General features: G+C 44.0%; 1 protein-coding gene and 1 pseudogene across 9 annotated transcripts; both read right to left on the minus strand.

Moving 5' to 3' along the window:
* Positions 1 to 3,773: 3,773 nt before the first annotated feature.
* On the minus strand, positions 3,774 to 75,828 carry ELOVL5 (ELOVL fatty acid elongase 5). Of its 9 annotated transcripts, none has more exons than XM_053913975.2 (8): positions 75,514 to 75,828; positions 32,934 to 32,999; positions 29,552 to 29,739; positions 11,961 to 12,038; positions 10,962 to 11,133; positions 9,164 to 9,288; positions 6,898 to 7,032; positions 3,774 to 5,600 (listed from the first exon to the last, which is right to left on the minus strand). In XM_053913975.2, the coding sequence occupies exons 2-8, from the start codon at positions 32,989 to 32,991 to the stop codon at positions 5,460 to 5,462; spliced, it is 897 nt and encodes a 298-aa protein (XP_053769950.1). In that variant the 5' UTR covers positions 32,992 to 32,999; positions 75,514 to 75,828; the 3' UTR covers positions 3,774 to 5,459. The 9 variants fall into 9 exon arrangements, with proteins under 9 accessions (XP_053769950.1, XP_053769952.1, XP_045049147.2 ...); XM_053913977.1 differs by lacking the exon at positions 75,514 to 75,828 and adding an exon at positions 75,023 to 75,041; XM_045193212.2 differs by lacking the exon at positions 75,514 to 75,828 and adding an exon at positions 74,832 to 74,850.
* A 49,909-nt stretch (positions 75,829 to 125,737) lies between these two features.
* On the minus strand, positions 125,738 to 126,145 carry LOC112302394 (dynein light chain roadblock-type 1 pseudogene; annotated as a pseudogene).
* Positions 126,146 to 144,179: the final 18,034 nt, after the last annotated feature.

Here is a 144,179-nt window from a genome sequence, read left to right on the forward strand (position 1 = left end):
AGTTATTGGTGAAAATGAAAACTGTAGCTTTTATTTTACAGAGAAAACTAAATGGACTTTTTGGCCAATCCAATAGCAAGCCTTTATTCTCACAAGTATGTTATGTCGCCTCCAAACACACACAGCCCCTTCAAGCAAAGGGGCGTTGCCTGTGCCCTGAGACACACACCCTACCTACCACACCCAGTTCTAAAATAAGGGTGGAGCTTTGGGTCTACTTGGGGCCATAACAATGTCCCCCTTCTGGTGCCCTTTTAAGTAAGGCACTGTGTTCTTAAGATTTGGATTCCTACTGTTCCCTTAATGTGCCTTTTGGCCTTGGTCTTCAAATACACTTTACCCAGTACTCCTAGAGCAGAGGGCCAGAGCTCTATGTGAATGGGACAGTGAGCAGGCAGGCAGGCAGGTCAACCCCTGGTCACGTGGCTTTCTGAAGGGCTGACAAGCTTAGTATTTCATGAAAGTATAGGAAGGGTGAGGGAGTGGGAAAACTGGTGTTGACGCTTTGTTTCACACAGGTACCCGTCTGAGTGGGAATACTGTCAACGGGAAGGTATACACTTTGTCTTGAAAAGTGCCGGCTTCATTAAAACACTGTCAAATTCATCAGTCAAAGGAAACCCACACCTATGCCCATTATTTGAACAAAGAATACCAGCAGTACTATGTGTTGATATAATCACCGCTGAATTTGTTGTTATAAACCAACAAGGAATCCCACCCATGGCACGTTCCTTCATGTGTTGTGTTCCGAGCTTTCAGACTTCGGACGCCATGTCTGGTCAGGAGGGGTTTACAGCAGGGCTGAGGCCCCCGTTGAATATGAAAATCTGACAGATGGTCCCGTCGACCTAGAACTAACACATGAGTCCCGAGTCCAAGCACAGTCGCCTCCCTGCCCCTCCTTAGCAGGAGGGCATCTGGGCAGGAGGCGTAGCTAAGGACCAGTCTGGAAGGCATAATGACTACTTCCTCTGGGAACTCCGGGCGACATTCTATTACTTCCTCAGAGAACACCCAAATCCACCCTCTTCCCCTTTACCTGTTATTTTGAAAATAAGCAGTTTGCCCTGCATTCAATAGTTCAGTGACATGTGCTGTCTCACTGGCTCAGTCTTCAACTCATTTACTCACGCCTCCTTCTGTGCCTGAAGTGATCTCTCTCGGGCTACCTTTGGTCCCCAGCTGCTGAAACCCAGACTGGCTTTGAAGGCTCAGAGGAAGGCGACTCCTTCAAAGACTTCTGGATCACCTTGCTAGAAGAGGTCTCTCTCCTGGACTCAGCTGGTTTATATCAATTGCACGGTGGCTTGCCACAAAGCATCCAGTGCTGAAGTCGCCTGTGTGTATGTTTGATCGCAGTCTAGCTAAGGCTCCTATGGGGACTGAAGTCGTTTCTTACAGATCCCCGTTTGCTCGATACACCTGGCTCTGTCCTCTCCACCAAGCACTATCCTAGTGAAGCAGGCAACATTCTTCCCAGGTCTGGTCAGCTCACGAACATAAATGGGCATCAGGGGGCAGTAGGCAGTGTTCAGGGGAGTCTGGATGTCCTGCCACTACTACATCATCAGTTCCCGGGCCCCACTCTGCTTGTTCCTACAACTTCCAGCCTGGAGCCTAGGATGCGTTCCATGACCCTGGACCACAAGCCGGGTGCGGATATCCTACACAAACTATGGTAAAAACTAGCCCAGACACTTTCTCCCTCTGGGTTTGTGCCATAACTAGATTGGAAAAGAGAGAACATGAAGTTCCTAAAAATGTCAAGGATGACAAAAGCGTGTACTAAATCTATGTCTGGAATGAGAATGAGGCTGGTGGTGCAATGGCATGAGAGCAGACGGCAAACAAAGGCAAACACCACCTTCTCCATTGGGGACAGTATTCTCCAAATTAAGAGTGAAGAGAAAAAGCGGGTTCGTATTTGAAGTCTCAGACCCATGAGGGGTAGGGAACATCTGCTTACAATGAGTTCAGATGAAATACACTCAGGCACTCAAACGACCTGTGGGTGTGACCGCTGCACTGAGGTTGGAACCCGAGAAATAATGACCCACTGAAGACCAGAGACTGAAGGCACAGCCCTGTTTCCCAAAGGGGAAATAAAGTGGAATGTAGAAGCTCCAGAAGGTGAGGTTAATGTGAAACTCTGGCCAAATCTGGAGTATAGACGGTGCACCATTTTGACTCCTAACAACTGCTGGTTTCTTTTCAACTCCTGATTCAACAAAGAAAGTGTCATACCCAACTAACTTCCTTCCCTTTCTGATAGGATTACTAGAGCAACCAGCCAATGAAATGACAGCGAAACAAACGTTGTAGATGGTTTAGAGGTGAACTGAGCGGAACGTGATCTTGAAGGTAACAGCTACCACTTCAATGGTTAGCTCTGTGCTAGACTCGGTTCAAGGGCTTTTTGTATCTGTTATCTACTTAATACCCCTAACAACCCCATAATGTAGGTCCTAACAGTATTCTCGAGGTCATCCAGGTAGGATTCCTGCCAGGCAATGTGGTTCCAAATCCTGTCTTTCCCGTGAATGCCAAGACTGATAAAGAGGGGAAACGGGAATACCCCTTCTATGTGGGTGAGCGGACTTGCCTTCTCAGTTCCACTCAGTCCCGGGAGAGGGAATTGTGGACACACATCTCGCCTCGCTTTGCCCTCTCACCCGCTCACTTCTCTGGGGGCAGGAGGGCAGTGTCGGACTGCCAAGACTGGGAGATGCCACCGAGCATGCTTTCTCGGCACAGTCAGGTCACCAGGGCGGAATTTGACATTACAAGGGGAGCTTGTAGTGTAAGTGGGTAAATCCCAGGGCTGACATTCACCACATCTGAGTCACCAGTTCATCACCAGACCAGCATCAGAACAGAGGCAGGCCATAAACCATTGATGTGGCTAGTAGCAGCCCTGGTGAGCTTATGTAATTAGGGTTACTGGCCTGGGTAGGGAGCCCTATTGTGATCTTGGCTCCACCCATCTCCTCAGTGAGAGACGGGCTATTTTGATTTCTGGACTTAAAGAGGGGGAAAGACAGGCTGTGATTAATCATCACTATCAAAGCCCAATAGTCCCTTATACTTTTCAGACAATATCCCAAATACTAAATGCAGTTTCTGATGACATTTTAAAGGTGATAATGACAAACCGAAAGGCATCAGAAGCCAGGATCAAGCCTATACCAGGGCTGTGTGGTGTGCGGTTGCTGGAAGGAAACAGGGCCACTAACGTCATCACTCCCACCCCACGGTCCCCATGGATGGACCTGAGAGTCCGAAATGTGGTGGCTGGGAGGGGCCAGGATCTGGGACAGGAAAGGGTCTTTGGCAAAGAAAGTGCCAGAGCTTTGGGACCAAGGTGGGACCTCATTACCTTAGAGTAGAGGGTCAGCAAACCAGGTGTTCTGTCTGGCTGTCTACATGAAGTATGTGTGGCCCTCTGGTCTAGATTTCGGAAAGGACCTCTAACAGCCTGAGTGTGGGGAGAGGGAGCAGGAAGAGAAGGGAGAAAGGAGAAAGGAGTGTTCTTAGAGCCAGGGCCTTCTGTGGAGGAACTGGAAAAAGGCGGAGAGGAAAGAGCTGCGGTGGAACCACCGCGAAGCCTTCCTGTGTGGCGGCCCCTCCTCAGGCGAGCTGAGCAGCACCGCTACCTTTCAAACCTGGTGATTTACATCTATTTGGTGAGTCCCTAGAAGGTGAAGAAGATGGATTTTTCTCTAGTCTTTCATAATTTGCAGCACAAAACCAATGTAAAATGAAAGCACAGATAATCAAAAATGTTTTAATGATTAATTTTTGGACATTATTTAACAGTGTGGGTATATCCAGATGAGCTAAAGCACACTTTGACAGCACACTATTGAATGTTTAGTTTCTGTATTGAAATATGTAAAGACTTTTGCAAACCAGTACCTAGGGAGACATACATTTACAAATATACACATTCTAGATTTGATAAGGTAAATGTAAACAGATGCTGTGACTCCTTCCAAACAGAAAACCCACAAGACTAATAAGAGAACCAATTGGCTCCCTATAATATGAATGTGCAAAATTAAAGCATGGTATTTACATAAATATCAAACCAACAAATTAGTTTATACATTGTCGATGACTTCCTAGTGTGTGTCATGAGTGGTTCGATGAGTACTTCTTCCTCCAGTGGGGAAGGTGTTTAGAGACTAAATTCTGACACCTCGAAACGACACACACAACAGTCCTTGTCTGCCTGACCACCGCCTCCGGTGCGAGACGTGATTTCATAAGTAGTCTATTATCTTTAAACGAACGATTCTAAACAAATTTTTATATTCTAAGCAGAAAGAAGTACAGGTGCTATTAGATTTACATTACACAAATGATGTCTATCCAATTTCCCAGTTCTCTTACGCTGTAGCTATCTGTTTAATTTTACCTTAATTTTTTAAAAGGAAGGTCCTTTTTCCCCCTTTATTAATTTTGGTAAGCTAGGCACATTTTAAAAGGAAGTTTGTGTCAAAACAGATAGCAGTACAGAAAGCAACCCACATTTGGACCCTGGCAGCCACTGCTCATCTATGGGACTCTGTCAAATAGTAAATAATCCTCCCTCTTGAAAAGTGCCTCTCCTCTCTCTCATGAGTGGAAGCAAAATGGGCTTTGTTTCCCGTATAAAAACACTTAGCGCTTCGGAAATTAAAAATGGCCTACTCATCCTACACACGTCCTAAAATCTTGAAGATAAAGAATATATATTTAAGTTTCCTCCCGACTGCTTTAGAGCCCCCCCTTTACATTATCAATAGTGGCACTCAAAATAAAAAAATAAGATCTGTTAAAAAGTTAAACTGCCTGACTGTTCCACTATATTGGAGCCTGATTTAAAGCCAGTATCACAAAACCGAAGGTGCCATTTCTGATTTCCCATGTACAGGTCACCTGAAATTACGTGTCACACACCAGTTTCCTAAATCACGGTCTTTGATTTTTCTAATCAGAGCTTTTGGAAACAAATAGAAACTTGAAATATACCCTAATTTAAACTAACAAGCTTTGGGCCCTGCTTTTTTAATTTTAAGGCATGTGCGTTTCTCTACTGTATAAATTTACAATCACATGCATGATCTACGGTAAAAAAAAAAGTTTGGATTACAGTGTTGGTATATTGTGAATCACAATTCAGCACCTATCATGTTAAAACTAATAAGGCAACAGCAGTGTTGTGTATACTACAATAACACTCCCTCTGCAGGGTAGCGCAGGGGTCGGTGAGAGCCCAGAATGTTAAAAATCTTACGCCTACTTGTCTAATCGGTATACGTTTTCTAGGGGTTTTGAACTGATGAGAGAGATCCTACGTGAATCACACTATTGTAGGCCAGACGAGTTACAGCAGCTGTTAACGAGCATCGGGCACAACTGATATTGTGCTTACAATCAGGCGACGTGGTTTGGAGCTTCGCGACTCTTCAACCTCAATCCTTCCGCTGCTTCCTCGGCTTCACGTTGTTTTCCAGGGAAAAGCTGTTGGTGTGTCCGTTGGCAGCAGCCACAGACCCGTTCTGGTGGTCTCTCAGGTGTTCTTTCCTCCGGGAGGCCCCCTTCTTGTTGTAAGTCTGAAACACACAAGAGCAGGTAGCAGCGCGGGACCCGGCAGGGGCTGTGTCTCTAACACCAACCCGAGTTTCCTCTCAGGACCCAGTGCCATCCAGAGGGAGCTTCTGAGGTGGGCCAACCATGAAAACTTTTTTGTTTTGTTGGCCACTGGTTTCATCACTCTTGTGCTTTCTGAGGATTAGCCTGAAGTAAATTCACTGAGTCACAGGCTGCAATATAAAACTATTTAAAAAACTCAACAGAGAACTCAATTTGCATTTCATTGTTGTGCCCTTTCGGTCTGCAGATGGCAGAGGACAGGGGTTACGTGGCCCAACTAGTGTCTCTCTGTAGCACCTCTCCCGGAACTCACAGTCCTCGTCTCAAATGTGCTCGTTACTCCAGCAGCTCTTTCGGCCCTTACGTACAACGTGCTGTGCTGCTGTGAGCAGCTAAGTAAGTACCTCCACGGGGCGCCGTCCTTCAAACTCCCTTGTAGCTGGTGACTGTCCCAAAGTGCAGCACGAGCTACGAGCCCAGCATGGTATGGACTCGACTCAAGCGTGCTGAGCCCAGGGAAGAGGGAACATGGCTGGGCCTCCAGGGCGCGGCTAGACGCGACCAGGCTTTACTGCCCCTGCATCTGTCCTTGCTCCTGACCTCCTGCGCCTGCCCTGGAACCAGGCACTGCCCACAGGAGCAGGAACACACGTCATCCAGGGCTGACGGGAGGCAGGGGAATCAGCAGTGGCCGCAAAGTGGCCAGGCTCCACCGGTGATAATCTGCTTTAAATGGACCCTTCTGCGAGCAAAAACCTGCATTACATCATGCACTTGGAAATGAACCGAGCCTCCAAACGCAAGAGGTGGATGTGCAAGAAAACTGGGACAAAAGGGCAGATTTCTAACTATAGCTGACAGATCATGATGGAAATTTCTTCGGACGTTTAATTTAGCCACGAGGTTCAGAGTGGCCGGGCCGTGGGAGTCCTGACTGGAAGTCACCTACTGTGAGTCTGTCTGCCGCAGGCCTTGAGCGGAGTAATGCAGGAACCTGCTGAAGAGTTTTGCTTTCCTGCGTAAACCCCAAGTCTCCCTTGCAAAGATCTAGAACTCAGGAGGACTGGGCCAGGCTTAGCATCGTCCATGTCAGCAGTGACCCCTCCCTCCCAAAGGCAGGGGCCGCCCTGTCGCTGTGGCTAAATTAGTGCCCAGTGCCCAGCATGCGGCAGGGCCTCTACATGTCCCCCTTAAACAGACAGAGGGATTCTGCTGATAAAGCCCCCGAGGCCCAAATGCCACAGGAATGAGACTTACCTGAATGTAGAAGTTTGTGAAGAGAACAATCAGAGAAATCATGTATCCAATTTGGAAATACAGCCAACCGAGAGGGAAGGAGCACGGCCAGACGACGCCGCAGCTGGTCTGCACGATGGTCAGCACAAACTGCAGCTGGCGGGGGAGGGGAGAGGGTGCAGCTGAGCCGTGCGGCGCCTGCCCGCGGACAAGGGGCCGTGCCCACGGGCTCTCCACCCGGCACCCCTACTTGTGAATTGCACTTAGTAACCTTTCTGTAGGTGCCGCAAACAGGAGGCACAGGCTAAATTTATCCCAAACTATTATCTCTTTTTGTATTTGTCTTATGTACGTTCTCCCTCCCTTGCAAGCTACTTAAACCACCTTTCCGGAAATTCAGGGAATAGTTAACAACACTAGTTTACAAAACTGTCTTGTATATCTGAAAGTTGCTCAGAATAGATTTTCATAATATGTACATATTATCAAATCATTCTGCTGTCTAGTGTAGACTTATACAATGTTGCATGTCGATTACGTCCCAATGAAGCTGAAGGCAAAAAGAAAATGTTAAAAAAAACCAAACCCGATACACTCACGTAAACTTCAGGGACACAGTACAGAGGAAGAAAAGCAAGATTTATTTATTTTTAATTAAAAACTTAAAAAGGTTTTTTTTAGGTAGAGGAAAGGGTGTGGGAACCAGTGATGTCACTGCAGAGTGTCCAATCCCACAGGACAGGAGCTGTCCCTTATCTGTGTCCCCTCTTAGTTTGGTGAAGGCTGACAAGTAGATTTAAAGTCTTATGAAGATATAATGCGAAGTCCACAGAACATTTCTGACGAGTAAATCTTGAAAAGCACGTGGGAGTACTGGGAAAACAAGGCAGGGTGTGGGAACAGAGGGTGGTGCCCGGAGGGCGAGCCTTCAGGAGGGATGACAGCAGAGGGCTGGGCTCTGCCCCGGGATGTGGGGCCCACACCAGTGTTACTCTGTAAAGAACTTTTTTTCTTCTTCTTCTCTTTTTTAAGGTAAGTACTCTAGGTTGAGTAATAACTGGGAGTGCTGTTTAAAATATATCTAGGCAAACTGGGTTCGATCTTCTGCCTGGAAGAACAGAGCCCAACAGGAGACCAGCTTCCTCAGTCTGTTCTTTCACACGCGGTGTAAATCGGCCTCCTGCTTCCCCGCACTGCAGTGAGAAGGCTAAAGAACAATCATCCTCCCGCTAGGTGGGGAAAACTAACGAGAACTGCACAGCCGCTGGCAGCAAGTGATAATGAAGTGACAAACATGTAAGGGCTCTGATCTTCTCTGCTTTGTTTCCCAGACTGTTACTTTTAAATATTGAAATAGCACAATTGACTTGGAGGCATAGCGTGGCTTCTTTAGAAAACTGTTAATACGGCAAGGCCAGGACTCAAGTGTTTAACGTCAGCTAGTTCTGGCCTGTCCTTCAGTGTCCTCTCCTACAAAATGGGGATAATAACATGCAAGGCGGGTACTGGGACAATTCATGTAAAACTGCTTACTTAGCGTGAGTGTCCAACACAGTGAACTCAACAAATGTCAGCATTCATCATTAGTAGTAATAGCAGTAATGCTGAGTTTGTGGAAACATTCACGAGGGGAGAGGAGTAGGGATCTATATATACTGACAACTAAGGACAGCTTAAGAAAAGGATGGTGAGAAATAACCACCAGGTGCAAACAGCTGCGGGTGGCCCTGGCCTGGTGAACCGGCGAAGCCTGGGAAGGGGGCTCCGTGTGAAGCCCGGCAAGGGTCATTCTCCCCACGGGTGCGCCACTCCGCAAGAGCGGAGAGGCCACCCGGCACCTGCCTTAGCGAACGCCCTCGCTGCCTCATCGGCTACAAGCACCTCGGACTCGTGCCCTCCTGAAACTCTGGGAACACAGGAAAACTTTTCAGTTTGGATTTTGGATTGTAATTAGAAGACACACAGACAGACAGACACAGGCACACGTTTTGTGAGGAAACTAAGAACAAAGAACTGAAGGTGAGGCCAGAAAATTAGATGCTAGTCCTCATTCTACAGCTCAACCAGCTGCACGGCCACAGGTACAGTTTCTCCACTGATTAAAATAAAAATTCCCTGCTCTGCCCACTTCACGGAGTCTGGATTGGATCAAATGAGAAAGGGTGGGAAAGGCACACTGTAGATGCTATTAGACAACAATAAAGCCGGGAAGGCAGCAAGAGCTCCCCCAGGAAGAGCTCTCTGTACCCCCAGCACAAGTACTAGGTAAAGAGACCAAGGCACTCACCAGCTGCCCCTGAGTGATGTACTTCTTCCACCAGAGGTACGGACGCATGGAAGGGACAGAAGACAGACCGTAGTAGGAGTACATGAGGACGTGGATGAAGCTGTTAAGTGTGGCGCCAAAATAAGCTGCAGGAACAGGGGGAATGTGGAGAGGAGGATGCATCAGTTGTCTACATGTAACAGGCAAAAATAAATAAATAAATAAAAACCCAAGATTCTTTCTAAGTCCGAACGTCAGATGATTCTGACCAGGGGCTGGCAACCACCGCCGCAAGTGCTACATGGATGTGTAATCGGAATTCAGTTTCCACTCGGACAGGCAGCCATGAGGACGCTTTAAGTCCAGGGCCAGCGGCAGCTTCCAGGTGGGCACCTGACACAGGAGCCAAGAATGCACCTGCCCCTCCCCCTCCCCCCCGATACCTAAAGGCTTTGCCACCAGAGCCTCACCCACTCCCAGAAGCAGTTGCGTTTCTTTACCAGCCCAGGGCCTCGAACTGCCGTGTTGAAGGCATGGGGAAGACAGCGATGGGCCCCACGCTCAAAGCTGGCCATCTCCGCACACTGGCAGAGGACTAGGAGAGGCCTTTGAAGACCTCTCCCTGGGACTCAGTGCTGAGGCCCTATATTTCTACTGCCAGTGCAGCTCAGAGTCCAGCTCCTTAGAAATGAAAGACCTGCCTTTTATCACATGATTTTTAATTTCCAGTAGGACCACCATTTCTTTTTTAGACTCTGTCCTTCTCCCCCGCCGCAGGCAACACACAAAGCCACCTGGCTTTTCCACACGGGGCTGGAGGTGAACAAGGCTGGGGTCAGGGAATGAGTTTGTACCCCCGGCTATGACAGTAACTGGCTGTGTGACCTGGGACAAGTCACATCCATTCTCTGTTTCTCAGGTCCAGGTTAAAACCTGTCATCCTGCAAGTTCTTTGGACATTTAAAGCACTCTTCAAATGTAAGGAGGTGCTGTTTCTCTAAGTCCACAGCCAGAGCGGGTGGCGGTAAGAAAAAGAAACACCAGAGAGGCAGCCTGCAGTCCCGACCGGCCCCAGCCCTTCCACCGACTCGGCTTTCTCTTCCCCTGAAAGGGGCTGCGACGGGGAAGTCTTTCCTAGCGCTCAAGCCCTATGTGCAAGTCTTGGTGGGCCACATGAATTAAGGGCAGTGCTATACGGGGTGAAAATATGGGAACAGACTCAAAGGTTCTCAAATTTGTCGGGGATGGATGGCAGGAATTTTGATCGGACGTTTGTGTGAGCTCCCAAGCTGAACCCGAAGGTGACAACTTACTGATCTCTGACAACTGTCAGAGAGCTCAGCCAGTAAGTTTCCAAAGCCACCCACATCCTGCTAAATACGTTTCATGGAATGTGAGGGTCGCAGTATTAGAACATGTGTGCATTCCCTGACGCACGACTTAGCTGAAGCTGTATTTCATAATTAGCCTTGTTCTCTGGCACTCACTCAGCGGTGCGACTCCATCTTCCTGACCTGCTCCTGTCAAACATCTCCCAAACGGACAGAGAGCATTGCCGCTATTTCTTAATATGCCCCAGGCTGGGACTCTATTATCTCCCCACCTTGCCCGAATCAGCACAGGACGTTCGCTGAACTAGAAAAAGGTTTTGCCAGCTTACTGAGTGCACAGGGCACAGAAACTATCATTAGAACATCCTGGACAAAAAGCTCAATGCTTGCCCTAGAAATCCACAGAAATGGCACCTTTTCTAAAAGCCTTAGTTTCAATTCAGCCTCTTTGCTCACACCTGTCCCCCCCATCCCCACATGGGACTTACAGTGGCCGCAGGGGACCCAGTTCATCACAAACCACCAGATGTTCAGCATGGAGGCGTGGTGGTAGACGTGCAGGACCGTGATCTGATGGTTGTTCTTACGTAGGATGAAGAAGAAGGTGTCCATGAATTCTATGAGTTTGGAGAAGTAGTACCACCAGAGGACACGGATAATCTACGAGGAAAGAACACCAGTGTTTCTCTGGAGTATCACCCCCGACACGTTCACTAACGCCCCAGAATCCAATGTTAGTGTGAAGAAGCCCAAGCTCCCCGCTGGCCCCTAAAGTCCTTTGGCCATTGGGAGTGCTGGTCCCTCTGCAAGTAGCTTTAACCAAAGAACATGACCGGGGGCCGTGAGAGGTTTGAAATGACTACAGGAAAGGTTTTAAAAGGGCCACTGCAGCCTTCAAGACTCTAACCAAACAGGAGGCTCAAAGTTCAAAACCCTCAAGTCAGCCTGTTTCCTCCGAAGGAGCTCGCAGAGCCGTCACTAGAGAAAAGCCCCCGAAAGACACTTCTGATTTCAAGGGCTGGCGTGGAGCAGGTGACAGGCCAGGAGGCAAAGGAGGAAGGAACTGAACTTTTCAGCGTCAGGTCCCTGCCCAACCGATGTGTCAGGCAGGCGCTCTAAGGAAACGGCGGCCCCTGCTGAGCTTGCACGGAGGAGTGGAAGCCGGGCTCCGGGGACCCTCCGGGGGACGAGTGTAGCATTTAAGGTGTCACCTTATGATCCTGTTCACATGAACGACGCGTAAGCACTGATAAAAGAATGCGTTTTGTCTCCCGGACACTGGTACTAGGACTTACTTTTGCAAAGAAAACTTTAGCTTTCATTTTATATCTTTTCTTGTTGTTTGAATTTCATATTATGTGTATGTACTGTTTTTTAAGATTCTTTTTAAAATGTCAATGGGAATGACCTGGACAGTGAGGTTATGAGTCATTTTGTCTTCTGTGAAATTTATTTAAAAAAACGTTTCAAACAAAGAGTGACAGTACCTTCATATCTGCTGCTCCCGCGCTGCGTGTGCCCTGACAGAAGAAGTTGTATTTGCCTTCCCATATTCCTGTCACCAACTGAAAACAGAAACGGAAATACGAAAAAAAGGAACAGGGAAAAAAGCCAATTACCAATACTTATCAGAACCATGTAACACTCTGATCAATGAAAGTCCATTAGTTTCAGAATGACTGAAAATTGACCCTGGGCTGTGCAGGGGACTCACTTTAGATGCCACATGGCTCCAGCAGCAACGGAGGCTGGACTCTTAAGTTCTCTGTGACTGTTTAACTCTTGGCTGCCCAGAAAGCGGGAATGCCACCCCAAGATAAATGTCACGCCCCCAGAAGGAGGTTAATGGGTACACAGAGTGTGATAACTGCCTGGTGCTACCTGTTAACTCAGGCATGCGCTGTTCTTTCTGGCGGTCTTCATGACCACCCACCATATAGTTTACTATTAAACCCTATAAAGAGACCCTATCCCGGGAGGGGTGCGGATTTTCCTTGGCATGAAAGTGTAGCTGCTTTGCCTGTGTATGTCTAAGTTTCTCCCATTAAAGCTCTTAGGAATTTGTACAAGGCTATGTGTCAGTTCTTCAGAATTGATATTGAATTTAGACTTTTGTGGCTTTCCTCTAACTGAGGTAAGTTTGCTCTGAGCAAAAAAAAAAAAAAGACAGGGGAGTGTGAATAAATTTAAGTTGATATGACTTGAGCCTCAATTTCACAAGGGGTGGATCTGGGGATCATTCCAGGCTGTAGTTTTCAGAGATGCTTCTTTACTGAGCTGACTTCCTCCAGAATCCTCAATTCCTGAGGCTATCACAAGTGGCTCCCAGTCCTGCTGCCAGTGGCTTCAGGCTAGATCCCCAGCAGGCTTTCCCCTGGCCACAGCTTCTCACACCTGGGAAGCACCAGACTCACCTCAGGGGCACGTTAAATCACAGGTGGCCGGCAGGACTTTCTGATCCAGTAGCAGGCTGCCTGGCGTGGGAGTCCTAACAACTCCCATTTCTAACAAGGGCCCACACTCAGAAACCACTGCTGCAAGCCTTCCTATACTTTAGTCCAGCCTCATCGTCTCCACAGTTCCCTGTTGCGGAGTCACCCCCTGGATCCACGAACGAGACCTCTGCAATCTGAGGAGACTGCACCATTCCTCAGAATTCACCTGCAGCACAGTAGGCACTGTGGCGTCACAGAAAGGACCCCAGAAGTGGGGCGCAAGCTCTAGGTTATGAACCTGCAGTATCAGCAGCTCGCCGTGGGGCCTCAGTTTCCTCATGTGCACACGATGATGCCTGGCCCAGATGAGACCCACGGACGCGTTCTAACAGTCAGAGGGAAGGTCTGGCTTGACTGCCCTGTGCGCGTCCACTGTCTATGCTCTAGTCAAACACCTTCGAGATGTTACTCTTTACCTGTGCAAACTGTAGCTCACTGTTTCCTCCCGAAGCCTAGGGCCACCTTGAATTTTCCTGGGGATGGCCCCTCTGGTGACCAGCTGGCACTAGATGGGGAGAAACCTGAGGTGGCCTGCCTTGTGCCTGATCTCATCCTGGTATCCAACCCAAGGACTGGTCTGGTTCGCAAAGCGTGTTCCCCCGTCCAGATGCATTAGCGTCACATGGGAACTTACAAGACAGGCAAATTCTTCAGCCCACCCCAGACCTTCAGAATGAAAACTCTGGGGATGGACCACCAAGGCAGGGCCTGCGAGTCTTGGGTCGCAGATCCTTTGGGAATCTAATGCTGTGGTTTACACAGTGTGATCCCGACCCAGTGGCATCAGCATCACCCAGAAATTTGTTAGAATACGAAATCGTGAGCCCTACCCTATACTCACTGAGTCAGAAATCTCTGGGTGTGAAGACCAGTGGTGTGATAACAGGCTGTTTGTGTGGTAGCAGGCTGGTTGCTTTCCAGGTGATTTGATGCTGTCAAAGTTGGAGAATCATTAGCTAGAAGTTGTGGTTCCCATTCTAACTGCATAACAGGATCACCTGGGGAGCTTTAAAAAAACTGCTAATGCCTGGCCTCCCCCCAGACCATTACACCAGAAATTTGAGGAGCCTTTTACAAAGCTCTCAAGGTAATTCTGATGTGTAACTCAGAGTGAAAACCACTGGTTTCAAGCTCCTTTCCTTCAGGTAAGAACTGATTTGCCTACCAGTGCCTTAATAAGATGTAACTGAGAACACAGGACCCCAGAGCCTTCCCCATGTCCCTGACCTTGAACAGAGTTTAGCTGGGTGAGCAGCACAGACATCCTCAGGGCACAAAGGATTACAAGGGTCTAAAGACACTGTCAAACCTGCACCCAGTCTGACCTCAGAAATCAACATCCTGGCAGTGGGTGCAGCTACTGAATACCCTGCTTGGAATCTGATTGTTCTATCAACTTCCTTTCTGTTGTTTCTGTCTGTTTTGTCATCTTCTATACATAAAAAAGCATTACGATCGGTTTTCATGGCCAAAGATCAGCCCAGAGATTTAGAGTACACCTGAGGGGAGGCATCGTTCTGTGATGAAAATCACCCGGATCAGGAAGCAGAAGATGGGTGCTAAGGATAGTGAGGCATCCTTCCCCATCTAGGCAGCCCAGGACCTGTCTTTACTGTAAAAGACGAGGGTGGGCCGCGCCCGGCGGCCCAGTGGCCGGAGCGTCCTGCCGCACACCAACAGGCTGTGGGCCAGATCTCTGGTCAGGGCGCACACCTGGGTTGCAGACCTGACCCCCCGGTCTGTGCGTGTATAGGAGGAAACTGGTGGGTATTTCTTTCTCTCTCTTTCTTTTCTCTCCTCCCCTCCCCTTCCCTCTCCCTTCCTCTCTCTCTAAAATCAATCAACATATCCTCAGGTGAGGATTAAAAATGAGGCTGGATTAAATATCTCTAAAGGTTCTAATTTTCTACAATGTCTCTGTTCAGACTTCCTGATCCAATCTTTGAAAGACTAGAACCCAAAAGACAATTTATGAAAAGGTATATTATCTTTTTGGTCTTAGACAACTCTCTGAAGTTATGGCCAGATAAGCATACCATGTGCAGACCTATTAGAAGTTCCAGGAATCAAGAGAAAAAGCCTGAGTCCAAAGTGCAGGAGGGAGAAGTCCTACGAGAAAGGATATAAAGTAAAAGCCACATTGAAGTCAGTCAATTAGCTGGTCCCACACCCATGTGTGGCAGATAAAAATCGGGAGGGATATCTTGGTGGCAGAGGTCCCCTGTTGAGGAACAAGGGGTCCTAGCCCCACACCAGGTCCCACAACCCAGGGTTCCAGTGCTAGGAAGAGAAGTCCCTCTAACTTCTGGCTATCAAACCGGCAAGGATTGTAGCTGAGAGAGACAGAGGTCTTCTAGAGTCCCAGGCAGTTCCTCTTCAAGGGCCTGCACATGGACTGACTTGGACTCGCTCGCTCAGAGCTCAGGCACAGGGGCAGCAACTCAAAAGGCATCAGGGACATATGGGGAGAAACTGAAGGCATCAGGGCGAGAGCTGGCAGAAGTGCTACCAGAAGCCACTATTCCTTTGGTGAGCCCTTCCCTTAAAGAACCAGCAGGCAGGCCCCATATCTGAGACTCCATCAACCTGGCTCGCACTGTTCACCCCACCCTGATGATTCCCTGAGACCCCTCCCCACCCAACTTTCAGGACCACCCAAGCTGTTTCCAGTGGCTTTTCCATATGAATGGCCTGTCCTAGCTCATGCTTCAGACTTTCCTACAATCTCTCAAACAAGCAGCATCTGGCTTCAGTGTGCCCCATACTACTCACTAAGTGGCCCCAGGACCAGCACTAGTGGCAGCCAACATTTGTTCACAGCTTGGCCTCTAATGGGCACCTCTAAGCCCAGCACATGTAGCAGCCACCTGCAGGTCATTTTGTAGCTCATGCCACATGGCCCTGGGGAGAACACAGCCAGCAGCTGACCTTGGCCTGCACCACCCAGAGGCCCCCAAGCCAGTGTGCCCAGTGGACAGCTACAGACCATGTCCAAGAACCAACCCAACCACCTCCACAAGCAACATGCTCAAGATGCTGACTCAGCAGGCACCAGAGCCCCACTGAAATAGGTCCTGCTCCGTGGGGTGGGCCCCTGCACAGCTAATCCTCCATAGCGGTCACAACCAGTCCTTGCAGCCAATCAGCCAGGAGTAAATCCCTCCCACGGACATGCCAACAGCAATCAATGCTCAGCTACAACAGGAGGGTGTGCACAGCCCACATGGGGAAGGTGCACCTGGGGTGCCCAGCTCAGGTGAATGGGGAGGCTGTGCCATTCTCAGGTGACTGGATCCCACAGAACACCTTCTACATAAGGCCACTCTCCCAAGCCCGGAAGACACAGCAGCATTTCCTAATACATAGAAACAAACACAAGGAGGCAGCCAAAATGAGGAGACAAAGAAACATGGCCCAAATGAAAGAACAGAATTCCAGAAAAACAATTAAACAAAATGGAGGCAAACACTCTACCAGATGCAGAATTGAAAACACTACTTATAAGGATGCTCGATGAACTTAAGAGTAGATGAACTTAGAACTTCAACAAAGAGGGGAAACATAAAAACAACTAGAAAACATAAAAAAGAACAAACAAGTCAGAAATGCAGAATACATTACAGGGCATCAACAGTGGAGGAGATGAAGCAGAGGATCAAATCAGAGACTGGGAAGACAAGGAAGCAGAAAAAACTCAATCAGAACAGCAAAAAGAAAAAAAGAGTCCCCCCCACCCCCACAAAAGTGAGGATAGTGTAAGGAGCCTCTGGGACAACTTCAAGCGCACCAACATTTGCATCTACAGGTGCCTACAGGGGAGCTCCCATAAGCCTCAGCTGATTTCTCAACAGAAACTTTGTAGGCCAGAAGGCATTGGCTAGAAATATTCAAAGTGACAAAAAGGAAGGACCTACAACCAAGACTGCTCTACCCAGGAGAGCTATCACTGGAATCAAAGGACATATAAAGAGCTCCCCAGACAAGAAAAAGCCAAAGGAGTTCATCACTACCAAACAGGTATTACATGAAATGTCTTCTTTAAAAAGAAGAATCAAAGGGAAAAAAAGATCAAATATGAATTAAAAACTGCCCATAAATACATATCTATCAACAACTGAATCTAAAAACAAAGTAAACAAGCAGAACAGATACAGACAGCATTACGATGGCTGCCAGATGAGAGGGGCGCGAGGAGCTGGTGACAAAGGTGAAGGCATGAAGGAGTACAGGTCAGCAGCTACACAGCAGTCACAGGATGTAAAGTGTGGCACGAGGAACAGAGTCAGTAATATCGTAATAACTATGTTTGGTGTCAGATGGATACGGAATTTACCAGGATTATGACTTAGTAAGTTATATAATGTCTGATCACTGGATTGTACACCGGAAACTAATATACATTTATATGTCAACTGTTCCTTACAAATAAAATTATGTAAAGTAAAAGAAAACACAAAGTGCAGCTGGGGGTAGGGGTTGCTGGCCTGTGAGTCCTCAGATGACCGCAGGCGGACAGAAGCAACCGATGAGTTATCTTCTGCAGCTGGAGGGTACAAATGGGAACTGCTGGTTCTTGCTGGAATTTTCACAGGACTACCGCAAGTGAGAAGGAGGACAACACGGCAACGTTTTCATAAAGATAAATTTGTGCAATTTAAAATATACCTTTTTTAAGATAGCCATACTTAGCAAAATGAAAAATTTGCTAACATGATTGTTCTCGTGTGTTTTCGATTTTATCCCCTTATGGATCTAAAATTCTAGGACCTGCCATCATTGCCTTCCAGCTCCTACTTGGGCTTAAGGTGTCCTAAGGTGCCCTGGGTCAGTGCTTTTGCCAATTCTGGAGCGGATGACCGATGTGTGCGTGCGGGTGCAGCGGTATGGACGGCTGCGTTCACCATGTCCACCTTGGCAGGGGTGGGGAAACCTAGGGACCTCTCTGGGGAAGAAGATAACTCTTCCCCATAATCCCGCAGGTACCCCACCCTCAAGGGTGGGCACAAATCGAGAGGTCTGTTACCTCTAGCAAAGAAGGTACTCTCTGACACATGCCTTCTTTCTTTTAAAACGTCTTTCAGAAGGAATCCAGGAAGGATTGACTCGACTCTTTAAGATAATTAACCTAAAATTCCATTTGTCTTTCCCCATGACAACAAAACAAAACAGAAACAACTTTGTCTGAAACACCTGGCTTTGGAGCCTAAAGAACTCAAACCTGGGTTTGGGGTGGTGAACTTCCCCAGTTCTGAGCAAAAAGCAAGCACAGGGCTGCCCCACTGCCCACCGTGCAGCCTCCACAGAGCCTCTTGCAGAAGCTCCGCCAAGCTTCACTGCACCCGGCTCCCTGCAACCCGCGATCGATAGCTGCTGCCACTCATCACTCCTACGGAGGCCCCAGTGCCTCTGAAACCACAGAACGGTGTGTGTAAAACCCTCCAGCGAGTCATCACAGACTTCAGAATGAAACGCTAAGTCCTAGGCATAGTATTCAGATACGCACATTCTTCCACAACGTGCCTCCAAGTTGATCTTTCCTCCCCTGCCAACAGCACACTGAACCCACTTTCGTTCTCCAAGCCTGCCTTTCCTTCACCACTGCACGGTGAGCAAGGGAAAGAGCGCAGGACGGGGCACTAGCCAGAACAAGGTTAAACCCTAGCTTCAAACTATGTTTAGCTGGGTGAGGAAGGGCAAGGTATGTAAGCTCTCTAGGTCTGTTTCCTCACTTCTTCAAATAGGATAGAAATACTACTCCTGCCCCTGAAGTTAAGGAGATGAAGTGAGTAACGCTTCCCTTATCCAACCTGGAATGCAAGATACGCAAAATAAATGTTAAGCAATGACCATGCCTTTCTTCCTTTCAACAGGAATGCTCTCTGCAACCATGTACCCCCATCTCCAGCTCTTAAAATCCTATCTACACTTCAAAGTTCAGCTAAACGTCTGTTTTCTTCATGACTGCTCCCTTGAGGACTCCAGCCTAAAGTCCATTCCCTTTCCCCCAAGCTCCAGCTTCCTCTGTGCCTCGCACTTACTCGCTCCGGTGCTCCCCTTCAAGCCCTTTGTTAACGGGTCTACTTGAAGCTCCTCTGCGAGCTCCTGGAGGTGGTGACAGTGGCTCCTGCACCCATAGAACCAGCCCAGGCACTTGTACACACAGAGGTGCTGAACAAGTATCTGCTGCACTAACGACAAAGAGCACAAAGGGCTGCTTTGTCCCCCGGACCCAGGCCTATGTTTTATTTGCAGGGGAAAAAGGCTTTGCTTCTGCTTTGCAAGTGGAGGAACTGAAAGACAGGAAAGTCTAATTTTAATGAGGCTTGAACGTGATGGTCCATCTGAATTCTGTTCACTAGATAAAAACTAGTGCTCGTGAAACAAACTGGTGATAGGGACAGTTCAATTCTTCAGTATCCTTGGCTTTAGAAGGGGTAGACTAATTTAACACACGAGGACCACCACCTGAGTTCAACTGCACACACCTAGGAGTCTCAGAGCAATCCTCCATAAAGTGGGCCAGCATCAGAGTCCTGCCCCTCCATTTCCCTGTCAGAAGAAAAGCCATAGAATTTTATATTTTAAAACCCTTTGGTGAGCCCTGGCCGGTGTGGCTCAGTGGACTGAGTGCTGGTCGCCAGTTCGATTCCCAGGCTGGGTTGCAGGCCTTGTCCCTGGGTTAAGAGTGTAGAGGCAACCAATCAATGTTCTCTTTCACATCGATGTTTCTTCCCCTCTCTTTCTCCTTCCCTTCCCCCCTCTCTAAAAATTAATAAATAAAATCTCCTCCTCCAGGCGCATGAGGAGACAGTGCTCTAGTCAAAGACATCTCAGCCACTACTTCCCTCCAGGGCTCAGGCCTGGCTTCTTTCAAAGAAGTTGCTCTGCTCAGTCCCTGGAAATCCATGGCAGGGGGCAAGGGCCCCAGGAGGCTGGACAGGCCGGACAATGGTAAGGCACTGAAAGGAAGGGCTTCTGGGGACCAGCTCCAAAGAGGGCAGGATGTACTTCCATGAAAAAGCAGGCCATGACGAACAGCTCCCACTACCTGCCCAGTTCCCTGAACACCATCCACTACTGAGAGGGAACATTATTAACCCTACCTGGCTCTTTCCAAGTACTCAAGATACAAACAGCATCACTGTAAACCATACGTGCTTTGTCCTCCTTCCTTGGAGTAAAGCAGACTTTAATCATTCCAGATGCATGTGAAGAGCTATAAGTAAAGCCAAGTGAGCAGCTTTCTTCTCTCCTCTTTAGTTAAATCCAATAAGCAAAGGTGGTTTCATGCACCTTCTCATTTAAACAGAAGTTGGGCAAGCACCACTGCTGGGTCTGGGATGACGCGGTCACGGAGTCACGTCTAATGCTGGGAGTTGACTTTTCTCATCTAACACAAACTTTAACCACAAATGAGGTATAACCTTTAGCATGATATCCTTTTCTGTGGTACGTTCCAGAATGCTACCAAAGCAGCTCAAGGACCAAGGTCATTTAAAACACTTAAAAAATAAGGAGAAAAATGTCATCCTGGGTGGCCCTTATCTATCATTCACCCCGACACCTGGGGTGTCAGAGTAACAAGATAACCCCTTTAGTAGACATTTCTAAGCAACACCACCAGAAGTGTGTAGGGGGGTGACATTCTCACAACTTTGTTTCTATGTGAACATCCAAGTGTATACTTTTTAGACCTGGTAGATGCCCATGTTTTCAATAAAGAAACAGGTGAGACATTATATGGCTGGCCTGAGTCATACAGCTTCTTGGAGGCACTGCTGGGACTAGCAGCCAGGAGTTCCAACTCTCAGCAAAAATACAATTTCAAACAGCAGTTCCTAGCTCCCTTGACTGTCTTTGTTTTCGAATCCTTAATACGTGCAGTGGGAATACTCTACCCATGAAGAATTCTGTGGAAAAGAAGCTCTATTAGCTGCATCTTTATCTTCAGCAGATGCTTGGTTTAAAATTAACTATTAGCTACTACAAAATTAAATGTACCTACTCCCTCTAGGGGTTAGCTGGCCAATTCAGCAGTGCCGTTACGGGAGAGGGTCAGGTCAAAGCACGTGGTATTACACGGCAAACCTTCCATGTCCAGCGCATTAGCACGCTCATTAAGATAATTTTATACCCATGACCTCCAAAAGTGTTTCCCTCCCTTAGGACCAGGAGTGCCACCAGGTTACAGCTGACTGTAACACTCTCGATTCAGTCATAAGGACTGGCTCTGTACATTAGAGAATTCTTCAGAACAAAGTACAAAGAAACAGCTTGTCCTCAGCACAGCCTGAAGCAGGTATGTTTGGCATTTCTCCCTGAACTCTAGGCCCCGCCCTCTTATGCTGGCAGTCCTTTTCTCTCTGTTCAGGCATCCTGAGCCGTGATTTCAGGGAGATTGTTCCCCTACACCAGGTAAGAAGCATTCATTTTATATTCCATGGGGGTGTTAGTAGCTGGGGAGAGAAAAACCTCAAGCTAAGACTTAGCATTTTGAGGCAGTGCTGGCCAATGTTCTGGAGCGAAGACTTGGATCCCAGGTCCACCCGGCACTCTCTCTCTCCCGGAAAGGGACAGTAATAGTGTGATGAACATTAAATGAGCTGGCCCAGGACCTGGCATAAGGCAGGCACTATGTTAGTCTTTGCTATGATTCTAGCCAAATGCTAGCGTCATCTGCTTCCAACGCCCGAAGGCCCATGACTAGGTCTGAAGTGGAGTTGCTCCTACTGTGTACAGAAGCCCAGACAGAGCATCCTTTGCACAGAGAGATCTCCAGCCAACCTACTGACTCTGGCTCTGCAGCCCAAGTCTGCTTTAGTTGTCAAGTTGTAGAGTGACATGCTCCTTGTTGCACCAGCTGCAAAGCCGTGTTACCAAAGGTCTACAGGGTCAGTTTAGAGGAAGAGTCAGGCCAGGCTTTGGAACAACCCCAAAGCTGCCTCTCTACTGGAAGCAACCCCCTCCTCTTCCCCTGGGCATGGGGGGTGAGGAGAAGGCTGTCTGGGCCACATCCTGCTCTCCATTCGCCCGTGGGGCAGCACCGCCTCAGGCAGCGCCAGATAAACCGAGGGACAAGTAACAGCGGAGTGCTGCTAGGCCTGCGCTTCTTTCTGAGCAAGGAATTTCAGCAGTAAGGGAATTAAAAGTGAGGAGTATCTTAGGCAATGGTCAGGCCTTAGGAGTATCAATCGCGCCAGGTGTTCCAACTTTTCTGTACCTCTCTTAAATGGGAAAGAGCAGAATACTGACTTTTTCAAAGTATTTTGGCAAATAATGGTTTTGTAGAACTCTATCAGTTGCAAGATCTTTTAAGTGTTTTTCCAAATCTCATTTTCCCACAACAACATACCTATTTTAGGAAAGCCTGAAGGGAAAGAAAAACAAGACAGAATATAATGTCTCCAAAGCAACTGCTCTGTGGTCCTAGCAAGGACGTTCAAAGCCGGAGCCCCGGGAGGAAGTGCCGGTCAGGAGCCTGGGGAGGCGCTCCAGCAGCACCCACCCCACAGTCACAGAGAGGTGGGAAAGCACAAGCAAACACCCATCCCGTCAACTACTCAGTTTCTTTCATCTTTCCAACAATGCAGCATCAGAAACCTTCCAAAGAAGTTTCGAAAACACTGATCTCTGGTTCTGGCAACACAGCAAACTGAACGAAGGCAGAACCAACGCCCCCACTACTGACACAAACACAAAATGCTACATAAATCGCACCGACAACATCCAACATCATGATGCTTAATTATAAGGTAAGGTTTCCCCCCCAAAAAAATTATCTTGAAAAGAGGAAGTGAGCTCACATTCGAGTCCTTCAAAATCTTTCTTTTATTTGGGGAAGCCACAATTTGCCTGAGATGGCCCCAGCGATGCTGGTTTGGGATGCTTAACAGCACACCCGATCAACTGTTCTGTGTTTGTTTTTAAAAAGGTAAATACATTTAATGTAGATTCAGTAATTATTCCCAGAGGCACAACCTCCCATATGTTGCTGAAAGAAAACTTTTTAAAGAATATTTTAAAAGCGATATAGTGAATGGTTAAGTTTGGAGACCCCTGTCATTATATCATGGAGGAGAAAAGCAGTCTTTCATGTTACAGAATGAAAAAAGAATGACCAGTGAATGTTTAGAAATAGAATAGCCACTGAAACTAAATGAAATGGAAGAAAGAGCAGATTAGACAACTCACAGTATGAGTGAATTAGAAGAATGAAGAACAGAGATATAGAGCTTCAACAAATACAAGAGGGAGGCTACTGGGAGCCCGAGAATGTCCCACACACATCTAACAGGAGCTCTAGCAGGCAATGGAGGAGGAGGGGGAAGGCCCCAGTCAAGGAGATGATGCCAAGTTCTTTCCCAAATTAATAAAGCACACAAATTCTCCTATTTCAGGCATGCAAGCCGTGAATGAGATAAATGAAAATGAATGACTAGGCACATTGTTTTATTTTTAAATGTAAGTTAGAAAAATCTGGAAAGAAAAAGATTACCTACAAATGAAAAAATGAGACTGCAACATATCTTTAGAATAAATCTAGGCGCTGAGAAAAAAGAACTGTTAATGTAGAATCTACACCCTGCTAAAGTACTATTCTAGCATAAAGACAAGTAAAATTATATCAGAGACTTACAGAGTTTATCCTTCAGAGAAAAGAACTACTTCAGGAGAAAACTGAACCTCTAAGGAAAGAATGGATTTCACAGATCGAGAGAGAAAAAAACCGCTAAGTATTGATTGTAATAAAGATGGCAGTTTAGGGCCTTAGGAAAAGGCCGGGCTAAAGCACTTGCTGACAATGACACGGAGGAGGGGGTCAGAGATGAAATACTCTTAGGTCCTTGTATTATTCAGGAAAATAGAAATAATCATTTAGACATTATTAAGTCAAGAATGCATGTTAAAAACTTATGGGTAACTAATAGAATTAGAATGAATAACTTATAAATCAGTAAAATGATAGTCAACGGAAAGCAGAAAAGAAAAAAAGGACAAAGAAAACATATACACATAAAAGATTAAAATTATTCCAAATAAATAATATGCTAAATGAAAATGGATTAAATTTGAAAATTTAATCCATTAATTCAGTCATTGAACTCCTATATGTGTATCCGGTAAAAACAAAAACATTTGCACAAGGAGACATGTCCAAGGACATTCAACACAGCTGTTTACTGGAAACCTATGACCACCCCCTCACCCCCCAAAACTCAGGTAAAATGGTATACGAAATTCTGACAATAACATAACACAGAGAAGTTAAACTTAATAATTTAAATCCTTAAGATTCAACATGGATTCATCTCAAAATACGAGGTCTGTCTGGAAAAGTCCAGCCATGGTTAATATAATGAGAATGTTTTGTGTGACATCAATATAACCTGGCAGCCAAGGAGAGTGGACTGGAATGCACGTGTGGGAAGAATGACGGCTTCACTGTACTAGTCAGTGGGGGCGGTAGGTGCCATTGAGTGAGCATGTGCACTGTGTGGCTGTGCATCCAAAATGACTGAATAGAGAAATGAATCTGCATCGAATCTTCCATTAAGCTTGAACATTCCTCCATGGAAACCATGCGGCTGATTCAGAAGGCTGCAGCTATGGGCAACTGGTGATTGGCAGCTTCATCATAACAATGCGCCTGCTCATGCATTACATCTTGTGTAGTTTTTTGGTGAAACATCAAATCACCCAGGTGACTCAGCCCCCCAACAGACCAGACTAGGCACCCTGCAACTTCTGGATTTTCCCAAAACTAAAATCACCTTTGAAATGGGTAGAGATTTCAGACCATCGATGAGATTCACAAAAATAAGACAGGGCAGCTGATGGTGATTGGGAGAACTGTGTGAGTTCCCAAGGTGCTTACTATGAACGGGACTGAGGCATTATTGTCCTATGTACAATTTTTCTTATATCTTGTATTTTCTTCAATAAAGGTATATTTCATATTACATGGCTGAATACTTCCTGGACAGACCTCGTATAATGTTGACAGGAAAATTATTTGAAAAAGAGTTGTTTATAAACAGCATACCATTTATGTAAAATTTTAAAATGTCTGTTTTTTTTTTAAAGATTTTATTTATTTTTAGAGAGAGGGGAAGGGAGGGAGAAAGAGGGAAAGAGACAGCAATGTGTGGTGCCTCTCACCCACCCCCTACTGAGGACCTGGCCCGCAACCCAGGCATGTGCCCTGACTGGGAATTTAACCAGCAAACCTTTGGTTTACAGGCCCATGCTCAATCCACTGAGCCACACCAGCCCGGGCTACGTAAATTTTAAGAAACTGTCTCAGAATATGCTATGTATTATCATATATAGGTATATATGATAATAAAAGTATATATCCAGAGAAGAAATACATGAACTTCAGAAGAAATTTATATCTGAGGAGCTGTACTTTAAATGCATTTTGTTAAGTTTTATAGACAAAAAACTCAAACCAATAAGAAAATGTCAGTATTTGTTAGGTGCATAGATATCATTTATGTAATTTTATTTTCCATATTTTATGTTCCAAATTACAACTTAATATGAAAATTGCAAAGGGAAAGAAAGAATAAGTTTTGGATCTGTGCAAATCCAGATCCATCTAACCAGTCAGCTAAAAATCGCTGTTTTAAAATTACATTTTAAGTGTTCCGAGTGTGTACGTGAGACATACAGCTCTACCTGCAAGGGAATAAACACACATAAATACTCAAAAAATAATATTGTCCGTAATCTGTGATTCGCCTTTGTTAAATAAAGCACAGTGATGGCTCTGGCATTTGCTTTTTCCCTAGCTTAATGCTCAGGACACATTTGGTGGCCCATACCAACACAGGGGGGACAAAGACATGTAAAAGACATTGTAACAACACTCATCCTGTGAGAAGATGCTACAGGGCACACCCACCAGAGCACTTTAATGGAAAGGAATGTGTCGTGATCCCTGGGAATGGGGAAGCAAACCACACTGAAAAGTCACTGCTCTGTAGCTGAGTCTGCTCACAACTTTGTTGGATCGGTTCACAGAAGAACTGATCCTTGAGAGAATCCTCAAAAATGAGATGGAGGTTGTCAAAATGAGGTGGGCTGAGGTCAGAAAGGAGGAAGGGAGTTTTGAGGGATAGGGACCAAAGATGAAAGAGCCTGTTGTGGAGGGGACAGAGGGGACCTGAGGAGAGCTGAGCATAATGGACAGGCTAAGAAAGCTCAGTGTTTCCTCCTAAGGGAAGGTGAGCGGGCAGTTCTCTCAGTTCCACGCCATGTGGGCTGTGCAATACTGCCCCCAGCCGCTACTCATGCATCCCGGCTTCAGTGCGGGGAAGCAGGACGATTACCTAACAGGGACAGTCCCTCTTGGACTGGAGCAAATCAGGCACTTAGATCCTCTTTGCTTAGCGTGGTGAGGTCAGGGGTAAAGAGGAGAGAAGAGACACACCAAAATGGTTCCACATCAGGGCAGAGCAGCTGCCTAAGTGGGAACCCCATGTGTATGTTAACATGAAGGAGTCGGAAGTGGCTCTGACAGCTTGCTGGGTGGGCCGAGGGAAACTTGAGTCCAGCCTGGGTATATGCTGCATAATCCGGAAAAGCCACAATTTCATGTCAGGTAGGTGGGGATTCCCAGTCTGGGGCTTGGGAACAAGGGGAAAGACATGTGGATAGTTTAAAAATAAACAAAAAAAAACAATTTATTTTTTGGGGGGCATTTATTCAGATGAAATATGTCCTGAATCTCTGGGCGAAGAAAGAAACAAGATTTTTATGTTTGCTATGAGGGAAGTTTTACCAAGCTGAGTAATGCAAACTAAGTTATTTCTCTTCTATAACCTCAAATTTTACCTCTGAGCCTTCACCGTGGGCTGTGATCTTAGACAACACCTGACTGAACAAGTGAAAACTAAAAGGCCTGCCATAAAGTCCTACACTTTCCATCTAAAACATCCCACTGGTCAAACATACTTCTAATCAGGGATCTATGACCTTTTTCCCGGAAATAAATACTAAGTTCATGAGATAATTAAGGGTAATACCACGATTTTCCTTTTAATTTCTTCCTACCAAATGCATAAACTATGAGCAAGTCTACTTTGTCCCCTATATTTTAAACTCAATTACTTGATTTTAAAACTGTCATTTATTTTCTTCTAACAATTTTAAAGTTTCTGTGCCCCCCACCCCTTTCCTGTTTAAGATTTTTCCTTGTCTGTTTTAGTGACAATTTTGTCTTAATATAGAATTTGCAAAGGCAGCTGTGAATTCATGCCACCAGATTAAATAAACAAAAACTAAATCAAAGACTAAATATTTATTTTTTCAATTCTTTACAGACCCAAACATGTAGATAAGCAAAAGGGTTTTACCCTGGAGACCGAGAGTCCGGACCGTGCCAGCTGTGTGGCCGCAGGCGAAGGCTGTGACTCTAGGGAACACTCCCTGAAGCAAGGGGCCCAGGTGGGCTCCTCGGCTGCCTCGGGTTGCTCTGTCAGACAACTCCACGACTGGCCTCCTACGTTTTAGTATTCACTAGGATATAAATGCCAAGTTCAAAAAGAAAAACCAGTAGCTAAAGTGATATTAAAAACTTGACAAACAATACGTTCTAACAGCATTCCTGATGAGTTTATGTAAGCACAGAAAAAAGGCCCAGAAAAAACCCCATGTGTAAACATTACTGAAGTTGGAGTACCAGGGCTTATTTCCGACTGAAGCATATCTGATCTGTGCGGGGTTTATAATCTTGATTTAATTTAAGGAATTATTGCCCCCTTACCTATTACTTCTCTGTGTACTTTAAACTGTGAGTTAGAATTGTTATTTCCCTCCTCTGTGTATTTCTTAAATCTCCACAGTCAACTCTCGGGCACTGCTCGATGGCTGCTGTTCTCACAAGCTGTCAGCAGAAAACCTATACTCCTTCTTACAATGCCTTCGGAACCCCTAATTCGGTCATTTACACGCCGCTGCAATTTACACGGCACTTTGCCTCCTCTCTTCACCAAGAAATTATCTGTTTAAGAGAGGTTAAATTATGAAGTGACAGCTATATCTCTAGGGTTAAAGACACATTAACGGCAGATGCTTAAGCTCTATGAGACTTAATAATCTTAAATATTTTTTCTCTGGACGACTGCTATGTATAACAACAAACTCTATAAAAGCTTTCCTAAGGAAAGAGCTCTATCATCTATCAATTATGGGAAAGTAAACAGTTCACTCTGAAAAACCTGACAGCTTGCTGCCGTTCTGTCCCTTCAACACAGACAGATGTGCACAGCGCTGGGCCCAGGAGTCACTCCCGGGCACTGGCCCTGCCTCCGTCCTGCAATATCCATCTTGGAGGCTAATTAAACTGCCTTCGTTCTAGAATAGGACAGAAAAAAGCAAAAAAGGACTTGTAAGCATTTGACAGAGTGTCAAGAATATAAGCAATAATAGTAGCATCTACTGTTCTAGTCACAGAATCTTTACCGTGGCTTCTGAAACACAAGTGGGAGGACAAGACACAGGTCACCCACAGCTACAATGCCCCTGCCGGTCACATGCAATGCTTTCAACCGCTTGTACACCCGTAGCCACTCTCCTACACAGCCACAGGCAGACAGGGAGACATCACAGCCTGGGGCTGATGGCAAATTCATTCTTTCTTTAAACATTAACTTTAAGATTCCCTTCCTCCCCTTATTTTCTTTACTACTCCTTGGAGAATTAAAGCTGCACAAAAAGGTTAACAATTTAAATAGGACTGCTTAAAAGAGTTTAAGTATGGCTTAATTCTCCACCCCAGAGGCGTAGCAATAGTTTTGCATTATAAAACATGTGTTGTAAGCCTGAAAGGTATAGTCCTTCCCCTAAAACTGTACACAAACTGTGTTTACCACTGGAGGGATGGCCCCGCTGCCCTGTAGCTTTAAAGGCTGTATCGCTACACTTTGCAAAACAGGAAGGACATGGTATTGATTCTGCTTTGTCTTTCATTTTTATTGAATCTACTTGGAGATCACTGAAGGTGGTTTTCAACATTTCAGCTCTGTAGAAGAAATACTAGGGTCTGAACATATACAGGTCATTCCGACCTTAACAGCAGGGCTCATTCATATCCAACTCTTCTTAGCTTACAAAAAATCCAATCTCAAAACTGTTTACAGAGATCAGATCAGGGTAGAGAGGCTGACTTACCACAAACATAACCAAACTCCAGAAACACCCATTTCCTTCCTCCCCACCCCCAAACAAGAACTATTTATTAAATGCTTAATAATAAAATGCTTACAGTTTGGTTTTTTACAGTTTGTTCATTTTCCACTCTATTTCGTTTACTTAAAGAGTATTTCTGAAATATTTATTTTAATTCTAAATGTAAAATGAAACATGAGAATCAATAGCAAAGGCTATTTGTACAAACAGAAGCCATATTTGTACAAACAGGTCTGGCATTTCAAAAAATCACTTCTAAAACATAGTCAAATGGCATGGATATACTTGCTCACCCAGTTCTCTCACCACCCTTTCTTCATTTGGGAACACAGTTCGGGACAGTGACAATGAGCAAGGTGAGAGGAAGCCCGTGTTAACCTCTAACCTACCTCACAGAACATGTAGAGAGACAGCAATGTGAGCCCAAGGTTATACACCACTAAGATTCCTCGGCAGGAGAATGGTTGCCTGTTCTTCATGTATTTTGGTCCCAGCCACACAATTAGTAAATACATGATGGAGCAGATAAGAGTAGGTATGTAATTGTCCAGAAGAAACCATCCTTTTACTCTGGTATCTGGAAAAAATACAGGAGTAATAGTTAGTGATCAATAAAGGAAATATTAAAAATCACATTTTTCAAATAGTAAAAAAATTACTCTGATCACAATTTGATAACTGTTACCTAATATTCTTAATATCAGCAAGACAGTAAGAGGAAGCATGAGGTTTCAATCTGGGTCATACAAAGTGAAGCTGCTTGTTACATGCTTGAACAATAATATGTATATTATTTATGGGTTTTGCTAAATAAAATAATTTAAAAAATACTTTCCAGCAAATCTTTAAAAAAAGGAGGAGGAAGCTAAACTTTCCACTACTGGATTTATTAACTTGACTTGTTAAATTATGCACGGGATAATGAAACCCTAGAAACAGCAGTCTGGAACTCTGAAGTCCTCTCTCTCAGCCAGGAGTCAGCAAGTCCTCCCAGCATGCGCGGACTCCGAGAAGTCGTGCCGTTTAGCCAGCTTACTGATGGTCACTGAGCAGACAGGCAGCATCTGCTGTGAGTGCAAGGGTCAACAGCACAGGGTGCACTGATTTTTTTTAGGGGAGGGTGAAGCAGCAATGATTATTAAGTGATTAAGGTATGTAAGAACCATGTGAGGAGTAGAAGCTTGAGAGAGAAGATTTACAAGGATTCAAGGGATCTACTGGTACAGGAGAGACTTCCCTTGCTCCCATCCCTTTTCCTAGACAGGAATGAGGAAAAGGGAAATAGTTCTAAGCAGCTGATGGCAGCAATCTGACAGCCGTCTTCTTGGATGGGAGTAACATCTCCTTGGATGCGAGTAACCTCCAAAGTCCATCTCCTTGGACGGGAGTAAAGTCCGGGGCAGTCAGATCCCCTGCCGGTGGTTATCTGTCCACTGCAAGTCAACTTCCTCTCTGGCTGACTCCCAGGAAGCCACCTCTGCAGTATGTTCCCCTCCACATCCTGCTATAGTGAGCCAGCAAACCTGTGGCTTCTCCAGGGCCCCACACTCTGGAACTCAAGGCACATGCAGGTTTCACCTCCTGCGTCCTCTGAGAAACAGCTGTTTGTGAGGACAGCCTTTGGCTTTCTTTGACCTCCTGGCTGGACCCATCTTCCTATCTCTCCAATGCTTTTCCCCTTGACCTCGAAGGACAAGCCTCTGTCCCCTGGGGGCAACTACTGTCAGTCTACTTTCTTGCAGACACCTTATATTCTCCAGTGTTCCTGGCTTTCTTCCTTGGCTTCAGAGGGAGATGGCCTTCACCCTCTCCCACTAGCTGTGCTAGGGTGGTTCGGGGTGCTTCTGTCAGTTCTGCTGAACTGCTGGTTCTCAGAAGTCCTTCAGGGAAGTGGCTGGCCCCAGTGAGCTTAACAAGGGGATTCTGAACACTTTGTTTCTAGCTGTCAATTCTGAGAAAACAAGTTCCCACTTAGCAACTGACCTCAGGTGTTTGTGTGCCTATCATGTATCACAAACACAATAAATGCACAAACATCTCCCATTTCCTTTTACTTAAAGCTTTGTTTGCACCTGCTTTTTAAATTTTATAACAGATCTTCCTCTTTCCATATTAGCAAGTATCCAACCTCCTTCTACAATGCTTAGTAGCTCCTGGGTGGCTGGCCGGCCCTGGCCCCAGCCCCAGGTGGGAAATCCTCAGGGTCCTAGATGATCAAGGTCATCCTAACCCACTCTCTGGTGACTGCTTCAGACATGGGCACATGAAGCTTTGAGACGATGACCGCTGGAAAAGAGCTCCGGGGAAGAATTTCCTGGTTCTTAAACCCACGCAAATGCGTTTCTCTTCCTCTGGGGGTACTGCCAGGAGCTGCCGCTGCCATCCTGAAACCATGGCAAGTATGGGGACCTATTCTGAGGACAAAGCTGCTGCTGTACTTGGGACGCAAGGAGAAAATGACAAGAACAGGCATCCGTGCTTAGTGACGTACAGCCCCTGAAAAAGCTCAGGAGTTGCCGACCTTGTAATGCAAGCTAGTAAGTTTTATTATTGCTTCTGCCACTTAAAACTGAATTTTGGGGTCCCATAAAGCATCGTCCCAACACAAGCATATACAGGTACACAGATGGACCTAACTCGTTCTTTTCCATTGGCTGTGCACAAATTTATTTAACCTGTCCTCTACTGATGGGCACCCGAGATATTTCCAGTTTTCACAAGCAATGCTGCAAGGAGCATCCTGATACACATCTGTGCATAACTGATCAACATTAGTTGTAGAACAGCTAAGTCAAAGGGCATGTGCATTTTAATTTCAATAGAAGACACAACTACTTTCCAGAGAGGTTACACCAATTTAGACCTTCTCCATATCCTCATTATTATTACAATGGTATCACACATATGATTCATCTCTGACACACAAATAGTCTTCTGTATTTTAATAATCGTGAGTGAAACTGAGAATCTTTTAAAAGATCTGTTTTAAAACTACAGTTTTTCTGTGAACCTAAAAAGTTCTTTATTTATAGATAAGACATTAAGAGACATTCTAGTCCTGGTCAGATGGCTCAAGTTGCTTGGAGCACCATCCCATACACCAAAAGGTTGCAGGTTTGATCCCCAGTCGGGGCACATACAGGCTGCAACCAATCAATGTTTCTCTTACATCGATGTTCCTCTCTCTCTCTAATCAATAAACATATCCTTGAGTGAGGATTTAAAAAAAAAAAAGACATTTTAGATGACATGAAAGGAAAGCAACATGGAGCTGATTTACTTTCTAAAAGATAATATAAGAGAAATATAAAAAATGAATGCAAGTGTGTATTCACTTGCTGACGTGACACAGCATGAAAGGACATTTAAAAAGCCCTAAAAATGGTAAAAGGCAAAGAATTTGTTTTAATTGCCAGTGCAGCAGCCAGGTTCAGCTGGAGACTCAGAGAACTGAGGCAAGCACACAGGTGGTCGCAGTGAAATCTTGGCATTTTCAGGACACAAGCGTTACAGCATAATTTGATCTCCAGCTAAAGTAAAGTAGAGAGTCACAGTAGCTGCTTCTCTGCTCCAACAGCCAGGGGACACTTGCCATTGCAATGACAGCAGAGGACTTCTCCAAGCCCCTTGTTATCCAGGACAAAGCATCAGTCTTATCACAGAAAATGCTCATGTTTTCTAGAATCTCACCGTGCAACATTTACAAGTGGCTATATTGGGGAAGAGGGGGAGCCAGGGAAGGAAAGTAAGTGAAACCAAAAACCACCTTACCTCGGGGGCCCAGCCATGCCTTGAAATAGGTACTAAGTGATGCATCGAAGTTTTCCATTTTAAAACCTATTAAGGAAGAAAAAAAAAACCATTAAGCTCTACTCAAAATGCTTTTTATGCAGTATTTTTTCATAAAAGAACAAATTCTTTTCAAAGAATATGCTATGGACAAGGTTAAATTCCTCATGCTAAAATTCTTTTTTTAACTCACAAAGGTAACTTATGTGCTGGTTCTAATTTGAAAATCAAAAGGAAAGACACAATCCCGTGATTCACTTTAGAAGTGCCAGTCTAAACTTTGTTTCTCAGCTCCGTAAAAACTCTTCTGGTGAAGCTGAAACCTCAGTGGGGAGGAGAGAATGGGACTGGAGGGTGACGGCAGCAGATCCAATCCCGGCAAGAAGCAAAGCCTGGGCTAAGACAACAAAGGCAGGAGGAGCTGTATCAAAGAAAGGAATATCACAGTAAGACGGTTTTCTCTGCTTGTTAAGTCTATTATTATTTGTAATGCTTCACTCATGCCTACAGTAGAAAATTCAAGTATTAAAAATAAATAGAGGGACAAACCAGAGGAACTTCCGGTCAAGATGGCAGCACAGATGAAGACCTCAGGCTCAGACAGGGTAAGAAACCAGCCCAGGGCACTCAGCCAGTCAGGGCCAGGCACCTGGCTCCCAGCCCACCCCGCCACACCCCTGCACCCCTGCACCTCTGGGCCAGGAGCCCTGGACCTCTGCAGTCAGTCCCAGGTGTCTCTCGGGGAGGGTACAGGCTGGGGGAGGAGAGGGTTACAGAATATTTCCTTCCAATCAGCGATTGTGCTGATCAATCTACTCAATTAAATCTAGAATGCTTAAAAACAAGTAGTAAACAAAAAGAGCAGCAGAAAAAAAATGAACAGAAGTGGTAGAAAAATCTTATCACTTCCCTCCAACCACAATCCCTTAAACCCCAATGTCAGAAGGAACCTAATGGTAAGATTTATTGGGTATATGTCCCAAGATTTTTCTCTTTTGAACACAAAAAAGGTCACACCAAATGGGTGTTTTTACAATTTTGGATTGTAGATGCAGATCATATATTAGTAGATGATTAGGTTAAGTTTGTATTAAAATTAATAAGCTGATAATAATCAAAGTGAGTGTTTTTTCATAAATCTTTAATGTTATTGTACCATATTTTTAAGTATCATGTACTCAGCTATGTGTAAAATATATGTGTACTCTGGGGGTGGGGGAGGGTCCACAGTAAAAGAGCAGCTTATAAAAGATACCGTTATACCACGAAGTGTACATAGGTCCTCCCCGAATGCTGTCAATGCAAACTACGGCAAAATGACGCATAAATGAGACCACGGGCTAATGGATATAAACGAGAGTTAGGCTCTTGCGGCATCTCATCAACATGATAGTGAAATGACGGTATTCCAGGACCTGCAGTGTATTACTCACTTGTTCTCACTTAACAAAACATCTTGAGGTAGTATCATATCAATGGTTACAGATCTAACTACATCTTCTAAGATTCCATAAATCCCCACATTTCCCCCTTATTTAAGATTTACATTTACAGGGTAGCTACGCATCTTTTCATACACATTAACTAAATTTTCTATATTAACATTAGGAGCCATACACTTTCAGCTTTGCTGGTCATTACTCTTACAGAAATAACCACAAATATTTTACCATCCAAGAGCGAAGGCAAAAATTAGTCTTATTAACTAAGTTGTTAATCATTTAACGCTCCTCCTCCTCCTTGGCTAACCACACTGAAGTGTATGTATTCTTTGGCTAACTCCCGGAATTACCGAGTGGGCTCCACCCAGCCCCGCGTGAGGCAGAGATATGTGAGGCCATCAGTGGCAGTGCGAGCAGAAGCTACCAGGGTTCTGGCCCTGACATCTGTCCAGCTCTGGAGGGGACCTCAGGGAGGGCACACACTCCTTCAACCCATGGCTGGAAGTCAAGAAGCCACCACAGGTCCAAGTGCCAACAATTAGGTGTACCACCTTTGGCCTTCAATAGAACAGTTACACAACCAGGCCACTAGGTCACTTCTGAAACTCAAAAATTAAGTAGCTTTTTAACATGCTGCATTCCTAAGACCATTCTTATCCTGAGCCATTGTCCTCCCTCAGACAGAATCTCTTCAGGGGACAAAAACTCTAGGGCATCTTAAGACGATGTCTAGCTTTGCATTCCCTCAACAGAATCCTCTTATTTAAGGGTTCTACTCTTAAATTGGAAATGTTTTACCTATGAAAGGCTGTTAGAAGTTCTGAAGTTTAAAAAAATGATAGCCTTATTTTTGCATAACTTATGAAAATTATCTAGAAAATGCCAATTTCGGAAGACAACTGTCATGTTTTTGTGAAATCTAAATCACTAACACAATTTAACGTCACCTGCGATGGATGGCGGGCCATGTATATGGAGGGCACAGGGGCCCTGCACCTCAATCAAAAGCAAATAAAGATACTGCTCAAGGAGGAGCGAGGTCACAAGCCCCACGACTACTGAAAGGATTACTGATGGACAAGCTGATGGACAGACTTACCTTCTTCCAAGACATTTTAAATCTAGACTCTCTTACTCGCTGGGGAGACGGCTTACTGAGGGGTCTACTACTCAGGTATTAAGCATGAAGGAGCTGAGAGAAGGCCTGACACACTGGCAGGTGATTAGGTGGCTCAATGACGGGTTTGAAACTGATTGTTTCCACTGACTAGCAATGTGACTTTGGACACGTTATTTAACCTCCTATCTGTAAAATGGGGGAAAGAGTAAAGTAATTCCCTGTAAAGGTTGTTAAGAAGGGCAGGTAGTGACCTCAGGGCAGTGCCTAGCATGCAGTAAGCCCTCAGTAAAAGCTGCCCGCTGTGTGTGGGCCACAGGCTCAGCTCCACAACAGATGGCTGCCAGCCATCTGTGGGCACCAGACTTCTCAGCAGGGACCCGGCTGGCACTCTGGGCCCAAGTGGTTGTGATAAGCCACCATGTCCACTTCAAGCCCTAAAAGGCCCCCAGCCACAAGGTAGAGAAGTTGATAACACCGCAGGAGAGAGGGACTAGTCAGTCCGAGGCATGATGAACCCAAAGACAAGGCTAAAATGAACATACTAATTAAATACACAAATGCCAAACGCCTGTTGTGTGCAAAGGGTTGCTGAACTGGAATAAACGCAAAGGAGCACCCCTGGAGACCTAGGGCAAACTAGACCTTCACAGTGGGGAGAGAAGCCGATGCCGTAAATCAACACAAAATCCAGTGTGCAAAAGAGTAGATGTTAGAACAATGCGTACTCAAACAGGCTGTATGTACACATGTAATATCAAGCTGTAAATAGAGTTCAAATACCAGGATCCTGGGGTCTGACATCAGGAATGTCCCTGACAAAAGCAGTAGGGAATCATTACAATTTTTAACTAAGAGGCCTTCAGAGAGCTGTGACCAGTTTTGGTTTAAGGAGGACATAGAAAAGCTGGAAAGAGGTGTAAAGAAATGTTAAAAGTGATGGGAAACAGGCCTGTGGGATGGAGTTGGGGGAGGAGAAAGATCATGAGTGGACTTAGAAAAAAAAACGAGGCCCTTAAGAAAGTGGTATAAACGAGCTATCATTACAAGGGCAATGCCTAGGACAAAGCTGAACTCGAGAAACTCGGCTGACATCACAGCAACAGAAAAGCAGCTTGTTTAAACATACGGTGAAATTTCAGTCCAAGTGTACTGAACCCAGCAGCAGGCTACCAAAGGGTGTGGAATTCAGTATTTGGAGATACTGAAGAATTCTGTTACCAGCCATCTGTCCTAATCATCCAAGTCTCAACCCATCTCAAAGGAGGCCCCACGGAAGCTGGCAAGCCCGGGAGCACCCTTGTCTCTCTCAGACGGAACACCTCGACGCAAAAGGCACATGAGAGGGGTTCCATCAGCAACAGCACATCTGCTCTTAGACTGCATTTCTGCTCAGCTTGAGAGTTCTTCTCTTGCATCTGCGGAACTTTTCACAGCGAGACTCAAGAACATACACAATAGCTAGTGAAACATTCCATAAAAAGACACATGTGGAAAATAACCGTAATTTTCAGAGTGCTCATTATTCCTGAAACGTCTGTGTTGAAAAGGAAGGAAGGATGTGCAGGGGCAACCCCTGGAACACACGCCCCTGACCAGCAGAGTCCCGACCCGTGGATCACAGGCCTGGCTCTGCGCTGGACCCTGCTGTTAAAGGTTTTCCCCAAATGCCCCCCACCACACCCACAACCGGACGTGAACTGGCACCTCCTTAGACAGGCTGTTTGTTTTTACACAGGTTGCCAGGAGACACGTAGTCACCAAAGGTTTGCTTTCATCCTTTACTCTGCACAATGTCATGTTCTGTCTCGTCAGCCACGTATCTAACATCCCTCACTACCGTGTATTCCTTTTTTAAATTCATACCACATGCTTACTGAGTGCCTATGCACCAGGCAAGGAGGCCCTAGGGCCCCGAGGGAACAAAAATTCCAGGCTGGGGTAGAAACACACACATATAAAATGTTATGTGATGTGACCGATGAAAGCTGCGGAAAGGCGGTGGGATCACAGAGCAGACGTCACTTTGGGAAATGCAATTAGAAAGGCCACCCTGAGATGGTGACAACAGAGCAAAGACCTGAATGGAGAGCGCAAACCACTTACCACCAGAAAGGGTGTCTCAGTGGGAGGGACAGGTGGGTGGAATGGTCCCCAGCTCAGGGCTGCTTGGCCTGCACAAGGACCACAGGCCAGGCCAGGGGCAGAGGACAGGCAGCAACTCGGGAGGCCTGTCCGCCGCTCCCTGCTGGGTGCCCAGACCTGGCTTAGAGGTGGTCCACAGGCATCCATCACACAGCAACTGCAGGGAGCGTGTGGCCAACAGGCTGGGGACAGAGTGTGCCAATCCTTAACTGCTCTCCCTGCCACCATCCCCTCATGTTCCTGGCTACGGCCCGCCTGCCAGCACCGTGCCCTTTCCCTTCTCATCTCCCTTGCTGAGCCTATCTGCTGTGCCACAGGAACAGCACAAAAGGTGTCAGCAAATGAATTCTTCACTGCCAGGCTGGGCCAGCCAGGCCTGCTGGGTGAACTGGGCACTTGCTGAGTGGCCCGTGGAACAAGCCATATGCTTTTGTACTTTTCTAAAGGACTGGGGGAGGCACAGGGCCCTGAAAAACCCTTGATACTTTGCCTATTGATCTGGAATCATGGGAACAGCATGACCCACTTTGCACAAGACGGCTAACCACACTGCCAGGGCCACAGCCTGCCCGACTGCTACAGTCCCTACCTTCCAAGCTGCACGTGGGCCAGTGACATCACTTCTCAGTAACCCGAGTCACTCTACAGAGAGCTTGGGCGAGCTGGGCCAAGTGGGAACACAGCTGCTCTGTACAATTGTACTAGCAGGGACCAAGCCCAGGCGCTGAGCCCATGGAAGAGGAGCTCTGGTCCTAAATGCAGCAGAAGAATAAGCCATTCTTTGATCTGGCTGGTTCCCCACATGCAGACAGGAACGAGGGCTGCTCGCCACCTCCCAGGAACCAGATCACACTGACACCACGCCAAGCACGGCGTCCCCATCTCCTTGGACAGGAGTCTGACACCCGTTCAAGCCACGGGGCTTCCCAGGATTACGGGTCATGAAAAGGAGTCATAGGACCCATTAAAAAAAAATTCCAATCTCAACAGTATCCCAAAGCTATTAACTCACTAGTTACAGGGCTAGACACAGAAAATGATGACTGTGAAACAAGAGAAGGGTAGGAAACACAGACAGGTAAGTAAATTAGAATAGATTTTAAAGAATTCCTCTTTCATGCATATTTTTCAAAAGCCACTTCCCACTATCAAATTCAGGAGTGTTTTTGGTTACCATGCAACTATGTTATAACAGTGCCTCATTCTAGGTCTCTCACTAAGAAAATACATTAATTGGGCTGGTCATTTTCTATATAAATTACCCTACATTAAAAGAGGCTGTTAGCGAGAAGTCAGCATACCGTCACCTGAAGTGTACTAAGTGTTTTAGGATTGAGATGAGCCTCCGGCCTGAATTCAAAAGGAACATTGGAACAACCAAAGCATGTATCACCTGGAAATCCTGACGCACAAAAGCTGAATCCCCCAATAAGGCAGTGCTCACGCCGAAAACCCATGTGTCTATTCGCTAGCTCTGGCAGGAGCGATGGCCAGGTGCATCATCTGCATGAGGCTAAATAAGCATTAGGGTTCACTTTGATCGAATATCAAACAGAGTCTGCTGGAGGCTTATGGGAAAACAAGACAAAACGATAAGCTTTACTGCAAACCCACCCCTCGCTTTCCATTTAGCTCCCAAAGGGACAACAAAATGTGGGAGGATGGTGGGGAGCACACCCATGGAAGAAGGGGCTGCGGTTATGGATGGCATAGTAAGTTGCTTCCGTCACAGTTCCGCAGGTGAAGTTGAGGATTAGGATGGAAGCAATTCACGAAGTTATCTGCCTTAACAGAAATGCAAATGCTAACTACTCTGGCCAGTATGTCTGGAGGAGGAGAAAGTGAGAGCGCCACTCGGCAAATGAAAAATGCTGGGATCTTGAGGCATATCTGCTTCAAAGAGTATTGAGGTTTTTAAAAAAAATTATTATAGTAACTACAGTTAATTTCCTAAACCCACACCTAGGCTATCTGCTGACTCCAAAGCAGCTGAGACCTTTAGGGTCAAACCCGGTTTTTCCTGCTGCTAAGGCAACGGTAGCAGAGAGCTGTCAGCTGGCTTTGGAAGCCCCCTTTCCTGTGAAATCAGTCAAATTGCATTGCGTTTGGTTTAAAAATGTGTTTATGGCAGATGTTTACCTACGATTTAGCATAACTTTCTCATAATATCCTGTTTTACTTATTTATTTTTTGAATTGTCACAGTTCCCCTAAAGACAGGTCAACTGAGCTGGCCTTATAAGCAACAAGAGGTCAGGATGAAATTTCCTTCTATCTTCTGTTCTCTCCTCCCCATCCATCCCTTGTAACAGTCAACTCGTGTTAAGCAGGCATGGGAATGGTCTTCAGACTGGCTGCCAGGAACACAAAAATTAAATGGCACTTTAACTTGGCAGTTACGATACTGCTTGAATTTATAAAGGTTCTTCTAAGGTGGAGAAAATCTGCTCAGGAATGAGAGGAAGAAACCATACTTTGGTCAGAAATATTGAAATATAAAACAATGTCATAAACTTGGCTGGTGTGGCTCAGTGGATTGAGTGCAGGCCTGCAAACCAAAGGGTCACCGGTTCAATTCCCAGTGAGGGCACATGCCTGGGTTGCAAGCCAGGTCCCTGGCTGGTGGAGCGTGAGAGGCAATCACACATTGATGTTTCTCTCCTTCTCTTTCTTTCTCCCTTCCCCTCTCTCTAAAAATAAATAAAATCTTTTTAAAAATAAAATAAATACTAAAAAAAAAAACACTGAAGCATAAAGACCCTACGATAAAGAACATCTAACCACTGGCGCACAGAACTGAAAACAGAATGCCTTTAGCATGCTGGCATTTAGATAACTACCTCTGGGCTAAATCTTGGTTGGAGAGAAGTATCTGCCATATCCACGGTGGTACTGCAGTTCTGACAATCCACAAATCCAGGCTCATTCCCCCCCACCCCAATTCCCCTACTTGCTAAGTTCCATTTTAAGGGCATAACAAACTCTTGTTAGTAATGACTTTCCCATAATCAGAGGCATTTTTTCCTACTATAGATTATATATGTAGAAAAGAACACAGACCTATTTGGGGCCCTAGATAAGTATTTTAACTGCAAAATCTGGGTGCTTGCATGTACTGTAAGATACTGTTGCGGGTTAGCTCCAAGGTTAAAGCAGGCTGAACAACCTCATCCTGGTATTATGGACATTTGAGGGAAATTTTAAAAAATTTACCTTGAACAAAAATAAGATTAGGCAGGTTAGGAGGTAAGCCCCACCTCCCACTCCTTGGTTGCTACCAGTTAATTAAAAAGCACTATTTTAAGCATTCCTGGCGAAGGACCTTTTTAAAAGCAGTAGAGAGTCACCCCCGTGGTTCTGATCTTAAATGAACCGCCTGCAGTTCTTCCTCCCTGTCTTCACTCTGACCCTTTCTCAGAAGCCCAGGTTACGCGTTACAAAGGTAACCCTTGTCTTCTTGAGCCTTCGCTGTCGGGACAACTCAACATATAGCAACTTCAATTTTTATATGACTTAGATACGTTTTCGGTTATGGTGGAACACGCTTTGTACCTTCTCAGGTAAAGCCCAAATCCATGCACAATGATTATCTACGGGCAACGCTATAAATGAGGCAGTAAACCAGCTATTACAAATAAAAAGAAGGGAAAAGTGTGATGTACTGACACACGAGCGCCCACAATGGCAGCTTCCTACGTTCAAGTCCTGGTTACTGAGGGCATTTCCTCCGAGAAAAGGCCCTCCATGCTAGCGACCTGGACCTCTCAACAGAGATATCCTACCTCTGTTCATTGCATGATCAGCAAAAGCATTTTACAAGGTGTGGAAGAAACATGTCAAAACAAAAACGCACACACACACCACTTACACATTCAAAACAATTTTTTCCCCCACTCAGAGAGAGTCGTATTTTTCTACTTTTGGAAGGTAGAACATACATATATGTGATCTAAGAAACTTAGATGTAGACAATTTTTTCAGCAGTGGAAAGAGGCAGAGTAACATGATCTTAGAATGTATTCTAGGGGAATTCTTACAGCTGAAGAACAGAATGGTACCATCAAATTCAAAACTCTCCCTCCAGTTCTCAGCAGGGGAGAATACGGAACCCCACACTCCAAATTCACTTAACCAGTGAATTAACTTTAACCAATAAGCATGTGGAGAGGGGTTTACTGTAGAAAATTACTCTTGCAGAATTTTATTACCTAAAGGTGCTGACTTAACTTTCGTTTGAAAGAGTCAGCAGCAGCAGCAGCGACGGTTCTGTTTCGGGTGAAGCACACTGCCACCTGGAAAAAGCAATGCTGATCCCCACACAGAACACTCCTTGCTGGTGCGTGAAGGCCAGCTTGCTGCAGATGGACTTAGAACTCTGTCCTCGCAAACAGCCCGCGGACAGTAACTAATTAATCGCCGCAAGGCTGCAGTGAGACAAGGTAAAAAGTCCATCAAATGCTGGGAACAGGTCATCCCCACGACTTGTTTTACTTCAACGCTCCGCAAGCATCCTCAGAACCACTGCCCTTTGCCCTACCAGTCATGAGAAAAGCAGCCGACTCACTAAATTAACAAAGACTTTATGAGTGCCCGCTATGTGCCAGGCTGTATACTGCTCATTGGGAAAAGGACAGTGACAGGGTATGACCTCCTCCTGAGACATAAAGCTGTAAAGGTGGTAAGACACCTGGGAGTCGATTGCTTTTGGGTAGCAATGGTTAGGAACACCCACTCTGGAGCCTGACAGTGGGTTCAAATCCCTGCTCCACAATTGACTCTACGTAACAATCTCAGGTAAGTTATTCTGCCTTTCATGCCTTAATTTCCTCATTTGTAAAATAAGCAATTAAGTACCTTCCTCATGTGATTAAGTGAATTAATGTATGTAACACGCTCAGAATAGTGCACGACACATAATAAATGCTGCAAACATACTCATCATTACAAAGATCTGCGGCACTGACCCACGTCACATTCAACGCTCAAGGCACAGTTTGCGCTAAGCACAGATCCAAGTTCACGGCAAACCCAGGGGCATGAAACGTGCCCACATCCACACCTCCCAGCTCGGTGATTCCCTGCTCTGGAGGGAATCACGTAACGGTACTTGTGAATCAGGGATTTTTAAGAGTCACCAGGTACATTCCTCTAGAACAGTGACTTTCAACCTTTTCCATCTCATGCTCCATAAACTAATTACTAAAATTCTGCAGCACCCCAAAATATATTTTTTGCTGATCTGACAAAAAAAATTGGTACAATTTTGATTCATTCACACCAGACGGCTACTGTTGTGTGGGTGGTTGTCATTCTTCATTTGACAGTCTAACGGAAGAGAGGTCAGTGCCCCTGACCAGACAGTCAGGTGTGGAATGTTTTAAAACTCCTTGTGGCACGCTGGGTGAAAATCGCTGACCCAGAACATTAAGAGGATGCTGGTCCATGCCTTCTTGGTGAGCTCTGTATTCGCACCGTCCTCCGGACAGAGTGGAAGCCAGCCTGGACCTCACATGCCGGTTTCGTATTCCCAGAACCTAGCATAACAGAGGAGATGCTCAATGAATTTATTCGTTTACTACAGCTAGGTGGCTGAGCTGGCAAAGGTCTCAGAGCCTGGGTGTTGCCAAAGTCTGAATCCGTATCTCCTGCCCCATGACCTACCATTCCTAAAATTCCCCATACACGGCTTTTTGAGAAAGCATCTTCACCTGGTTATTGTAAAGAGGATGGTGAAAATACGCATTAGTAGTGTTTGCGTTCATACAGCTTTAACCATGAGAATAAGATACAGAGATGACTTAACTTTAAATTACACTATCAAAGTAAAAAAGAACAAAAGCCAGTTGTGTTCACCTATGATGTCTGGCAATGAAAGCCTCAGAAATCTCTGTAATTAAGACATGTATGCAGAGACAGGGAGAAAGGGGTAGCAATCCCTCTTGGCCTCATTTCCACATGCTCCTCATCACTTCCACAAGACCTCAATCAGTGATAAAATTATATGTTTATTTGTTAAGTGTTATAATTACCAGTTACACTGTAATTATCTGCTCATTTGTTCACAATCCCCATTAAGCTCTCAGCTCTTCTAGAGCAAAACCTCTAATGTTCCCATCTGTATCTCCACAGAGCCTGGACGCATGCCTGGCAGTGCTGGGTCCTGGGTGAGACCATGAATGAATGAGTGAAAGAATGCACGCCTTCAGTTCCCTAGCAGTGGCTTCTCAAGTCTGTCAGCAACTCAAAATTACCTAGGACCTTCAAAACAGAGATTCCTATAAATTCGGAGTCAATAGTCCAGAGCCTGAACCATCTGTCTTTTTGAAAAGTTCCCTGGGTAATGCTGACAAGCAGCGCTCTTTCGGAACCACTGCTGTACGTGAGCTTTGCTTTTGGACGCTAGTGACGTTCCCTGCTGCTCTTGGAGTTCTAGCACCCACATACTGATGGCGCCACACTCCCCGAGTCTGCACTGGGACGGTGGTCAAGGACAGAATGCACTTCATTCCTACAAATTTGGTCGTAATTCCCTCCCTGCTTTAACTCCATCATTTCCTTTCAAACCATCTCTCAAGCTGAAATAAAACCCCATTAAGTTACCGATCAGTTCTCCTGTCAAACACTGTGTTACATAATACATACCACATATAACCAGCATGCATTAAGTGATGTGAGGTCTTTCTCCATTCTGGAATGTTGTCAGAAAACATACCACTGTCGGTAGGAGAGATCCCTCAACCTGTCATTTCCTAAACCAAGTGTCAGCAGTGGCCAAGCTTGCGAAAGCTCAGCGAGGTGGGGAAGATATCTACTCGTTCCTTGTAATCCGCAGCTGCTGTTCTTAGTACACAGGAATTTAGTAACTAGTTGTTTAATCATCCCGAATGGGGGTGGTGTGGGGTGCCACCAAGTAAATGCCTGCCACCACCAGAAACCACGGCACACACCTGGCCACATCCGGTTGTATCTACTCCTGGGAGGGAGACAAGGTGTACAATGGGAAGAACCTGGCCACCGGCTGAGATGTGAGCTGTGGCTCAGGCACCGTTATCGTGAGTCCTGAACTGAGCCACTTTCCCTTAGCTTCACTACCTGGACTAGCGGACCAAGGCTTCGGGCGAATTTGGTGTCTGTGGAAGGCAGCCTGTAACATGGACCCCAGCGATCCTTCCCTGACTGAGCCAGGGTTGTTGGAGCAACCAGGAGAGTGCAGCGGAAAGGACGGTGTGCCACTTCTGGGATCAGGCTGTGAGACAGTGACTTTCACCTTGGTCAGGCAGTATGTTTCTCTGTTTCTCAAATCATGAGCTCTGGGGGAAGCCAGCCGCCGTGCTGTGAGCAGTCCTCTGGGGAGTTCGAAGGGAGCGGGCCCTCTGCCTGACCACCTGAGTGAGCTCGGAGGCAGACTGTTTGGCCCGGGTCAGCTCCACAGGACTTCAGCGACACTGCAACCTCATCAAAGACCCCGAACCAGAGGAGCCAGAACCACGGGGCAGAGCCTCTCTGCAGTCCCTGACCCTCAGAGCCTGTGGGAGACAATAAACGGTTTCTGTTAAATCTTGCAGTCCTCTGCTACTCAGCAGTGGGCAGAAGGCTGAGAGACTAACAAGGTCAGTGGTACTAGGGAAAGAGGTTCTCGGAAGTCAACTCTTTTTCCCCTACCTAGCTTTCCTTTTGGTTACTACACATAATCAATGCAGGCCCTAAAAAAATAAATGCTCCCCTTTTGATTTAATTGGAATTGAAAAGAAAATAAAAAGGTCTGCTATCTAAAGTATAGAATTTGGTCATGAAAACAAAATAGTATTTATTATTAGCATGAAGCTTAACAGACAAGGGAGCTATCACTTATTATCTATTGCATACCTAGCTTTTCAAAGTCTCAATAAGGAATTATCCTCATTTTATAGATAAGGATACTGAAGTTCAGAGATTTTAAGTAACTTGGTCAAACAACAAACAGACCCATTTAGTTAGATGCAGGTTTATATGACTGAGGGTGGCCAACCATCCTGATTTATTGGGACTTGAGTTTCCTGGGATGTAAAAATCGAAGCAAAAATATCAGGAAAAGTCCCAGGACACTGGTTACCATACTATGTGTCCAAACAGTGTACTCTTTGAAAATCACCACACAGTTGTGTGGTTTGTATTTTTTTTTTTTTTTACCACACAGTTAATTTTTTAAAAGTACATTTGAAAGCTATCATTTTGGCAGTTTATAATCTGCAATAAGTTTTGAAATGTCACGATGAAAATGAAAACCACAAGTCTTTCTAGTCTTTATCTCAGTTTCCAAGAAAAACAGTTTTTGTTTTTTTTTTCTGTGAAGGAGTAAAACAATTGCTGTTGTTATCATACAAACTAGCATGGAAATTTTTCAGTGTAAAAATTTCTGCAAACTTGTTTCAAAGCAGCAGCCTAGTCACAAAGCACAGAGAGGTACGCCCCCCCCCCCCCCCCCCCCCCGCCCCCCAACCTTCAGCCTCCAGTGCCGGCTCTTCCAGCAGGGCTGGGCTCAGAGGGCCCCACTGGGTGTGCCCTAGGCAGAACTGCACACCAAGTGAGGTGGTCTGGCAGGAGGGGCCCGCAGGCTCACAACTTCCTCTTCTACGGAGGCCTGGAGACAGATGGCTAAAACCACCGGGAACTTCAGCACTAGCAGAGCACAAGTGGTTTTCATACCCAGTAAGTCAGGAGGCCCAACTATTACCAAGCTGGCATAGCCCGAACAGTTCTGGCCCTTTTTCATTTAAAAAGACCCACGTGATATCCACCAGGATGGCTATAATCATAAGGACAGACAATGACAAATGCTGGTTAAGGATATGGAGAAGTTGGGGCTTGAACATGGTGGGACGGTCAAATGGTACGTGTGCTGTGGAAAGTAGTTTGGTGGGTCCTTGAAAAGTGAGCAGAGCTGCCATGTGACCCAGCAATTCTACTCCTGTGTGTATGTGTGTGTGTGTATCCAGAAGAGAAATGAATACATACATCCATGTAAAAACCTGCACACAGATATTCACAGTGGCATTATTTCTAAATGCCTATCGACTGATGAATAAACAGAATGTAGTATACGGTACAACGGAATGTCATTCAGCCATAAAAAGGAAGGAAGCGCTAGTACATGTTACAACATGGATGGACTTTGAAAATATTATGCTGGCCCTGGCTGGTGTGGCTCAGTGCACTGAGCACAGGCCTACGAACTACAGGGTCACTGGTTTCATACCCGGTCGGGGCAAGCGCCTGGGTTGCAGACCACGTCCCCAGTTTAGGGCATCTGAGAGGCAACCAATGGATGCTTCTCCTGCACATTGATGTTTCGCTCCCTCTCTTCCTCCCTCCCCTCTCTCTAAAAATAAATAAAATATTTAAAAAAATATATCATACTAAAGAAGTCAGTCACAAAAAACACGTGTGTATATTCCATTTATATGAAATGTCCGTAATAGGTGGACCCACACAAAGTACATTAGTGGGTGCCAAGGGCTGCTGGGAGGCGTGGTGGGGAAGTAACTGCTGACGTGTATGGAATTTCTGAGGTTATGAAAATGTTCTGGAATTAGATCCAGAACATTTGGCACAATTCATAAGCACCTCAATTTATGGCAGCTATTTTTAAAATTACCATCAGCAAATATCCATTGAACATACATTTAATCCATGGTGGTAGGTGCTGGGACACAAAATTCCCAGGACAAATGTGCCCACAGAGAAGTCAGAGTCTAGCAACGGAGAGAGAAGTGGTAAACAGCTACACTACAGTGAGATGCCTTGACAAAGTGCATATGAGGGGAAATGAGGGTTAAAAAAAAGTCGATTTTACAGAGGGACAAGAGGGTCAGGTGAGGCTTCAGAGTACTGTTTGAGTCAAGGCTTGCCAGCGGGAGGGGTGGGTGGTGAAATGGAGGGGAGAGAAAAATGAGGTCAGAGAAGTGGATAAGGGCTCTCTAAGTGTCCGATTACAAACAGGGCAGGGGGCCGAGAGCAGGGTGTTCAGGAGGCTGGGAAGAAGGTGTGAGCCAGGTGAAGTCAGTTAGAGAACTACTACTGCAAGAGCCCACCACCAGGACGGAGAACATCCTGAGGCTATGCAGGGGAGGGATGGACAAGGTGAGGGACAGGAGGGAGTCCAAGCTTCTGGCTTCTCACTCTGCACCCTGAGTAAGGGTGCTCTTTGGTGAGTCAGGGAGTATAGGGACAAGTGGGCGGGAATAAGGGAACAAGCAAAGTTCCTATCATCTAGGAACAGACTGCTCTGCTACCAACCTTATCAATCACAGATCCATTATACAGCTTCACATGTGCCCGCTGAGTTAGAAGGCAGGCCATATACTTTGAATTACTGGGCTGCAAATTAGCGAAAATTCACTGTACTGACATGTTCACGTATAGAGAAAAACTTGTTAAATATAAGTTCCAGCTAAAGCTGGGACCTAAGCCGTACATTTGTTTAAGGAGACTCTTGTTGCCCTAAGAAAACGTTAAGCCAGCCGTACTCTACCATGAATCACGCACTTTGAGAGGTTGGATTATTTAGCAAATTTCTATTTCCCTTCACTAAATGGCCTGCTAATGACTAGTGCTATGAGGAAGCTTTCCAAAGTCATTCTATCACATTAATATCTCTCCAAGAGAATCTAATGACCATTTAGAACCTCCCCCAGCCGACTATTTCAAATGATTTTCTAAAATTTTCAAGTCCTTCCCTTTGAAGATCATAATGGTTATAATAACTAACACTCAGTCCTCACTGTATGCCGACGGTGGTTCTGCTCTACCTGCACAGGGACAATCTCACTCACTCTCGTACCAGCAGCCCTGGTACATACCCCCCTTCACACAGAAGTACTCGGAGGCAGAAAGCAATTAAGTCATTTATCCAAGGTCACACCACTGGCAGGCAGAGGGACGCCAGAGTCTGCCTGCTCTTTTCGCCACTACGCCTACTTTCCTCCCCACGGCACTATAAAGTTTTAAAAACAGATGTTTATTACAGAAAATCTAGAACGTAGAGAAAAGCTTTGCTTGTTTTAAAGTAAAAACAAAAGGCGGCCAAGACCGTGGCAGAATCTACGTTGCCCCTTCAACGTTTACAAGCAAAGGGACCTCAGACAAACCCAGCTGCGAAAGCCTCAGTCTCCCCGCAACTGCAGTCCCCTCACCTTGAAAAGGAAATCACAGCAATCTGGGTTCTGGAGCAGTGTTTACATAAGTGCTTTAGTGAGTCCTCCACTGTGAGTCACTTAATGTGTTCCCACGATTTTACTATTCTTAAACATTGTAATATTACAATAAACATCTTCGCACACAAAACTTCAGCTGTATATTAAATTATGTCCTTGGGTGAGATGCCCAGAAACTGGGCAATTAAAATACGCAGCAAAGTTTCTTCCCCAAACGTTTTTACTTACTGATGTTCCCAACAGCAGGGTCTGTGTGAGTAGAGGGTATAACTGCACCCCGGCCAGCGGTAGGTACTTTCACGAAGAAAAAAAAATTTTGCCACTAATTTAGTCTAATATAAAAGGCTCTATGCATATATTAAAAATATAAATCATACATGAATCTCAATGGCTGAATAAACATTAAATATATGGAAGATTTGTATAAATAAAGGATTACTATTCAAAAATTTGAAGAACTCATATAACTCAACAGAAACCCCCCCGCAAACAATCCAATTAAGCAACGGGCAGAGGACCCGACTAGACACTTTTCCAAAGCAGACGTCCAGATGGCCCACAGAAAAGATGCTCAACATCACTGATCATCTGAGAGATGCAAGTTAAAACTGCAGTGAGCTCTCACCTCACACCTGTCAGAACGGCCATCATCAACAAACAAACAACACATGCTGCTGAGGATGTGAGAAAGGGGAACCGTTTGGCACGGTTGGTGAAAACGCAAACTGGTGCAGCCATTGTGGAAACCTGTAGGGAGATTCCTCAAAAGCTTAAAAATAAAACTGCCTTATGACCCAATAACTCCACTTCCGGGTGTATGTCCAAAGAAACCCAAATCACTAATTTGAAAAGATACACGTACTCCTACATTTATTTTAGCATTATTTACAATAGCCAACATGTGGAAGCAACCCAAGTGCCCATCAACAGACAACTGAATAAAGTTGTGGTACATACATACAATGGTACATTACTTGGCCATAAAAAAAAGAATGAGCCCTGGCTGGTGTAGCTCAGTGGATTGAGCGCAGGCCTGCGAACCAAAGGGTTGCCAGTTCAATTCCCAGTCAGGGCACATGCCTGGGTTGCGGGCCAGGTCCCCAGTAGGGGGTGCTCGAGAGACAACCACACACTGATGTGTCTCTCCCTCTCTTTCTCCTTCCCTTCTCTCTCTAAAAAATAAATAAAATCTTTAAAGAAAATGAAATTTTACCATTTGCGACATCATGGATGGACCTAGAGGGTATTATGCTCAGTAAGTAAGTCAGACAAAGGCAAATACCATATGATTTCTCTTGTATATTGAATCTAAAAAACCAAATAATGAACAAAGGAAACAGAAATAGACTCAAACAAATAACGAACTGACGGTTGCCAGAGGGGAGGAGGTTGGGGAAAATTAGTGAAAATGGTGAAGGGATTAAGAAGTACAAATTGGGAGTCACAACATAGGCACAGGGATGTGAAGTTTGGCAAAGAGAATATAATCAATAAATAACATTGTAATAAGTATACATGGTGCCAGGTGGGTACGTGAATTTGGGGGGTGATCACTTTGTAAATCATGTAATTGTCTAACCATTATGCTATATACCTCAAACTAATATAAAATATTAATGTCAGCTGTAATTGAAAAATAAAGAAAATTTGTATAAATAAAAAACCATTTGTGGCTAATGCATGGAACAGTAAAATGAATAATAATTAAGTTCTGTGCATCTTTTTTTTTTTTAACTTTTTTTTTTTAATTTTTAGAGAGAGGGGAAGGGAAGGAGGAAGAAAGGGAGAGAAGCATCAATGTGTGGTTGTCTCTCTGGAGCCTCCCACTGGGGACCTGGCCCGCAACCCAGGCATGTGCCCTGACTGGGAATCGAACCCACAACCCTTAGGTTCACAGCCCGTGCTCAATCCACTGAGCTACACCAGCCAGGGCAGTTCTGTGCATCTTACACTTTCTAAAGGATTAATTTGTGTATATAAGCTAGTATTTGTTAACTGATCACTTATGTTAACAATCTTTCTTTCACTCAGGCGACTAGTACACGTGTTACCCGCTTCTTCAAAGTTTGCGTTTTGCCACTTTGCTTTAAAGTAATCCATTTTGCTAACAGGAAGAAATCTGAAGAGGATTTTCATTTTTTATGAAAAAAAGTGAAGTGAAAATAGCATTCAGGTTTGTTTTGCAACTACATCCAGCGTCTCAGCATCAAGCCGCCAGGGCTCTGAACTGTTTCTGTGAGCATCTGTGCTTTATCTCAATTCATTTTGTGCAACTGTTAGCAACATACGTCCTACGGTATCAGAGAAGCCCGAGAGCTCATAAGGGTGTTATGCTTAGTGTAAAACTGGACGTAGATCAGTATGTTCTGTGATGGTGAATGACATAAAGACGTGTGTGTGCATTAAATTTGGAGTCTGGGAACCAAGTTTTTCCATATAAATCAATAGTGATTGCTTCTTTGCTTTACATCATCTTGGCTGACCAAAGGTTTCATAGGAACACTCCAGTTTCAGATATCAGGGGGAACTGTAAATGGAACTGTCGGCATTCCATAAAAATTCCCCCTCAAATCAAGGAACTTAGTCTAGTTACCAGTTTTTTTGTTTTTTTAAAAAAGATTTTGATTACTTATTTTAGAGAGAGGGGGAGGGAAGGAGAAAGAGGAGAGAAACATCGATGAGCAAGAGATATACGGATTAGTTGCCTCTCACCCACCCCCACCTGGGGCCCTGGCCCACAACCCAGGCATGTGCCCTGACTGGGAATCGAACCGGTCACCTTTCAGTTCCCAGGTCAGCACTCAATCCACTGAGCCACACCAGCCAGGGCTAGTTACCAGTTTTTAAAAACTCTAAGAGAAGCACTGCCTCTTACACAAACAATAATGATCCTTGGGAACAAGTATGGATTTTAAAAAGCACAGTTCAAGCATTTGTTAAGTATCTATTTTGTCTAGGGACATGGACTGGTTTTTAAAACACCAAATCTATAAAACCATCCACAAACAAGCCCTATAAAACAGTAAATTCAATTCTATTAAAAGAACCTTAGAAAACTAGCTTGAGAAGAAAATGTTTTACGAATTTTTGAACGTGAAGTAACAAGACTCGTTCAGTTAGTTTTTTAACTGTGTACATAACATTTTGCAGAAGACAGGCCAGTTTTGCTAATCAGTAGCCAAGTCAGCCAAATTTAGTTTATGTCATTAGTAGTACTGTCAATAAAGCATCATAAAACAGCCTGATTTTTCCAATCCCATGTGGAGGCACTGAGTGAACATTCAGAAACACACTGGACCTCTCAGGGAGAAATTTCATAGGTATTTCACAGGACACTGATGAGAAACCCCAGACTCCCCTTGCCTGCACTTTTCAGCTCAGTGACACACCCAGAATAAATAAGTGGCGTAGGACCCAGCAGCTTCAAATTAGAATCAACTGACTCCTACTTGGGTCATAAAACTCCTCCTGATGACTAGTGGCCCACTGCCTGAGAATTACGTCACACTGAAGGGAAAACTATAGCGGGAGAGGCACTGGGATAAGCTATCCAAGGTCTAATAGGATAAAGTGGCACCAACTCTGGCCTCAGTTGTTCCACTACCAAACAAATCTCACATCCTTATAGCCTGTGACACCTCACTAATGAGTTAAGAGGGTTTCATTAGAAACCATAATATCCTTCCTTTAGAGAGTTCCCAGCTTCAAGACAATATCATTAAAAATAGAAAACACACTACTACTACTACTACTACTACTACTACTACTACTACTACTACTAGTAACTAACAGTGAACACTTAGTATATGCTAAGCATCATAGTATGTACTTCACATATACTATTTATTCTTCAGTAACCTGTAAAGAGTTATTTTGTCCACTTTACAGAGGAAATAAAGGCTTACGAACTAGAAGTTACTGCAACAGATCACTGAGCCTGTACTTGGGGATTCAGACAAACCCTGGCTGTCTGGCCCCACAACCTCAGCTCTTAACTGCCTCTTATAGTGAAATTACACAGTTTAACTCTGCTAGGAAAATAAAGTGCATCAAACTAATAACCTACAAATACGTATAACACACTACTGAGTCCTCAGTAATAATCTCAGGTTTTGTGAGGAACAATTTATGTCCAAGGCAACCTAACACCAAGAGAATGGGTGTACAAAATAGTGTCAGTGAGCCAGTGGTTACTACTGGTTACAGTGCTTATGTGACACACACTTGATTTGGTTTTTCTTCCCCATTCATATGAATCACTAGACTTTGGTGCCCTGTAGATGGGATAAATGAGGTTGTATTAATTCTCAGGTAGCAGACCTGCTAAGAAATTGACAGAAAAGCAAATAATAGTGTTAAAGCGATTTCAGTGAGGCTAAGACTGAAAAAAAAAACCCTCAGTGGGACACTTCTGGTTTGAGTGTACTGGAGGATACGTGATATGGAATGAGAAATGTGCCCACCATGTCCAGCACCGGCCCGTTTCTACAGCCAGGATGAGTGATGCGCTTTTCCCATATCCCCTGGAACTATGGGTATGCAGCATATAGTGAAATCAGTTAGAGATCTACTATATCTCTAGATACTAACTATGTAATTTTATATAATTAAAAATGCACATTTTAAAAAACATGGGTATATAAACAACTTTTTACAAAAGGGGCCTCTGGTGATGAGCTGGGATAACTGTCTAGTCTTAGATCAAAACAAAAAGCTGAGAAATGAGCTATCATAAAATAAGAATTTCTCCATCTCCAAAGAAGATCGCAAAGCATAGTATTAGCTTGAGTTTTGACTTAAGGAAGAACTTTCAGAAACATGCAAACATTAGAAAAGGCCTGTGGGTTAATGCATAAATAAGCTCCCACCTCTCTTCAATGACTGGAAGAACAGATTAACCTGAAGCCAAGAACATTTTTTGGACACTGGTAACCCTATTCCATGTAGACTGAAAAAGGCAGAAAATCACTGTTAAAGGTCAGCTAGTTTCCTGACATTGCCCCACCCTCCAGGCCTACTCCCTAAAGTGGAAATTCCATCCTATGGTTAAAAGTTCAAGAAGGCCGATCCACAACTTATCCTCCACAACGCCATTTGCTCTGCCCTACTCCATTTACTGCTGGCCAGCTTCTTGTGTTTAGGTGTCCCATCTGAGAACAATTTATGGAAAGATACAGCAAAGTGGGCCATTTGGGTATTATCCTTCAATCTAAAACACAAATTCTAGGTTAAGATACCCGTTCCTGTATCATATGCCAAACTATTACACGCACCCGAATGCTTTGCATTTTACATGGCCCTTACCTATCACTTACGGGAAATTACGAAGCTCACGAGCCGTCCGTAGATAGTTAAGCACGCCAACCATTTCCAAGCACTCTTCCGGATGGAGTGGCCCTGAGAGTCTGTAACTGCCCAGTATCCCTGGAATCACACACACACAGTGTGGATGAAGGGGTTCTACGGAAGGTAACCTAGTCATAAATTTCTGACTTTAGAAATGGTGGGCAGTCGTGCCCCAGGCACGAGGACTGTAGTGAGAGGTTTCTTCGTCTTAAGCAAGCCCTGCCAGTGTTTTTGTGCACCAGGTTAAACACACTTCTGAAACAACCACCCTCAAGAGCACAGTCTTGTTAACTGCTTGGGCTCAAGGAAAATAAAAATTCTTTACAGGTTTGGATGTTACTTCCATCTTCAACAGAAAGTTACCAATACCACGATAGCACCCAGTAGAAGAAAGGGAGAGCCGAAGGGGTGAGGGCTGTGGTGGGAGGGAGAGATCGGGGGCTGGGACACTGAGGGCTGGGACATCGAGAGAGTTCCCCAGGGAGTGGGGCTTGAACTGACACTGAAAAGACTAGAAGAGGGGAGGCCAAGGAATGCAGGAAGGGCACCCCCAATACCAAGGGGTGGAGGCAGGAGTGTGCTGCCACGCTCTGTGAAGAACTGAGATCCTGGGCAGGCCTGCAGAATATTTCAAATTCTATCATAACTTTATTAAGCAACCATCTAATCGATTATCATGTGATTAGCACTTCACTAGAAAACCAAGTCAGCAACGATTTGAAGCACAGTAAAACATCTGAACACTCTATAAATATTTGCTAAATGAATTGATTCTGAGCTGTGATCAGGGAGGACTTCACAGCAGTGACATGTGGCCGGGTTATTAAGGATTTTACAAGGCAGAATGTTGATGGGTATTTCAAGCTGAAGGCAAAGTGTGAAAAGAGGCTTGAAGGCATAAAAAGACACAGTAGGGAGAAGGGGCAGGGTACCAGAGCAATGCAATCATCTAGTCTGTTGATACTATTTCCCAAGCACCTAATTAATATCCACCTTTTCCTACCACCATCCCAGACCAGGGCCCCATTTTCTTTCACATGGGCTCCCAGCTGGCTTTCAAGCACCCACTCTTGTCCCCTCCTATTTATCTCTATACTGCACCAGAATTGAGCAAGCCACTCCTGTCTGAAATCTTTCAAATGTGTTCCCTTACTCTTTGGATACAACCTACAATCCCTCACTTTGCCTAGAGCCCCCCCTCATGCACTGGCTCATACCTGCTTCCTGCCCCCTGTCCCCTAGCCACAGGGGCTTCCTTTCCCCTCCTCCACTACACCTTATACTCAGACAGATACAAGCAGGGAAAGCTCCCTTATCCACCTGCCCCACTTCCCACTTACCTTGTATTTATGCCTCAAGCCTCTGCTGAAAGATTACTTACTCCAAAGAAATCTCCCCCCACCCCTCCCCCAAAGCCCCAGGCTAGGTTAGGTCCCTCTGATATACTCTATTATACCCCAAATACACAGTAACATTTGGTTAGTACCTAGGTCCTTGAGGAGAAAGGGGCTGTGCCTGCCTGGTTCACCACGTAGCACCCATTGTGCCCCTGGCACACAATGGGTACCCATTACATGTATGAGGAATGACTGAAGAGCAAATTGAAGACCAAATGGGAGGACCTTGAAAGCCAGTAAAGTCCTCTGACCAGGCAGTGGGCCTGGAAGTGGCCTTGCTGTGGACACCAGTGGCCTCCAACACTGCTCTCAGCACCAATGAAAGTGGCTGACTCAGCTTTACCAACCTTCATCAAAAGGACGCCCAGAAGAACATTCATCAAAGAGAACGAAAGTCAACATCTGCTTTCTACCACCCTACTTCCAACTGAGCAAGAAGCCCTCTGAGTAGCAGCGCGGCACCAATTACCCAGCAGGGCGAGGTTACGGTCTTCCACCTCACTTGCCTCCTTGGAAACCTGGTCTGTCCATCTGCAGTGAGAAGCTATGGGTGACCCTGATCTACAAATAGAAGAGTTACCCCCACTTTAGGTGGGCTCATGTTTCCACATGTATACTCTAACTTGAGAATCTAAATTTACCCCATGTTGAAACAGTCATTCCTCCACCTCTTAACGCAGGTTCCTACTCATCCATTCCTCCTCCCCAACCCTTCCCACTCTGGCCTCTGGGGGTGTGTTTCCTTGCTCAGACTGACCTCCTAGTCAACCATTCCCCAAAGTCGAGACACCACATCCACTTCTGTAGATGGGAAAAATCCAAGGGAAATCCAACTGGATGAACTGGCTGTTGTGCTGAGATTCAGGCTGTCAACCTGAATTCCATAAAACTCCCTCTCCTTAAAATGTCACGTCACGTTTTTACATTTACAACATGGGTGAACCTCGAAAACATTACACTCAGTGAAAGAAACCAAATCCAAAGGTTAGCTGTTGTATGATTCTATCTGTATGAAACATGCAGAATAGGCAAATCCATAGACAGAAAGACTAGCGGTTGCCCAGAGGCTGCAGGGGAGGGGAGAACAGAGAGTAACTGCTAATGAGCACTGGGTCTCCTTTGGGAGCGATGAAATGTTCTGCAATTAGGTACAAGTAATGCAGCACGACACTGAGCATGGACCAAGTGACACTGAGTTGACCGTTTTAAAATAAACTTTATATCATGTGATTTCACTTCAAAACAATTCGCACACTTAAACAGAAGTCAACCTCTCCCTCCCAGTTCGTGAAGAGTGGCTTTCCACCCTCCTACTTGCACTCTGGATCTCTCCCCCTTTCATCTTCAGTTCCCTCTCTCCACAGGATGCTTTTCTCCTGCTGACAAATCTGTTCCAGTCTCCCCAACCTAAAAATCTTCCCTTAATCCTGTCTTCCCTTCGAATCTCATCTAGATCTGTCTCAAGAGCTCATAAAAAGCAGCCAAAATCAAAACCTCCACTTTTCAGCTCCAATATTCCCTTCTAGTTCTGTTTCTGGCAATGAGCTATCTAGAGCTAGTGAAACCCACCTGCTACAACTTGTAAAATTGATAGGCTCTTGTGAAAACGAATGGATGAACCTTCATGAAATTCAGGCCAAGAATGAGAGGCATTAGAAGCTACTAGACACATTTAAATGTAAATTAATTAGAATCAAACTAAAGCTCCGTTCCTCAGTTGCCCTAGGCTACATTTGAAGTGCTCAGTAACCACGTGGCTAAGTGACTACTGTATTTGGCAGTGTAAAATACACGCCACTGAAAATCTCAGTACGAGATACACAGCAGCTCAATGTGTAGTGGCACCCGACTCAGATAACATAGGCTGTTCTGAGAGCTTACATCTTATTCCCCATAGCAGCGGTCCCCAACCTTCTTGGCACTAGGGATGGATTTTGTAGAAGACAATTTTTCCATGAACGGGAGAGGGGTGGACAGGAGGCAGAGCTCAGGTGGCAGAGCAAGCACACCTGCCCACCACTCACCTCCTGCTGTGCAGCCTGGTTCCTAGTAGGCCATGGACCCCAACAGTGGTTCCTGGCTGGGGGCTGGGGGGGGGGTTGGGGATCCCTGCTCTATAGTGAACCATAAGGGAGGCAGATTCAGTATTTCCTAATCCCCAAAGTAGAGCTCTACATGATCAGACATTATACAAAAAAGGCCAGAGGAACCTTTTTGTAATGCATGAAATTATAAAGGTTAAATGGTTAACTAGAACAAGGCAGAAGTGGGACATGATGCAGCTAATTTTTATTAAAGCAAATGCACTGCCCAAAAGCAACATTAAAAAAATATATATCAAGTAGTATGTATCAAACAGGCATGAACAAGAAAGGAAATAGCTATTTTTAAAGCTATTCTAAAAATCGGCCAAGTTGAAGGCCCAAATAGTACAATGGGTAGATATCAAAGATAACGGGATAAATAAAAAAATGAAGTGAACATCTAAAACACTGTTCATACTGCACTGAGACCTCAGTCTCTCAGTGACTCCCTACTGACTGGTTTGGATTTTTATCTAAAAACTGACCACTACAGGCCTCCAATAGAACACCCATGTAAGCGACCAGCTGTTAGAAGACCTGAGTTCCCTTTTAACTAGTATCCTACTTGCGGACACATTCACGTGATAAAATGCCCAAACCGGGCCGCCTGATGAAGTTCAAGTACGAAGGTGGCATTCAGAGATCCTGTGGCATAATTCAAAAAATTTACTCAGGCAGAAGGAATCGAGAGGCAACAGCTGCTGCAGAAGAAGGGGGAAAAAATGATGTCTTCGTAGCTAAGTAGAAGGGTGGTCCTTACTTAAAAATACAACAAACAAGATCTGGTTAGAACAGAGGTTCTCAAAAGCCCAGACACCTCTGAGGGTGCTTGGCTGCTTTACAGAGGCTCCATAAGATCGACACTATTTCCACACCACCACTGCGAGAGTACTTTTTCAGCCTGACCTTTCTCATCATTGTAAGGTGTCCCAGAGGCCACAGAATGTGTGGCCTCAAAGACTGAACGCAGAGCAGACGGGAGGACCCGCCGTCTTTCATTAAGGCAGATATGGAACAGATGGGCAAAAATGTCAACGTCTGTTTTCACAATACTTTTTGTTTTGGAAAATTTATTTTTCGTAAAAATATAGGCTATTTATGTTATCATATAATGGCTAGTCATTATTTTAGATGTATTACTAATTATTTAAAACTTTTATTTTAAAATAGTGCAAAAGTAATTTTTAATAGAGTAAATTCCAACCCACATAAACAAAAGCTCTCTGAGGTTGTCAGTTTTCATCCTAAAACCAAAAAGTTTGAGAGCTGCTGTATTATAGATTGTGTACAGAACCCTTCCCCTCTGCAAGGTTTACTTCTACATAGACATTGCAAATTTAGCTTCCCAACGTAAAGGCAAATATCCCAAATATACCTCAAAAATATGCCCTTGTACTTAACTTTAGGAGTTAAATTTAACTTGAAGTACTGCAAACAAAGAATTTAAAAAGCTAACACTTAAATCCCCGCAATGTTTTGATACTTAGTCATTTTGAAAGCAAGCTAACGATAACAAACAAAAATTAACAATAAATATTTTACTCCATGAGATAATTAAGTCCTTCCCAGTTCCCCACTAACTCATCAAATTATATGAGTACGTTACAACAAGAAACTCAACACTAATGAAGCAGGGTGAGCTGATTTTCACATTACTGTGTGGGCATAAAAACTCCGAAAGTTTCTTTCGCCAAAGCATGACACTAACTCCCTTTCCAAATGAGGATACTCCTAGTGGAAACTCTTCGTCACCAAAAAAGTAAAATTTTAAGTCATAAATAATGAGAAACACAAGTTTCCTGTGGCTAACTCACATTAGGTAGTTCTGCAAAGGGTGTATATTCACTCTTACAAACACTATACAGATGCTCAAGTGCTTATTTACTTACTAGCTCAGAATCAGAGACTCACATTCCTACCTCGACTTGGCACAACAAAACACCTCTTAGAAAACACACTCTGTATCTGCCTATTGCCTCAGTTGTCCCATTTTCACCAGGCCCTACTTTCTTTGACTCGTCTTGCTAATCAGTTCAAGTGAGCATTGTGTAGATTTCTTAAAGTTCATAGTGTGGCCTCAGAGGAAAAGCCACCTTCCCCTGAAGGCGGCAGCCCCAGCCCCTATGTACTCCCAGCACCAGGGGCTGGAGCCCGTGGGCTCACCCCCTTCCTTCCTGTAAATGGGTGTCAGTTGCAGGTGTGGCCCTGACACTCTACAGGAAGATAATTGCCAGAAGGAAAGCGAGTCCCAGCTGAAGGAAGAAGCAAAAGAAACAGAATGAATATGAATAAGAGAGGGAAAAAATTGCATGACACTCCCTTCTCCTCCAAAATAAGAATCTAAGTGACATTTCACCCCTGCAAGCATGACTTTCTCCGTTCAGAAGTGAATTCCTTTGAAAGAGAGCAGTGTCGATGAGAGAACAAACCCTGCGTGAAGCTTAACAGTTACTACAAAGGTACATTACATACTCCCATCTGTCAGGAAGACACTTGATGCTTTTAAACTAGAGCTCAGAGCATTTACCCTTTTGGTCATGGACACGGAGCAGGTAATTTGTAGGTTTCTCTACAAAATATCTTCTCTTTGCTTTCTTAGTTTGGAAAACATTACAGAGAAATGCCTGCAAACCAAACAGACTATTTCTTCAGGGCACACAACTTGATTTCAAGAAAGAAACAAAATGATCACGACTGTGCGACGGCACAGTTGAAATGTACAATGGTAATGGGCGCTGACAGGCAGGACTAACACCTTCTCCTCCCTCTCCTTGTGCTGCACTCAGTTTGTGTTCTCTGGATGTTTGGGGGACTTTGTCTTATCCGGATATTGACTGCTGTAAATGACAACCCAGAATTTTGCACACATAAATCTTATTCTGAACAAATCAAAGGGAAGGGAGGACTTTAGGTGGTCAAGTTAGAATGAATGAGATCTCATTTCAATCATATTTCCTTTTCTGGAGAAGAAATGTAAGCAGCTCAATGAAACTGAAAGTGAATTTCACCCTGGCCCAGTAGCTCAGTTGGTTGGAGTGCCGTCCCTTACACCAAAAGGTTGTAGGTTTGATATTGTTGTTTCTCTCTCCACTACGTTTCGGTTTCTCTCTCTCCTCCCTCTTTCCCCCTCTTTCTTCCGCTCTCTTTTAAATCGGTAAAAACACATCCTCGGGTGAGGATTTAAAACAAAGTAAGAAAGCGAATTTCATGTGTGGTTTATGGAAGTCATTACTTCACTAGTCACGCCTCGTATCTTACAGGCTTTAAAATTTAAATAATTACATTCAGTACAATCTTCATTGGAAATTTTTTCATGTGTAAGCTCGAATTACATAGTACAAATGCCACCAAGTGGAAGGACAGTGATCATAAAACAACATCAAAGACAAGCAATGTGGTGCCACAGGAAAGAATCTCTAAGGCCAATACAGTCTCCACAGTTGCTCTGAAATGGTATCTCTCCCATTTTTTAGGAAATGAGCTCTAATTTCAATCGTTACAACCAAGTTTATTATGAAGAACAAACGAATTCAGAAACCAAGAACTTCCAGGATGAAACCATATCTAAAGTGAGTCTATATATATAGTTCAACGGTACACTGGCATTTTAAAAACAGATGTGGAAATGTTATAGCAAATAGCATCCATTTTCCTTTTTCCAGCACAAGTCACGTTTTCTCAGGGTTCCGTCCTCTCTGACTCACTGGGTGAGATCTGACAGTATCAGGGCTGGGAGGGGAGGAGCACATGACCCTGAGTGACTGGCTGGGTGACAAAGAGACTAAGCAGAGGCAGACAGGCTTCTGGGAAGAGGACCTGCAACACAAGGTAAAACATGCAAAGGAAGGAGGGGCTGCAGAATTATGTTATTTAGTTTACTTAAATGTGTTCATTACTTATTTAGTATTAACTTATTTTTATTTATTAAACATTTTTTAAGGGTACACAGAATTCAAACAGCAACAAAAATACGAGGTAGGACCTCCAAAAACTAGGAATTTTTGTATAAAAACTTGTGTATTTATTCTCACATATTTAAACTTCAGTCACCTTCAAAGTACTCTCCATTTGATACAATAAACCTATCAAGTCATTTTTTCTACTGTTCAAAACAATTTTTGAATGCATCGATTGTGGTGTCTTTTAGTGCTGCTGCCATTTTTTGTTTCACTTCTACCACATTGGCAAAAGGTTTGCCTTTGAGGAATTTTTTCAGCTGGGGAAACAAGAAAGAAAAGTCACTTGGGGTGAGATAGGGAGAATAGGAAAGGTGGGGCATGGGGGTCATGCTGTTTTTCGTCAAAACTGCTGAACACTCAGTTAGGTGTGGGCAGGTGTGCTAGTCAATCACCCATCATGAAATGGGCAAATGCACTGAAAGAGAATTCAGAAAAAATTCACTGAGGCTGAACACAGCCTCTCACAACAACGCCAGCTGGTACAGTGATACAGATGGGTCCCTAGACCACTCACCTAATGGGGGAAGCCTGTACTACAAGGGGCCTGCCCTCCAGAAGATAATTCTGGTTTTGGGGGGGTCCCTTCTTATAATTTAGGTGAATACCAGGGAAAGCTTAATTTTAAGGACTGTGATATCTTGGATTCTTAAAAAGGGCTGCCGAGTCTCTTCACTGGAGAAGTTTGAAGGAAGAATACAGTTGGGTCATGATCATGACCAATGACACCCAATCCTGCATCCCCAACCCCAACCTCAAAGGCTAGTTTCCATCTGATCTCTCCCCACCTTCAAACATGTGGTCCTCCTGAACTCAAACTCAACAAGCCAAAAACTGAACTCAGCACACTTTTCTCACAATCTTCTCTTCCTTCTGCATCCCTTATTTTCATGACTAGCCCCACGGCCTTCCAGGAACCCAGGCCTGAAAGCACACATGCTCCCTCCCTTGCCCTGCACTGGCTCCTCAGCACCCAAGCTTCAGGTCCTGCTGCTGGTCAGCACCACCCTTCCTACCGCCACCCCACCCCTCCAGTCACATCCTCATCACCTCTTTGCTGGAACTGTCAACTAGGGACGCCTCGGCCTCCAGAACCTCCCCTATCCAATCCAACTCGTAAGTGAATCTGGCGCATTGATTTCTTACAGCATAACTCCCATCCACTCAGCAAACGAATATGAACTGCTGTATTAGTTCTCTAAGGCTGCTCTAACAAATTACCACAAACTAATGGCTTAAATCAACACGCTTGTTACTTTCGGAGATCAGCATTCCCAAACAAGTCGCACTGGACTAAAATCAAGGTGTCATCAGCAGGGCTATCTCCTTTTCCCTGCGGAGGTGGCAGCTTATCTGAGAGATACAAACACCTGACCATCCCTGTAACTTTTCTGACTGTGACTTCTGCAGGGTTTTGGAGGCTCTACAGGAAAATCCTTTCCCTGCCTTTTCCAGCTTCTTCAGGCTGCGTGCATTTCTTGGTTTATGGTCCTTTTGTCCATCTTCAAAGTCAGCAACTCCGGTCTAAGTCTCTTCATGCTGCCTTCTTTCTAGCCTCTTCTGCCTCCCTCTTCCATATTTAAGGACCTTCGTGATTACAGTGAGCCCACCTGGATAATGTAAGGCAGGGGTGTCAAACTCATTTTCAGCAGGGGCCACATCAGCCTCATGGTTGCCTTGAAAGGGCCTAGTGTAATTTCAACTCCTTAACAGTTAAGGAGTAGTTACATTTATACAGTACTAAAATTATTTCAGCCCTTTGAAGGCAACGGCAGGGCTGATGTGGCCCCCGGTGAAAATGAGTCTGACACCCCTGACCTAGGGTACTCTCCCTCCTGGGGCATTATCTCATGCGACTTCCTTGATGCGCGCTAGTACTTACTGTACTCAAACTGCGGAATCAGGAGCACCAACCACAACTGGGCTTCTCCCCCGTCACCCATCCTCACGTAACTTACATAGTCTACCTAGCAGGCCCCCTCTACTCTCCGGTCCAAATTATGAGTATACTTACCTTTTAAGACCCAGCTCCAACACCATGCACCCCTCTGTATCTCTCTGCGTTCTCTGAATACCCACAATGACCCGTTCCTCCAAACTGGCACATTCAGCAGTAACAAAAGGAAAAAGTCTGGCCAGAAAAAAAGGTTTCTGGTGCTGCTCTACAACTAGCTGTGTGACCCTGGGCAAGCCACTCGACATCTCAACCTTGGTTTCATCATCTGTCAAGGGAAAAGCAGACCAATTTCTAAGTTCTTTCCCAGTTCTTAAGCCCTGTGGAATGGAGAGGATTTGTAGTTACTTCTTTTTATCCCCAAAGCCACTATCTAGTCAAGGCCACCATCATGTCAACTGATAAACACACTCCCTTCCTAATGGACCATCCCTGCCTCCAGTCTTGTGTCTCTCCCACCTCCCTAAAAAGCATCTTTCTAGGTAACTCCCTTCTTCTAAATCAGTTAAAGGCTCTCAGGAAAATGTCCGATGTCTTCAACGTGGACCCTAGACCCCACATAGGACCAGGCAGGTCACATATGGCCTGTTTCCCCTTTGGTCTTCCTCACTGACTTTCTCTCAGTTCCTCACATGCTCTTCCACGCACTCCCCCAGCTACCTGCCCCCCTCTCCTCAGAGCCAGTGCTTGAATACCTACTTCCTCTTTCCACGAGATTCCTGCTATGCTCCTGGCAACCTTTCCTGACCCTCCCAATGTGACTTAGGTGTGCTTCTGTGCTTCCTTGGCAACTGAGCTTCTGAAGCGCTGTGGGTGGGACCGTCAACCTCCACCACCACCACTGGCATAGACTGGTGGTTGCTGCCTGAACTCTGCAGCAGGACCTTCAGCTACCCACGGCCACCCAGAATCAAGATGAGATTTTCCAGCAATTTTTTGCAGTTTCGCGTGGTCACGTGTTTAAGCTTTGGCTGAGGAGACAAAAACACAACTGTCCAGGGGCAGTTCTGGGATCTTCCCCTAAGAGAAAGCATGAATGAACCCACTGCCCTTTCCACTTTCTCTGTCTCCTCCTCTTGCGTGCTGCCTGGGAGATGGCACCACACTCTAAACCTGGCATACACTGGGTTGGAAGGAGCCTATGACTGGTCAAACCAGCTCTGGACCTACCACACTTTCACCCGCCCCAGCCTTTTATGGGAGATAGAAACTTCACTCCTGTTTTGAGATCCCATTCTTGGAGTCACTATTTTTTGAGATCTTCATCACCTACACAACATACGTGGCCGTGGCGAAAGCTACAGTACCAGTAATTATCTGTTAACTCAAGTACATACCTTCCCCCCCTCCCCCAGCCACGGGATTATAATCTCTTTGCCAGCAGGTGAATTGTTCTGTGTTCCCGTAAGATCCATGCTTCTTAGCACAGGGTTGCACATGGAAATCCTCAACAGTGAGTGTGAGTGATCAATGAACTAGTGACCGTATGGCTGCTGAAGCAGACGGGCTCTGTCCAGTCTACACAGCCCACCAGGGTTCAATGTCATGGCCAACCAAAACAAGGTTAAAAAAGTGTGTCAGTTTCTACCACTATTGTATGATGGAAGAGTCGGGTGCCTAGACACCAGAGTTGATGCTCCTCCCTGCTTGGGCACTGTGACACTGGTGTGGTCTACGACTGGCATATTCTACCTGAATGCTCTACAAGAGAATATGCAAATAAGCAAGGCTCTTTAAAATAATAGCATGTGTCACCTCTGCTCCTGGACATGTGGGATGTCTAGCAATTTGTACGGTCTGAAGGCTGTCACTGCTCTACTCCAGAGGGAAGAATGGCAACAATGGGCTGGGAAGCTGGCCTTCCAGAGTCCTGGGCCCCAGCAGACTCCCCATTCATGAAATACTATGTATTCCCAGGCTATCAAGATACACTCACCTTCATACAGCCATTAGCACAGATTACTGAATGGATTAACTTAAAAGATACATATTTAGAGAGACATACATGCAAGTAATTGCTAGATATTTACTATACGCCGGTGGTATATAGCTACCACGGATACAGAGATTAACATGCCAGACACTCATGCCAGAGTGGAGAGAAAAGGAAAGCACTAGTCATTCTCATAAGAATGAGGAAACTGAGGCACACAAAAGGCTAGGATTAGAACCGAGGTTACACATGGAGGAAGGGGAAGAATGTCTGAGTCAGCCAAAAGGATCAAAGGTCCTAGGGTGTGAGGGTTTGACTTATGAATAACAGGACTTTTTCTGTTGAGTCTGCTTTGCTTTTGTGTTTTTGGTGGGAGCAACTGATGAAGCAGCATTCAAATATAGCCCGTGTGGAACACAGATGGGGCTACACCCAAAGTACATATGGGGAAATGAAGTCTGTGGTATGTACAGAGTCTAAGTTCGGACAGGAAAGCGGCAGGAAATGAAGCTGGATCAAGGATGGCCCCAAAGAGGCAGTAAATTAAGTTTATAGGGTGGAGTGAAGTGATCCTATTAACATGTGGGAAGACCACTGTGACAGCAGATTAGGGACTAGAACACAGGTGAGACAGGAAGGAGCCAGGGAGAAACTGTACTCATCTGGGAAGGGACCGATATGTTTCCAGGGGCAGACAATGGAAAAGGAAGGGGGAGGCAGAGGGGGACAGGGAGGAGCCTGAATGGACAACAGGTGGTCAACACCGCGGAGGGAGCAGGGGGAAGGACGTGGTTGATGGGAAAGAGAAGGACCCGCACTGTTGCTGGCTTGATGGCATGGGCCAGTTGGTGGATGGCGGTGCTTCTGGCCATTTAGCCAACATGAGAAAGAGGTTTGCAGGGTGTCCAGGTGAAGCTTGCTGATGAAAAGTTATGAGGCTGGAGTTACAGGAAATATATGGATTACAAATAAATATCTGAGATGAATAATGAGTGAGTGGATACGTACTTGAATCCAACTACATTACCCACTGAAACAGGTCTTCCAACAGTACCTTGCATACTGTTCAACTGAATCTTGAATTCTGGGAAGCCCTTTAAAATACACCAGTCCTATTTCTTTAAAGGATGAGAAACTCAAGCATGAAGCTCTGCATCAGGGCTCAACGAACAGCACCTCCCTCACTGTGCAATACACTCACCGCCACCTTCCTTTGGGGCCACTGAGCCTATTCTAAACCCACCACTCCTTGCCAAGTAAACAAAATGGAGCTGCTCTAAAAACAAAGCAAGTGCGATATTCGTGGCATTCTCCTGGGGACATGCGAGTCTCGAGACCCTGTCTTTCAGGGCTCTGTAGAGAAGCTCTCACCTGTTCCACAGGGCAACCACCTTCTTGGCTGACGCATACTTGTAGAGGAGCAGGCAATGCCAAAGCATGGCTCATAGTCCTCAAGGCCCACTGCGCGCCTCCGCCGGACCCCTTGAAGACCTTAAACTCTACTTCAATCATACTCCTAACATCAAATCAGACTGTAATTACAAAGAGCTGGGAGTGAAACATTTAAGAGGCACTTAAGCAACATTTTCTGCTATATGCAAGTAATAAGTCTTATCTGATTGCACTCTCAACTGGTGTGATTACTTGAATATTCAAAACAAATCATCATGTTCTCCAAGCTCATTCGTACAAAAAGTGTTGTTGCCTCAGTAGAAATTTAAAAAAAACAAGGGTGGAAAAACATAAATTCAAACCTGTGCAATATAAATAAGGCATGTGACTGAAAAACACATTTCTTTTTTAAGACTTAAAATACTCATATTTTATAAATGTTGTTTGGACGTGGGGGTAAGTGAGGAGACCGAGAGGTAGAGTTAAATGTGTTTCAAAAAATTTTTTAAAAACTTGCTATGATGTGCCATTTTTAAAAGCAAGCACAATCTAGGAGTCATTCATCTCTTCTATAGTGTGTCCATAGGAGTTGTTTCATCACCTGGTCATACTCCACATTAATAATATAAAAGCTGTTCTGTGCATTATGTGATTCTCTTATTCTGGTACTCAGAGCCAACATGATGCTGTCAGACCTACTAATCCCACGCAGAAAGAAAATAAAGAAGTTCTCAAGGAGTCTAACAACCCCAAGAGAAGTGGAGGTGGTGGAAAACGTGTCTATCTTCAGGCGGAACGAATGGCCCTCAGTGTGGCCTGTGTCAGATGACGCAGTCGATGTTTTAAAATTATACACGACTTACACCTCTACCCAAAGGAAATCAGACAGTCTGGAGATAGAGGTGCCCTTCCACACCTCTCAGGTCTTACACACCTTATAAAGCAAACCCAGGTGAGGCCAGGAGCCAACTGGCAACTGGGATTTGAATACTGATTTCTTACACCAGTAATTACAGAGCTGTTCTGTGTCTGCCCTGCTGATTACACCAAAAAGAGGAGGCTTAAGTGCAAAATCTCTAAAAGAGGAGTCAGGGAATAAACAAAAGGTCACCCTTTCAAGGACTGATCATAAAGGTTATTCTTTTATTAGCTTACTTTCTCTAATGTTTAGTTACTGACAAAAGTTCTATATTGGACACATTGTCAACCTCCCAGACCTGCAATGATAGGAAACTCAACTTTGTTTCCCCTAGCTCTGTATCAAGAGCTGCAAATGCAAAGATAACTATTTAGTTCTAACAGGCATGCAGCATGCCAGGGTGGCTGAGTAGACAGCAGCCAGCCTGCCTGGGCTTGAATCCTTGGCTCTGCCTCCTGCCAGCTGTGGAGCCTTCAGCAAGTCACGTAACCTTTCTGTGCCTTTGTTTCCTCATCATCTACCTCAGGGGGTTTGTGAGGCCAAAATGAATATATGTAGAGGACCTCAGAAAAATGCCTGGTATGGGGTAGTGGCAGCTGTATTCAGCACCCCACAGATCAGCCTCATTATTCTTATAAGCTGAAAAGTATTCCACTGCCCAGCTATAGTATAACTGATTCTTCTGAAGGGCATTGACTCCACTCTTTCAATCTTTTGCGATTATGAACAATGCTTTAGTGAACATCCTATACAACAGAGGAATCTTTTTAGCATGACCATCACATTAAGTCAGTACCCTACTTAACTTTCATGTATAATACTGATGGACTGAATACCCTCCAAAGTAGCACAGGTATTAGTACCACCAAGTTCTAACAGAAGTGTCAAAGAGATGGAACCACTTATGCCAGAGCTGACACAGCTGTAAGTGGCAGAGTGGGAACCCTAAACAGATGGGTAGCTGCTAACCTGAAAGGTGTTGCCTGCAATCTGCTTTCTGCAGCTTTTCTTAGTTAAAACAAAAGCAAAAACCAATATATGCTTTTATCAATGCACCTCAGATCCACAGTGAAGGTAAATATTTAGAAGTTCTATTAAAAAAACCTCAAATTTTCAGAGGTACATAACAGCTCGCAATTTGGACAGGTGGAGGTATCAACAACTTCTTTAAATATTAACTTACTTCATCTGCCAAAGACTAAAGCAAAGGTACCCTGAACACTACCCCTGGGGACAGACACCACACTGCCAAACTCCCACGGAAGCAAATGAGTAATTATTGAATTTGGCATCATGAGAACTAATCTTTGGGGAAAGAGAAATTCCTAATAATTATTTTGTAAAAGTGTCTCCTGTGCCAAGACAAAGCAGAACAGGTACTCTGGGGTTCAGAATAACTCGGACAAAATAAAAATCTGAGTGGCCAATCCTCCATCATGACTTTATGAGGTCTGATTGGTATGGGCTTACAAAAGGTTCATTCTGACGGGGTGAAACTGTTGACAATAGGGAAATGAAAGAGCAAAGGTAAAACTTAATAGAGATGGAGCCTGTAAATAACAATGCCACAGGTGGCGAACGCAAGGCCCGAGGGCTAAGTCCGGCCCTCCACCTTGTTTCCAGCTGGCGGCAGCGCCGAGCTCTCGCTTAACTGTTCGGGAGTAGTTGCACTTACACAGTATTAAAGTTACACCCGGCCCTTGGAAGGCAACCGCGAGGCCGATGTGGCCCCCAGTGAAAATGAGTTGGACATCCCCGGCACATGCTAGCAGGTTTGTGTCAAGAAAACAGTTTCTCCTAACTAGAAGAAGCGTGACAATACCAGCACTAAAAATCTTAAAACAAATTATTTCCTAAATCCAGTCAACAAGAAGACGAGTCTAACCTAAGACCTAAGGAATACTAAGACGTTACACACAACTGCACTTGGAAGAGCAATATCAAGGGAGGAGGAAGGAAGGATGGGAATGTTGTCTTTCGGAACACTCACCAAGCACGAGTATTTTAAATCCAGGCACCGCACAATTCTAAAAGTGAGTGCCTGCAAGTCAAATAAAAATGACGCCATGGAAGAAACAAGCCAGTGGGAGCCCAGTAGGAACCAAACAGTTTGTGTGGGTGGGTGGGGCTTCCCATTACAAAATCTCAAAATTAGGCCAGGTTACCTTCCTGAACAATTCACTCTGCAAGGCCAAAACATCTCCTGAGGTTATGTTCAACCACTTAAAGAGAAAAGTGTAATTTCCATCACTGACTCTGACATCGACCTTTCTAAGTCCTAAATGATTTCAACTTTCATTCTCTATCCTTGGTCAAACAGAAAAAAAGATTTGCACATGGCAAAAGGGAAGATAAATCTAGTTCTGAAAGGGACCTGAAAATCACCTTAGTTTAAATCTTTTATTTTTAAAGGAAGAGAGACCAAAGCCCAGGGTTGATTTTCTTATGGTTGGTGGGAAATTAGGACAAGAAACCACGGAGGCCAGGTTCTATACAAGGGTGAGGCATCCTACCTTAAATTACTATGCCTTCTAATCTTCTCAAATTATTTCAGTTGTAATAAACAAAGAAATGTGCATGTGCTTTACATAATCCTGTTATCACGAGGCAAACGCTTATTTTAATATCTATTCTGTGAACTGAGGTAACCCAGCTGATGGAAAGAGCCCAGAAGCCTTGGTTCTTACTCTTGTCTCCACCAGCAACTGGCTGCATGAGCTTTAGCAATACTGGGATCTGCCTTTTCTCACCAACGACACTGTATTTTGCCGTGTATAATGTACTCCTGTGTATAATGCTCACCCACATTTCTGATCCAAACTTTCAGGAAACAAATCTTTTGTTTTAATTTTTAATTCAATTTTTTATTTATTTATATGTAGAAACAAAACCGATGATTGTATTCCAGGGTATTATTTTGCATATGGATATCGTTATTGCTTTCTAGAGTGCATAAGCATAAATAAAAGAAAAACATTTATATAGGAACAGAATTAGTACTCCCCATGTATAACACACACCCTTAATTTTCCCTCAAAAATTTGAGCAAAAAAGTGTGCATTATACACAGTAAAATATGGTACTTCATTGAAAGGTGGGAAGTATCCTAATTACAGCAATATTAAAATGTGGAAAAATGCCTGTAGTGATTTTAAAGTGCCACTGATTATAAGCTGCATCTGAAAAACTGTGTCTAAAAATGGATGGAATGTGGTGGAAAGATGTGCTTGCACAAGGGCAACAACAAAAAGGGAGCTGAGTGATGGCTACAAAGAGGAGGAACTGAGACGGGGGGAAGAAATGGGTTGTGTAGATACGCGTCTGGACTGTTAGGATATTTCCATCCGATTACAAAGCTTCCTCCCTCCCCCTTTATGTTACCACACCTCTTCTACCACCCAGCAGTAAGAGTGCCCTTCCTCTAGTTGGCCCTCGAATTCAACTGGTCTCCAGGTCACAGAGATCTAATCCTAGAAACAAACTGATTCAATTAGCTCTCTCCAGTCTGGGTTCAGAGCCATGGCTCCAGGTGGGGCTTTATCATTACCCTGACCTCCTCCAACAGCCTCCCGGCCCATCTCCACATTCCCAGCCTCGGTCCACGCCAATCCATCCTACACACTCTGACAAGACTCGCATTCCCGGAGCACAGCATTCATAATGCACTCCTCCCTCTAAAGCCTCAGTGGTACCCTGTTACCAAACACACACCTCAGGAGAAAGGGCAGGCTAAGAGAAACGACCTGGCTGAAATGCTTTGTGACTGCGGGCAAATGTCTAAACTTCTCTGTGCCTCCATTTCCTCACCTGTAAAGTGGAAATGCTCATAGTACCAATAATTAGTAATTGAGATAAATCCATGTAAAAAGTGCTCAGTGCCAGATTTGACACATAAAAATAGTCCAATGAAAGTGAGCCATTATTAGTACCAGCAACTTGCCTTTCTAACCTTTTCTTCCACTTCTGCCCTATCAGTTTCAGCCAACTGGGCTACCTGCCGTTTGCTCAATAATTCTATACTTGTTTGCTTTCCAAACGCCCTTTCTCATAGAAGGCCTGTCCTATCTCTGTAATTCCTCTATGAAACCCAAGCCTAAATTCAAAGGTTGGTTCAATTCTATTCGAACCAATTCTAGTTTAGTCCAAGCATCTCTTTACCGCTGGCACCCTTGGAGGCCCTGACAGCCACCACTGTCCTTGCTTCCCCCATGTCCACACAGGCCCTTCCTGAAGAGGTAGTAACAGCCAAGTAGGTGAGGTGTGATTTAAATCCACTTGCTCAGTTCTGGGATGGACCCCAGATTATAAGATTTATATTGTTCTAGTCATTACTTCGAGTAAACAAGGCCTATATCCATCTCTCGGCCAAGGACTTTCTGTGGAAGGTGGAGCGAAGGAAGTTCCCACGTGAGAATATGGCAACAGGAGGGCTGCTGGCAGTCATCTTGCAAAATCAGACTACGGATATAATGACACCTGAGAGCGCTTCAGAGAGACAAGCAAAAGTTCTGCCATCAGGACATTTTGGGTCAGGTGGTCATTTAAGCCCGTCTGAGTTGGGTTTTCTGTTTCCTGCACCAGAATCACCCTAGTCCAAAACAATAAGCACCAACAGGGCTATCACAGACAGCTCTGCCATAAAGCTTTCTCAGATAGAGTTAGATGAGCCCCCCAGAAATCTGCTTCTGATCCCCTTTTAGCCCAAGGCACAGACTAAGTATGGGTATAAAAGGATTAAAACGTAAGCCAAGTCAGGAAGCCCTCCGGAGTCAGGAACTGTGTCCTTCAGCTTCGTATACAACCTCTCCTGCCATCACACACTCTCACACTGCCCCCACATTCAACCACTGCCAAGGCAACGAATAAATAAAAAGAATGAATCAAACATGGGCTAAAAAGAAAACAGACTTTAGGCAGATTTGAAAGACGACAATTTGTTAATCCTGTATGGCTTGAAGATGGACCTTTGAACGTGAGGTTAGATTTTAAGTTACAGAGTAACAGAGTTACGTACATGGCATGTAGCCCACTGAACAAATCCTGGCAGTGTACGGACAGACAAAGGAGCAAGTACGGTACGAGAGACAGAGCTATGTGAATTTGGAAAAATCTCTTGGCACTTCTAGGCCTTAGTTCTCATTCTTTAAGAAGGAAGTAGGGATAACAGTCCTCACAGGATGGGATAAGAATTATGTATGGCGAGCGACTACTTATAGGAAGGTACTCACATCAAGAGTTGGTAGGCAACAGAGGAGGAACACAAATTCAAAATAATTACAAAATGTCTTAGGGGAGAGGAAGGATGTGGCCAAATCAGAAAGAAGTAAAACCATTACTCACATTCTATACTATCTACTTAAGCATCAGTCACCCTGAAGGAAGGCAACCAAGTTTTCCTTGATTTGTGTAATTCAAGGGGGAAATAAGATACCTAAGGATTGATACCTATAGGATACTCACCTATAGCAGCAAGAGGACAACCAGTTAATGATGATGAAAGCAAACAAGGAAGTAATGCAAAAAAGGTCCCTGGAAGATCCTTGTGATCAGCAAATACCCCCAAATCAAGATCTCTAACCAGTAAACAAACTGTGTTGATCCTAGGAAATGAGATCTTACCTCATTTTTAAAAGTGACTTCATAGGGATACTAATATTAGTGTTTGTGAATACCTAGTTTTTAACATTTTCCCAGTTATTTGAGATTCTTGGATTTCAGCGCTGGCCACATACCTTAAACCTCACTTCCCCTTCCCCAGGAAGAAAAAAAATAAGTGAAGAAACAAACATTTGGCAGACCCGTGTTGGCTCTTTCATTTCATCATCTCTTGAAATCCATACAATTCCATAACATGAAATCCCCATTTAGGGATGGAAACTGAGTCAAGGGGATGAGGGTAGTATGTGCAGTCATGAGATATTTTCCTTGAAAAATATGACAAACTTTAATATGCTTTCTACTTTCACTTTTCAGCACAGTTCTATTCTATATTCTGCAAAATTAGCCATCTGTAACCATCAACATTTACCCTTTTGTCTTCAGGTAAAAATGGAAGAGAAAGGAAAATGCAAAAAGAAAAACACTACCAAAAAGTTCCTGGCAATGAGAAGTTAGAATCTAGGGTAGGGATCTCAAAGGGACATGAATGACATCCCTCTTGCCAAGTGCGGACCCTTCCTGGAGAATCCCAGGCAGCGTCTACGCTGACTGAAGGAGTGATCTACTCGTCCCCTACCAAACGCAGATGGAAAATAAAAGTGTTCGTCCGCGGCCAGAAAATGCAGAACCGGCTGTGTCCGTATCTGCAGATTCTGTACCGAATACTAGTGACTGAGATGTTCGGGTAAAACAAGTGCAAACCAACAGGTTGTATCTACCAAGGGGTTAGAGGAACAAGCTACAAAGCCTAACGAGCAACGTTAGCTCTTCCGTACAACCCTGTAAAGCACTTCCTGCCACGGGTCCCGCTATTAAAGAATTAAGGCTGCTTGCTCCCCACAATCCCCGCCCGCACCCCGGGGTTGCCCAGACCAGCTAATATGTCAAGCACTAGATTCATCCGTACGTATTCCCGCCCCCAAGTTGGCCGAATGCATTCTGTAAATTTGCAATCAAGAAGCTGCGAGATAAGCTTAACAGTCCCGAGGAGGGGAAACCACCACTCCTCAAGTGCACGTAACGGTTGCAAGATACAATATGAAAGAACTCCTCCTCCAGGCATGACTCCCTCCAACCCAGAGCAGCAGGGTGGACTCGGGGAGTCCGGGGAGGGGGCGGGGGTGAGTCTCACTGCCGGAAACGGTGAAAGAGCACTTTTCCTTACAATCCGGCACAGACGCGACCTAGGGGCTTCCCGAGCCCAGAGCCGCGCCCTGGCCGCGCGCCTCCGCTCCCCGCCGGTCGCTCCCGCCTCTCTCGCGCCCGGACTGCTGGAAGGACCGCCGGGTCGCCCTCGAGTCCCCGCCCCCTCGCTTTCGCCCCAGCCTCATCCCACTCCGAGTTACCTCCGGCTGCAGTTAATCTGGTTTTAATAAACACCGAAGTAGTCCGGGGCTAGCGGGCTTCCCTGGGGAGGGGCGGGGTTAGAGGCGAGACGGGAGGGTCCCCGCACCGCCTCCTCCGAGCAGGCCGAAGGCGAGAGGCTGGGTGTCTATGCAGACCCGACCTGCGATCCCCGAAGGCTCTCTGAACTCACCCAGGTTTTGGTGTCCCCCAAAGAAAGCGCTGTTGCAGAGGGCGCCTCCCCGGACCTCCCACCCGCGAGTTCATCCCGACCGGGCGGGCGGACCAGAGCGCACAAACCCATCCCTTCTGCCTCCGGTCTGGGGCAGTGTGTGTTCCCGCGACTCCTGTCAGCTTGCACAACTGCCCGCCTGCTGCTTCCACGCGCGGAACAGGTGAGGCAGCATCACGGTGCAAACTCCCGCGGCGCCCAGGACGAGCCATCTCCCGCCCGCACAGCTCTCCCGGTGCCCTCCGTCCGTCCTGGGGGGCCGGGTTGGGGGCCCCCCGAGCCGGCCGCGGAGGCTCCTAAGCCACGCGGGCGGAGCGCGGGCCGCGCGGGCAGCTCTTCCTCCGCACCCGGGTCAGGACCTAACGACGGTTCTCGGGTCCCCGCCGCACGCTCGCGCGAGTGTCATGGCCGAGAGGCGGCCCAGGCGAAGTTTCCCGGAGCTAACGGCTTACCTCTCAGCCCGAGGGGCAGCAGCAGCTTTGGGAAGCAGCGAGGCAGCGGCAGGAGCGCCAGTTGCCAACTGGAGCGGAGGAGGACGTGAGAGGGAGGCACCGGTCGCCAGGAACCGCCGCGACGGGAAGAGGAAGGCGCCGGGTATCTACAATCAGAACGTGGGCTGACCGTGACGTCACAATGGCGCGGCCAGCCAATGGGGGCCCCGAGGCTGAATCAAGCGCTATGATGTCATGCGGCCACGGAGCCAATCGCGAGACAATAGAACTTTCGTGATTGTAAATTCCAGAATCCGATGCAGTAGGGAGCCCGGGCCCGGATCTGTCCGCTGTGGGTTACGTGTTTCTGGGCAGTTTTATCCCCTTTCCTCCTAATAAGCCTGCGTGGAACGCAGAGCGTGCGCAATAGCGGCAGTGAAGTTCCCGAGGGCCTGAACTCTGATTCTCTCAATGCCAGGGACGGCGTGGTTGTGCGGTCGCGCTCCGACGCCTGGAGCCCCCTACGGTAGTAGTGCTTTCTACGGTTCCGAAAAGGATCTAGTTCTCCTTCGTTTTAGCTAAAAGGTTTAAATGCTACAGGGACCACTGTAACGAAGGTCTGCAGTTGAACAAGATAAAGCAATGACACACACCTGTCAGAACTGATGTTTATACCTTCACTCCCTTGTGATAGATTTAGTGTGGTTTTTCTAAGAGATTATGATTTTTCCTTGTAAGTCAGTCACTACCAAGGCCGTTTCTACTCCAGAAATTATTCCAAAGGCTTCTAAAGGAGAAACAGTGGTGGAGTGACATCTTTTCAGCTATACAAATTTAAGCACTTAAGACAAAATGCTTTGTGCTCAAAGCACAAACAGAAGATCCTTGCTGTTTTTCATTGATGTTGGGTAATCTGAGATTTTCATCATCCTAGTATCCTACGCATATTTTTAGATGCGGAAGGATATAGTATCCTTATATAACCTTATGTGGGGAAGCCCCAGAAATTCTTTCTCCTTGTGCCCTCTTGCTGTATTGCTACTACTCCATGTCCTTGAATCCAGCTTAGTTGACCATTTAATGTAGCCAATTTTATATTTACAATGTAATGTTTATCATGTGCCAGCTGTGTTCCAAGTACTGGCCTTGGTATTAGGAAAGCAGGTGTACAAACTATATACAATTTAGGTAATTTAAATGTACGCAAATGAGATTTTTAGCAATCAATTGCCATTTGACTCCAAAAACACCAGATTGCCTCCATTTGTTAGATACTAAGCTAGGTATTGGGAATAAAAAAATTCAAGGACCCCTTCCACCTATAAAATGGTAAGGTCAAGAACAACGATGCAGCGTTGTAATGCTCCTGTGGAGGCCAAGAATCAGATTAAGAAATTTTTGTCAAGGGGCGTGTGAAAAACACACTAGAGGCACAGAAGAGTTTAGCAAGGTATCTTCACCCTTCTGCCAGCAGCCCAAGGCCAGGACTGGTTCAGCTCTGCATCATCCTGTCCAAGTTCTATTTATCCAGGTTTTCAAAGTTTCAAATTTAACTTGATATTCCAAAATCTCAAGTTTTATGTCTCAATCAATTGTTTTTGTTGTGCTCATTTATCAAAATGTTTTAAGCCCCAATTACCAAAATATCTATATTTCAAATTGTGTACTTATATCAGGGATTTTCAACCAGTGTGCTACAGCACACCGGTGAACAGCAAGAATTTTTAAAACATGCAATACCTGGCTATTTAGTCAGGGGCACTGACCTCTTTTCCCTTACACTGTCAAATTAAAAATGGTAGCAAACATTACAATAGCTGGGGTGTAAATGCCCTGGCTTGAACCATAACTATATGGTCATATAATAGAATTGCATCTTACTGGTCACATGGCATTAGGTTGTGTCTGATTGTTTACTTCTTGGTATCAGAAATCCTTATATAAAAGTATAAGAACCTGATTTTTAAAAAAAAGATCATTTATTTATTTATTTTTTGTTTATTTATTTTAGAGAGAGGGGAAGGGAAGGAGAAAGAGAGGGAGAGAAACCTCGATCGGTAGCTTCTCCTATGCACCCCGGCTGGGGACTGAGCCCGCAACCCAGGCATGTGCAGGCATCGGGAGCCAACTGGCAGCCTTGTGCTGTGCAGAATGAAGCCTGACTGAGTCACGCCAGGCGGGACAGAACCAGATTTTTAAAAAAGACACTTTGGAGCAGAAAAAGTAGGTAATTACACTGTTTGAATATTTTTGAATAATTTTGAATACCATTTTTTTGTATATCAATCAAAATCATACCTATTTATGGTCAGATAAGCAAAACACATTTTTTAGTGTGCCCCAGAATTTTAGTAATTAGTTTGTGTGTGCCGTGGGATGAAAAAGGTTGAGAATTGCTGACTTATATAACTGTCAGATTGTACATGAAAATTTAAATATTTTTCTTACTTTAAAATAAAGTAAATATAAAGTTACAATGTTTTATTCCTGCCCCCAAAGGATGCCTTTTCACATGCCTCCTGACAGACAGCTCTCAGTTGTTATGTGCACCGTGGTTTTCATTATAGCACTTTCCACTCTGCTTCGTAGCGGTTTCCTGACTGTACCGCTGCTCAGTCCGTGGGGCGCTTGTCCCTCCACATCAAAGGCCCCTGCTTTAGACTGTGAACTCCCTTGGAGGGGGAAATGTTGAATTTTGGTCATTATTTATCTGCAGATCTTTTTAAAAGCATATTTTATTGATTATGCTATGAGAGTTGTCCCAATTTTTCCCCTTTTGCCCCCTTCCGCCTCCTACTGCCCTTTGATCCAGCAATCCCCCCCTTAGTTCATGTCCATGGGTCGTGCATATATGTTCTTTGGCCTCTCCATATCCTGTACTGTTCTGAACATCCCCCTGTCTATTCTGTACTTACTAGTTATGCTTCTTAATCCCTGTATCTTTACCCCCCATTCTCCCCGCTTCCCTTCCCCACTGATTACCCTACAAATGATCTCCGTTTCTGTGATTCTTTTCCTGTTCTGGTTGTTTGCTTAGTTTTTATTTTTTAGATTCAGTTGTTAATAGTTGTGAGTTTGTTGTCATTTTACTGTTCATAGTTTTGATCTTCTTTTTCTTAGATAAGTCTCTTTAACATTTCATATAATAAGGGCTTGATGATGACGAACTCCTTTAATTTTACCTTGTCCGGGAAGCACTTCATCTGCCCTTCCATTCTAAATGATAGCATTTGTTGGATAGAGTAATCTTGGTTGTAGGTGCTTGCTTTTCATGACTTTGAATACTTCTTACCAGTCCCTTCTTGCCCACAAAGTTTCTTTTAAGAAATCAGCTGATAGTCTTATGGGAACTCCTTTGTAGGTAACTGTGTCCTTTTCTCTTGCTGCTTTTAAGATTCTCTCCTTATCTTTAACCTTTGGCATTTTAATAATGATGTGTCTTGGTGTGGTCCTCTTTGGGTCCAACTTGTTTGGGACTGTCTGTGCTTCCTGGGCTTATATGTCTATTTCTTTCACCAAATTAGGGAAGGTTTTTTTCATTATTTTTTCAAATAAGTTTTCAGTTTCTTGCACTTCCTCTTTTCCTTCTGGCATCCTTATGATTTGGATGTTGGCACTTTTGGAGATATCCCAGAATCTTCTTATTCTGTACTCGTTTTTTTTTTTTAATTCCTATTTCTTCATTCTGTTCTTGTTGATTGTTTATTTCATACTTATGTTCCAAATTGTTGACCTGAACCCCAGCTTCCTTCCCTTCACCGTTGGCTCCCTGTGGATTTTCCTTTATTTCACTTAGTGAGCCTTCATTTCTTCCCTTATGCTTTTGCCGTACTCAGTGAGTTCTCTGAGCATCCTGATCACCAGTCTTTTGAACTCTGCATCTGATAGGTTGGCTATCTCCATTTTGTTCAGTGTTTTTTCCTGGAGTTTTGTTCTGTTCTTTCATTTGGGTCATGTTTCTTTGTCTCCTCGATTTGGCAGCCTCCCTGTGTTTGCTTCTGTGTATTAGGTGGAGCTGCTTTGACTCCGTGTCTTAGAAAAGGCACCCATCTGGATGAATGTGGCTTCTTTAAGTCCTTGATTGTTGGACTTCCACACAGTTCGATTTTCTGGCAGTTCTGGGTGGTTTTGTTTTGCGGTTAGTTGTGATCTTTGTTATGGTTGTGCAAGGAGGCAAAGTGTGTTTACCTATACCTCCGTCTTGACTGGAGGTTCTTATCTGCAGATCTTAATACCATTCCTGGAATATAATAAGAGCTTAGTAAATATGTTTGAACTACTCTTAGTCTCCCTCACCATTCCCACCACCACCCTGGTGCTTCCATTTTCTGCCTCAGAATACCAGCCCTCTGTCAGGTAATCATGTCCCAGGACCACTGACTCCTCTCAAACCTAAGTTAGTAAGGTCATGTTCTCATTCTTCCTCCCACAAAAGACGTAGGGCTCCCAATACATCTATGTTAGGAGGAATTTCTCCCCCCCCAACTCTCCTTATACCCAAAAGTGTGAACTAATTACCGTGACCACTGGATGAATTACTCTATGTTGTAGCACCATTACATTCACGGATAAACCTGCAAGAAAAGCAGAACTGAAGTGATTGCTCAACTCAAAGCAGAAGAATGCCTAGGACTCAGTGCCAGTGCTCAAGGAAAACGTTTTAGTTAGCATCAAAAGCAGAGTCTGGCCTTCTGCATTCTCGACACCGTGCTGGAGCCATCCCAGTCCTTTTAACCAACCTATCAAATCTGAACCATACCCCGGTGGGGTACAGTAACAGAACACTGGAACTCCTGCTTGCTTCTTTATAGCATCCATTTGGTAGCACCCCTGGAAGCGACTGTTGAATCATCTGCATTAAGTAGTTAACTATTTTCTTCCCACTTCTCTCCCTCCTTCTGTTGTCCTTTATTTAAATTCTTGTAGCCGTTTTCCTTCTGCCCTTAGTTTCCATCAGTGGTCTCAAACTTCCTCCCACCATACACTTCCAATTATATTAGAATGCTGCTTCACTATTGCTCTTGAGAAAGTATTTGACGTACTGAGAAATTTATTCTATTGTTATTGCGTCTATAGGTGGATTAGAGAGATACGATCAAAAGCTTCACTAGAATGCATTTCTAGTTAGTGACACTGTTATTTCATTTAAGGGTGAAGTACTATATGTGCCCCCGAGATATTTGTATGACATGATGAAATCTGCTCTGGTCATAAGACAGAAGCCAGTATTTACCTCTGAACCTTTGGAAGTTGACTAAAATATAGGGCAAGTGTAAGCTAGTTCGTGCTAAGGATGCCACCAGGCAGTCACCACAGGTTCCTATCTTTTTTCCCCCTTTCCTTTAATCTTGCTTTTTTCCCTTCTTTTGAGTTTGTATTATCCTGTGACTAGGGGTTCCCCCTGGGCTGGCTTGTCTTTGCTGGATCCAGATAGAGAGTTAAAGCAGTTTCTTTTCCTCTTCAGGCCTAGGAGTCAATTTCACACTCGTTGTTACTGTGCTGCTACCCTTCTTCATTGCTGTTCCACAATGTGCACTGAGGTTTACCTCTGCTCCTGTCCCGGAGTGTGCATTTTGGTGGGCGTGAACTTCTTGAAAGCACTGCTCACGGCTGCTCTGCCGCATTGTTTTCTCAGTGACTAGCAGAACCTCTGCCAGGTAGCAGGTGCTCATGAATGCCAGCTGAGTGAATGAGCACTTTGAACTAGTTCTGGGATCTCTAGTCTTTTCTCTCACACTCTTTAGTACTCTATCCAGGAGCAACTGGACTATAAGAGGAACCTATGTCTTCAGTGCTCTCTTTGTTCCTTTACTTCCTAGGTGATATTACCTCTCCCTTTCATAGCATGGATTCCATATATACTCTGCAGACTCCAAATGTATTTCTCCAGCTCAGACCTTACTCCTCAATTCCAGACGGACATACTTAATTGCCTATGAACGACTTCTCGTGGATGTCCAAAAGGCATCTCAAGGTGAGAGTAATAACAAATGAACTGTGCGTTTTCTTCCCCACACCTGCACCTTCCACGGTCTTCCCGGGTCTGAATGACAAGTCCAGTCATCCAGTTTCTCAAGCCAAACACCTTCAAGTTTTATTTAGCTCCCCTCTTTCTCTCATGTCCTATATCATGCACCAGCACAATCCTGCCTGCTCCATCTTCAAAACATATCCAGAATCTGTTTACTTTTCACAATCTCTACTAAACCATGAGTTTAAGTCACTATTAGTCATCCAGAATTTTGTAATTGCCCTACAACCAGGCCTTTACTTCTGCTTTTGTCTCCTAGAGGCTATTTCCAACCTGGCAGCCTGAGGGGCCGTCTTAAAACCAAAACCAGATCATGCCACCTGTTTGCTGAAAACTACCTATCACCCTCTCATCTCAGTAAGAGTACAAATCAAAACCATTACAATGGTCTATATGCCCTCATGACGTAGCACCTTACCGTTTCTCTGACCTTCTAAAACTACTCTGTCTTCCACCCACAGTGGCCGCCCCCTTATTCCTTGAGGTCACCAAACACTAGACTCATGTCAGGGCCTGTGTACTTAATCTTCCCAAAGCATCGAATACTCAGTCCAGAAAGCTCCAAGGCTTACACCCATGCTTCATATTGATCTCTATAAATGTCATCCTCTTAGAGTACTCCTTGATCATTCTCTAAATTTGCAACATCTCCCTCCTTGCCTCCACATTCGGGAACCCTTTTACTCTGCTTTATTTTACTCCTTAGCGCTGTCAACATAAGGACCTCCCAAACCTGTAGAGAATTTTTGTGAGTTTCTTTGAGCCAAACTGATGACAACTGTCAGTAAGCACAATCTCAACAGATTGAGAAATGCTCCAAAAAATGGCAGTTTTGCACCTTATTTTATACAATCAAAAAAGGAGCCAGAAAGTGGGTTACATGAAATTCATTGGTGATAGATTAGGGAGGCAGTAGGGGGAGGCAGCAAAGTGGATAGAAAGTAAAATGATAGACACACACTTCTATTACACAGGTGGGTATAGGAGAGTTAACAGTTAACATGATAACAATAACAATGAGGGAATTTGTGCTCTCCCTTTGGTGCGGTGTCTGAGCTTTGAGGGGCTCAGAATCTTTTGCTGATCAATAAGATTAACTTCTCCCATAGTCTTAATCTATATCTAATCTTTTCATTTTTCTTTCCATCTCTCTCCACCCTTTTTACTTCTCTGAATGTGACCTGGAAAGAATGTTTCTTTCCTATTCTCCCCATAACCAGAGCACTCTGTGTAGGCCTTTGTTTTACCACTTAGAATATTAACATTGTAATTATTTGCTTATACTTCTCCTCCTCCACTGAAGGACAGAAAGTGTATCATTCATTCACCTTTGCTCCTTTAGCATCATGCTATGCCAGATACAAAATAGGCATTCAATAAAAATTTATTGAACTAGACTCTCAAAAGACAATTAATTTATGATAAAGAAAGCAAATTAAGACATAGCAGGCTCTTTCAGGATATTCAAGACTTTGGAGCCCCAAATTCATGTCATCAGTTCAATATGCTTTCACAACACGGTAGACAGCTTCTGAAAGGGATCTCTGGCACCTGACATTCCTGTCCATGGGCTGGACCTAGTAACTTGCTCCTTCAGGATAGAAAGAACATGGCAAAAATGATGGAATACCATTTCCAAGACTAGGTTAGATAAGAAGTGACTTCTGTGTTACTGGCATTCTCTGTTTAGCTTCTTGGCTTGGATACTTGGAGAAAGCAAGGTGCCATGATGGAGATGCTGGCCTCTGGCTAGTAGACAGCTAGTACCTGAGGTCCCCAGTGTGACAGCCCAAGGAACTGAATCCTGCCAATGACCACATGCGTGAACTTGGAAGTGAACGTTCCCAATAAAGCCCTGATTTGGCTACAAGCCCCAGTTGATATGTTGATTGCAGTCTCTGAGAAACCCTGAAGAAGAGAATAACTAATACAAACGGCATCAATAGTTTTACTTTTTAAAATAGAACCAGAGACAGAATAATTGAAATAGTTTATTTGCTTGTCAGAACAGTCAAGGTATGTCTAGTATTTTGATAACAATGTCAGTATTTCAGCTACAATAATTTGTCTTTCCCAGTATGGTTTTCTCATATCACAGAAAAACCCTTACACAAATGGGAATAGGCTGTCACATTTCAGAAGGAGGCCGTAGATGTCAAGGCAGGCCACTCTGTAAACAAATTAAGCCGCTGCTTCATTGAATGAGGGCTTACCGGGAAGGGGCCCTCAGTTCCAACCCATCAACAGACACCTTCTCAACTCAACAGGCTAGTCAAGTGCCTCAAACTTTCATTTTATTTGTTACTTTAAATTAAGGTATCTCAGGTTACTATTAAAACCCAAACATAAAAACAAACACAAACATCACATGGGAAGAATAATGCGTTCTTCATTATTAGTACTTTATTCTTCATTAGTACTAATTAGTAGACCCAGTTAGTTTACTGGGTAAGCCAATTACGAAGTAAGTAAGTTCTGAAAGTATGAAAGCCTGGAAAATTGGGATGTGGTTACATAAGGGAGAAAAATTCCCACAGACTAGGGATAAACGGTGCCACAGTGGGTATATAGGACAATCACAAAAGGGGCAAAACGAATACTCAGAAAGCACTCATGAATGCTCTAGGCCCTTTTTAAACTACCCTGGGCACCTAGTAGGGTGTCCGGGTGAGTCGGCAGAGCTTGAGTATGGTTACTGAATGTTCTTTGGAGGAGATTTGCTGTGCTCGGGGAACTCTACAGCACTTGCCTTGGGGAGAGCGACGTGCCTTGGGAAGGGCGCCCCTCCACCCCCAGCGCGGCGGGGGTCCAGACGTGGAGGATGAGCAGAGGGAATGGAAACAGCGGGGCCCTGGCCAGGGGAACAACCCTACCGAACACCACTCCTCTCCCCGTTTCCCGCGCTCAGCTTAAAAGTCAGCTTTCCAGGTTGGTCCCTCCCATCGCCCTGGCTAAAAGTCTCTCAAATCTCCCCTTTCTCAGCCACGGGTTTATTATGCTTAGCTCACGGCACTTCTCACAATCTGTAATTGTTTTACTTGTTTTTATCCCTCCTTTCCCAATTATTTAAACTTCAGGATTTAACAAACGAGTCTGCCTTGTTCGCTGGGGTGTGCCAGGCATAAAGTCCATGCGCAATAGATACTCGCTTAATGACTGGATGTAAAACGTGAAGTCACAAAAAAAAGGGGGGGGCGGGAGTAACTGGCGTAGGGGTGGGAAAAGCTGGGTATCCCGACACGGACTGCAGGCGCAGCTCTGCCCGCGAGGAGCCGGGCCATCTTCGCACGCCCTGGTCCAGCTCCCAGAAGGGATCCTCGGGCCTGCGCAGCTCGCTTACGCTCCGCATTGCTCCTGCCCGCCCAGGTCCCCGCGGAAGCCCCTCCAGGCTCCTGTCCCTCCCCAGCCCCCACTCCCATACCGCGCCCACCCCGCCTCTGCTCGCTGGACGCAGTGACTGTTTACCGCCTTAGCTGCAGGGCGGCACCGCCTCCCTCGCCCCGCGGACGCCCTCCTGGTACCCGCGCCCCAGTGTCCCCGCCCAGCTCCCCCGCTGCGGTCACCCCATTCATCCCGCAGCTGCATCCACCAATCACCACTCACGAACGACGCGGCATCTGGCGATGGGGCGGGGCCTCTCAGGGGCGCGCCCGCGTGCTCGGTGCCCGGAGCTCGCTCCCGGGTCGGGTTATTCCCGGGCACTGACCGGACCTCGTCCCCACGCTGACCCTGCCTGGGGACTGAGGGTGGGGTTGGGGAGGCGCTAGGCGAGCGGGAGGAGAGTTGAGCGAGCGGGAACGTGGCGTGCTGGGATGCAGGGTGTCCGAGGCCTTGGGGAGGGACTAGAAAGTGGCCCCAACTCCCAGCAGTTCCACGCCTCTGGGATTCAGAGCTCAGAGCATCCAGATCCACGCACAGGACGTGGCAGGTCCGGAGGCACGCGACTGGAGATGGGGCAGTGAGAAATTGTGTGTCCGTGGGCAGCTCAGCCTAAGTCTGGTGGTAGGGAAGGGCCGCTGGAGAGAAGCCTGAAGTCCTTACCCAGCTTTTACAGTCATCTTTTAACTATAACCGTTAAATTAGCGCTGAATTGTAGATTGTGTTAGTGCAGCTCCGGGCTGCTGGGAGTGCGGGTAAAATAAAAGTCTGCTACTTTTTGTGTCATCAATTGCGTGATATTGAAAATATTTATCTTGGTATATTTCATAAGTGAAACTTTTTGTTTCCTTTTGAAATATTTTTCATAATGTCTTGCTCACCAGGAAGGATAAGAGGAAACCCAGTGGCTTTTCTATTGGTGGCTAAGATCACTCTCTACTTCCTCCCACTGCACACCCCCCCCCCCACCCAAGTCTTAAAGGCACAGAAAACAGTTTGACCACAAACAGGTCAGATATTTTCACTTCTCATCTAATCCTCCCTGCCGACCTGCAGATGTATAGGCATTATCACGCGTTTTGGATGTCGAACAGGCTCAAGATTAATCTGGCCAAGGGCACAATTTGTAAGTGACAAAGTCGGAACCCTTTCCACCCTTCTTTCCCCCAGGTCATGAAATTTCAATCCACAGCAAATGGAAGGCGGAAAGGAGTCTAATGCTTTTGCAGTCCTTGGCTAGGGATGGTGTGTCTAGCCAAGTGCAAACACCTCTCGTAGATGGGCTTGAGTTTCTTGAGGACTCTGTTAAGTGCATAGTTTTCATGCCAGAACTTTGAAGGGTAGGAGGAGAGTTCCTTGAGTCTCTGAAATGTCAGGTCACGTATGGGCTGATGTCTTTCATAATCCTAGCCTGACCTGAAACAAAACCCCTTTTCGTAATTCATTATTAGCAGCCCACATGCTGGAGGACTGCCCGAGGCTTGTTCAAGGACTTCAGTCTTTGTGGCAAGCAGAGTACAGAAAAGTTGGATCAAAGACAGAGTTAATTAGGCCACAGAATGCTTTTTGGGGGAGAAAAAGTAGCAAATTATAAACAGACTTTAACTCAATCCGAATGAACAGGTTGGCCCAGTGTATCTGCTCCATGCTTCAAGCACGCAAGGATTGGTGAGAAATTTTTCCTGTCCACTGGAAAAGTTAGGGTGAGGTGCGTTAGTGAGTGAAGTGTATGAATAACAGTAGGGGAAGGTAGCACCAAAAGTGACAATAAGTACAAGGCAAGAATTATGGAGGATGTGATGAACTTTGACGCAGCAGAGTAGGTCTAAATGCAGAGGAAGGAAAGGAGGCCCCTTTAGACTCCAAGCTGAGGAGTCAGGACTTTTCCCTACTTAGCAGCCAGAGTGGTCTTTATAAAGCAACGCCAGTCCAACACCTGAAACATCCTTTAATGGATGGCTTTCCCATTGCACTTGGCACAAAATCCCGAATCCTTAATATGATATTAAAGACCTGCATGAGCTGGTTCTGCTGACCCGCTTACCTCCTCCTTGGGTACCACTGTCTACACTTGCACCATATTGCTCATCTCTTTGCTTCTCAGAGATGAAAGCTTTTTCATCCCAGGGTCTTTACACATGTCCCTTCTGCTTCCCTGTCATTTCCCTACCTTGTCTGTCCTCCTTCTGTCCCTTTTTCCCCGGTTCATCTGTCCTTCCATCTCAGCTTCAAGTTGCTTCATCTGAGAAGCTTCCCTTCCAAATAAATCCCAATCGTAACTCTCATCAGACCCTTTTCTTTTTTCCCCACACACTTATCATAGTCTGTAAGGTATCATTTGTGTGAAGAGCCTTATCCAGGCGGTAGCTCAGTCGGGTAGGGTGTTGTCCCTATATGCCAAGGTTGCGGGTTCGATCTCCTGTCAGGGCACATACAAGCAGCAACCAATGAATGCATAAATAAGGGGGGACAACAAATCGATGTATGTTTGTCTCTCACCCCTAAAAAATCAATTCAAAAAAAGATATTATTTGTGTGATTATCTTTTGGATATCTGCCTGTCCTGTATTTGCACCCTTTTTTCTCCCACAGTGCTTATAATAATTTATAGTATATATTTGTTTGTGCGATTATTTGTTTTAATGTCTGCTGGCCCCACCTGTGTTGGAGCTCCACGTGGACATGGTTTTGTTTGTCCAGCGGCAGCACGACGCTTGGCACACTGCCAGCGCTTAATAACTACACTGTATTCGTTGAGTCAGTGTTCAGGATCATTTGATCAAGAATTCATGCTGGGAAATAGTGGGGGGCTGGCTGAGGAAGGACGGAACCTGATGGTGGGGATCCAGAGAGACCGATTTCTACCCAGCCATTAAGACCCGCACTATTCAATATGGAGGCCTCTAACCATATGTGGGTGTTGAGTACTTGAAATGTGACCGAGGGGCTGAATTTTAAATTTGATTTAATTTTAATTAAGTTACATGTTCTAAAGTATATTTAAAAATGTGGGTATACGAATCTACTTCTTCAAGTATACATTTTATGACATCTAAATACAGATCAAGAATTTTGGAGAACATTTATCATTTGAATTGAGAAGTACTGTAAATACAGTGGATTTTAAATACCTCATACAAAAAAAGGAAAGTATTTCTTTTTTTTCCTATTGATTACATGTTGAAATGATGATATTTTGGATCTATTGGATTAAGTAAAATATAGCTTTAGTATTAGTTTCACCAATTCCAGGCATACCCCCAAAGAATTGAAAGCAGAGATTCAAACAGGTGCTGGTACACCAATGTCCACAGCAGCATTATTCACAGTAGCCAAAGGTGGTAACCCCCAAACATCCATCAGCAGGTGAATCAATAAACAAAATGTGATGTGTGTTATAAAATGAAATATTGTTTAGCCTTAAGAATGAATGAAATTTTGACATGCTATGACATAGATGAAACCTGAAAGCATTATGCTAAGTGAAATAAGCCAGCCAGAAAAGGACAAATGTTGTATAGTTTCACTTATATCCAGTACCTAATATAGGCAAATTCATAGAGATGGAAAGCAGAACGGAGGTCACCAGGGGCAGGTGGGAGGGGCAAGGGGAGTTAGTGTCTAATGGGCGTCTCTGTTGGGATGATGAAGAGTTCTGCAGATGGATGATGGTGATGTTTGCACAGCCTATACTTAATGCCGCTGAATCATACCCTTAAAAATGGGCAAAATGTGAATTTTATATACATGTTACCACACTTATAAGAAATTAATTTTATTGACTGCCTTTTATTTTTTGAAAATGTGGCTAGTAGAAAATTCAAAATTATATATGTGGCTTTCACATTATATTTCTATTTGACAGCACTGGGTTGGACAATTGGAAACCCTGGGAGAGGATGAGAAATTTTCTGTGATGGAGGTTTCACTGATGTCTGTAGCCCTGGGAAGGCTGTTTACAAGGAGGGCAGGAGGGTAGCAGATAATGATAAACCCAGGAATTTGGGGTTTGGTGGGATACGTTAGATAGAAAAATGCATGTGAGAAACAGCCTGGGTGGGAGGGGCAAACCCATATATTAGGGTTCCATCTGGGCCCTTGCTCTTGCTCTTTCTGTGGCTGAAGTGAGAACATTCTAGAGATAGCATGTTCTCTACTGTAATGGGATAACTTGGCAGTAAGCCCAGTGCGATGTTCCTTAATTGATGTGGGATCGAATGACTACCTTGTGTGAACGAGCTTTCTAGTCTGAGGTGAGACTCACGGGTGAGGCACAGGTAAGGTTGATCACGGGTACCGGATTTCTTCAATGTGCTCATAGTGATAATTTATCTGCTCTGGGTTCTGCAGAGAAGCCCTAGCTTTGGGGAGTTTTCTACCGGTGCCACATATTTTATCTTTTATTCAGAACTGTGAGAAAGTTTGTCCATTGTGACTCTCTGATCCAACTATAGAAACTACTCCTCCAAAATTACACCATTACCACTTTAAGAACATTGCTCTTGGAAAAACAATTATCTTCACGTGTTCAACATTGTCCTGCTATTTGTGAGGCTTTCCACCACTCGGAAGCCAAGCAAACACTAACTCAAACTTAGGAATGTGCATGAGCCCAGGGACCAAAGCCGTGTGAGAAGGTGGTGGGACAATGGCAAGAGACAAATTCAACTTAGTCTGATGCTTGGGGAAGCCAGTGTGAGAGACATGATACAGAACTGCTGCAGGGCTGGGGTCGTGGGTTCTCAGGGATCTGAACCATGCAGAGCCTTGGCCCTGGCCCCAGCACATCCGTACAGCCCTCCACACAGTTTAGGGAACAGAGCCTGTCTTTGGCCTTGGCCCAGCTTAAGAATGGTCATGGCTGGAGCTGGAAAACCAGGTCTTCCCTGGTCAGAGTGATGCATGCTTCTTCAAAATTAAAGTTTCACTTATGTTCACCAGAGAAAAATCTATATACCCAGAATATACAAAAAAAGAAGAAGCAGTCTTTGCCCAAATGAAATTAAAGCATAGTAGAACTGCTAAAATGTTTGCACCAAATAAGTTTTTACTCTCCTTATGTTCATTGCCGTTTTAGATTAGTTTAGTGTAGCTTAGGGTTTTTCTTTAAAGATCCCCATAAAGCCTGAGGTTATGTCCTGGGCTGACCCTCCCAATGGTTCTCAAAAGTCAGTTCCTGGACCAGCTGTGTACTGGCATGAGACAGAGTATGGCATCGTTACTGTTGGGTCGGCCAAAAAGCTCATTTGTTTGTTCCGCACGATGGCTGTAGTCGTGCTTGGGTGTCTTCGACTTCATTCAAAAACCATTTTGTCAGATTGCATTGTGACGGCTGTCCTCTCAGTGTGTCTTAAAAAAGAAAAAACCTTATCGAAATTGGTGAATTTTTGTGCTGCCATTTTAATATTGAAGATGGAAGAAAATATGCAACATTTTTGGTATATTATGCCTTATTATGTCAAGACAGGTAAAAATACAACTGAAATGCAAAAAAAAGATTCACGCAATGTATGGAGAAGATGCTATGACTGATGGAACGTGCCAAAAGTGGTTTGGGAATTTTTGTGCTAGAGATTTCTTGCAGGACGATGCTCCATGGTCAGGTAGACCAGTTCAAATTGATAGCAGTGAAATCGAGTCATTAATTGAGAACAATCAATGTTATACCATGTGGGAAATAGCCAACATACTCAAAATATCCAAATCAATAAAGTTATTGGTGAAAATGAAAAATGTGTCTTCTATTTTATAGAAAAAACCATACACACTTTTTGGCCAAACGAATACCATCTAAATTCCTACTCTGGTGTAAACAGTATCTTCGGTGGGGCTTAACCCTTAGCTCCTACTGTGATGGCCAGAACATGGCTAGGACTTTGCATCGTGTTTCTGGATATCACAAGTAATTGAGTTAGTAAGCTGTACCGTAGGGAATACAGAGATGAGAGGGCACAGGGCCTCTAGGAACTTTCGCCTGGGAAATGTAAATGGCATGCTTCAGACAAGAAGGGACCAGGGGTTGTAGAGGGCTTAGTCTATTTTCACCCTTGATGGTTGGGGGAACTGAGGCCTAGTATCAAGGATTCCCCATTCAGGTTATTTCAAATAATCCCTTTGGGACTTCTGGGCTCCTCCTCTGGGCTACGTGCTCCTCAAGAATAGGGCACAGCTCCCTATCTTGTCGATGTCCCCAGGTTTCACGCACTGCCAGGTACAGGGTGGCTACACATTAAACAAATCTTGACCTCGGGTCTTCCGTACAGACTATGCCTCATGATATTTTTCCTCATTCAACAGGTATTTATTTAGTTTCTACTATGTGGCAGGCACTGTTCTAGGCACTTGGGAGATCAGGGAATGAAATAAACAAACCCCTTGCCCTTCCAGAGTTGGAATGTGTAGTCTCATCTTTACATTCCAGGAGTTTGGTACCTAGATGGCCTAGATATAAGGGTAAAGTTGAGTGTCTCCTCTTCTAGCTTTAGTTCTTCTATACTCTTATTGCTAAAGAAATACATGATTGCTAGTAGCTAAGGAAGTTACATATACCTCTCTGTTACTTTTTTCTGTTAAACTGACTCTACATACATTTGAGCTTTATAGAGAGCTTTTTAAATTTTAGGGAACTGTTTAGGTAAAGACACAGAGTGATGAAAGTGTATAAAATGTTGGGAGCTGATGAGTGGCCCATGTGGCTAGAATGTGGGGCATGTGGAGCTGATTGGCTGGAAATTAGGTAGAGAGTTAGTTTGAGATTAGGATAGAGGGCCTTGGGAGAAGCCGTTTAATTTTGGGGTAACTGAGGGTGTTTTGAGATTTTGAGGGAAGAAAACAAGTAAAATCTTACCTGTGTTAGGAAGGTTCCCCTGGCTATGGTGATGAATAGATGAGGGTAAGAGGGGAGTCTTACACAGAGCCTGTAATGAAATAACCAACCTAGACCAAGACAGAAAAAAATGAGAAAAGGAGCCCTTGCTGGAGTGGCTCAATTGGCTGGAACATCGTCCCATTCACTGAAAGGCTGGGAGTTCAATTCCAGGTTAGGACACATACCTAGGGTACAGGTTCACTCCATGGTTGAGGCGTTTATGGGAGGTAACCAATAGATGTCTCTCTCTCTCTCTCTCTCCATCCCTCCCTCCTCTCTCCCTGTCTCCCTCTCCCTTCCTCTCTCTCTAAAATCAGTAAACATTTTTAAAAAATGAGAAGAGGAAAGAAACTGCAGAAGTAGAAACAACAGAACTACATGATCGATGAAGGAGAGAATTTGTGGAAGTAATAGAGAAGTATCTTGGAGATTGTTGCTGCTGTTAAAACACAGGACAATGAGCAGGCTTTTGATTGGCGGATGTGTGTGTTATAATAAGTGCATTTTGGGTATGTTGTATTAGTTATCTAGAACAGCATATTCCTTATGCCAAGTAATCATATCCAGTTCAACTCAACACATTTCCTACCACTTCCCAAGTGTTAGAGATCAAACAAAGGTAAGACAAATTCTTCCTTAAATACCTTTCAGTCTAATGAAGGAAAAAAATATATAAACCCAAACAATAAGAAAAGGTAAAATACAACATTTTGTAAGAGGGGTACAGAAGCCATCAAGATCTGAAGAAAGAAAAGATTATAGTCCTTTAGGGGCAAGCTGGAATGTTTAGAATAAAATAGGAAAATAATTTTTTAAATAAAAATATCTTTTAAATACCAGAAATACCCATTAAAATAATTAAATTCAGAAACATCGAACAAATTGTGACTCAGTGTGCACCCAAGTGTAGTAGTGAATATACTATGAAAATCCGTGTGGATTCCTTCCCAGTGGGTGGCACAAAACGCACAAGTGAAAATCCACGCGTGCAAACAGCTAAGAAAAAGATTGGCAAAGACGGTTTGGGATATTTCAACTTCGCGTAGTCTGTGTCTACAGGCGAGAGCTGCGCACGCATTGCTGATTTCTGGCCGCTGCTTCCGAACACTTGGACTGAAACCCGACAATCGAGGCTTTCTTCGGCCGCTCTGTTCCCAGGCAACGAGGGCCCTTCTTTCAGCACTGCCGTGGGGACCTTGTCAGCACTTGGGCAAACCTCTTTTGAGGCTCATAGATTTTGGGGGGGCACTATTTTCCTGAGTTTATTTGATAAAAACAAATATGCGTTTTCTTCCAAACTGTCAGTAGTGCACTCTTTAGTAAGAGGCATGTGACAACCAGGCCGTCTTACGTGATAACTTAGTGTCTGTCTCCTTCCCCATGCATCGGTGTCTCTGGAAGTTTAGGCCTGGTTGAGTCTGGTACAGTTACAAATCCTAGTGTCTTTTAAACATGTAAAAAATATATTCAGCCATTGCCTCCGAGGAGGCAGACACTTCAGTGGGTATCAAGCATTATGTCAGCTCCTGCTCTTTCCCAGCAGGAGTGTCAGCTTCAGACTAGGTACTTTCCCCTCCTCTCCTTGCTCCTTTGTGTAGTCTCCCCTTCCCTTAGCATGGTAACAAGTTGCTTCTGGGCTTTCAGCTGGGCAATAGTTTTTTCACACATCTAGTATCAGAAGATTTAGGAGTATCGTCCATAATTCTATTGGCTTTTTTTCTTTATCGTAGATCATAAGCTTTGTTTCATTTTCAGAGTCTTTGGTTTTTTAAATCATTGTGAGGCTGGCTTCAAATGGCACATTGTTCAAAAATGCAGACTTAGCTCCACAGGTCTGATTCTGCATTCTCTTAGGAGAGATAACAAGCCATTGTTTTAAATTTGAGTGTTATCTGACCACCAAAAAAGGAGCTCCTGCACTCTCTTACCTTTTGTCCCAGGACTAGGAGGGTTATTGGAACCAGCAGCAGCCTTCCCAACATCTCTCAGCCAAAGCCTTTGCTGGGCCTCAGGCAGGGCTAACTAACTTTGGCCTCAGCTGAGGATCATGCTCAGGTCTCCCCAGCAGGGAGTGCTAATTTTGTCTGCCTTTTAAAAACCAAATTGTTGTTCAAGTAGAGTTGGCTCCATTTTCCCACCACTACTTTCCCCACCCCACCCACCCCCACCTCCTACCCTCAGTCCTTCCCTCCTTTGGCTTTATCCATGGGTCCTTTATACATGTTCCTTGACAACTGTTTTTCTTTTGTTTACAAGAACACAATTTATACATTAGTTACATATATATACACACACATACACATACATACACACATTGATGTGTATATATATTCCTAGAATATACATTTATGTACACATATATATGTATATATATATACAGATGTATATTCTAAGAATATAGATATCTAGTTTCTCACTTTAATTTTGCTTGACGAATTTTGTGTTTTTTATTTGAACAATGAATCCTTTGCACCCTGGTTACCACCTTTGGAGGTGTCTTTGTTTCCCTCGTTACACATTTACTCAACAACAACAACAACACCATCCTGTGTGTGGTCATCAGGAGACCTTTGGCCGCATTTCATTAACACAGCAAACTCCCAGGAGGAGAAATCACACCACTTGTGCAATACTGATGAGAGTGTCTTAGTGCATGCACTTTTATTTTTAACGGCCTTGTGTATATAACTTGATGACTCTTATGCAAGGCAGAATAGAAACGGGCAGTCCTAGATTGTGCCAGGAGCTGTGAGTTTCATAAGAAACTTAAACCTGACCTGCGGCCACTCCATTAAACGTACCCACACAATCATCTATGCAGGCCTTAAACATGACTTGCAGCAAATTTATCATCATTTGGTCATAAGCTCAGCATCCTTAATTGTTGCAGGCATATTTATATAAACCCAATGGTCTCTCGGGTTCCCGATTGGCTGCAGCTATGGGTGGGGACAACTGCATTTAGGAATCGTGAACTAAGAAAGGGAATCACCCACCATGTCCTCCCCAATCCTAGTGATAAAGAGAAGTAAGGCAAGGGGAATTGTGAAGCAATGCAGTGGCTCCTGGCAGGCCACTATTTCACAACACACTGCGAACAGGAGACTCAGCAAATAGCTGGGCCGGGCGGGCATGTTCAGCAGGCTGGAGTTATCTGGAGGAGTTTCAGGGAAGACCTGGGTTTCCTATTAGTCCACAGAAGAGACACGTTGGGGAAATTTTCCTCTCAGTGCTACTCATCTCATTTCTTATTGATTAAGGTTTACTCCATTAGTCTTTATTGGTTAAGGGCACCCTCTCCCCCCTGCTGGGTTGGCTCCTCAATGGCTACCCAAAAAGCCAAATTCCATACCCCAAAGTCTGATGCTTTGAACCTGAAAGTAGAGGCCAACCTGGTGGGTGGTTTCAGCCTAGAGAAATAAGACAAGGAACCAATTAAGAAATTCAGAGAAGGCAAACTGGGTCTGTTCCTAGAAGAGACACAGTCACAGGTTGCTCCTGACAACAGCGGGCCCTCCAACTGAAGGGCTCTGAGAATCTTTGAACTTAGAAACCAGTGGAGAAGCCAGATCTATGAAGACACATTCAGCCTAGGAGTATTTAGTCTCAGCAAAGCCAGGTCAGCATGCAGCTACTGAGCATCATAATCTCTTCTCAGATGCCCGGAACATCAGTAACTGCTAGCTGGAGAGACACCCTGAGCTGCAGGCTGGAGCTGTTGCAACCCTGTTCGCAATAGCAAAGAGCTGGAAACAATCCATTCAGGTAAGTTAAACAAGGGTGTTCTATTCCGGGGCTGAAAAAAGAATGTGGCATCTCTTAATATTCTGACATAAGAATATTATCTGTCTTTTCAAATACATTGAAAAAGGATACATGTTATGAGATTCCGGGGGGTGGGGTACATAATATTATATATGCTCCTACCTGCATTAAAAATTTCTCTCAGGATACAGAACAACCTGTTGAAGATTTTTTTTAGCATGAAAGCTCCTACGAGAGAAACCAGGGGGAGATCTTTACTTTTTACGTTATGCACATCTATACTATTTGAATTATTTTTAATGCACACATTGATTTTTAAATGAGAAGAAAAAAATAAAACATTGTTTCTATAGTTAACAATACTGTATTATACACCTAATCTGTTTATAGCGTAGATCTCATGTTCTTACTACAACGAACTAAAACATTTTAAAAAGTAAAATGAAAAAGAACATGTGAAACATGCTTGAGGTAGAAACTGTTAAAAATATAAAAAGTTTGAGTACTACTTCCCCAAATCCCTAGCCGATACCTACTGTCTCTACCGACTAGGGGCAGCCACAATGAGTATCTTGTGCTGTTCCTTCTATTTAGTATACTCTCTGCGTCCATACACTCATAATTATTATTTTAATTTGGATGAGATCATACATATGTATAGTTTCTCACTCCATAGTTTACTGAGTCAGTTTTTTTCCAGGTTTAAAAAAAACCTATAAAGCACAATTTATACCACTATATAACATATTTTAAGCTGATTTTGGGCTCTAACCACATCGCAGTGTTTTCCTCCTAAGATGGGAGGTGGTGGGGGTGGGGTGGAGGATGGCTTGGGGACCACCTGGCCGTGTTTTCCATATGTGTCGGCATCCTCTTAGGGAGACCTCCACGACTGTCATTTCTGATACGATTGCCTTTCCTCACTCTCTAGCTCCTGAGCCAGCTTTGTATTATCATTGTCATTGCTGTTCATCGTGGCGGTGCAGTATGTTTGGTTCCCCGCTTTGCTGTCCCCTGACAATGCCATCTGTCTTTGTTCATCATCTGTCTCCCTACCTGGACCGCGAGGTCTGCAGATGGCGGGGCTTTGTGTGCTCCTGTTGTCTGCTGGAGCTGCGGCGCCCAGGTCAGCGCTGGGTGCGTGGCAGGTTGTCAGTAAACACAGGTGTGCAGGAGGAGGATCCTCATCGCTTCTATCTCTCCTTTCTACTTTAATAGAAGGCACTGCTATTTAATTCCTAAGTTTAAACACTACCTAAACAGCCCTTGTGGAATCAGTGTGACGTATTTCTTGGGTTCCTGCTGTTTGCTCTTAGGATTACCACGTGTTAGACCTAGATAGGGACCCTTGAGGTGATCTAATCCCACCTTTTACAGATGAAAGGATCATCGAGGTTTACTGTAATCCTAAGAGGTGCAGAAACAAGGAATTAAAGTACCTAACTCCTCAATAACTCCTGAACTCCTTAGTCTAGATGGAAGGAGAAAATTAAGACCTGAGGAAATGGTAAACAGCTGGAGACAACATATCATTATTTGTCAGATTGTGTGTGTAGTTCCATTTCTACCTCTAAGGGCTTTATAATCTCATAAAAGACTAAACAAGTGATACAGTTACAGTGGTAAATAAAGACCAAAGCAACTGTAATAGGGAGATACACTTTGGGAGTAGACTGGAAGGAAGGACTTGTTTTGTTTGGAGGAGTCGAGATGGTTTCCTGGAGGAAGGAATATTGGAGCTGGTGTTGAAGGATATGTAAAGAATGCTGATTGGGGTGGGGGACAGGGATGAAGGCATTAGAGGCAGAGGGAACTGTGCAAGTAAAGGTGTTGAGAAATGAAAATGCTTGGCTGATAAAAAAATGGCAACTGTCTGGCACCTAGAAGTCAGGAGAGAGATACAGGTGATGACGGCTGGCCAGAGAGGGAAAGAGCAGTGGGCAAAGAGGCGGAGAGGGTCTTGGGCCAGAGTGCCTCTGTGCTGAGGGTTCGGACTTCGTTCCCTAGGTAATGGGAGACACTGGGAGCTTTTCAGTGGGGATGTGACAAAATAGAATCTGTGCTTCAGAGGAATAAGGAGGTGAAGAAAAGACATAGAAAGAATTAAGAAACTTCACAATTAATGATTACAGTATGAGTTAGTGGATATCTGAATTAGGGAATCCTTGGAGATGAAGTAGAGACGGTTTTAGAGATACTTCATAAATAAATCTAGTGGAAGGACTGGGGACTTACAAGAGTCCTGGGAGTGATTACAGGTAAGATAAATAGAAACTGGGAGAATCTCTGGATGTTCAGATTGTGGCCTGAGCAAGCAAGCTAGGGGAGGAGCAAACAAGCAAACAAGAAATAATAACAAAGCAACAACAATAAAGTAAACAAAGTGAATTTCTACCCCCACCCAACCCCAAGTAACTCAGGTCCTTTGTGTTCCAGGAGCCCCTACACAAAAGCTGCATGTGGAAATGCCCAGGTGGGCCAACTCAGCTTCTCTGAGCTCCCCCTGTTCCTCACTCCTTCGCAGAAGGTGCTCTGAAGGGTCACTCTGCCTGAGGTCAGAAAGCCTTCCCTGGTCTGTACACAGTCATCTTGTTGCAAAGGACAGAGCCCTTCCTCGGCCGTGCTGGGAAAGAGGCCAACACAGCACGACTGTTACGGGATGCTCTGTGACTCTCACCCCTCCACTCGCAGTAAACTGTCACTCAAACGCTAGCCATGCACACCATTGGTTTCCACCCTGACAACACTGAGTTTGACTGGATGTGACAGTTTGCTCTTTTCTCTACTGTATACACGTATGCCCTCTCGTTGCTTACTTAAAATTTCTCCTTTCCAAAAAACTTTCTGGATCAAATTTTATCCTTCTACTGCAAAATCTCTGACCTACTTTTTCCCAGTATATTGTAGTAGCTGTGCTTACATTTACTGTACGTGTGCCCTGTCTTTGTTACTTGATTGTAAGCCCGTTGTGGACTCCTCTGCTCAACCCCTTTTTGGTGACAACTAAATAGTGCCCAAAACAGACAAAGCTGGACACTAGTTAAAGTGCAAAGGGCAGATTTTACTCAGTACTATGCTATTGCAACAAGGAAAAGAGCATAACGTGAACTGAACTCAATTGTTATTTGTACAGAGGTGACGGGGTGTTTTAAAGAGAGAATGAGGGACTGTGGAGGAGGTGGAGCAGGGCTTCATAGAATCAGGGAAGTGAAAACTTAACCAAAAAGGGAGGGGAAAAGGGGTTGGTCCTTGTGAAATCCATCTGGGTTTGCTAATTGGCACTTAATTGTTTTTTTTTTTTTAATTGCCCTGGCTGGTGTGGCTCCGTGCATTGAGCACCAGCCTGCAAACCATAGGGTTACCAGTTCAATTCCCAGTCAGGGCACATGCCTCGGTTGCAGGCCAGGTCTCCAGTAGGGGGCGTGTGAGAGGCAACCGCCCACTGATGTTTCTCTCCCTCTCTTCCTCCCTTCCTTCCCCATCTGTAAAAGTAAATAAATAAAATCTTTTTAAAAAATTAAAAAAATTTTCAATTACAGTTGACATAGAATATTATATTAGTTTCAGGTGTGCATAGAGATTAGACATTTATATAATTTACAGATTGATTCCCCCTAAGTCTAGTACTGACCTAACACCGTACATAGCTATTACAATATTATTAACTATATTCCCAATACTGCACTTGACGTCTCCATGACTATTTTGTATAACTGCCAATTTGTATTTCTTAAATCCCTTCACCTTTTTCACCCAGCCCCCACCCCCACTCCCTTCTGGCAACTATCAGTCTGTTCTTTATATCTATAGGTTTGTTTCTGTTTTCTTTGTTCATTTATTTTGTTTTTTATACTCCACCCATAAACACAGTTACATGGTATTTGTGTTTCTCTGTCTGACTTAATTCACTTAGCTCAGTACCCTTTAGGCCATCCATGTTGTCCTCAGTGGTAAGATTTCATTCTTTTTTATGGCCAGGTAATATTTCATTGTATATATGCACCACATCTTCTTTACCCATCCACCTATCCTTGGGCATTTGGGTTGCTTCCATATCTTGGCTATTGCAAATAATGCTGCAATTTACATGGGAGTGCATATATCTTTTGGGATTAGTGTTTTGGATTTCTTCAGATAAATACCTAGAAGTGGGATTGCTGAACTGTATGGTAGGTCTATTTTTAACTTTCTGAGGCACCTCCACACTGTTTTCCACAGTGGCTGCGCAGGTCTGCAATCCCATACACAGCCCTGACTGAGTCAGGCTGCTGCTCTCCAGCAGAGACTGGGGCACGGGGCCTGCCCTGTCTTCCAGTGTTGGCGGGGCCAGACCATGAATCATTGCACCGTAATTTTATTCCTGCGACAGAACTGAAATTGTATAGCATGTGCTCTTTTGTGTCTGAGTTCTTTCCCCCGGTACAAGGTTCTTGAGATTCATTTATGTTGTTGCAAGTGTCGGTAGTTTGTCGCTTTTTACTTTTAGATCGCATCCCGCTGCGTGAATAAACCAGTACGTTTACTCTACTGGTGCACACCTAGGCTGCTTCCAAATGTTGGATGTTATAAATCGGGCTGCTACAAACGTTCTGGTACAAGGCTGTTTGTGGACATATGTGTTCACTTCCTTTGGATAAACACTGGGAAGGGCGTTACTGGGTCGTGAGATCCTCAGATGTGTGTTTAACTCTTTAGGAAACTTCAAAGAAATTTTTCAAAATGGTTATATGGTTATACCATTTTATATTTCACCAGCAGTGCCAAAAGTTCTGTTTGTTTCACGTGCGTGCTAACATTTGTTTTTCAATCTTTCAAATTTTAACTATCTTGTGAGTGTGCAGTGACATCTCGTTGTCGTTTTCATTTGTGTTTCCCTAACAACGTGATGATCTTGAGCACCTTCTTAGTGCTTGTTGGACCCCCACATACCTTCTTCGGGAAGTGTTTGTCCACATTTTTTGCCCATTTAAAAAATTGGCTGTCATTTTATTGTAGTGTTTTTTTAATTCTGAGGAAAAGTCCTTTGTCAGATTTATATGTTGTGAATACTTTTGCCTGGTCTTTGGGTTGTCTATTCATTTTCTTAATGGTGTCTTTTGATAAACAGAAGCTTTCATTTTGATGAAGTCTCAATGTATCATTTCTTTTTATGGTTCATGCTTTCTATCTTCTCTTTAAAAAATATTTGCCTATCAAATGTTGTGAAAATATTCTATATTTTCTTCTAGAAGCTTCATAGGTTTAGCCCTTACATTTGTGTTGATTATATATCCTGAATTAACTTTTGTATATCATGTGAGATAGAAGTTCAGCATGTCCCCTCTAATTTGGATACCTATTTGTTCCAGCACCATATACTGAAAACATTTTTACTTTCTCCATTGAGTTGCTGTGGTGCCTGTAGTGAAAACCATTTGACTGTAGTGTATGTGTAGCTCTGTTCTACTGAGCTAATTGCCATTCCTTTAGCTAATACTGCACCATCTTGATTACTGTGTCTTTATGATAAGTCTTAAAGTTAGCTGGTGTCATTCCTTAAACTTCATTTCTTCTTTCAAGGTGGTTTTATTATTCTATGTCTTTTGCATTTCTGTATAAATTTTTGATTCGGCATATCAATATCTACAACAAAGCATGACGTTTTGACAGGTTTATAAATTAAAACCACTCTCTTTGGAAATATGTAAAGACTGCTATATTAATTTTTCCTTGATTTAATTCCTCAGATTCTAGTTTCTGCTCAAATGTGAAATTTAATCCTGTCAGGGAAAAAGAAGAGAGGAAGATAGTGGAGAGGTGGGAAAACACGTGAACAGTGCAGAATGAAGCAGCGCACGGGGGCTGGACTTTTGGGGGGATGGGAGCGTATTGGGGGTTCGACCTCTGCGTTCCTGCCTTCTCAGTGGAAGACGGTACATGACCTGTACGTAATCTTAATGGGCAACCATTGGTCTCGCTGCACCAGCGCACAAAGTGTCGAGTAATGAAGACTTTTCAGTGTCTCGACACCCCTCTCTGACCTGGTCCAAAATGGAGTGGAGACAGAAGTTGGAATTTGACTCAAAGACCATAGAAAGGGGATCACTTTTGAATAAAGCACAGAAACACTCTTATTACCAGCTATTCACTCTCTCTCTTTAAACTTGCTATTGCTCATTTGATACATATTACACACCTCCACATTATTTATGTTTCATACCAGTATCCTAATTGATTTTCAAAGGAGAACAAAAGGTTTGCAGACAAGTTGGGGTAAGTGTTTTCCCAACTGCAATAGTTTTCTTTAATTTAACCACAGTCTCCTTATAGATAATCACGCTTTTATTTCCTAAAACTAAAGCATAGTTTAGCTATTGTATCTTCCACTGTGTGAAGCAGGCATTTCAGTTCCTCTTAGTACAGCAAAATATTTCATGCTAAACCAACTAATATCTAGACCGAATAATTCAGGTTCACCTTCCATTGCCAACAGCGTATCTTTGTTCTCAAACTGTACTGACTTGTCACTTCACATAGCTGTGCAATTAAGAACACTTTCTATTTGATGAATCCTTCTATTAAAAAATGGTTAAGCTGCTGTGAGAGACGAGACTTTAAGAGGAGTGGTCCTGGTCAGCAAGCATGGTGGCTCTGTTCCACACAGCCATTCAGGGATTCAGGTCTTTCTGTCTTGTTGTCCTGCCTTTCTGTAGGACACTGTCCTCGTTTGCATGGCTGATATTGTGTTGGGGACAGTTTCACGTTCCAGCTTACAAACAGGGTGCAGTGATTATCCTGGTCCAGTTCCAGAAGTGGGACACATCACTTGTAGGCCATGTTATGTTAGTTGCAAGTGAGGCTGGGAAATGTAGTCTAGCTGGGCAGCTATGGGCCCAGTTACAATGTATTACAATGGAAGAGGGCGAGAGTGGAGGTAAGTAAACAATCATCAGACCTTAAGCTCCTTGAAGGTTCCGCAGAAATTGGAAAGGGCAATTTAGAATATGTTTGAACTTTCAACTGGCCGTGACCCTGAGCATGAATAATGCGGCTGTGGTATGTAGTATGGATCTTTCCTATGTACTCATGTGTAGTTCATACAAAATATAGTCGTCTGTGTTCTGAGAAAAGATAAACTTTAAAAACAATTTTAAAATATTAACCTCAGAACAAGAATATCTTTAAATAACAAAAGGAAGAAAGGGGAAAAAAAGAGAAAAAATACTTTTAGGTAGAATGCACACAATACAGTACCAATCTTCAACGACTCAGGTATCGACAAAGGCCGACCCCAATCTACGGTAGTGAACCTATCAGAGTCTGGAGACCGCCTCCTGTCTGGAACTTTGAGCCTATGCCTTCGCCTTGTTAAATATGGCCACGCCTTTCTTATTTCCTCTTACATCTGGTGTATTTCCACACTCACCCACTCTTCATCCTTCTCCCTGATTTTATTGTAATTGAAATTGTCTTTTCAATTACCGACTCTTTTCTCTTAGTACTCCATTTCCATCTCCTAATTTTCACCCTGCAAACAGGGTCGCTTTCTCCCCCACTGGACTGTCAGCCCCGTGAGGGAAATGACCATGTGCATTTTCTTTGTGACCACGATCTAGCAAGTGTCTGCCAAGCGAGAGATTCTTAACACATCCTTGTTTAGTCAGGAAGGGAGAGAAAAACAAAGTGTAAAATATGCAGTTTAACTTAAACGTTTAAATCACACTTCCTAATTTTTTATTTTATGTGTTAGGTTGGGATCAGAAACTATTTTTATTTGAATTTAAGCATGCTGTAGTGTCTAGCATACCCCCATATCCTTTTATTCCAATATATATATTGGAATATGTGTGTGTTTGTATGTGTGTGTGTATAGTAATGCTGACTTAAGAATGATAAATAACTCAAGTTTATGCATTTACTTTGAGGACATACTTTTAAAAGCAGGGAAAAGCAGAAAGATGTATAATTATTTCTTATATCCAGGATTCTTTAATAATTGCCATCCAAAATAGTATACGCCCAGCTTCCTCTGCAAACAAAAGTTTCTGCCATCCGATCTCACTCCTGAAACAGTGTGTCTCAGGAGATGTGCCTTCAGCAAACTATCTCTGGGGAATCTGGGCGAGCAAACCCAGCTGTGGACTCTGCTTCCCTCCAGGCCACACCAGTTTTGGTACAAAGAAATCAGGTTAACACAAATGACAGGGAGAGCATTAAATGGAGGAGAAGAGAAGCTTTACATTGAAGATCAAAGACAACTGATGTATCTCTAGCCTGTTTTTATACTTTTTCTACGTGAACTAATTCATGCATGGTTTCAATCTCTCTCAGCGTTGAATCCCCCAACCATCTCCCAGACAAGTTCTCTTGTCTTTGACGCCTCAGATTCAACATCTAAAGCAGAGCACCTTCACCTGCAAAAGTTTACCTCCACTGTTTTCCCATCTCCCTCGTCACCGAAAGAAGACATCGTTGTCCCGCTTGATCTCTTTCCCTGCTCCACCGCTAAAACTTTACTGAATTGCTCTCTAAAAGCTCTCAGTCTTTTCTCCTTTGTCTCCTTTCCTGTTTCTTACCTGAATTTAAGATTTTCTCATCTGGTTGTAATACTTCCCTCACTGACATGACTGCTTTGCCCTAATTCATCTCACTTTTACTCATTCATTTGAAAGGATATTTGGTCCTTATTGGGAAGTGGGCCAGGCTGCCCCAGCTGGTGTGGCTCAGTCGGTTGGAGTGTCACCCTGTGACCCAGCCAGGGCACATGCCGAAGTTGTGGGCTGGATCCTTGATCCCTGATTCCCGGTCTGGGTGCATATGGGGGGCAACCAATTAATGCTTCTCTGTTGTATCAATCTTTCTCTCTCTCCCTTCCTCTCTTTCTGGAAGCAATGAAAAAAATGACCTTAATGACCTGACCTTGGGTGAGGATTAAAAAAAAAAGGAGTAGGCCAGGCACTGAAGATATCAGGAACACTAAGACACAGCCCTCAGCCTCAGAGGGCTCATAGTCTGTTACACGATGTAGACATATAAACAAATGATGGGAGGGTGATTGGTAACTGTAGTGGTAGAAATATACCCAGGGTATTATACCAGCGTTGAGAAGGGCACAGAACCTACTTGGGTGGGATGTGCAGATGTGTGCATGTGCTGATTAGCAATGACTCCTTGTAAGGTGGTGACACTGCTGGGACTTAGAGGAGGAAGGTGTGGGGGAGGTTGTGATGATTGATGAGAATGGAAAGTTAGAGAGAAGGGACATTTCAGGCTGAAGAATCTTCCTAGCAAAAGCACAGGAGCAAGGAATAACATGGTGTGTGTGTGTGTATGGGCCAACAAGTATTTTTATATGGCTACTACATCAAGGGTCCAATGGGGGTGGGCAGAGATGAGACTGTGTAAGTAGGCAAAGACCAGATCGGGGAAGGCCTTGCATTCCCAGTCAGGGAGTTTGGACTTAACCTGGAAAATGAAGGAGATCCACTGATGGTCCCATGCCAGAGAGTAACATGGACATATTATCACTTAAGGATATTGTTCTGATGACAGTGAGGTGGACAGACAGGAGAAGATTTCTGCTGCAGTAGAAAACATGAACTAGGGCAGTGATAGGCATGGAGTTGGGAACTATATAGGCAATAATGTCAGCAGGACCTGACAATTCTCTCAACGTCCAGTTTGAGGAAGAAAGAGAACAGGGATAATGTGATTCGAGATGGTGTGTGTGGAGATACCATCATTAGAGCTAGAGAGTGTGACAGGAGGGGCATGCCTGGTCGAAAAAACAATGAAGCCACCTTTGCATGATTCTGAAGTACTTGTGGGATGTTCAGCAGGCAGCTGGATATCAATATCTGAAGAGGAAGGGACCTGGCCCCAGGTGTCCTGGGTAGTGGTCATCATTTGTCTGCAATGGGCTGTCCCTGCAAGATGCTTGGTTGCAGGCAACAACAGCCCTGGAATAGGTGGATAGGGCAAAGTGAAGGAGATACCAATGTGCTCCAGGCCCTGCTATGAGATTTCAGCTTGGCAACGTGATCCTAGCTCTCCAGCCTTCTCCTGCAACGTGGCAGACCTGTGGGCTAGTGAAGAGGGAGTTTTTAGTGATGATCCTGGCAACTCTGACCCTAAGAAGAGTGTGGATTGATGATTTTAAAACCCCTTTTCCCATTACAAAGTTGCTTCTGATGCTTTTTGTCCCTGGCACACTTGTCCATTACAATTTATCCAGCCTCTCTGCAGGAAGAATGCAATGGACCTAAAATGAAGACAGTTTTCCCTTTGACTGGAGGAGGAGGTTGAGGTGGCCGAGGGAGGGGGTAGTGAAGGCACAGAGGGCCATTAGGTGGGCTGCAGATTCTCAATTTATTTTATCTGGTCTTCATTTGAGGTTGTAGTATATCTTCCATCTTTTTGTCATCCTCCCCAAGTCAGATAACAAAGAAAAAAAAGTGTTGTCCTTATAATTTCATTAAGCATTCAGGCTTACTGAGACTGCAGTATGTGCCCAGTACTGTCATTTGTGCTTGGGATTTAAAATGACCATGACACAGCTCTAGTCCTCAAGGTTCAGAGTACAATGGTAGTTCTCGATGCTAGCTACACTTTGTCCTAGGTGATGCCAGAGTTACGTGGAGCTTTAAACTGCCCCAGTGTCCCACCCGAGACCAGCTGCATCGGAGTCCTTGGGGTGGGGTGTGGATATCAGAAGTTGTTTTTTTAACCTTTTTATTATGGAAAAGTTAAAGATAGAACTTTATTAGGTAGATAAAGATATCAAGAATAGGATAATATGCCCTTCCCCCATGTATATATCACCCAGATTGAACAATGATCAACAAATGGCCAAGCTTGCCCTGGCTAGGTAGCTCAGTTGGAGAGAGCATTGTCTCAATATGCCGAGGGTGTGGGCTTGATCCCTGGTCAGGGCGCATACAAGAAGCAACCAATGAGTGCATAAATAAGTGGGACAACAAATGCATGCTCCTTTTTCTCTCTTTCTCCCTCTCTCTCTTCCTCTCTCTCTAAAATCAATCAATAAAAACCTTTTTAAAGGTCAATTTTACTTCTTTCATAACCTCCCCCATACCTTCTCACTATCAGATTGTTTTATAGAAAAATTTCCAAAAGTCTATCAACTCATCCTTGATTACTTTGATATGCATCTTTAAAATTATTTATCAAACACAATATCTGCATCATACCTAACACAATCAATAAAATTCCTTAATGTCGTCAAATATCCAGTAGGTTGTCAAATTTTCCCAATTGTCTCATAAACAACTTTTAGCAGTTGGTTTGTTTGAATTAGAATATAAGCAAGGTTTACCTATTGCATTTGGTTAATATACCTTTTACATTTATTTTAATTTATAGGCTCCTCCTCAATCTTTTTTCTCTTTTTTGCCACTTATTTTTGAAGAAACCTCATCATTTGTCTTGTAGAATTTCTCGTATTTTGGATTTTGCTCACTACATTCACATGGTCCTATCATATTCCTTAGTTTCTTGATTTCATGAAAACCAATACTTAGATCTATTCCATATTTAGGTTGGGATTTTTAGAAAAATATTTCTTAGGTGATGGACTGTTTCCCATTGTGTCACATCACCAGGCCCATCAAATCTCATTGCCTCTCTCTTTGTGATCGGCAGGCGTATCTTAGATAGAGCAAATCGCTAATATTATAAAGAACTAAGATTTCCAGCAGAAGAAAGAAAGGGTATGTACACACAAAATCAAAAGGGGCAAATAAAACCTTTAACCCTAAATTCAAACTTGAAAGGTCAGAATAAAGTCCTAATAAATTTTTTCTTCAAAAATATATGTACTTCTTAACTGTGCACAAAAAGAGCCTGTGTAAAATAACCAGTTAAGGAGCAATGGGCGCCTTTAAGCCCATATTATAGTTTCTAAACACCAATCCTCATAAAAAGGTATCAAAGCTCCATGGAGAATTATACAAGTCAGGTCTGAAGCAGAAAATACAGGAGATGAGACTGGGATTTCCTTGCCTTTCCTGTATGTACTTGAAGATATACAAGGAGTAAAAGAAGAAAAGTTCTTTATGAAAAATTCTAATAAATGAAAGAAGAATAAAATAATTAGTTCTAAAGTACAAGTTAGGTTCTTTTGTTTGTGTTGCCTATTTACTCTTTTGTTCTAAAAGGGAGGCATTATAATTTTGGGATCCTCCTCATGCCAGTCTTTGGGATGATCTGTGCCTTGCCGTAACACCTCTCCATCGTGAGTACTGAGTGGTCAGACTGAAGGGGCACATTCTTCAGTGATCCCTGGGAGGTTGTGCTGGCATCGGCAGAGCTGGACCAGCCTTCCTTTCAACGGAGCCACCTCTTCCTGGGAAACTCTCTTCCCAGGTCATTAATAACAGCAAAGGGATTCCATTCCAGGAGGTCTTACTCCCTGGGTTCCTGCTGAGGACCTCCTGGGATTCCTGTGAGTAATTAGTAATTAACCATCTCAACAGCTGGCCATGCTACCCCAAGGGGATTTATCTACCCCCCTGTGATTCCTGATATGTTGATTATCTTCCAGAAAGTTACAGTGACTGCCTGGCCAGATGCTCTGCTCTGCACAGTTGACTATAAATATGGGCAGATGGAAGTAGGGTATAAATCAGGCCTGGTAGCACAGGGTTCACTAGGAAAAATGCATGAACATGGGGTTGGTCTCCCCTTGTCCATCCTAGGTGGAACAGAACACCAGACTCCCTCTTCCTGTGAGGTGGGGATTTAAGCAGGAAGATGGAAGAGGTACTGGCCCCTTTCCTGCCATCAGGACTGGGTGCCATTGCCATACAGTGTAGCATCTCCTAGTTTCTGGTCTGTTGCTGCTGGACCTGTTTCCAACTTGGGAGAATCATGGGCCCTGTCGTAGTGTGATCAGACGGCTGGGGTCCAAGCCTTGTGGTTACAGCACTTTGAGCAACATGCTGGTGACAGATTTTCCATGGGAGTCTTCAGGATGGAGGAAGTTGCAGCCCTAGCCCCAGCCCCAGCCCCAGCCCCAGGCCCAGCATCATCAGATGAGGGGGATGCTGGGATCCAAGTCAAGTAGAATTGATCATCTTAAACACAGGGCCACAGTGGTTTCCTGGGAGCTTTACAGGAGGCCCACTCCTTCTCTGGGAGACTAGCCTGTGAGGGTCAGTCCTGGGCATGTTAATCCTTTCATCTCTGTACATTTGGGTTGTTTTTGGGCTTTTGCAATTGGAAATAGGGCAGCAATAATTAGCATAATGTGCTTCTCTTTTGGGAATTTCCCATCATATATTTGAGATTGAGTCCTGGAAGTGGGATTGCTGTGCCAAAAGCCATTTGCAATTTTTAAAGCTATTCCTGAGTTTCTCTTTTAGGGGTTGTGCTATTTCATCAGGACTTTAAAACATTCTCTAAGCCAGGGGTCCCCAACCCCTGGGCTGTGGACCTGTACCTGTCCATGCCTGTTAGGAACTGGGCAGCTGGGAAGCTCACTTGAGCTCCACCTTCTGTCTCTGCCCTTCCTCCCCCGCCTCATGCCCTCACTGTGGAAATATGGGTCTCTGGTGCCAAAACGGTTAGAGACTGCTGCTCTAAGCAATTCTTATGCATAGGCAGTATTGAAAAACACTGGTCTAGAATAGATTTCTGAGAATTTCTTATTATCACTTGAAAATTATTTAGGCTCTTCCATTTCTTGGTAAATCTCTGATTAGGTCTTTAGTTTAAAAAAATCCCATCAAGAAACAGGAGGAATTGATTTTAATAATTTATTTTATTTCATCCAATATGTCTAAAATATTTCAACATGTAATCAATATAAAATTACATTTGGGATATTTTACAAGTTTTTTGTGCTCATCTTCAAAATCCAGTGTGGATTTTATACCTGTAACTCATTTCAATGTGGACTAGCCATCTTTCAAATTCTCACAGACACATGGAGGCTGGTGGCTACCATGATGGACAACCCAAGGCAAAGTAGCACCCTCCTACTCATAAGGCCTTTATTGCTTTCATAGTACTTATCATAATCTGAAATTATCTTATCTATTCAGTCTTCATGAGCTTACTAATTGTCTTCCCATCTACAATGTGAGCTCCATGAGAGCAGGGTTTGTATCCAGTTCACTGCTGCATGCTTGGCCACCAGTACTAAAAAAATATTTTTTTTAATGGATAAAAGCTTACTTGTTAAATAGATGATTGAATGGCTCAATGATTGAAAAAATGGCTGAGGCTGCCTGAGAGGCATCTGAATGTTTGATCCTGGACTTACCCAATCACTTTATCGTCTAAGCCTGTAAAAGATACAGGTAAATTTACCAATTTGAAGGGGTTGTGCCTGGCTGATGTAGCTCAGTGGAATGAGTGCAGGTCTGTGAACCAAAGAGTCGCTGGTTCGATTCCCAGTCAAGGCACATGCCTGGGTTGCAGGCCAGGTCGCCAGCTGGGGGTGCATGAGAGGAAACCACACATTGATGTTTCTCTTCCTCTCTTTCTCTCTCCTTTCCCCTCTCTCTAAAAATAAATAAATAAAATCTTGTAAAAAAACTTGAATGGGTTGTAAGAATTAAATAATAATGTGTATAAAATTGTTTCATAAAGTGTTCTGGCCAAGATGATAGCATAGGTAGATACAATTTGCTTCCTCACACAACCAACAGAAGGACAACAACAAATTTAAAAACAAAAAACATCCATACCTGACAGAAAATGAAACTGTATGGAAGTCCAACAATGAAGGAGTTAAGGAAGAAACATTCGTCCAGACTGGTGCACCAAGACAAAGAAACATGGCCCAAATGAAAGAACAGATCAAAACTCCAGAAAAACAACTAAGCAATGAAGAGATAGCCAACCTATCAGATGCACAGTTCAAAACACTGGTAATCAGGATGCTCACAGAAATGGTTGAGTATGGTCACAAAATAGAGGAAAAAGTGAAGTCTATGAAAAGTGAAATAAAGAAAAATATATAGGGAACCAAGAGTGAAAGGAAGAAAACGAGGACTCAAATCAATGATTTGGAGCAGAAGGAAGAAATAAACATTCAACCAAAACAGAATGAACAAACGAGAATTCAAAAAAGTGAAAGTAAGGAGAGGCTTAGGAACCTCGGGGCAACTTTAAATGTTCCAACATCTGAATCATAAGGGTACCAGAAGGAGAAGAGGAAGATCAAGAATTTGAAAACTTTTTGAAAAAATAATGAAGGAGAACTTCACCAATCTGGCAAAGGAAACAGACTTCCAGGAGTCCAGGAAGTTCAGAGAGTCCCAAAGAATTTGGACCCAAGGAAGCACACACCAAGGCACATCATAATTAAGTTACCTAAAGAGAGAATGTTAAAAGCAGCAAGAGAAAAGCAGAGTTACCTACAAAGGAGTTCCCATAAGACTATCAGCTGATTTCTCAAAAGAAACCTTATAGGCAAGAAGGGGCTGGAAAGAAGTATTCAAAGTCATGAAAGGCAAGGACCTCCATCCAAGATTACTCTATTCAGCAAAGCTATCATTTAGAATGGAAGGGCAGATAAAGTGCTTCCCAGATAAGGTCAAGTTAAAGGAGTTCATCATCACCAAGCCCTTATTATATGAAATGTTAAAGGGACTTACCTAAGAAAAAGAAGAAGATCAAAACTACGAACAGCAAAATGACAACAAACAACTATCACAATTGAGCAAAAAACAAAAACAAACAAAAAAACAAACTAAGCAAACAACTAGAACAGGAACAGAATCACTGAAATGGAGATCACATGGAGGGTTATCGGCGGGGAGAGAGAGGGGGAAAAAGGTACAGGGAATAAGAAGCATAATTGGTAGGTAAAAAATACACAGGGGAGGTTAAGAATAGTATAGGAAATGGAGAAGCCAAAGAATTTATATGTATGACTCGTGGACATGAACTAAGGGTGGGGGGAATGCTGATGGGAGAGGGGGTAGGGTGGAGGGGAATAAAGGGAGAAAAAAATGGGACAACTGTAATAGCATACTCAATAAAATGTACTTGAAAATTGTTTCATAAACTATAAAGTCTTCTGTGAAAGGTAGTTATTATTATTAAGTGACTTCCATTGATGACTACTGTTAGCAATTTGGGGGATAAGAGTATAAAAGAGTGAGGTTTTGGAATCCCAGATTATTGGCTCTGCCATTTACCAGTTGCACGACCTGGGTGTATTGCCTACTGTTTCTGTTCTACTAAAACAGAATCTCCCGGGAAGAAGCCTGGCAACCTGGGTTTTTAACAAATGCCCCAAGGGATTCTTATTATCAAACAAGTTTGGGAAACATGGGATATAAAATTACTGATCTACCAAGGTTATCTGTGATACCAGCTGAGAGCTGGTTACCCTGCTGAGCCCTTCCATCACGGTTCGTGGCTTTGACTGAGTGCCCAGCTTGGGAAAGATTCGTGAGCAGCCCTGAGAAAGATAGCACCTCATCAGCCAGATCAGCAGTATCACCCTGGTGATCAACAGGACGGCAGATGCTGCTGCCAACTCACAGTCCTTCTCACCTGAAGGCTGATGTCAGCTCTGGCTTCAATCACCTGGCTGAGGTGTGCTTTTTGGCCAGAAGCTGAAATCATGACAGAGGGCCTTAGAAAGAAGCAGCAGACTCTGTCCCCCTTTGAAAGGTCAGCTGTCTAAAAGAGGGATGCCTGGTGGTGGCCACTGAGAAGGCACTTGCCAGCTGTTTTCAGGTCCTCAAATAGGAAGGCTGAGTTGTAGCAGTCCTCTTGGAATGCAGTATAGAAATATCAAGACAGCCAGCTGATGAGTGTGGGTGACTATGGCACATATAAACTCTTCACGCTCTGATGTAAGTTAAAAAAATATTTATTGCCCTCTTCTAATTTCCTTTAAATATTCTTGAATATTTAGTCTTTGAAAGCTCCCCTAAGTGCCCACCTAAAACATATAATCCTCAACACTCAAAATAAGAGACTCTGATGCCATCTTTTAATCGTTTCTTTTTCTTTTCTTCTGTTATTAAAAAGAATTCATCCAGGTGAGGACTTGGCTGCTGTGGCTCAGTGGACTGAGTGCTGTCTTGCAAACCCAAAGATTGCTGGTTCGATTCCCAGTCAGGGCACATGCCTGGGTTGCAGGCCAGGTCTGCGGCTGCAGGCAACCGATCAATGTTTCTCTCGCACATCCATGTTTCTCTCCCTTTCTCCTTCCCTTCCCCTCTCTCTAAAAGTAAATAAATAAAATCTTTCTAAAAATCCATTCACTTGGCAAATGTCCAAAAGTCAAAACATATTGTGTTGCCAAGGATATGGGAATTAGATTCTCTTATATATTGCTGCTGGTAGTGTAAATTGGTACCAACCTTTCAGTGGGTTGTGTGTGTGTGTGTAGGGGGGGTTAATTCAGTAATAGACATAAAATATTACAATTGTATAAACCTTGAATCCAGTAATTCCATTCCTTTCATATGGCCCTGGCTGGTGTAGCTCAGTGGATTGAGCGTGGGCCTGCGAACATTTCTTTCATATGTATGTTAGCAAGTGTACAAAATATCACATGCGCACACACGCAATGGGGTGTTGTTCAGCCTTAAAGAGGATTGAATGCTGATAAACGATGGACCTCGGTCAGTGAAACCAGCCACAAGTGGCTTATAACAAAATGTCTGAGTGAAATAACCCAGGCACAGAAGGACAAATATCTCATGCTCCCACTTGCGTGAGGCACCTAGAGTAGTTAACTACATAGAAAGTAGAATTGTGTCTACTAGGGCCTGGGGAGTAGGGGAGGGAGGAATGGGGAGTTACTACTTAATAGGGACAGAGTTTCAATCTGGAGATGGGTGGGGGTGATGGGTGCACAGTAATGCCAACATACCTAACGCCACTGAACTGCACACTGAACATGTAAGTTTGTTGTGTACATTCTACTATAATAAAAAAAAATACAGGTGCACCCTGGACAGTGTGGCTCAGTTGGTTGGAGTGTCATCCTGTAAACCGAAAGGTCGTGGGTTCGATTCCCAGTCAGGGCACGTGCCTGGGTTGAGGGTTTGGTCCCCGGTCAGGGGGCACACAAGGGGCGGCTGATCAACGTTGCTCTTTCACATCGATGCTTCTCTCCCCCTCTCCCCACCTTCCCCTCTCTCTGATATCAGTAGGCATGTCCTCAGGTGAGGATAAAATATACCTATACAAAGTTATTCAGTACAATATTAATTATAGTGCAGTATTCGTAACAGTACTATTTATAATAACACAACTGAAAGCTACCTAAGTATCTATCAGTGGAGGACTGGTTGTATGTAACTCAATGGTACAGTCATACACGGAAATACCATGCAGCTGTTAAACAGGTCTCTGTACACTGACACATGTACTGTACGTTGTCTATCTTCCTCTCCAAATTCTCTGTTTACTCTCTCTGCCTCCTTTTGCTCCCTGGAAGGCTGCCTCCTCTGGGATGAATCAGCTGGGCTCCATTGCCCTCTGGTAATTTCTGTTGGTAAGGCCAGGGGGAAGCTCCCCCAGGAGTCTCTTCCACAGGCCTCATGTGAGCAGAGCAGTGGTCCTCTCCCAAAGGCCACAGCTTCTACTGGGCAGGGTTCTTACAATATCGCTCCCGCCCAAGCCTAGAGGTAGAGGAAGCCTCCAACGGATGCCAGCTCTGGAGTACTTCACCATCCCTTACTGGTGTGTGGCGATGTTTTATTGAATTCTGCACTCAGTGGTGACATGCAATCACTGAGAATATGTTGTAACCTTCCTGCAACATTGTACAGACAGAAGTCCAAAGGCTTAGAGAAAGAGAGAAACACTTTAGTGCAAATCGCTAAGCCAGCTGCTGATTACATACTAGCAAGAGGTCAGGAGGAGTCTCATTTCCTAAGGCATTAGAAAGGACATTAGAAGCAAAAGGAGCACCAGCATCTTTGAAAAGTTCCACGGAGGCTGTGCTCTCTGGGCTGGAAGTGAGGTAGGAGGTGCTGCTGGAGAGTTTCGGTGGGAATAATGGAATCCGGAGTGGTGGCAGCCACGTGGCAGCAAGGGACAAGGCGAGTGCATTACTGAACAAGCCCTGAGGCTCCTGAGTGGAGCCAGAGGTTTTCATCCACAGGGATCTGCAACCGTGGCTAATTAATCTCTGGGTGCTTAGGAATGAAATAGACGGGCAGACTTCTAAGGTACTGCCTGACCTGATAAGCAGAAAAATACTCTAGGAAAGGTGGTAGAAATCTGGCCTGGGCTCTTGTTCAGTTTCCAGATCTAAGACAAGACACGTCCCGGAGCCCCTTGATTAAGAAGGACGTACCACTTACTGAGGAGGGACTCTGAAGTGTGGCCACTAACCTTCCTTGGAGGGACTTGCAGTCATTCACCAGAGTGACTATACAACAGAGAAAGTTTATACCCAGACCTTCCTTGAGTCACTAGATACTGGCTCTAATGTGACACTAATTTCTGGAGACTTAAACTGCTATTGTGAACCTCCTGCTGAGAAAGGGCTTAGAGATGTTAGGTGATGGATGAAGTCTTGTTTCAAGCCTGCTGCAGAGCGGGTCTAGTGGGGTCCTGGACCCATCTTGTGCTTATTTCTCTCGTCCCAGATAGTCGAGTGGGAACAGATAGGCTCTGCAAATTGCTGAACCCTCATATTGGCTCCCCGACCCAAGGAGTGAGTGCTATTAAGTAAGAAGGGGTCGAATAGAAGCCTCTGCAACCGTTTCCATCCGACCTTTAACCCAAGATAGTAAACCAAAAGCAACAGCACATCCCTGGAGGAATTGCAAAGATTCATGACTTAGGCAAAGACTTACAAACCGCAGAATGTGTAATTCCCACCATAAACAATTTACCTCCCCTGTTTGGACAGTGCAAAAGCCAGGTCTTGGAGCATGTAGATTATGCGACATTTTTTCAGGAGTAGTTCCAGTCCTAGCTGAGGTTCTGGATACATAGCGTCTTTACTGTACACAGACCCCCAGTACCCAGCACCGGTGTTCTACTATTGACTTACCACAGACTGTTTTGGTTTTTGCGGTCAGTAAAGGCAGTCAAAGGCAGCTTGCCTTCATGAAGCAGGGAGGTTACTACATTTCCAGTTTCACCTGAGGGCTATGTCAACTCTATTTCTGTCACAACATGGTCCAGAGGGGACTTGATCATCTCACTATCTGACAGGGTCACATTGGTCTTCGGTATTTGTAAAGTTATATTAGCTGGACCCAGTGAATTAGAAAGATGCTGGATACCACAGTAAAAAAACATACATGTCAGAGGATGGGAAATAAGGCCAGCAAAGGGCTTGGCCACAGTAGGGATGTTTCTATGGACACCTGGGGGACTGGGGCATATTTAGGTAGCTCCCTAAAGTGAGAAATACATGCTTCGCTTTTTACTTTGCACCATGAAGAAAGAGGCACATTGCTTGGTGGGCTGCGTTTGATTTTGGTGGCAATGTACACTATATTTAGGCAGGATGCTCTGACCCACATACTGGGCCAGTTTTGACTGGTGCCCAATGGAAAGACTCTAGCAAGTGAAGGCTGTGGAACAAAATGCCCTGCCACATGGGCCTTACAACCCGGAGACCCTGAAGCCTTGGCAGTGTCTGTGCAGACCGAGATACTGCCTGGAGCCCCTGGTAAGACCCAGGCCCCCAGGATCTCAGAGTCAGGTCATGTTCTCTTCCCCTGACCACTGTTCATCTTTGAAAAGTAGCCCCTGGCTTACTACTGGGCCCTGCCACAGACTGATTGAGTGTCTAATTATGGTGTGCTAATCAACCCTGTGTCCCAAATCACCCATCATAAACTGGATGTTATCAGACACACAGCCTCACAGACTTGGACATAGGCAGCAGCGTTCCAATGTTAAAGGGGGGTGGAATATCCCAGACCGGGCTGAGGAGGCCTGGAAGGCACAAGTAACTGCACGACCCAGACTCCCACGGCGCTGTACTGGTGCACTGCTCCCTCTCCTGCAACATACAGGCCACGTGGGGATTCTCTATGCACAGTTAACAGAGGAGGGAAAGGCACTGGTTCACACACGGGATCTCCACAGTGTGCTGGCTCCACAGATGCAGATGGCCATGCTTTTCAGCCTCACTTAGAGAAGGTCCAGGAAGTATGGGGTGAGAAAAATTTCCCAGTGCAGGGAACATCAGGTGGACGTTGGGTCACCTGCTTTGCATGGAAGGAAGAGGACCTGATACATGGATCCATCCTACTTTCCTGGAAGTGATTAATGAGCTGGTCTGAGTATCAGGGAAAGAATAAGACTACAAGTTTGGGATGAAGAAATCTGCGGGAGAGGTATGTAAGAATAGGGTAAATGGGAACAGAACGTGAAAGTATTTCTCAGGCATATGAACACTCACCAAAGGTAATTTGGTGCCTCGCACTGCAGAGGAGTGTCTCAGCAGTCAGGAGAACAAAAGGGTCCTCAGTCAGCCTGCCTCTCCCCCCAGGCACTCCTTTCCTTGCTCGCTGAGACAGCGTGCAACAGGACCGTGGCAGCAGGGACGGTCCCCTCACCTAGGTGACACCACAGCTTGAGTCACCACAGCTTGAGTGCCCAGACTATCAGTAGGGGAGACCAAGGGTGGGATCAGCCAGGCACTGGGTGGCAGGTTGATTACATGAGACGTGTTTGATCATGGAGGGGCAGCGTTTTGTTCTTAATGGGTAAATACACACTCGAGCTATGGATTTGCTTTCCCTTCTCACATTGCTTCTTCTAGCATTTGTTGACTTAAAGAAAATTTTGTCCTTTATTGGAAATGGTATCCCATTCAGCACTGGCCCCAACCACAGTCACATTTTATGGCAATGATGCACAACAGTGGCTCATGTTCTCAGAATTTATTAGCCTTATCACGTGTCACACCGTCCAGAAGTAGCTCGCTTGAAAGAGTCGTGGAAACACACACTGGAGCTGAGGTGCTGCTCCAGACAGTGCGGTCTATGCTGTAATCCCGGGACCAGCCCGCCGTGATGATCCAGGGCCAAGGGCCAAAGGGTGGAGTGGGAATGGCCTCTCTCATGATTTCTGACAGCTCACTTCCAGAATTTCCCTTCCCAGGCCCACAACCTTGGGTTCCGTGTGTTTGGAAGCTCAGGTTCCCCAGGGAGGAATGCTTTTCCAGATAACACAGGCAGTCTTGTTATATTAAAAATCAAGACCCAACACCTCCTCTCTGGCCATTTTTGGTACCCTCCGTTTTTAGACAGTTTACTGAGTGAACCAAAGAGTCCCTTTCCTTCCTTCCTTCCTTCCTTCCTTCCTTCCTTCCTTCCTTCCTTCCTTCCTTCCTTCCTTCCTTCCTTCCTTTTCTCACCAGAAGATATATATTTATTGATTTTAGAGATACAGGAAGGGGTATGGTGAGGGGAGAGAGAAGCAAACATCAATGGGAGAGAGAAACATCTATTGGTTGCCACCCATTTGTGCCTGGACTGGGAATCAAACCCACAACCTTTTAGTGTATGGGATGACACTCCAACTAACCAAACCACCTGGCCAGGGCAGACTTTATTTTTAAAAAGCAGATAACATTGAAGTACTATATAGTATCCATATTTGTTGTATAAATAATTACTGGAATTTTAAAACATTAAATAAGCTGAATCAATGGTTATGACTATAATTTTCAACCAATATACAGATTTTTATTCAAGGTCTGGCCTTGATTTCTGCATAGTATTATTTATATGCATTCCCTGTGCCTATTTTTATCAAAATGGGGACTGTTGAAAGACAAGGCTGGCTTTGTTTCAATTTTATTTATTTATTTATTTCAGATGCCTTTGGGAGGAATTAAACTTCCAGCTAACAAGCAGTTTAAGCCTCCCATAGTTGTCTCCTTCTATTTATTTATTTTTCTAAGTATATTTTATATTTTATTGATTATGCTGTTACAGTTTTTCCAGTTTTTTTCCCTTTGCCCCCCTCTGCTTGGTACTCCTCTTCCCTCCAGCAACATCCACCTCCCCCCCCCTTAGTTCATCTCTATGGGTCGTGCGTATAAGTTCTTTGGCTTCTCCCTTTCCTATACTATTCTTAACCTCCCTGTCTATTTTGTTCCTACCAAATATGCTTCTTGATCCCTGCACCATTTCCCCATTTCTCCCCCTCCTTTTTCCCCACTGATAACCCCCCAAATGATCCCCATACCTATGATTCTGTTCCCATTCTAGTTGTTTGCTTAGTTTGTTTTTATTTTGTTTTTAATTTTTAGATTCAGTTGTTGATAGTTGTGAGTTTGTTGTCATTGTAATGTTCATAGTTTTGATCTTCTTTTCTTACATAAGTCTCTCTAGCATTTCATATAGTAAGGGCTTGGTGATGATGAACTCCTTTAACTTGACCTTTTCTGGGAAGCACTTTATCTGTCCTTCCATTCTAAATGATAGCCTTGCCAGATGAGTAATCTAGGTTGTAGGTCCCTGCTTTTCATCACTTCGAATACTTCTTGTAGGTCCATTCTAGCCTGCAAAGTTTCTTTTGAGAAGTCAGCTGACAATCTTATGGGAACTCCTTTGTTGGTAACTCTCTGCTTTTCTCTTTCTATTTGTATGATTCTCTTTCTCTTTAACCTTTGGCATTTTAATTATGATGTGTCTTAGTGTGGTCTTCTTTGGGTCCAACTTGTTTGGGACTCTCTGTGCTCCCTGGACTTGCATGTCTATTTCCTTCACCAAATTGGGGAAGTTTTCTTTCACTATATTTTCAAATAGATTTCCAATTTCTTGCTCTTTCTCGTTTCCCTCTGGCTCCCCCTATGATGGCCTCTTAAAGTTGTCCCATAGGCTGCTTACACTACCCTCATTTTTTTGTTTTCTTTTTTCTTCTTGTTCTGATTGGTTGTTTTTTGATTCCTTGTGTTTCAAATCATTGATTGGATTCTCAGCTTCGTCCACTCTACTCCTGTTTCCCTGTAAATTGTTCTTTATTTCAATTAGTAAATCCTTCATTTCTGACTGGATCTCTTTTAAGCTGTTGAGGTCCTCTTTAAATTTCTTGAGCATCCTTATAACCAGTGTTCTGAACTCCGTATCTGATAGATGGCTTATCTCCATTTCATTTAGCTCTTTTTCTGGAGTTTTGATCTGTTCTTTCATTTGGGCCATGTTTCTTTGTCTCCTCATTTTGGCAGCCTTCTTTGTTTGTTTCTATGTATTAGGTAGAGCTGCTTTGACTCTGTGTCTTGCTAGTGTGCCTTAACACAGTAGGTGTCCTGCAGGGTCCAGTGGCACAGCCTCTCATATCACAAGCTGGGTATGCAAGGTGTGTCCTTCATGTGGGCTGAGTACACCCTCTTCTTGTAGTTGATCCTTGGTTGCTGTTGACAGATCAATGGGAAGGATTCACCCAGGCCAGTCAGCTACAAGGATTGGTTGTGACCACTGACCACCAACCTCTGCCCTCCATGGAGGATCAGTTGTACAGGGTCAGGGTGGTGGTGCTCTGATGTGGTCTGCAGCCATCCACTGGGTGTGCTGGCTCTGAGGTTTCCCAGGTGGTGCTGGCCAAGGTCAGCCCCAACCTGTGTTCTGCCCAGGGCCACCCTACCTCAGCTATAAAGCAATCTGAGATGGCTGCTACGTGTGCTGGGCTTGGAGATTCCCAGGCAAAGCCAAGCTGTGAAACTAATCTGGCTGCTGCTAGTGCCCGGCCTGGAGCTCACTGAGGCCAGTCGTTACTTGTTTGATGAGATTTAGGAAGTTGTGAAGCATGAGTCAAGACCTACCATTCATATAGCAAAGCAGCTTGGGTGGGCCTGTAAGTCGTAAGTCGAGTGGAGCAGACTCTCTGGGGATCTCCAAGGTGGGTCAGACAGTATTAGCCAGGTTGATGGAGTCTCAAGTATGGCACCAGCCTGCTGGCTCCATGGCTTTGCAGAGGGAAAGCTCAGAGAAGGCACAATGGCCTCTGATCGCCCCAATGCCAGACACTACAGGCTCTTCCACTATGCCACCAACCTCTGGGGCCTTTCAAGCCACTACTGTATTGCTGGAGCTCAGAGGGACTGAGTCTGAATAAGTCCATATGTGGGTTCTTTAAGAGGAACTGCTTGGGGTTCCAGCAGTTTCTTCCACTGACTCCATTCCTGCTGGTTTTTGCAGCTAAAAGTTCTAGGGACTTACCTTCCTGGCACTGGAGCCCTGGGATGGGGGGCCTGGTGTGGTGCTGGGACTCCTTGGCTCTGAGAACCAACCCCCCTGAATATGTATCAACCACGTGTGAATGTGGGGTCAGCACATTCTGCATCTGCGCCCCTCCTACCCGTCTCACTGGATGTCATTTCTTTAATTCTGTAGCTGTCAGATTTCCATTCGACTCGATTTATGACGGTTCTGAGTGGTGGCTGTTCTGTATTTTAGTTGCAATTTTGATGTGGTTGTGCGAAGAGGTGAGCCATGTCTGCCTATGATGCCATCTTGACCCCAAGCTCTGGCTTTCTTTAGATTTTAAAGAGGCAGGTAAAGAGGTGACCCTACTGGTCGGGATGATGAATCTCAATTAACAATGAGGAAATGGACTGCTGCTCTGCAGTGCATTTCAAAGTGGACTTACAATTGAAACCCAGGGGATTCACTTTAGCAATCAATCACAGTAAGACCTCCAAAGACTGAAATACTAAAAGAATGAGATTTGACTATGAGGGATGAGGTTGAGACTGTGTCTTAGTCTGTTCGGGCTGCTATAACAGAGATATCATAAACTAGGTGATTTATAAACAGCAAGCATTTATTTCTCACAGTTCTGGAGGCCACTAAGTCCAAGATCATGGTACCAGTAGATTCGGTGTCTGGTGGGAGCTCACTTTCTGGTTCATGCACAGCATCTTTTTGCTGTGTCTTCACATGGTAGAAGGGGTGAGGGATCTTTTACAAGGGTACCAACCCCATTCACTAGGGCTCTGTCCTCATGACCTAATCACCTCCTAAAGGCTCCACCTCCTAATACCATCATTTTGGAGGTTGGCATTTCGATATATAAGTTTTAGGGGACACAAACATTCAGTCCAAACACCCTATCAGGTAAAGAACCCCACTCAGCTGAGGTACTGGCAGAGGGTCAGGAGAATGTGGCATGAGTGGAAGAAAAGCCACATTCTCAAATTAGGCTTTGTCACTGTTTAGAGAGGAATGTAGCAGCTGTGGTTTGCGAATTGTCTGCCCCATCTCCTCCCCTGCTAATTGTTTTGCAATGTTTTAAAGGAAATAATCATAACATAGAATTCACCATTTTCCAGTACACAGTTCAATGGCTTTTAGTATATTTATATGTGTTACAGCCATCACCACACTCTAATTCCCGAACACTTTTGTTATCAAGAAGAAATCCTATACCTGTCTGTAGTCATTCCCAATGCTCTCTTTCCCCACCCACCAGCAATCAGTAATCTGCTGTTTTATAGCTTTAACTCTTACATTTAGATCTTTGTTTCATTTTTATTTAATTTTTGTATATGGGGTAAGGAAGCAGTCCACATTTATTCTTTTCACATGGATACCCAGTTTTCTCAGGATTATATATTTAAAAGACTATTCTTTCCCTATTTAATAGTCTTGGCACGTCTGCCAAAAATCCATTGAATATAAACGTAAATGTTTATTTTTGGACTCTCAATCTATTCCATTGATCTAAATATCTATCTTTATGCTAATAACCTTGATTAGTGTTGATTAGTCTTGATTAGTGTTGCTTCGTAGTGAATTTTACAATCAGGAAATGTGAGTCTTCCAATTTTGCTCTTCTTATCATTTTTTTTACCTCTTTCGAGACTTTTGCATTCTTATTTAAATTTTAGGGTCAGCTTGTACATTTCTGCAATTGAATATTTGATAGAGATTGTATTGAATCGACAGATCCCCACTGATTTTCATGGAAAACAAGGGAGTGGCTAAAGTCTGATGATTCTAGAATGTGACTAAATGACATCACCCTAGGACGGCATGGTAGTGATGGGACTTTGAAACTTGGATGGCAAGTGCTGGGTATTTTCTGTTTGTCCCTCTAAATGCACTTTCTACCTTAGTGCATACCGCTCAGGGCTCCAGGAGGCTGACCTTGTAGACTGAACAAACCAAGATCCACGGGGAGAAAGAGACCAGGATATTCCTCGGCTCCCTCCCTGCCGAGGCGAAGTTTTCTACTCGCTGTGTTTTTCTATCAAAAGCCACATTCCGTTGGGTCACTGAGTCCTACAGCAGCACCTCTCTCTGGGTTCTGATAACCAGTCCGTTCACTTATCTTTTCAGGCCTAAGGGTACCAGTGGCTTCCCACTTCTCCCTCCCTAACTGGTTTCTCCCAACCCTGCCCAACTCTTTATAAACAGTCCTTTTATTTCTCTCTTTATCACCTGTTTGTAGTGTGCCATCTGCTTCCTGTCCTCCCTGACACTAAAAAATGGAAAAATTTATAAGATATATTGTTAAGTCAAAGAAACAAAATACAGAGTAATGCAATATTGAATTATGTAATATTCTATAATTTTTGTAAAAGAAGGGGTAGGAGACTATATCTTTATATTTTCTTAAACATTATCCTAGTTAGGAATTAGGTTTAGCTTCAAGTGATAATACCCCATAAAACAGAGGCTTAAAAAAGAGAAAAGATTATTCTTCTCTTTAAGTATATAGGGAAAAGCAGCCCTGAGCTAAGACATGGCTCTGCTTTATGATAATCTCAGGAAGCCAATTCCCTTGTAGCTCACTGGCCCTCTATCCTTGTCTGGGAAAACATATCTGCCTTTTAGTGAAGACACATTTTCTTAAGAGTTACTGGTTTGGATACATGTAGGAGCTAGGGAGAGGTAAGGACTTGAAAACATTGTTTCTAGTATTTTGAACTTTGTCCCAGGTCTCAAGGAATAAACAATACCCATGGACAATCTGAGCCTGAATAATATAGTGCCTAAGTAACCACTCTTAGAGGTTAGAGGTTTGAGAGGATGTGAATGCAGTATTTTACAAAGCGAAAATACACAAATGGAGGCATGATGGCTGGTTTGCAAAGAGAACTTAATTTAATCAGAGTATACAAAGTATAATTTAGCCACAAGAGAGGCAGACAACGAACCAAGCAAATAAAACTTAATTTATAGCATCTAGTCTTCTAAAAGCAAATGAAAAAACAATCTTGTAGATGTATTTTGGGATACATAAATTGTAAGCAGAGAGAGAAGGTCCCTGTGAATGTTCTTCCTCTGAAATTAGTCAGGACATGGGCTTTAGTTTAGGGCGTACTCAAGCTGCTCACAGTTTTTGCCATCTCAACTTCGCTTTTCCAGTGTCCTCATTTTTAGAAGCCAAATGACCGACATTATTCTTCTGGCAAGGAAGATTCGTGAAGCCCTTTTAACGATTTGGATCATTAACCTGTTTGATAACCCCGACTTTCACTCAGCTTAATGTTCCCAAAATACCACAAGAAGGCTAAAGGCCCATTTTTCTCAGCAAATGGAAGTCCAAAGAGACTGTATCTTGGCCGCTTGCCTGCCCAGCTAGTGAACGCCAGAAGAGAATACCTGAGCTAGAAAACGCAGGTAATGCCTCCTCCCCAGACAAGATGCTTTCAGTTGTTCAGGAACACGTGGAGATGTGCCCCCGAGAGCATAAGCCAGTTTCAAAGCTGTGCTTGCCAAAGAACCGCTTCAGTGTCTTCAAGCAGTACCCTGATGGGTACCTTGGGCTGTCAATGATAGCCTGTCCCCCTCTCTCAGCCTATGGGAGCGGCTGCCCTGGGCTTCTCCAGGCGGCACGGCCTGCTTGTATAAGAAGAGGCAGGCGGTATGGTCTGTGGACACGGACATTACAGATAAATTCTCTGCCACTTTGAGCCCATCTTAGATAATATCGTTTCTCGTTGGGAGTAACTCGAAGGCTTTCTGAGCAATTCGCAGACTCTGGGACACTGTCTAAGCTGATAACAACCTTAAATGGTTTCTTCCCTGCCTAGTCCGAGACCGTGTCTACCCTGTCATTCAGATCAGCCTTTAAATTTTAGTCTTCACAGTGTCCTAAGCACCACTTGAACCTATGATCTGCCTTCCCTGATTTCTGTCCTCTTGATTTTGTTTTTGAAATTTTATTCCTCTCTGCCAGGGCTTTTTGGTTTTCAGTAGGTAGAACCCCAGGATTTGGGATTCAGCTTCTCCCGGAGATGGTGTCGGGATGCCTGGCAGAGCACACAGGTGTGGGCTGGTCTGGGAGGGTGGCCTGAGAGTCGTGGGCTTTGTTCCTGGTAAATGGCTTTATGGAGGCAGCACTTTCTGCCCCCGGTCCTATCTGTGTTGGAAGGCTATTCGCCATGGCATTCCTACACTTTTTGGACTATCGTTCAGAGATGGTCGAAGAGCCAATGTCCTTGGACGCTGGAAACAAAGCTTTGAAATGCCTCTTTCTGCAGACACAGTTCAGAATAGTGACATCCTCCTCCTCTCCCTGGAGAGGTTTTCTTACATTCCAGAGGAAAGATAGGTCCTCTTTCTGTGTCTGGAGAGGAGAATGGGCAGGTCGGCAGCAGCTGTATATAAGTTGGTTTTTCCTATTTTGAAATAGGTTCACGACCTGTGATACCCCCTAGTGCCCGCCCAGGTAGTACCTGGCCCTTGCTGTGTCACCCTGGAGGGGCTGGGGTTTGGGGAACCAGCACAAAATATTGCTTTGGCTGTTGATTATGTTGTGATTAATAAACAGTCCTCATCTCTGATCTGAAGGGTGTGTGTTCTGTCAGCATTTGTATATAAGCCTGTAGCAGGCTCACCTGCTAGCTTGCAAGTAGGGCAAAATCTCCACTCCTTCAGTTCCTGAATTAATAGTCTTCCTCAAAATTCCAATGAGATTCCAACTTCTAGAATAGAATAAAATTCAGGCCCCATTCCAGATTCTTTTTTTTTTTTCAAGTTTCAGTTATTTTTAGTTAAAGAAAAACAGCCTTTTCCAAGGGCAACACAGTGAACTGGAGGTCAGAAGGAAGCAGGGTCTCACAAGCTCTTGCTCCAAAACCTGGACATGAGGAAGGAGGGCCCCTCAGGAACTCAGGGACCACTGGCTTGTGGAGGGATGGCTTTGGTCAGATGGGGTGGGGCTGCAGCCCACCTTGGTCACTGGATTGGTCTGCATGGGCTTCAAGGTGACTTCTACTTGCCAGTTGGTTGACACGATTAACACCATTATTGTTGGGGGGCATTAAATGAAGGAATGACCCATGGAGCCAAGAGAGTGGCTTATTCAGTTGGAGTCTGAATCACAATCAGGAAGTCGTCTTTATCTGGTGCATCATTTTTCTTGGAGCAAATTCGAAGGAAGGTGAGGTCATTCTAGGGGGGCAATTTCACAGCAGAGTGCTCCGGGCCTTCAAGATGAAGCTGTGCATGAGGCTGGCACACTGTGTGGTGATGGGATTTTCCATGGTACAGAGCCTTCTGTGTTCGCCATGTGATCCCCTGCACTCCCTTCTGGCTCTCAAGTCATTTCAGTGTCTTCTCCACCTCCATCTGAGCCCCCTTGGTCCAGGTCTGGAGGCCCATGCTGTTCGCGTTCCACCCTCTCCTGGAGCTCTGAGATACCCCTGTGGATGGAAGGCCAGGCACAAGGTGTGGGGCCACCTTGTTCAGCCACCTTCCAGCCGCCATCCACGAACTCAAGGCAGACACTCGCCATCTGGGACCCCAGATTATTATAATATGCATGTTGATGTGTATAACACATGGTTGTAACGTAACCACATTTACTCTAGAACATTTCATCACCCTACATTAGAAGGCCCAAGCTGTTTATGTTTCTCATATTCTATAATAAGAAAGAACTTTTGTGAGGAATAACATCCCAGAAATAAATATGGTGGCTGAGAACAGGAAGAAGAGATTTCCATTTAAAGTGTGGAGGAAAGCAGTTTATTTTGCCGTAGAAATAGGTTAAACACAACACCGCAGTTTGGGGGATATTGCTTAGAAGATTATCTAAAGCTGAGTTCAGTAAGCCAGATAGGAAAAACAGCAAAACAGAAACAAGCAACAACCTAATGTACAAGTATGTCCGATTAAAGCACACAAGCCATGGAAATATTTTTTCTTTGGAACAAAATCACATTGAAGTCTCTGGGGAGACTGAGCTATTTTCTCCTCATAGAACTGTTTTGACACCACCAGGGGAGGTTTGGAAGTTGAATTAGGAGTAATAAAAACAAATCTTGCCCAGCTTTTTTAAGACTCCCCTATTCTTTTGTCATTTATCTTCTTTGCAAAATTAAGTTAGAGCCATTGTTTCGCCTTGAGGTGTTGCTCTTCTTGGGCCCAAAGTGAGCAGCATGGTATTAAGTGATAATTGATGACATTTTAAAAGCAATCTATCTACTTGCGTTTGTTGCTACATCCAAGGAGAACAAAAGCATACTCAGTAGCTTGTAGGATTAGTAGCCCAGAGCTACAAAAATAAAAACAAAACAAACAACAAAAACAATGTTTTCTTTTTAACTTTTTATTGTTATTCAATTACAGTTGTATGCCTTTTCTCCCCATCCCTCCACCCCACCCCAGCTGAACCCACCTCCCTCCCCCACCTCCACCCTCCCCCTTGGTTTTGTCCATGTGTCCTTTATAGTATTTCCTGTAATCCCCTCTTCCCACTGTCCTCCCCCCCCCCCAGCTATTGTTAGATTGTTCTTAACTTCAATGTCTCTGGTTATATTTAAAAACAATGTTTTCAATCTATACAATCCACCGTTGTGTCAGGATATTTTTGGAGTGGTCACGAGAAGTAAACCTTTTGCGTGCAAAACAAATAGTGCACATACTGTGCAGAGGTGACCGTGACCTTAAAGACATGCAGGGGAACCAAGCGTCAGTAGCTTTGTGAGTCCTACAACTGGATGGTAGTGTGGCCAAGACTAGCAATGCCCCCTACACCGCAGCATTCTGGTGTTTGATCTGTGCTCACCGACCACTAGGTGGGACACTCAGGTGAGTATCAGCACGTACCGATGAAGGTTTACAGAAGAGTTTCAGAATTAATTTCATCCACTGTTTTCTGTGCTTGACATCAGGATGGTGTCATGGCCAGGAGCTTAGGTTTTGGTGTCAGTCAGACCTGGATGTGAATTCTAGCTCAGCCACATATTAGCTTGTGATCTCAGGTGAGTCATTCCATTTCTCTGAGCCCCACAGTGTTCTTGTCTGTAAAGGGCGTGCAATGAGAGCCGTATTTATAATGATTAAATGAGAGAAGATATTGAAGGCACCTCACATAGTGCTTGGCATGTAGTAGGCATGAAGTGAGTGATTAATATTACTACAGTAATCAGACACGTAGCATTGCACTGGGAGCATTCTGCGTCTTTAACCTGCCTTGGAGGCGTACCTCGATATGTGGTCTTTGTTGTTAATAAGTCTGTCATTTCATTGCGTCTTACTTTTTGCTTCTCTTCACCACAGAGACCTACTTTATGCTCAGCCCTGTCGCCTTGACTTTACGGTGATTTCTTTCCTTACTCTCAATAGCAAGAACACACTCCATACTTCTTTTGTTCCATCTCAAGTCCTCCTCCTCCATGAACTCTCCTTGGATTTCTTTAGTTCCCAATTTCCCTTTTCTGAACCACTGAATTTTCTCTCTTGTCTATGAGCCATTTAATTGATGGCTCTGTACCTTTGTATACGAGGTCCATCTGGAAAAAGTGCAATGATTGTTAATATAAGAGAATTGTTTGCATGACATTGATGTAACCTGGCAGCCAAGGAGAGTGGGCATATGTGAACAATGACAACTTCGCTGTACTAGTCAGTGGGGACAGTAGACACCATTGAGTGAGCATGTGTACTGTCTGGCCATTGCATTCAAAATGATTGGGTGAGTAGAGCAACGAATCTGCACCATATTTTGTGTTAACCTTGAACATTCCTCCATGGAAACTATTCAGATGATTCAGAAGCCTGCATCTATGGGCAACTGGTGACTGGCAGCTTCATCACGACCATGCACTGCTCATGCATCGTGTCTCATGCACAGTTTTTTGGTGAAATATCAAATCACCCAGGTAACTCAGCCCCGCTATAGCCCAGATTTGGTGCCCTGCAATTCTCGGCTTTTCCCAAAACTAAAATCACCTTTGAAAGGGAACAGATCTCAGACCATCAGTGAGAGTCAGAAGGGGCAGCTGATGGCGACTGGGAGAACTGTGTGAGGTCCTACTTTGAAGGGGACAGAGGTGTTACTGTCCTATGTACAATGTTTCTTGTGTCTTTTATCTTCCTCAGTAAACACCTCTAATTTTCATATTACATGGCTGGATACATGCTTGTTCAGTCTCCCCAAATAGTCCATCAGCTTCTGTATGATTCCCCTCCTTTGTTGAACTGTCATAGCAGGGTGCTGAAGCTGTCAGAGAGACTCAGTAAATAACTAATAGGTGAGTTGATATTTTGTGTGCATCTAGGAAATAGACGCCAATGTAGGAAATTATTTTTCTCGATGATTTTTCTTGGCATACCAAGTATTTTTTAAAACTTTAGTTTGTAAATCTTTTGTGACCAATGAAAATCTGATGACCTTTTCTGATGTTGTTTCTTTTTCTTTTTCTTTTCTACTTTCTTCTTGCACCCCCTCCTCCTTCTTCTTGTTTTTAACACATTGATTTCATGTAGAATAATGGGCAATAATAGTCATCAGGAAAAACAAAGAAAGAAACTTAGGCAACTATTGGTCAAATTTAACTTTAAAATTTGTAAGAATGTTTTGGGTGATAAGTATAAGTCCTATGCAGGCCACCAGAAATATGCTTTGCCAATAGCAGTGTACCCAAGAAAGTTGAGTGCAAATGGATTTCTGGAAAGGTTTATCATATTTTAGATTCGTAGATCTTCATATTTGAAGATATTGTACAGTGGACCCTTTTGCCATAAGACAAGTACGTTAGTTGTATCTTGTTATATAAAATATTAGCCTGACATTTAGCAGCTTAAAACGACAACACGACTTTGCAGTTTCTGCGCGTCAGGCATCTGGGGCTGTTTATCTGGGTTCTGTGCTTAGGTTCTGTCCCAAGGCTGCCAGCAAGGGGTCAGCAGAGCTGCAGTCATCTCCAGGCTCAGGCGGAAATGGATCCATTTCCAAGTTCACGCACGTGGTTGTTGGCCAGAGGCTTGCCCCAGTTCCTGCTTGGGGACCTTGAGACAGGGCGGTTTACAACACGCATACTTTCTTCACCAGGGCTATCAGTGCGCAAAGCCACCGAGAGAGTGCCAGTGAGACAGAAGTCACAGTTGTTTATAATTGAACCTCGGAAACGACATCCTGTCACTTGTTTTGTATTCTATTTATTAGAAGCCACTCACTAGATCCAGCCCACACTCCGGGGGGAGGAATCACACAGGGACGTGAACGCCGGGAAGTGTGGGTTATTGGAGGCAATCCCAGGGAGCAGGGAACAAAGGTTAAAGAATTGTCTTTCTTAATCTGAATTTTTGCATTTCAAGATTGTGTGACATAGCTCTGTGCAAAGTGGAGTCAAGAACTTCCTATTTGTGTTTCAACTATTTGTATTCCCTAAAAAAATCCTTGTGGAAACAATTTATTTAGTCATTTAGAGTTAACCTCCTCTTCTTACATGCTCAGCCATAAAATAATAGTTTAAATCAAAAAGTACCAAAGAAAAGAAAACCCTAAAATGAAGAAAGTTGGAATTAAATTTTTCTTACTATAAAAAACTTTTAAGATACAGAAAAGTAGAGAAAATAGTCTAATAAACCACCAAGCACTCATACCCAGGGAAGCAGTTTTATCATTTATTGAGAACCTGTGTAAATAAATGTTTCCAGAACATTGTTTCCACTTCATCCTTTCAATAACCTTGTAAATAATATTATTTTACTTAAGGGTAAGATAAAAGTACTCAAGCTGGATTAAAAAATTGCTCCAGTTTATACAACTAGTAACTGCCAGGGCTAGGAATAATTTATTTATTTATTTATTTATTTCCCGTTTATTTTACTGTTCCAATTCCACTTCGTTCCCTCATTCTTCTTTTATTTATTATTATCCTGCAATTATACTTTCTGCATTATAAACTCATCAACAGTTTTATAATTATTGCTTTATGCAATTGTCTCTTAAACCCTATAGAAGAAAGGGTCCAAACAAAAATCCATTTATGCTGCATGTTAATATTTACCTGTGTAGCTGCCCTCACTAGTGCTCTTTGTTTCTTTGGGAGGATTAGAGTTACTGCCTGGTGTCCTTTCATTTCACTTGAAGAACTCACTTTAGGATTTCTTACTGAGCAGGTCTTCTAACTCCAGGATCAAGACTGTTTCTATCACACCTCAGGAGCAGTGAGAAGCCGTGAGTCCCAGGCCTACTTTCCCATTAGAAGCTCAATTTTATCATCCTAGATAATGATCTGGCCAAAAGTTCTCAACATTCTTATCAATCATTTTCACCTTTGTTGCCACAGAAGGGTCTAGGAGCAAATTAGTTACACAATGTTGGTCCTGCATCATTCTATTACAGCCAGCAGGGGTTAAGAAGCAGTAAAACAATGGAGAGGAAGGATCCAAAACCCACAGGTGTGATGTCAGTTCAGGTGTCCCCAAATAAGTAGATGATCTAATCAGAAACCTAGTTGTAAGAAAAGCAGTGAGTTCTTGCTAAAGTTAATACTTAGTAAGATTAAGAATCAAGTAATCAGATCAGAGAGAAGGCAAACCCAAGTCAAGCCCAAACTAAACACGTTATCAGCGATAAGCATCATAGCCCAAAGATAGCTGTGCATTGGCTAACCAGGACTGACTCCAGAAATAGTGAGCGAAGATGAGCTGCCTTTCACTCAGTGCTTGCGGGCCTGGTGGCACTGCCAGGGTTGCAGAGTACTTGCCTGGTAGAAAGTTTTAAACTGGACATAATTTAGGAAGGAGAGGGCGCCTCTAGAATTCCTCCGCTGGGTGCTACCCTTCCCATGGTGTTAAGTCCGCATTTCTTAACTTCGAACAATGTATGCTGGGCTTCTCAGGGTGTAAAAGAGGCATGGACATCTTGAGGCTCCAGCTATAAATTTTTTTTTAAAGTGCTATATATTAAATGCTTAATTTTGTCAGTATATCTCAGTTACAGTGTGGGTGCCTTTATTTGGAGAGAACTTCTAAAAAGTCTAAGTTTCTGATCTTTATAAATTTGAGACCCGTGATCAATGGGCCTTCTGGTCAACTTTCTTCTCCCCAACCATATCCTGTGATAGTTCATGGTGCACAGACCCATTTCAAAAGTATTGGTTGTGTAAAACTGACTCATGCTTATGACAAAAATTTAAGTACTACAAAAAAGTTAGAGAAGAAGTAAACAAATGCAAGCCAAACATCCCCTTTCGACGAGCCAGAAACAATCACCATCAACATTTGGCGGCCATCCTTAGTCATCATCTTTCTCTCTGTGTATCCAAGTATGTATGTAGTTATTGTATAGTTCTATAAAAAATGATCTTATTATAAATGCTTTTTTACAAATAAAAAGCATTAAATTTATCTTTACTTAAATTTAGCTGGTAAAACACAAGTGAAATGGATAGAATTGTTCAACCTTAGATTAATAAGAATGTCTTTATATACCAGGAAGCCAAACAATCCAATTAAAAAGTGGGCTAAGGACCTGAAGAGACACTTCTCCAAGGAGAACATACAGAGGGCTCAGAGACATATGAAAAGATGTTCGGCATCACTAGCCATCAGAGACATGCAAATTAAAACCACACTGAGATATTACCTCACACCTGTCAGAATGGCTATTATTAAAACTTATCAAACAACATGTGCTGGCAAGGATGTGGAGGAAAAAGAACCCTTTTACAGTGTTGGTGGGAATGCAGACTGGTGCAGTCACTGTGGGAAACAGTATGGGATTTCCTCAAAAAATTAAAAATGGAACTGCCTTATGACCCAACAATCCCACTGCTGGAAATATACCCTAAGGATCCTAAAACACCAATTCAAAAGAACTTATTCAACCCTAAGTTCACAGCAGGGCTATTTACAATAGCCAAGTGTTAGAAACAGCCCAAGTGCCCATCAGTAGATGAGTAGATTAAAAAAAACCTGTGGTACATTTACACAATGGAATACTATGCAGCAGGAAGAAAGAAGGAAATCCTACCTTTTTGCGATGGCATGGGTGGAACTGGAGACTATTATGCTAAGTGAAATAAGTCAGTCAGCAAAAGACAAATACCATATGACCTCACTTATAACTGGAATATAAAGAACAAAATAAAGTAGTAAGAAAAATAGAAGGGGAGACATGGAAACATGGAATAGACTGATAGCTATGGGGTGGGGGAATGGTAGAAGGAAGGGGAAGGGACTAGTCAAAGAACATGTATGAATGACTCATGGACATGGACAATGGAGAGAGGATCAACTGTGGGAGAGAGGGGTAGGCTGAGTGGAGGGGGGGCAAAAGGGAAAATAATTGGGACAGCTGTAACATAATAAACAATAAAAAAGTAGAAAAAAGAGTAAAGGAAAAAGAATTTCTTTACATGAGGGGAGACCACCCGAAAATAACTGGAATTGCCTTCTGGAGGGCAGGCACCTTGCAGTACAGGCTTCCTCCCCCAGGTGAGTGTCCTAGGAAGCCATCTGTACCAGTGCCCAGCCGGCAGTTTTGTGAGAGGAAGCGTTCATCTTCAGTCAGTTTATTTAAGACTCTTTCAATGTGTTCGCCCATTTCATGATGTGTGATTGACAAGCACACCTGCCCACACTGCACTGAGGGCTCAGCAGTTTTTGACCAAAAATGGCATGACCCATGTGCCCCACCCTCCCTACTCATCTGATCTTGCCCCTTGAGCAGCTTTTTTTTCCCTTTGTTTCCCTGGATGAAAAGTCCTCAAAGGGAAATGTTCTGCCAGTGTGGAAGAGGTGAAACAAAAACCATCAGAAGCAGTAAAAGACATCAAAATCAATGAGTGCAACAACTGTTTTGAGCAGTGGAAAAAACGACTTGATCGGTGAATTGCATCAAATGGAGAGTACTTCAAGGGTGACATGTAAGAATAAATAGACATTTTTTAATAAATAAATTCCATTTTTAGGGGTTTCCCCCCAATTTTTTCCCTTAAAAGATACTGTACTTTTTGGACTATAAGACGCACCAGACCATAAGACGCACCCAGGTTTTAGAGGAGGAAAACAGGAAAGAAAACCCCCGCTCCACTGCCCTTGTATATTACTGCTTATCTATTGCTTCTTTAAGATTCCCTCTTTGTCTTTAAAGTTTGGCACTTTAATTATGATGTGTCTTGGTGTGGTCCTCTTTAGGTTCATCTTTTTGGGGATGATTTGTGCTCCCTGGACTTGTGTACGTATTTTCTCCATCAGGTGGTAAATCTTCAGTCACTATTTCTTCAAATAGGTTTTCAATCCTTAGTTCTCTCTCTTTCTTCTGGTAACCCTATGATATGAATGTTGATATACTTGATGTTGCCCTGAGGTCACTTAAACTACCCTCACTTCAAAAAAATTTTTTTTCCTTTTTGCTGTTGCGATTAGGTGGTTTCCATGACTTTGTATTCCAGAGTATTTATTCAATTCTCTGCATGATCTAATCTAGTATTGATTCTCTCCAATGTGTTCTTTATTTCTTACTGGTTCTTTTTATGTTTTCTATCTCCTTTTTTGTTTTCTATTTCTTTGTCTAAGTTCTCACTGAGTTCATCTATTCTTCTCCTAAGTTCCTCGAGCATACTTGTAACCAGTGCTTTGAACTCTTTATCTGGTAGATTGCTTGTCTCCATTTCCTTTAGTTCTTTTACTGGAGTCTTGTTCTGTTCTTCCATTTGAGATATGTTTCTTCATGTCTTCATTTTGGTTGACTCCCTGTGCTTTTTTCCCTACCCTGTATATTAGATAGATCTGGTATGTCTCCCAGTTTTGACAGAGTGCCTTTATATAGTAGGTTTCTTCTGAGGCCCAGAGATGCAATCTCCCTGGTTACCTGAGCCAGGTGCTCCAGAGGTATCCTGTGCGGGTGTATGTATCCTCCCTATTGTAGTTGAGCCTTGATTGTTGACACCTCAAGGGGTGGGGTTGACCCTTATGCTGACTGGCTGTGAGGTCTGGCTATGACTACAGCAGATGAGCTTTTGCATGGGCTGATTGCATGGAGCAGGAATTAACTTAGTGGGGCTCTAGTGCTAGCTCAGCCCACTTTTTGTGTGTGTTATATGTGGAGCTGGTTTGGGTAGTGCTCTGGTGTGGTCTGAAGCTGGCCACCAGGTGTGTTGGATCTGAAGTCTTTTGGGAGGGGCTCTGGTGCAGGCCAAGCTCAGCTGCCACTCTTGCCTGGCTTGGGGCCTCTTGGTACAATCCACAAAGTGATCTGTGATTGATTGCCACTAGTGCTGGGCTTGGAGGCACCTGGTAGAGGATATGCTCTGAACTGAGGCCAGCTGCCTCTTATCATGGGCTTGGGACCCTTTGGTGGACACCATGATGTAAGCTGAGGCCAGATGCCACTTGTGCTGCATTTGTGGTCACTTATGTTTCAGGTCACGACTAGGGGCTGCTCATGCCAGGCTTGGGCCACCTGATGGCAGTTACAATGCAAGCTGAGACCATTCACTGTTTGTGCTGGGCTTGGGGTCACTCACTGAGAGGTACAAGGCAGGCTGAATCTAGCTGCTGTTGTTTTGTGTTTGTGAAACTTTGAGAGATTTTGGGAAAGTCTGAAGCATGAGTCAAGGCAGATGACTTGCTTGGAAGAAGAGCTGCTGGAAGGGGTTTGGATTGAGTGGACAAGTTGGGTCTTAGGGAATCACTAGGGCTAGGTGAATAGTGTGAGCCAGGTTAATGAAGAGCACAGATATGTGTCCATCTGCACCAGGCTGGCTGATTGGAACGGGGACTTAACAAAGGAATGGTGGCACCTGCCAGTGCTTTCATCCCTGGAGAGAGTTGCTATGGCTCATGCCTCTCCAGCCATCACCCTGAAGTCAGTCCATTTTGTTGCTCCCTGTATGTCCCTGGCACTTTTTGAGCTGCTGCCCCTGCACTGGAGCTCAGAGAAAGAAAATCTGTGTGCTGACCTTGCAAGGTTCTGGGGACCTGTTTCTTGGAAGACAATTTTTCCCTGGATGACGGGGGGCAGCGGAGTGGAGAGAAGACAGGAGGTGGAGCTCAGGCAGTAATGTGAATGAAGCTTTGCTCACTTGCCTGCTGCTCACCTACTGTTGTGTAGCCCGTAGGATGTGGACTGGTACCAGTCTGTGGCCCAGGGGTTAGGGACCCCTGCTCTAAGGGAAAGACTTAGCCTTCTGCAACCCTTCCCTGCAATCCCTGCTGCTTTTCACAGGGAGATGTTATGGGGAGTCTTCTTTCTGGCACTGATTCCTCAGGGTAGGGAGCCTGGTGAGGGTCTGGTACCCCTTGCTTCTCAAGGGCACCTCTGTAGCCAAGAGAGTTTGCTGAAGTCTTATGACCACACCATAGGTGTGCAGCCTGTCCACTCCATGTCTCTGTCCCTCCAACCAGTCTTTATTGGCTTCTCCTTTATGTCCTTAGTTATATTAATTCTCTTCAGGTGATTCTCAATGATGCTTGTTCTTTAATTTAGTTGAAATACTGATGTGGTCGCGGGAAGAGGCGAGCGCAATGTTTACCTATTCTATCTCCTTGACTGGAAGTTCTCAAAGCTTTTGTTTTACTATTTGCTTCTTTTCTTTAGGCATGCCAGTTGTTTTTATATTAATTCTCCCTTGTCTACATTCTATATGAGTAATCATCTCTCTAATAATTTTCATCTTTTTCTTTCTTTTTAAAAAATAATTTAAAAAAATATTTTATTTATTTATTTTTAGAGAGACGGGAAGGGAGGGAGAAGAAAGGGAGAGAAACATCAGTGTGTGGTTGCTTCTCGCACACCCCCTACTGGAGACCTGACCTGGCCCACAACCCAGGCTTGTGACCTGACTGGCAATTGAACCAGCAGCCCTTTGGTTCACAGGCTGACACTCAATCCAGGGCTAATTTTCATCTTTGTTCACTTAGTATTGTATGTTTCTTCAAGGCTGTCTTTCATATTCTTAATTGTTTTTAGACATATATATTTTATTTTTGATTGTTTCTGCATGGCATTTATCTGTGAAAAGATTTGGTGACACCCTTCCCCCTAGGACTTGCCCTTCAGCATTTTGAATATCAGCATCATGGACTTACATAGTTTTGGCCTTGTTCATTTTCTTCTTCCTTAGATCACAGATTCCTTGCTCTACCTCTTGAATCTGACAATCCATCTCTTACCTCTACAAGGACTGGAGGAAATTTAGGTAGTTGTTTTTATAATCTGCTATTGATTTCTCTTAAAAGAAAGAATAGGAGAAGTTGCAAGCCAGATGAAGTGGGGAGGAAAATTCCAAGAAGAGGGAACAGCATGTGAAGAATACTTGGAATAGAAAGATTTTAGGGCTTCTGAGGAAATAAGGGGAGCAGCATGTGGGTGAAGAAGCACGAGTATGTGAGATGCTGGTGTAAGACAAAGTGAGAGAGAGAGGTCAGATTATATGAGGCCTTGTAGGCTATTAAATTTGGATTTTATTCTTAGCATATTAGGTGGATGGAGGAAGGGGGATAGTGGTGGTTATCAAAGGGCTTTAAATAAGAAAGGATTATATATTACTATGCCTTTTTAAGAGAAAATAATTATAGTTGTAGGTTGGAGAATGGATTGGGTAGGATGAAGAGTAGAAGACAGAAGTTCAGTTAAGAAGCCCTTATACCTAACTTACTGAAGATGGTGATAGACTAGGGGAGGAATTAAAAATAGAAGAAAGAAACATATTTTTATTGATTGATTTTAGAGGAAGAAGAAGGGAGAGAGAGAGGGAGGGAGGGAGAAACGAAGGGAGGGAGGAGGGAGCAAGGAGGAGAGAGAGGGAGAGAGAGGAAGGGGGAGAGGGAGGGGGAGAAGAGAGAGAGAGAGAGAGAGAGAGAGGGAGAGAGAGAGAGAGAGAGGCATCAATTTATTGTTTCACTTATTGGTTGTTTCTTATATGTCCTGACTGGAGGTCAAACCTGCAACCCTGGTTTATTGGGTCAACACTCTAACCAACTGAGGAACCTGGCCAGGATGAAAGAAACATTTTTTAAATGAATAAAACTGGATTAATTAAATACATTTTTTGCATCCATAACCATTTGATATGTAATACTCAGAGGTGGAAAGGATTTAAGTGTTCATGAATAGGTGATTTTAAATAAACTGTGGTATCTCTATACAATGGAACATTCAGCAATAAAAGAAATCAACTATTAATAGGTAGAACAACATAGATAGATCTCAAAATAAGAAGCCATAGTATGTAAAAGAAGCCATGAAAAGCATTAATGCTGTGTGATTCTATTTCTATAAAATTCTAGAAAGTGTAAACTAAGCTATAGTGGCAGAAAGTATATCAGTGACTGCCTAGAGATGGGAAAGTGGGGAGATAGGGACGGTTGGCCAGAGAGATTATGAGGAAGTGTTACAAAACTTTTGGGGGTAACAGGTATGTTTATTATCTTGATTGTGGTGACAGTTTTGGGTGTGTACTTATGTCAGCACTTTTCAAGTAATACACACTTTAATTATGTGCAGTTTAGTTCATGTCAGTTATACATCAATAAAGTTATTTTAAGACTTCCAACCAAGATGGAGGCACAGGTAGACATACTGTGCCTCCTCACATAACCAAAAGAAGGACAACAACAAATTTAAACGCAAAAACCAACCAGAACTGACAGAAAATCGAACTGTATGGAAGTCTGTCAACCAAGGAGATAAAGAAGAAACGCTCACCCAGACCAGTAGGAGGGGCAGAGACGGGCAGCTGGGCGGAGAGGACTCATGGCAAGGTGGCAGCTGGCAGACTGGGCAGTCCCACATCTGTGTGCAGATAAACCAGGAAGAACAACTGGGGAGTGAGACAGACCCCACAACCCAGAGCTCCAGCTTGGGGAAATAAAGCCTTAAACCTCTGATTGAAAACACCTGTGGGGGTTGAGGCGGCAGCAGGAGAAACTCCCAGCCTCACAGGAGAGTTCGTAGGGTCCTAGAATGTGCACAAGACCACCCACAGGGAGTCAGCACCAGAAGTGCCCAATTTGCTTGTGGGTAGCAGGGGAAGTGACTGAAAACTGGCAGAAAGTGGAGCAAGTGGTACTGCTCCCTCTCCAACCCCTCCCCCACATACAGCGTCACAGCGCAGCGAGGAGGGTTGCTCCACCCTGGTGAACACCTAAGGCTCCGCCCCTTACTACCTGACAAGCAGGCCAAGACAAAAAAATGGCCCAAAAGAAAGAACAGATCAAAACTCCAGAAAAAATACAACTAAGTGATGAAGAGATAGCCAACCTATTACACACAGTACAAAACACTGGTAATCAGGATGCTCACAGAATTGGTTGAATATGGTTGCAAATTAGATTGAAAAAATGAAGGCTATGCTAAATGAAATAAAGGAAAATGTACAGGGAACCAACAGTGATGGGAAGGAAATTGGGACTCAAATCAATGGTGTGGACCAGAAGGAAGAAATAAGCATTCAACCAGAACAGAATGAGGAAATAAGAATTCAAAAAAGTGAAGAGAGGCTTAGGAACCTCCAGGACATCCAAATCATAGGGGTACCAGAAGGAGAAAAGGAAGACCAAGAATTTGAAAACTTATTTGGACAAATCATGAGGGAGAACTTCCCTAATCTGGCAAAGGAAATAGACTTCCAGGAAGTCCAGGAAGCTCAGAGAGTCCCAAAGAATTTGGACCCAAGGAGGAACATACCAAGGCACATCATAATTACATTAGCCAAGATTAAAGATAAGGATAGAATCTTAAAAGCAGCAGGAGAAAAGGAGATGGTTACCTACAAAGGAGTACCCTTAAGGCTGTCAGCTGATTTCTCAAAAGAAACCTTGCAGGCAAGAAGGGGCTGGAAAGAAGTATTTGAAGTCATGAAAGGCAAGGACCTACATCCAAGAGTACTCTATCCAGCAAAGCTCTCATTTAGAATGCAAGGGCAGATAAAGTGCTTCCCAGATAAGGTCAAGTTAAAGGAGTTCATCATCACCAAGCCCTTATTATAAGAAATGTTGAAGGAACTTATCTAAGAAAAAGAAGATAAAAAATATGAACAGTAAAATGACAACAAACTCAGTTATTAACAACCAAACCTAAAACAAAAACAAGAGCAAACTAGGCAAACAACTAGAACAGGAACAGAATCACAGAAATGGAGATCACATGAAGGGTTATCAGCAGGGGAGTGGGTGGGGAGAGAAGGGGAAAAGGTACAGAGAATAAGTAGCGTAAATGGTAGGTAGAAGATAGACAGGGGGAGGTTAAGAATAGTATAGGAAATGTGGAAGCCAAAGAACTTATATATATGACCCATGGACATGAACTAAAGGCTGGGCATGAGGGTGGGAGGGGATGCGCAGGGTGGAGGGAAATAAAGGGGGGCAAATGGGACAACTGTAATAGCATAATCAATAAAATATATTAAAAATAGTTATTTTAAATACTATTAAAATATACTTTCATGGTAGGTTAATGATATTTGTTGATGGGAATGAGGGAGATAGAAACATCAGAGGTGACTTAAGTTTCTGAAGTGAGCCATTTTCTATATAGATATTTAAAGCCACAGCAATGGGTGAGACCAGAGAGGGTGGGAATGAAAGAAGGCCTGGGGCTGAGTGTGGACAAAAGATAACATTTACAGGTTTTGTGGAGGAGGAGCGAGGTCTTTGTGTAGGCATGTCATAGTTTACTTAACTCTTATTGGTGGAGGATGCCTTTATAATATTTTCATTTACAAACAATGTTGCTATGAATAATCTTATATATGTGTCATTTTGGAGAAATGTGTACATGTAATTTGGAAGTATATGTGCATATAATCTGCAGGATAATTTCATTGAAGTAGAACTTGCTGGACCAAAGGTAAGAGTAGTGGTGATTTGGGTAAAGCTACTTGTCCTTCATAGTTGTACATTTGCATTCCCAACAGCGATTTGAAAATTCCTCTTTTCCCATAACCTAATCAATGCAGAGTATTATTTATCTTTTGATCTTTACTGATTTGATAAGTGGAAGATGGTAGCTCAGGATAATTTTAATTTGCATTCTTTAATTTTGAGTGAGATCGAACATTTTCACATTTAAGAAACATTTGTATTTCCTCTTTTGGAAATTGTTCACTTTAAAAAATTGAGTTGGCCTTTTTTTCTAAGCAGTTTATACATGCTATCTTTGTATTAGGAAAAATAGTCCTTTGCAATATAATTTTGCAAATATATTTTCCCAGCTTGTCTTCCATCTTTGGGGTTTATTTACAGGGGCTTTTGCCTTACATATATGTTGATTTTTATAGTCAAATTTATACATTTTTTTATGATCCTTGACTTTTCCCAATAATCCTTGAGTTTATTAAAGATTTCCCTCATTATTTCTTATAGAACATTTATAGTTTTATTATTTAACTTCTTGATGTTAGCAAAGCAATGTGTCAGAAAAAAGCTAAGGCTTCTTGTCCACCCAGACTGGACGCAGAGAGGACTGTGATGGCTCCTCTACCTAATCCTTAGCCTAATCTTCCAGAACTAAAAACGTACGTGGCCTTGGCCTATATGGGATGCGCAGCACACTGATCTGTGAAGCAGTGAAAACGGAGAGGTAAATGAAAACCTCTTTATCTGGCAGGATCACGAAGCGGTTGAAGTTTGTAGACAGTGTTCACATGAACACTCAATGTAAATACTTACTTTCAGGAGATTTTCAAGTCCGTGTTATTAAGCCATGATGGCAGCAACTCACTAAACTTTATTTGAACGCACTCTATTTATTTTGTCAACTCTAAGTTTAAAAATCAATTATTCCCTTTTCACCCGTGAATATTATGATGATTTTGATTTATATTACTCAAACTTCTGAATTGTTTTAGAGTAGCAGAATGTCGTGAATGTTCAAATAGAAAATATTCCAAAGAATGTGTGTAGCTCAGCTTCCAAGGCAAGCAGAAGTTAAATTTCATCAGTTTTCTCTATACTAGCATGAAAGTAGATTGTATATTTGAATGAGAAAGAAGGACAGGCAGGAGGGCACCAGAAACCTTAGGGGGCGTATAACAGGTAATCCAGACATTTCTCTTCCAAGCTTGACTATTATTTTGTATTTTTATGAGTGGTTCAACCATAATTCAGCTTACACCTGAATTTTGTGACTTTTCAAGGTTGCTGTCTCATTACCAAACTGTGCTGAAGGTATTGGGAAATTATGAAGTTGAAAGTGTACTAGTTTGGTCATAAAACTGTAATTTGATATACTTGTAAAAACCCAGTTTGGAACTAAATGACCTTTCCTATCTCTTTCTGCTCCAAGATTCTAAGTCAATGTGTTTTCATAGACCTAATGCCGTTCCTGACCCTTTTCACCGATTCACATCTTACTCAGTTCGAATATGACATCTTTTGTGATTTCTCCACCTAGAAATGGTCACCATTCCTTTGAACTCTCCATAGAACTTGTAACACCTTGTTGCTGGTGTTTCAGTTGTAGCTTGATGTTGGTGTTTTAGTTTCAGCTGCATGTAACATCTTCCTCAATAAACTAAAAACTTCTGGAAGGCAAGGAGAGTACCTCAGTCTTATTTGTGCTAACCACAGCACAGCACTGTGCCTTGAAATGGTTTTTTTTTTAATGCTCCTAAATAGTTTTTGAATGTGAATAAGCTCCTATGGTATATAATGTTAAGATGCAAATTGATTCATTCTCTCATGCATTCTTAATTTATTCATTTATGAAAGAGGTTATACCTGTAAAGGAATACGTTATGGGGCAGAGAGCTTGTGTGAGTGAGTAGAAGACTACTTGAGAGTAGGTGGAGACATTTGAATGGGCAAGAGCTAGCCATCCTAACGATTATTCTGCCTGCAGGCTTGTGGCCCCTGTCTACACTTCAGCCTGAACAATCCTTTTACAATTTGCTTTTATGATGTCACTCTCCTGCTTAAATACCTTCAATGATATCCCATCATTGCATTCCGGTAAAATCCACAGACCTCACCCTGCTCTGTGAAGTCCCACAGGACAGGGCCCGAGCCCCACTTTCCATCCTTGTTCTCTACTGCCTTCCCCACGTGCTATATTCCACACTGGAAAGCTTTCGGTTCTCTAGACATGTCAGTCTCACTTTCGTCTGAATTGTCCTAGACCTTCCCTCTGCATGTAGTACTCTTTCCTTTGAGTTTCTCTTGATGGGCTCCTTATTGTAACAGCAAGTGCAAAGGCTCAGAGGTGGTGGTATCTTGCTTGACTTGCTTTAAACAAAAGCAGAGTGACCACTGTGGCTGGAACAGGGTAAGAGATGGGACCAGGAGAGAAATACGGCCTGAGCTGTAGTCGGGTGCAACTTGTCAGTGATGGGAAAGCCTTTGGATTTTATTCTGGATCTGAAGAGAAGGCCTGAGGGACTTTGAGCAGAGGAATGCCACAGTCTGACATGTTTATCATGAGTTACTGGGACGGCTGGCTGAGGGACGTGATGCAGAGATATATAGTAGAAGCAGGAAGTCTAGGTAATTTGTCCAAATGAGAGACGATGCTTGTAGGAGATGAAAGTGACAGTTTCTTAAACTTAATTGCATCAGAGACTGTTCATATAAACCCATTCTCCACCGTTTCCATGGTGATGCAATTGTAGTCAGGGCCATGGCTGCCTAGCCTCCCCCCATTTGCCAGGATTCCTTAGGATTAAGTGTGGTCATGTGCCTCAGTTCTCCTTGACGGAATCGGAGAAGACATGTGTGTCGTCCAGGCTGAGGCCTTCAGACAGCATGCAGATGAGGGCAATGCACTAGGAAATGGTGAAGAAACAAAGTGGAAGGAAGTGGATTCTGAACGGCCACGAGGAGTGCAGTTGCCTGTCCACCGGCTCTGCTGCCCCCAGACTGTGAGAACTAATTCCTGAATTATCATTGGATCTCTGAAACAGCAGCTTAGCTTTTACCTTGATAATTCACTCAATGAGTTACTTAACCTTCTCCAGCCTCACATTCTTCAGGCTGTTTAGTGAGCACATATCGACATGTCCCTGGCGAGGCCGTGGGATCTTCTCATCATCAATGCATGAGATGATCCTGGTGACGTGCCCACTGCAGTGCTTCGTCACGGTAGTCTCTCTGTAAAGATTTTCCGCCACTATTAACTGTGCAGGTAATTCCATCTTTGGTTTGGATGATGGCTATCTGCCCAGTAAAGCGGAAGGGGATGGAGACCTTACAGAAAGATGTATTGAAACAGATGTGCCACAAGTGGAACCCTAGCGTTCATATTTTTAATGGTTCAGATGGCTCTGGTGAACACATTGGTTCGTATATACACACTCTGTATGTATTTGCTATATATGTCATATATTGTTCTGCTAATAAAGTACCTTAATGCCTTCCTTTAGGAGACAGACTAGTTTAGAATTTCTAATATTCTCACAGGTGCTAGAAAAAGGGAGAAGTAACAGTCCCAGTTATTCATACTCAATCAAACAAATTTCATGTGAACATTGATGTTAAACAATTAAATAACCCTGCATGAAAGACTTCCATCTGAGGTAGTATGAGCATCTGCATTCTCCAGAGATCCCTCCTACGATACAAAATA

This window comes from Desmodus rotundus, chromosome 11 (assembly GCF_022682495.2).
Source record: "Desmodus rotundus isolate HL8 chromosome 11, HLdesRot8A.1, whole genome shotgun sequence".
In the NCBI taxonomy this organism is placed as follows: Eukaryota; Metazoa; Chordata; class Mammalia; order Chiroptera; family Phyllostomidae; genus Desmodus; species Desmodus rotundus.

Bases quoted from the DNA above. Each gene is read 5' to 3' on its own strand.
- ELOVL5 (XM_053913975.2), bottom strand. From the start codon at position 32,991: ATGGAAAACTTCGATGCATCACTTAGTACCTATTTCAAGGCATGGCTG. The intron at 29,740-32,933 runs GTAAGGTGGTTT...TATTTTTTCCAG, and splicing joins GGCATGGCTGGGCCCCCGAG to ATACCAGAGTAAAAGGATGG. The intron at 5,601-6,897 runs GTAAGTCTCATT...TGTGTGTTTCAG, and splicing joins TCACAAACTTCTACATTCAG to ACTTACAACAAGAAGGGGGC.